Below are 124,405 nucleotides of genomic sequence, written 5' to 3'. Positions count from 1 at the left end.
TAACGTGATGAACCACTGCGGTTATTGGCCCAAAAAGCCTGCTGTCATTTCTAATTTCTTTGTGTACTCGCTTTCGCCTCTCGTCTCTCTCTCGTCTCCTGTATAAAGTTATTAATAACAGCAATTATGTCAAATGCAGCTTTATGTATTCTGTAGTTATGAATTAGTAAAACTCTATTTTGAAAAAATAAGAATTTTGAAAAGAAAATGAATTTAAAAAATAAAACAAAAACAAGCCAGTGTGATGCAACTAAGGTATTTGTGTATATAAGGTCATTGCTGATGATGAATGACGTGCAACTGATTAAATATGGATCAAAAAGGTTTGAGCGTAAACTGAACTTTTTGTCTTCCCCTCACTGTCATTGTTAGAATTATTTCATAGCAGACACCTGTTGAGTTAGAAAATATTTTAACCTTTGGCTACATTAATAACATTGTTTGTACATGTACGTTTTATTAGTTTCTTACAAGCCACTCTGGAGTAGGGTTGGACATCGTTTGGATTTGAACAATTCGGATTCCAATTGCGGTTCTTCCTTTTTGATTCCGGCTCTTATTCTCCATTCCTATTCTTTGAGGGGTGGAGTTGAAATGGCTCCCATTCTTATTTCACAAATAAGAGGAAAGTTTTATTTTGATTCAGTTATGGGTTGCAGTTTGACAGAGCTTTTTTTCAATGTAAAATAAAGCCACAATAGAAGCGCCGCTTACTGTGCTCCAAGGCTGCAACACGACAAGCGCCTGGCCGCTGCGGAAACCAGAACTTGCGCATGTTAAATTTGGAACCCATGATCAGATTTGAAACCGAAATCCTCCACTGGAATCGTAATTTTCTAAACTATTCCAAGTAGGAATCGCAGCTCGATGCCCAATCCTGCTCTGGAGCCGTGTTGCCTGCAGCAGTCCTCTTGGTTCTATCACAGGCTGAAGCATGTTGAATAGCAGAGAGGCGGTGTTGGTGCTTCAGGCAGGACTGTGTGAAATCCACTCAATGGTTCTGACTCACTGTAAACTTGACAAATAAACTTATTGCATCTGATTGTTCTCGTCTATGATGGCATTTTCTTCCAAGTGTGCATGCGTTAACTTAATCACATTTACAAGAAAAGGGCCGAGGCCGCAACATTACAGGCTGCAATCTGGCCTCGAAATAAAAGATGCAGAAATAGATATTTTCTTTTATCATTTACATTTTTATGGTTTTATTTTATTTTTGTTTCTGGCAATATTCCTTTTTTTATGTCTTTCAATTTGGAATGTCAAATTGTCCATGCGATGCTAACTAGTGCTGGCACGAGTCTCTTATATGATCTTAGTTATCAGTTTCAGAATCGGACAACTTTATTGATGCCCTCAGGGAAATTGTTAAATTGCAGTCAGATTTAAGGTTAAAAAAATAAGAGAAACAAAAACTAGAAATGGAAATAATCAAGATCAGTTTTAATGGTCAAGTGAGTGTAAACCATATCAGCATCAACAACTGTATTACTGGTGCACAGTTCTAAGACGCTATAATACATATATAAAAAAATGAAAAAAGATAAGTGGTTTTATATGCAGTGTGATATGCAGTGTGGAGTAATGATATTGCACAGTATACAGATATTGCACATTAATGAAATTGCACAGTATTATTGAAAATATTAAATATTGCACAGTAGGTGAATAGACTAACGTTGGGGGGGTTAGACTGTGAAGTCAGTGCATGCGTGAGTTCAAAGTGGTTATGGCTTTTGGAAAGAAACTGTTCGTGAATCGGTTAGTCCTTGTTCTGATGCACCTGTAGCGCCTCCCTGAGTGAAATGAATTTGTAGATCAGACTCCTCAACAGTGCCTGGAAGGTGCTGACCCCCGCATTACAAAACAGGTCACTTGCACTGGAGGAACCAGTGAGCTTGGAGATCATATTGCCTTCACCCAGATATTTATTTTCATTAGACACTCATCACTTGTCCCGACAGATAAAAGTCTGGAAAACAATGATCTTTGTCCACTTTTGTCCTACATATCAAGACAGCACTATGTTTTGGCAATAGGAAGAGGTGTAACCACATTATAAGGAATTTGACTCCGGCTTTTTGTTTTTCTCAAGGTACATACAAATGGGATTACTATAGACCTTTTTCACGGCAGACATGTTGACACGTCATAGTAGGAAAAGCACAGGTGTATTCAAAACCATTAATGATGGCTGCATCCCACTAAGGAGAGACCCTGGTATTAAACCATTAATGATGGCTGCATCCCACTTAGGAGAGGTCCTGGTATTAAACCATTAATGATGGCTGCATCCCACTTAGGAGAGGCCCTGGTATTAAACCATTAATGATGGCTGCATTCCACTTAGGAGAGGCCCTGGTATTAAACCATTAATGATGGCTGCATTCCACTTAGGAGAGGCCCTGGTATTGTGCATGCTGACTCACTGAAATATCTTACTGGGACACTTGATGGAATTGAGCCATTGTTAAGGTTATCAATTTCAGCTGTGCTTCTACTATGACAAGTCAACATGTCTGCTGTGAAAAAGGTCAATTGCACAGATATAATACTGGAAAATTTAAAATAAAAAAGGGGGTTAAAATGACATGGTCTTTTGTTGCACCCTGGTGTTATTGCTTCTTTTATAAAAAATATCAAATAAATTGTTTAAAAAATAAATAAATAACAGCATTTCAAAGATACAATGTGTCCGTTAGACAGCTGTGTGAGTTATTTCTCAGGATCACAATCCCCACTTGGACAGTAGGAGGCGGGCAACAACCAACAACGCGCCGCCAACGCGGATATGACGTCGTTGTGTTTACGTTTACTCCGCTCAGTTGAGTTGCAAGGGACCGTGAGCTAGCTAAAGAAAGCGGATATAATATAATTTATTTTTTTCACATATATTGCCCGCACAGTGTGGGTCGTAACGTTAGTTGTCGTGTTTCAATGGGCGGTCACGGCGTTTTGGGGAACGAGCCCGAATCTATCGACTACTCGGTGCACGAAGCCTGGAACGAGGCCACCAATGTCTACCTGCTGGTTATCCTGGTCAGCTTCGCCCTGCTGATGTACGCCAGAAAGTAAGGGCAGTTTGCACTGGCAGTCAACTCTTCACTGGACCACTTACTAGTTTAGAATAGGCAGAGGTCAAACACAGTCCTTTGGTTCACTCCGAGAGATTTCCCTTCGCGTCTTCTCTGAAAATAGCTAAATTCACGCCAGCCTCCATTGGCATTTTTCGTATTTTAATGCTTTTTTTGGTTACATGGAAATAAGCGTACTTCATGTGGCATTACTTGATATTTATTGTGGTCTTCTGGCTAATTCGGCATTTAAATAATCCTCCAAACTTAATGTTTTTCTTTTTAATTTAAGTTATTGGTGTGAACACTGTCAGAAAATAAATGGCGATATCGTTTCTGACGACGCTGAAGCTTCTTATATTGCTGCTGTCTATGCGCTGAAGTTGGCTTCCGATTCGGCAGTTAAGGGGAAATTTAAGGGGAAATTAAAGCTGAAGTTAGCAGGGAAACAAATTGCTGAGTAACTGATCCTCCGTTTTTTTGAACCTATTACTGTATCGAAGGCGTGTTCATTAAGGTAAAGTATCAATTATTTCTAAAACACACTTTTAGATTTGTGAAAGCTGTATTGTCTAGCTAGGTTATTTGACGCAATAAAGGGAGATTTCACAGATTATTTTCACATGACAACTTTGAACAAGGTCCACATTGGGGGGAAAAAAACCTATACCCAGACCAAATTATCCTAGAGAGGCTAAAGACTCACAAACACAGTTTCAGATTTGTAAGAATCTTAAGCCTCTCTAGGATAATTTGGTCTGGGTATAGTGGTTTTGAATCTGGACCTGGTCCAGTGGGGTCTACCTAATGAAAAATTGCATTTTCACAAATAGAATAAAGCTTTCACAAATCTGTAACTGTGTTTGAAGAGTCTTTAGCCTCTCTGGGATAATTTAGTCCAGATTTGACAAGTCTGGGGTATAGTGGTTTTCAATGTGGACTTTGTTCAAAGTTGTCATCATGTGAAAAGAATCTGTGAAATCTCCCTTTATTGCGTTAAATAACATAGACAATACAGCTTTCACAAATCTAAAAGTGTGTTTTAGACATAATTACGGATGTAACGATTAAAAATGTTGACGTAGCAGACGTTTTTGTAAAAATAGGCTAACGATTGTGTCGCATAGTAGAGGAATTACCGTGTAGTACAGGAGAAGCTCGTAGGCAGTTTGGACTTACATGAGCTGTTTAAGTTTAATTACTAATGTTAACTAGCATTTGAGTTAGCAATAATTAACCTGTGCCCATGTTATCTCCATACCTACGCTCTCCGTCTCTGTAAGATTGGGAATGATTGAGATTTCTCTCGGCACAGCTACCAGAAGACTTCACACTTTCAGACAGGTTGCTCACGTCACATCTACGTCGTCTCTCTCAGTTGGAGGCTGCGCAGTAAAGCAAGAGATCACCGGAAAAGTGCTTCTAATATCCTTCACTGGTCTCCGTCCAGAGACACGGGACCTGTTGGTCCATTCTTATATACTGTCTATGGATAGCGCCTCTTTAAAATATCATTATTATCGTGGTGGATTACCACGGTGTGGAAACCGTGTTTAGTCCTTCCCAGCTTCATCAGAGTCTCCTGAAGTTGTGTTTCCAGTTTTGCATTTTAATTTTGATGATGAAGAAAACACCTATATAATTAGTGGTGTTTCTTTGATCTGTTACCATATTGTTCTTTATGTCTTAGACTTGAATGTTTGGATTTGTATCATTTAAACCTGCACTACTGGAAGTGTTCCTGACAAATGAGCTGTTTACACGCTGAACCCTTGACGTTAAAAGTTTCACTTTTGATAAGGTTTTGCCTATATTTTTTGTAATATAATAAACACTGTTAAATTTTTTGAAACTGTTTCAGCGTGTGTAGGCCCTAGACATAATTAATACTTTACCTTAACAATTAACATGCCTTCAATACAGTAATAATGGGGGATCAGTCACTCAGCAATGTAAGTTATGTTTCCCCTGCGGAATTGGAAGCCAACTTCAGCGTCGTGATATTCTGCCACACGCGTTCTCTCTTTGTCTTTCCCTCTGAAATCTCTCCGTTCATCTCTAACTTAGAAACAAGAGGAAGATCATGCGGATCTTCACGCTGCCTCCCACCGTCGGCAGCAGCCCGGAGCCCAACTTCTACGACAGCCTGCAGAAGGTGCGCCTGCGGCAGCAGCTGGAGATGTACTCCCTGGGTGAGCATTCGTTTAGCATCAACGCTACACAGGGCCAAAAACACAACAGCCTGGATCTGGGACTGGAATCCAAAATGTGTCTTTTGATTCTGTCACATGATTAAATAATCATGTTTTCTACACATTATTTTTGGTTAAACCTCAGGCAGTAAGTACTTTAGTTAAGTACTTAAGTCCAAATGTTGAGGTACTTGTACTTTCCTTGGGTCTTTTTCTTTTCATGCCACTTTCTGCTTCTACTCCGCTACATTTCAGAGAGAAATATTGTACTTTTTATTCTTATTATTCTACTACATTCATCTGTTACAGCTTTAGTTACTTTACACATTGAGATGTTTGCACACAAAACACATGTAGTTTATGAAATCTGATGTTTTATTATAAATTAATCTACCTAACAACAATATAACGGCCTACAAGTCCAGCTGAAATGATCACACGATCAAACAGTTAGTTGATAACCCTAACACTAAAATGTAAGGATTTTTCTGCATTGAGTACTTTTAATACTTTAAGTACACTTTCGTGACAATACTTAACCCTTGTGTTGTCTTCCCGTCAACCTTTTATGTAAATACCTATTAGGGGACCACTAAGGTCTATATAAAAGAGACTTCAGATACAGTATTAGGGGACCATTAAGGTCTATATAAAAGAGACTTCAGATACAGTATTAGTGGACCATTAAGGTCTATATAAAAGAGACTTCAGATACAGTATTAGTGGACCACTAAGGTCTATATAAAAGAGACTTCAGATACAGTATTAGGGGACCATTAAGGTCTATATAAAAGAGACTTCAGATACAGTATTAGGGGACCACTAAGGTCTATATAAAGAGAATTCAGATACAGTATTAGGGGACCACTAAGGTCTATATAAAAGAGACTTCAGATACAGTATTAGGGGACCACTAAGGTCTATATAAAAGAGACTTCAGATACAGTATTAGGGGACCATTAAGGTCTATTTAAAAGAGACTTCAGATACAGTATTAGGGGACCACTAAGGTCTATATAAAGAGACTTCAGATACAGTATTAGGGGACCACTAAGGTCTATATAAAGAGACTTCAGATACAGTATTAGGGGACCACTAAGGTCTATTTAAAAGCTTCCTAAAAGCAGCATGTCATGGGACCTTTAACACCTACCGAAGTCAAATCATTCATTGCTGTATGTAAGTACATTGAAAATAAAAATCATTAAAAAAAAGGCCTAAAAAAAAAAAAAAAATTCTCCGGTCGTCTGTTTTTGTCTTTCAGCCAGGAAGTTTGAGCAGCAGCAGGGCCAGACAGACAGCGTGCAGCTCTCCATGGAATGAGAGAACTGTCTTCCCTTCCTGTCGGAGCGAACGCGCCTGCGTCTCCGAGCCCTTTGCGAGCGGACAGGAAAGGATTGGGACGGCTGTCATGGTCACAGAAAAAAAACATTCAGAAGACGCTCCTCCCATCCTAATTGTTTCTGTTTGGCTCCTCGAATGAGAAGCATCTTCATTCACCTTTTTTTGTGAATAACATACTAATAATGACCTTCGGTCTTCTTTTCCATTGATTCCGCGAGCAGTAGGTAAACCTGGAACTGCAGCAGATGTCACGGAGATACTTTAAAGTATGGCGTGAGATTAAAAGAAAAATCCACCATGAAGATTTCTTTTGCGCACAGAACAAGAGCCTTCAGATTTAACTTTTTATTTTTTATTTTACTTGTTTGTTAAATTTTTTTTGTCAGCTTGGTAATAAAATCCACATTTTCAAATGTGAAAATAAAAGCACATAAATAAAGCAGCAGAGTCAGCAAATATTTTGATTATCAGACCTGAGTTTATTTCTTATTATATATCAAATGTATAATAATGTTTTATTTTTTATTATTATATAGAAATATTTAACTCTACTGTTGTCTTCCGTATCCGAAGTTTATATATCACAAATATGGGATTCTTTCAACCAAATTGTCCAAAAATAACAGCTGTGATTATCCATCAACATCCATTTCTCAGATCTTAACTATTAGTCAAAAATATTTATAATTTCTGTTTTTTACTCAAATATTAGGTATAATTTAATATGAATTAGGCTTATTGACCATTTTATGAAAACATAAGTGTAAAACTAGTGTGTTAATAAGTTGGAATGAAGATGTAACACAGAATTAGGTGATAGTTTATACTTCATGCTTCATACATGTTCAAAACAAAGGGCCAGTTCACCCAAAAAGATCACGTTTTCTCACTTACCTGAAGTGGCGTCTCTCCATGTAGACAGTTTCCACGATTAGCGGCGACTTTTTGGACCTCGGGGAGCCGACTGATCAGTCCGACTGCCTTTTCTGCCAACGGGCGGCCGTCGGGTTAGTGCGTCAGGGGGCCTACATCTTTTACCCCTATTGCCCCGTTACTCTGTATAATCCACAGAGCGTGGTGTAAAATGTGCTGTAGTTCCAGTGAAGTGGTGACCGATAGGTTTGTGGATTGTCCAGAAACGACGACGATGATGATGGTGATGTTAAATCTTTTGCAAAGCTGGCGGCTCTAGAGATAGCAATATCAGCCCACCTGTACTCTGATCCAGACAGAAATGTCTAAACAACTGCAGGATGGCTTGCGATTACATCTTGTACAGACCTACATCATCCCCAGAGGATGAACCCTAATTACTTTAGTGACACTCAAGACATTTTGTCTCTTTAGCGCCACCATGAGGTTCACATTTATTGTATTGAGTGCCATAAAATGTTAGACATTCCAGTTACACTTTACTTGAAGGTATCTACATAAGAGTGACACGACCCGGTCATGAACGCGTCAAACATTATAAACAAGTCATAAACGTTTGACATAACGCTTCTTTTAGTAAGTGTCATATGGTTTTTGTCATGACAAGTTATGCTTAAGGTTAGGGTTAGAGTTCATGTGTTCATGACAGTGTCATATCACTCTTATGTAGGCTCGATGGCGTTTTAAGCCCCCCAACGTCTCCTTCCAGGCAGCACTGCGACTGTTGACTTCAAGGCACCTAACCCTAACCATAACCATTGCCTAATCCTAGTGCCTTCCAGGCAGCGCTGCCTGGAAGGAGACGTTGGGGGGGCTTAAAACACCGATAAACCTTATGTAGATACCTTCAAGTGTTACCGACATTCCTGGTCCCGTTGAGATTGTAATACATTCGACAATCCCAATATATTTTTGTTATCTAGCCATACCTGCAAACTCAGAAGGGCTGAAAAAGGTGACACATCATCACCATAAATTCCTGTTGAACGACAAAAACAACCACTGGATGGGAAAAGGGTATTTTACAATAACTTCAAATACAGCTGGCGAGGCGAATTTCAAGTGAACGCAACATCGTTGTTGTTGGAATCCTCTACAGTTAAATACAGACACACTTTTAAGCCCGAGACACACCAAGCCAATAATCGGCCATTGGACAGTCTGGCGAGGTCGGTGACTCGAGTCTGTTCGGTGTGTCCCGTGCCGTCGTCCATCTGAGGGGCTGTCGGCCTTCATTTTGGCCGACACAGTTTAGTTGTCAGCATTTTAACCCTGTTAACTCCAGCTGCTAGCTAACGGTAGGCTAACGTTACCTGCTGATGAGTGTAGTGTTACCGTAACTAGCGTCCTGTGCGGCGATGTTTCAGTTTCCTCCAACGTCCGTTTTCGGAGCATCAGAGAGAAGTGGAGGCATTTAAGCGGCATCTAAATAAGGCACCGAAATCCGCATTGCTATTCGGTCCGGTAGATAACGGTCGTTAAGGCATCAACTTTAGAAATGAAAAATATTTGCATATTCATTTGGGATTTTTCAGTGAGGGAGAAGGAGCAGATAAAGTAAGTCAAGAATTGCTAACTATGTTATTGAACTGGAGGGGATATTTAAATGTGTCCAATGCTCGATATAAGTAATACATTTTAGCATGATAAGAATCCAAACTAAAATGGCGAACATGTTAGCTTATAGCACAATTAAGTATAGCCTCAATGAGCTGCTAGCTTGGCCGACCGTAGACTCTTGTTTAATGTTAAGTTTTCTGTGTTTTGAGTACTGCAAATAAAATCCAATTCACCATTGTACTTGTGCAGCGTCAGAGACCGGTATCTTGAAACCCAAATGTCCATAAAATAGGAGTGGTGTGTAAGAAAAAGTTTGGTAATTAGGGTGAACCGAAAACAATGAAAGCCATCGCCATTCCTACGTCGACGGCACAGCGTCTCACTCCTTTCATAGTACTCGAGAAGCTCTCAAATAAAGTTGTATTTATTTACATTGAACGATCCAGTAAACCGCTCCGTTAGCCAGGGCACATTTCCACTGATCTCAGAAACAGGATGTCGTTCAGCATACAATAGAAGGCCCTGGTAATGAAGTGACAAGAGAAAACAGGCACATTCAGTAATTATCAGTACAGTAAAACAGAGATGCCAGACAAGCAAAAGGCCTGGCGAACTCGATTCCTTTAAAGGATTCGGGTTATTCTGAGTCACTCACTAAACTGATGCGGGTTGTGCGAGTCACTTGAGTCCGTATTGCTTAAATCGCCAAGGAAACTCACTCCTAGCCATAGACTGTGTAATATTAATGGACAGAGCTCGTGTGACGTCACCCGTTGGTTTGTGGAGATCTGCTAGGAGTCGTTGAGTTCTATGTTACGTTACACACTTTCACTGGCAATCACATCATAGCCACACCCTAAAACACCCCCCGCTTTATCGCCGATTTTAAAATCAATGAGACCATAATTCAAAAAAATGAATAAGACTTAAAAAAATAAGACTTAAAACTAGCGATTGAGACCATAAACTCATTATGAAAATGTTTACTGAGGTAATAAATCAAGTGAGAAGTCACTTTCTCATAGACTTCTACAGAAACAGACTTCCTTTTGCAACCGTACGTGTCGCCCCCTGCTGGAATTCAGATAGAATGCAGCTTTAAGGCACTTCCGCATTTGCAGCACTTCGCCGAACCGGATGCGTTGTCCATTAATATTAACAGTCTATGGTCTTAAGCCCATTCTCTCTAACCACTAACGTAGTAGGAAGTTCTGCGGGTTCACTCCATGCAGACTCACTGTCGGTACGCGATCTGCGCTGCCTGCACGATCCGATATGCGCATAAATACGTAGTAGAAAACGTGACAGTTTCCCTAAACTATTTGTATCACGCCTGTGTTGAAACACTTGTTCGCTTAATACATCCATGCATTTGACGGCCAGGTGGCACAACTGGCGGCATGTTTTTGTAGGCTACATTTTACGTTATTCATTATGCAGTTAACAGCAGGTCTGTGTAGTACTTATTGTCACTGATCCTAGGGCTGCACAATTAATCGAATTTTAATCACGATCACGATTTTGGCTTCCCACGATCAAATTTGCGTGATCGAGCGATATTTAAAATGCGTCATTCCGTTCATAGAACAGTTTTTGCAAAGCCAATATAGCGCTCCATAAACCACTGTCTGATCACATGTCTCCATGAGCCAATCAGAGCTGTTCCCTGCCTGCACCGCGCAGCTTAGTTTCTAGATGTAGACAGTCACAGAGGACAGAGTAACGTGAGGAATATTCCACAACAGGTAACAGTCGGTCATCATAAGCCGGTCACGATGTTTACCAGTTTACCAGTAAACGCAACGTTTTGTCCCGTCTGTGTTGTTTTTCAGACAACAGCAGTGACCAGTGCTAGTTTGTGTCTTTTAGCTCATAGCTTTAGCAGCAGACTGTTGGACGTCCCGCTGTTGGAATCCTACAGTGAAATACAGATACACTACACTGTTTAGCAGTCAGCATTTTAGCCGTGTTTAATCCAGTTACTACTGTGGCTAACGGTAGGCTAACGCTACCTGCTGTGTAACGTGTTACTAGTGTTTACTAGCGTGACATTCAGTGATGTTTATGTTGCCTCTAACGTGGGTTTCGGAGCATCAGAGCGTAACGCAGACATGTAAGTGGCAGTGTAATGAGCCACAGAAATCCGTGTAGCTATTTCGTCCGGTAGATACCAGGCACCACATGCGCCGTTAACGTGAACAGAAAATTGCGTTGCCTGTATCTTTTCACGGCAAACATGCATGTGTGGAAAGCGGTCGCACAACAGCTGAAATGGCATACTCCTTCACAGTATCCTTCAATAAAGGAGGAATGTAGCACAATATGGATGTAAAAGCAGTTATAATTATATAATTATGTGACAATAAAATTTTGTTTTGGCTAAAATCAACAAATAATCGTGATAATTAATCGTGATCTCAATATTGATAAAAATAATCGTGATTATCATTTTGGCCATAATCGTGCAGCCCTAACTGATCCAACACCGCATATCGACGTCCGTGTACTACGCAGTGGCGACATTATTTTTGTGACATGTAGTTTGGGGATGTAGTGATGTTTTTAAATGTAGCTTACGCTATGCATTACAAGGATATTTACGTGGTTGCCAATCCAAAATAATAAAAAGGAGTTACATGTTACATGAACTTGCACCATTTTGATTACATGTGGAATGAAGTCTGAGTCTTTCTGTCACTGCAAACAGTCAGTTTCCTCCACGCTCCCCTTTGCAAGCGCTGTGAAATGATCGTAATTCCCGCGGTGCAAAGGTGCGCGAGCGTGGAACAGATCGTGCGGTGTCGTAAACAGGATTATCATATGCGTATGCGCGAACATCTTGCGCATGTCGGATGGTGCAGGCAGCACAGATCGCGTACCCAACGCTCACTATTTCAGATCTGATTTAGTCACGGGAAAGAAAACATTTTGAGCCAGACTGTTTATTTATGGTCTTAACTTACTGTAGGCTAAGCAATATATAGGCTTTCAATGTAGACATAGAAACAGGAACGGAGAAATGCCCGCAGTGAATAAATAAATATTATATATATATGTTTTAAATCGATCGACCTAATTTTGATATGCTACATCTATACACCAAACCTATAAGCATGTTATTTCAGAAGTGAAAGAATGGCTTTTGTTGTGGATTTGCTTTTCCCCCTGACTCGAGTTGAAACTATACTCTATGCTCTTGAGTCCCACGGTCTACCGAGCATGCAACGTTTTGGACTGTCTGCTCGACCTAATTGCATTTTAATATACTACAATTATACACCAAACCTACAGTAGGCCTAGCTAGGCTACGTGCAGAACATTGTATGTTATTTCAGAAGTGAAAGTATGGCTTTTGTTGTTGATTTGCTTTTCACCCTTACTCGAGGAGAGACTTCACTCATGACAACGTAGCGGGCTGACTGACTCGAGGACTCGAGAGCTCATGACTCATGAGTCCCATGGTCTGCGAGCTTGCAACGTTTCCGGCTCTGCGGGAAGTTCCTAATCTCGGACTGTCTCTCTGATAGCTCAGGCGCTTGAGGTGACTTGTGGAGTTGTGGTTGCCTACGAAATTGTAAGTTATAAAGCTTTTGGCTGCTAAGATGGCTAGGACTAGTAGTAGCTAATGTTGCAAGAGGTTTGTGTGTAGCGCGGTTATCATTTTAAGGCGCTGACACACCAACCCAATTATCGGCCGTTGGACAGTCCGGCGAGGTCGGTGACTGGAGTCTGTTCCGTGTGTTCCGTGCTGTCGTCAGTTGGAGGCGCTGTTGGCTTTAATTTGGGCCGATTTGACTCGTTGAATCGGCCAGTGGGCAGTCGGACTCGATGACCAATCTGATTAGTGAGTGCTAGCCCTTGACTTGCGAATCAGTGCACTTATGTTAAAACACTTACCAGAAATGACGAGCGGTACGAACGCCTCTCAAAATCTGACAAAAATCTTTCAAACTGACTTTGTCGATCAAAAAAAACAGACAGACTCAGCAACTGCATGGCCGATTTCTCGCATAAAAGGTTTTCAGAAACACGTTTCGGTGAACTATTTTCGTAAAATACAAGATCGTATTCCGAAGGAGCTGCCATTATGGTCGGCTTTGAAATTCGGGATGACGCGTTCGTCATTTCCGGTTTTCATTTTTTGGGCGAAAATACAGATTAACGCCTGCTGTTATGGAGACGTATTACATCTCGCGCAGAACGTACGCTCAAGTCGGCGTCGCTTCGGTGTGTTCCGAGGCACTTTTTGGACCGACGGGAGCGTGTGTCAGAGCCTTTAGATTGAATTGTAGTAGGACTCGAGTTAATGATACTAAAGACTCGCGACTCATGGGTTAAATTTAAAGACACGGGTGTAAGATCCGAGTGAGTGTCGACTTAAACAGGTTTATTTCAAACACAGAACATCTAAAGCACAAAGCATGCTCACTCTTTGTGAGCCAGCAATGAATGGCAAATGTATAATATTTACAAGAACTGTATACTAATGGGCTGACATCATTTGGTTTCACTACACACTTGGCACTGGCATTTTAAGGTAAAATATATACAAAATGCTCCAGGCATGAAATCAATTAAACAAAGCAAGGTCCGCCTTGAACCTTAACTTGTGGAAGAACAATACAAAATATAAAATTAACACGTCTTGAAACAAAATATAAAAAAGAAAAGAAACGCAATTATATACAAAAACCCCCAAAAATTCTGCACAAGTCAAATACAGTTCAATTAGCGAGAGCAGGCGAGATGCTTCGTCAACGATGCAACGTGCTTTACTGAACAAACCCCCAGTGTGAGGCGCCAAGGCAGACGTCCGCGTCGTCCACAGAGAGAGCGCTGGCGTACTGGGACGTCCAGTCTCTGAGGAAGAGCTCCTCCGCCTGGCGCTGCAGTGTCTCCTGGCCTTCCTTCACCTCCGAGCCGGTCTGGTTCACCACCAAGCCCACTCCAGCCGTGTGGGTGAAGTAGTTCTCCGACCAGTTGGACGTCCCTGGGAACACCGAACACAGCAACAGCAGTTAGAGTGCATCACAGTCAGTCTCACATTTTAGTAAGAGATAGATAGATAGATAGATAGATTTTCTCACCACCATGTGGGTTCCATTCAAGAAAAAAAAAGTAGATCTGCAGTGAAAACAGGTTGGAATATACCTGGTTTCAAAATTAATATTAGTTAGGGATCGACCGATATGGATTTTTTAGTGCCGATGCCGATTTTCTTGAGCCGATACTGCTTTTGCTCCCTCAATTTACATCATAAAAATGTAAACCCTGCCACACTGGATTTGTTTTCGGAATCTGCTCTGCCGATGCCGATAAATATCGGCCCGATATATCAGCCGGCCGATAAAATCGGTCTATCACTAATCACATCTACACAACACAGCCTTGACGATGCATTGCTTGCTGACATATTATAAGACAGATATAATCAGGTCATCACAAAATGTCCTTTGTCAACACATTTCAATAATTTAAGAAAACAATAAACCTGAAAAGTAGCCATTGAAATAAAGTGCTTGATTTGTAATTTAAGACTGCCACGGTGCTAGTGGGGGAGGGGCAGTGCATGGCCTGCACGTGAACAGAGCTGCCTGTGGACGCCTATTGGCCGATGCCGATACACGTAAAAAAAAAAAAACAATCGGTCCATCACTGATATTAGTTTAATTAATTCCAGACTAAAATAACAACAATGCATTTTATATACATAAATGCTTTTTCAACAATCAAAAAAACTGTTTTAAAAAGAAATCCACATGCTTTAATCAAACGTTAAAAGCAAAATGACTTAAAATGACTTTTCTTTCTTCTAATTAAAAAAAAAAAAAAAAAAAAAACGGGCATCAGACTTTAGCAGTTAATCATTTGTTTTGTATTAAATATATGCGCAAAATACTTGTAGTCAGACAAATGGTGACAGAGCTTTCACCAAAGCAGCCCCCTCCCTCTGGAACTCCCTACCCATACACGTCCGTGACTCTACTCAACTGGACACATTCAAAGCACACCTCTTCAGATTCCACATACAATAGTCTTACATTTCTCACCTGATGGCTACTGGTTAGTTACGGCTACGTTAGTTACGGCTACGTTAGTTACGGCTACGTTAGTTACGGCTACGTTAGTGCCTCACGTTTCTTTTCATTACATCGATCGCCTGTTCAGAAGTCAGAGACGATGTAAGTTTGTACTCTTTATATTTAGTTATTGTTGCAGCAGAGTAATCTATTCCTGATTAGTTTGAGTCTGCAGTGAGTACTGAATGTTAAAGTGATGGTTCGGAGTAATTTCCCCCTAGGGTCCTTTGCACCATGACCTCGAGCCAAACACCCCCCCAGAAGCTTTTTTCACCTGGGTCGAACATTGGACGAGTTAGCGTAGAGTAGCGTTATCAGCTGAATAGCTTAGCGCGGGGCTAATGGATCCGAAGTGTCTCTTAACATTACCCCACTAATAATGCCCGAAATGATACCAAACGTCTACAGTAGTACAAATAGGTTATGCTCTCATAAAATGATGGATTGTAAAGTTTGTAAGTACACCAGAAGTGTATGTAAATAACACTTGCCTGCTGGCTTCTGCTCTCTGCTGTTGTTGGTGCTGTAAGACGAGTGCTTAGGGCCGTCTACAAATTACAACACCGAAAAGAGATGCAACAAAAATATTTATTAATTTAATGATTAAATAAGGTAATGTCTCCAAACTTACCTCAATTATAACTTGTCTCCTGCTAGTTATACTACAGCACTTACTTTAAAAAATAAGTTAAATTAATAAATACTTTTGTTGCATCTCTTTTCGGTGTTGTAATTTGTAGATGTCCCTAAGCACTCTTGCTGCCCGGTAGTAACAGCAGCAGCAGCAGCAGCAGCAGCAGCAGAGAGCAGAAGCCAGCAGGCAAATGTTATTTACATACACTTCTGGTGTTCTTACAAACTTTACAATCCATCGTTTTATTAGTGCATAACCTATTTGTACTACTGTAAACGGTCGTTATCATTTCGGTAACGTGGGGTATATTAAGAGACACTTCGATCCATTACCGCCATTATCCAGCTGATAAAACGCTACGCTAATCGTCTAATGTTCGACCCAATTAACAAAGCTCTGATATGGCTGCAGACGTCAGGGGTGAAAATTACTCCGAACCATCACTTTAACCGTTTGACCCTGTGATGTGAAGCTGCTAGTTTATCTGTATGTTGCTAGCTTGCCAACTTTCCACTACATCACACATTTTATTTCAGTATTTGTTAACTCCAACAATATGATATTCAAAATTTGACTGCTTTCTTTAATAACTACATAACAAAATACTTGTACTTTTAGTACTTGAGTAGTAAATTTTAAAATAAACTACTTGCAATACTTAAGTACAAAAAATGTTGAATACTTTAGTACTTCCACTTAAGTGGGGTGCTTAAAGAGCACTTCTACTTAAGTCACTTTTTTGATAGAGCACTTGTACTTCTACTCAAGTATGGGTCTCTAGTACTATACACCTCTGGTTATAAGTACTTTTCACCTCGGCCATAGTGGATATGTTTTAGTTTGAAGGGTTAGAAGAGTTTAAGTAGGTAGTAAGTGGTGATGGCGTACCGATATAGACCACTCGGTCTGTAACCATGTACTTGGCATGATTGACTCGTGCGAAGGGAATCTTCATCTGCTCCGCTGTGGAAGGCACCGTGAAGACTTTCTGCACAGAAACAAAACCAACAACAGGAGTTTAGGATATTTTAACCGTATCTGTTAATAAGGGCTGTGTGCCTCAGTCACTGTGCAGGAAGCGAGTTCGCCCAACGCACCACGTCAACGTCGCACTTCAGCGGAGGTCTGCGGAGCACCAGCAGGGACTGCAGGAAGGGGAACATGGCGGCGGGGGAGTGCTTCCAGCAGCTGACCAGGAGTCGGACCTGCACATGTCTGGTGCAGGCGGCGGCTCGCAGCGCCGAGTCGATGGCGGGCCAGAACCTGAGAGAGGGGAGACCAAACGCACACGTTTCAACCCTTCAGCAGGGGAAGCTTTCCGGAAAACCGGCCGAATATCAGAATGTCTGTGGTGCTGGTGAGCAGGGAGGCAAGCAGAGGAACAGATAATGTGTGCGCTATAGAGCCCGACCGATATATAGCTTTCTGGAAAACAGGCCGACACTGTCAACATCAGAATGTCTGTGGTGATAGTCTGGGAGTCACGGGACAGTGTCTGGGAGTCACGGGACAGTGTCTGGGAGTCACGGGACAGTGTCTGGGTGTCACGGGACAGTGTCTGGGTGTCACGGGACAGTGTCTGGGTGTCACGGGACAGTGTCTGGGTGTCACGGGACAGTGTCTGGGTGTCACGGGACAGTGTCTGGGAGTCACCACGGGACAGTGTCTGGGTGTCACGGGACAGTGTCTGGGTGTCACGGGACAGTGTCTGGGAGTCACGGGACAGTGTCTGGGAGTCACGGGACAGTGTCTGGGAGTCACGGGACAGTGTCTGGGTGTCACGGGACAGTGTCTGGGTGTCACGGGACAGTGTCTGACTGTCCTGGGACACTCCTAACAGGACAGGACAGTTTTTGCTGCCACTGCTAGTGAGCAGGGAGGGAAGCAGAGGCAAGCAGAGGAACGGATAATGTGTGCGCTACTTAAAAAAGGAGGACACCGCATAATACATTTTAAGCCCAGTTCATAACAAAGATTCTACGAGTTGAAACTTGCAACTATTTGCAAGGCACCGGTCTACAGCACCGGGCGCCCTGCCAGTTTACACCAATGCGACAAGGCGCTGGGTCATCTCCAGTAGCAACGACTCTTTGTACCACCGTTCTAACTCCCGACTTTCAGGCTCTCTTTTTTTTTTTTTAGCTGGATATCATCTGTAGCGTCTTAAAATGTGAACAAGGATAGAGATGGTGAGATACTTGCTACAGCTGCATTTCTAGTCCAGATGAAACCGCAAAAACAATGTTTTCTAATTCTCAGATTCACGGCTTTGTTCTAACGCTGCTCCCTCTCTTCAGTCACGCTCTAGCTCGCTCCACCAAATACCGCGCCCGTGGGCCCAAAACTCTGCCATTTCGACCAGCTGACAGTTTGTAACTTAGAAATCAATTGGATTATCATTTCATTTCTATAGTTTGTAGCGGACATGACCAGCTGACATCGCTGTTGGCTGTTGAAACAGGCGACGCCCCTTACGTTCTTTTTTTACGTTGCAAATTTCCCCAGCGACGTTGTAAAGACTGTTTCATCTCGCCGGAAATCTTTGGTCTGAACTTGGCTTTACACCGTTTGTATGTCGTCTGTAATGTGTTTGGACACTTCGAAAAACATCCCAGGACTGATCAGCCTTCTTCCAGAGAGGCACGTCTCCAGCATTTGAACTAGAAAGCCTCCAGTCAGCAGGAGAACCTCATCTTATTAAGCTGCTTTGTCAGCCAGAGTCCAGTGTTGTGACGGTTTATTCAATAAATACCCTTTTAATTAACTAGTCTATACTGTATCTATTTACAAGACACGACGCATTGCAGTATTTGTTACTGTAATACCTGTATCTAATAAATAAGTCACTCAACATAAAGATTTACTAGATTATTGTGTGTGAGGAATCGGTTTGTGTCTGATGAGGAACATGTCTAGGATTGTAACAATGCACCGGATGTCACCTGAGTGGCTCTGTGTACTGCGACAGAGGGAGATAGTCCATGACAGAGATGTAAATGAATTTCTGGGCGTCGTCGATGACAGACAGGATGGTGGAGAGATCGTCCGAGCGGCCGCGGGCGGAGATCTGCGGAGGCGAACTCTGCGGGAAACGGAGAGAACACAGCGAGAGGGCTCGGTCACAGCTGGCCACATGAATACAATTTAAAAAAGGGGTGTCTCATTTTTCAAAATGAGCTTTTAGTAAGTCCTCATATGATCATCTAAATGCTGTCTCATTTCATCTTCCGCTCCGAGATGTACACAATATCACTTAAATCTGCGGAATATGTCACTTTTTGATAAGTTTTGTTTAAAAAGTATCGGTATTACCCTTCAAAAACACATCAATAGCGGCATAACGATACATCAATTTGGATCGATATATATCGATTCATTGATCCATGATCCAATGTTATCGATGCAAAGTGAAAATATCGATACATATTGTCTGTAAGATTCCCCTTTATTTTAGATTCCCACTTTATATTTATTCTTTTTTATTAAAAAGAATAGTTTGTTTTTAATTTAAATGTCTGGAAGAGAATTGTCAATTCATATATTTTTTTTAGTTGCTATAAATGTAACTGTGTTAAATAGGCCAATGATATTGTCTCATATGGATGGAGGCCCCTGAATTGAATCGAAATTGTATCATGACAGACTTTAAGATATCAACAAATATCACATCGCTGGCCAAATAATCAATATAATATTGTATCGTGATAAAACGTGTGGAACTCAAAGCATTCCTCTGGAAAGAAGCTTATAGAGTAGTCCTGAACTTACAGACAGGTACACTTGAGCAGGTACTCCATTGAACTTGAGGCGCAGGGGATTCTGGGAGCTGGACAGCGCAGAGAGACGAGCAGGCCAGTACGGCGGCAGGGAGCCGTTGTTGGCGCCACCGATGCTCCAGTACACGCCAAAGATCCGAGAGGCATCCTGAGCCAGGCAGCTGCAGTCCTCCACCGACAGGCCCACCTCCTTCACCTGGTTTAAGAGAAGATAAGATAAGCCTTTATTGTCTCCTATAGGAAAAATTCATCTTTGGGCATTCGATAGAAACGAAATGGCGACACATAATACATAAACACCCAATAAACATACAGTTAACCTACATAGAAACATAATCATACATTATCTCATCGACCTTTCCTCACAATCACAGAAGAGAACCCACAACACATCCTCCCTCTCGTATTGCACCTAATTTTGATAATGATGCACATTTCCCGTTACCTCATGCTGTGGTCAATAACTTCTGTATTGCGCAATTGCATAATACCATATCAAATATAAACAATATTGCACCAGTACCCTATCAGGCATTGCACATCCTATAGCCATAATGGTAAGTACCTGGAATATTATTTAGTAGTCACACACACACACACACACACACAAACACACACACACACACACACACACACACACACACACACACACACACACACACACACACACACACACACACACACACACACACACACACACACACACACACACACACACACACACACACACACACACACACACACACACACCTTAAGGCTGATTCCAGTACCGATTATTAGTAGTTAATGAAACCGATAACAGATATTTGGAACCAATATGTATTTACAGTGAAAATGAAAATCTTTAAGTCAAAATTAAGATTTTGGAATGTTACAAACTCAAAAACTTGCTTTAAGCAATTATTTAAAGTGCTCATATTATGCTTTTTGGCTTTTCCCCCTTTCCTTTATTGTGTTATATATCTTTTTTGTGCAGGTTATAGGTTTACAAAGTGAAAAAGCCCAAAGTCCCCCCCAAAGGGACTTACCATCTCCAACAGAAAACACTGTTCACCAACTGCTCCAAACAGCTCTATTGTAGTCCAGCCTTTACTTCAGAGACAAACGTGGGTCACTTTGTAACATGTTATAATGCTCGCCTAGCTGTTAGCGTGGCACGCCCTCATACTCTGCTTCTGACTGGCTAGTAGTCCTTACCTAGCTACTGAGCATGTGCGACTCCCAACAAAGATGGAACAGAAGAGTGATGTCTCACTCTGTAGCTAAAACAGAGAGCTCAACACATAGGGTGAAAAGAGGAGCTGCAGCAATGTGCAGTACAACAAAAGTATGGTGTTTTTTGAAAATTAAACCATTCAACCTATTCTGAAATACAATTATGAACCTGAAAATGAGCATAATATGAGCACTTTAAATCCAAATTAAGATTTTGGAATGTTACTAACTTACAAACAGTAAGCTTAAATGCTTTAAGCAATTATGTAATGAATTCGAAACTTTCAACAGAATAAGCTGAAAGAGATCGTCTGATAGTGTTGTGGGCGGGACATGATGTCAGACTCAGTGGTGAATGAAACCTGAGCAGAGGGACAGACACAGAGCTGTAGCCGAGCCAAAGTAGCGCATGTTTAATTTATTCACTTTAAAATCAGGCAAATAAAACGCAGATACAGATAATCCGCAAACTGCCCAAAAATGGCCCGATAATCAGTCTATCCCTTATTAAGACCCACATGATAATCCAGATTATTTTACTCAAATAAATAGATCAGAAACATGCATTTATCGTTAATAGTTGAACAAACTTTACAAAAAATGCTTTAACTTTCACTTAATGCAATACATCTTAAAAAGTCTGCTACACTGAAGCTAATTTAAAAACAGCTCTCTCATTGTAGCCTAGTGTGTTTCCCTTGTATCTAAAAACATGTTGACATGAAACATGACAGTTTCCAAATAAATAATGACTTACTTGACAGTAGGTTTTATCTTTAGAAAAGAGCTTTTACCTTTACCTTGTCGCATGAAAAATAGGCGTTGGTTCTATTTCTAGCAGGCACGTGTTTTCGGTGCGGTTCGAGCCGGGCCTGAGACGTGCGTGTCACGCAGGAAGTGTGCAAGCTCTAAACCGCTAACATGGGAGCCAAAATAAAAATGGACACGCCACGCAGCTGACACGCTCACGCCACCCAGCCAGTGTGTAGCCGGCCTAAGGCTGCGTTCAGACAGGGAAACCGTGATCCGGTGATTTGCCGCAGTGTTGTGCGGCGGTGGGAGTGTCACTGAAACGGGCCATTTGTGCGACGTCCTGTTTTGTTCTTTAACAACCCAATAGACCTTTTTTTCACGGCAGACATGTTGACATGTCATAGTAGGAAAATCACAGGTGTATTCAAAACCATTAATGATGGCTGCATCCCACTTAGGAGAGGTCCTGGTATTGTGCATGCTGACTCACTGGAATATCTTACTGGGACACTTGATAGAACGGAGCCATCGTTAAGGTTATCAATTTCAGCTGTGCTTTTCCTACTATGACAAGTCAGAATGTCTGCTGTGAAAAAGAGAAAGAAAAGAGACGAGCAAGACGGATCGACTGTGCTTTGTTGTTTGGCAAGCATTCAGCTCTTACACAAACTCCCGGGCAGTTCAGGACCCCCCCGCGGCAAACTCTGCCGCTGCCTAAATGCACTACTCCAATTCAAAATGAATGGACTTGCATTTTTACCGCACCTTCGGACGGCCGACGCAGGCTGTGTGAATGCCCACTAATGCAGATACATTTGAAAACGCACATATTTCTCTCCTTTTTACCTGACTTAGAGAGCGCCAGTCCATGTTAGCACTACCCAGGTAGAAGTGCTTCTGATCCACCACCCACAGCTTGGTGTGTACAATGCCTCCGGTCACAGCGTTGAGGTCCACCTCTCTGACCTCTGCACCTGGAAACAACACACATACGATCAGAAATCACTGCAGAGTTATAACCCTGCGTTGGTTGGATAGAAGTAGTAGTGTCTGCGGTCTACATTAGTGACTAAATGTACAAAGGTGTTCTGGGAAATGCAATACCTAAGGAAGGTAAAGTCATGTACCTTGGAAATATAAAGCAAGACACTTAACCCCTAGTTGCTCCAGAGGTGTGCAACCTCTGACGTATGTAGCAATTGTAAGTCACTTTGGAAGCGTCCGCTAAATGACATGTAATGTAATGAAAAAAAATTACTTGCCAGCTAAGGAGTGAGAAAATGTTTCCGTTCATAAATGGAACAAATCGATGATTTATGCGAGGGAAATAGTTTATGATCAAAGTGTATACTTTTTAAACATAGTGGATTTGTACTTCGATGGTGGCAACATGTAGCCATGACTGTTTGTTATTATTTTCTTTAGAATGACTGTTCGTTTCCTTTTATATCTATGATTGTAAGACTCTCGATTGGACAAAATGTTCGTTATATGCACAAAAACCAAATTAAGATTACCGTATTTTCCGCACTATAAAGCGCACCGGATTATAAGGCGCACCTTCAATGAATGGCCTATTTTAGAACTTTTTTCATATATAGGGCGCACCGGATTATAAGGCGCATAGAATAGAAGATACTGCAGTCAAACGTTTGACTGGGGTTGCGTTATGCATCCACTAGATGGAGCTGTGCTAAAGGGAACGTCAACAAAACCGTCAGATAAAGTCAAACTTTATGAAGCGTTCTAACAACTCCGTTCACTCCCTCCTTATAGCATTTAAATCTAAGTGGTCCGAGAAATGGCGACCGTCTCAACGTGGTCCCTGACATGTTGTCATCGGCTTGTCCGCTTCCATTGGCCATATCAGAGGCAAACCTGAACGGATTGGCTAAGATAAGCTACCAATTGAAAGCTTAGAAGCTAGGGAATACGATGACGCCCACATCGATCATGTACAGTGCCTTGCGAAAGTATTCGGCCCCTTGAACTTTTCGACCTTTTGCCACATTTCAGGCCTCAAACATAAAGATATAAAACTGTATTTTTTTGTGAAGAATCAACAACAAGTGGGACACAATCATGAAGTGGAACGAAATTTATTGGATATTTCAAACCTTTTAAACAAATAAAAAACTGAAATATTGGGCGTGCAAAATTATTCAGCCCCCTTAAGTTAATACTTTGTAAGCGCCACCTTTTGCTGCGATTACAGCTGTAAAGTCGTTAGCGGTATGTCTCTATCAGTTTTGCACATCGAGACTGACATTTTGCCCATTCCTCCTTGCAAAACAGCTCGAGCTCAGTGAGGTTGGATGGAGAGCGTTTGTGAACAGCAGTTTTCAGTTCTTTCCACAGATTCTCGATTGGATTCAGGTCTGGACTTTGACTTGGCCATTCTAACACCTGGATATGTTTATTTGTGAACCATTCCATTGTAGATTTTGCTTTATGTTTTGGATCATTGTCTTGTTGGAAGACAAATCTCCGTCCCAGTCTCAGGTCTTTGGCGAGACCCCATCAGGTTTTCTTCCAGAATGGTCCTTTATTTGGCTCCATCCATCTTCCCATCAATTTTAACCATCTTCCCTGTCCCTGCTGAAGAAAAGCAGGCCCAAACCATGATGCTGCCACCACCATGTTTGACAGTGGGGATGGTGTGTTCAGGGTGATGAGCTGTGTTGCTTTTACGCCAAACATAACGTTTTGCATTGTTGCCAAAAAGTTCGATTTTGGTTTCATCTGACCACAGCACCTTCTTCCATGTTTGGTGTGTCTCCCAGGTGGCTTTTGGCAAACTTTAAACGACACTTTTTATGGATATCTTTAAGAAATGGCTTTCTTCTTGCCACTCTTCCATAAAGGCCAGATTTGTGCAGTATACGACTGATTGTTGTCCTATGGACAGAGTCTCCCAGCTCAGCTGTAGATCTCTGCAGTTCATCCAGAGTGATCATGGGCCTCTTGGCTGCATCTCTGATCAGTCTTCTCATTGTATGAGCTGAAAGTTTAGAGGGACAGCCGGGTTCTCGTAGATTTGTAGTGGTCTGATACTCCTTCCATTTCAATATTATCGCTTGCACAGTGCTCCTTGGGATGTTTAAAGCTTGGGAAATCTTTTTGTTTCCAAATCCGGCTTTAAACTTCTAAAACAAGTATTATCGGACCTGCCTGGTGTGTTCCTTGTTCTTCATGATGCTCTCTCGCGCTTTACACGGACCTCTGAGACTATCACAGAGCAGGTGCATTTATACGAGAGACTTGATTACACACAGCTGGATTCTATTTATCATCATTAGTCATTTAAGGTCAACATTGGATCACTCAGAGATCCTCACTGAACTTCTGGAGAGAGTTTGCTGCCGAAAGTAAAGGGGCTGAATAATTTTGCACGCCCACTTTTTCAGTTTTTTATTTGTTAAAAATGTTTGAAATAGCCAATGAATTTCGTTCCACTTCATAATTGGGACCCACTTGTTGTTGATTCTTCACAAAAAATTACAGTTTTATATCTTTATGTTTGAGGCCTGAAATGTGGCAAAAGGTCGAAACGTTCAAGGGGGCCGAATACTTTCGCAAGGCACTGTAGCAAGCTGGGCAGAGAAGCTAGCGGCGATGACAAGTGCGGAAATGGAAAACGCGTTTTTCCGTTGTGATTCGGCCAGAAACTTCAACATTGTGAGGCGAACAGATCGTTTTGGAATATAAAGCTTGGATATTACATTTCCTTGGACTCTTGTGGATTTATGAAAATCAAGTTTTGGCCAAAATACCACTTTGTTGCTGAAAGGACAACGAAATCAGGTATGGATGCACTCTCGACACCTGCGCAGATTATGGCTGAATTGTTTTATTGTAAATTGTTTACTTTGTAACAGTTGTGTAACTGCTATAAATCATCGTATGCTTTGTATGTGGGCTTAAATTAATCATTAGAGGCTAAGCTTTCAATTGGTGTGTCGCATGGCTGTATATTTTGAATATTTAATGCTTTAAAGTTATAAAAACGCGAATGAGTGGAAGTTTTATCGAGGTTACAGCGACGCAGTGTCCCGTCAACGGGGCAGTGATCCAAGAGGTTGATCCATATATAAGGCGCTCCGGATTATAAGGCGCACTGTCGTTTTTTTTTGAAAATTAAAGGCTTTTAAGTGCGCCTTATAGTGCGGAAAATACGGTAAGTGTTTTTTGATTTAGTACCGTATTTTCCGCACTATAAGGCGCACTTAAAAGCCTTTAATTTTGAAGTTTCTGGCCGAATCACAACGGAAAAACGCGTTTTCCATTTCCGCACTTGTCATCGTCGCTAGCTTCTCTGCCCAGCTTGCTACATGATCGATGTGGGCGTCATCGTATTCCCTAGCTTCTAAGCTTTCGATTGGTAGCTCATATTAGCCAATCCATTCAGGTTTGCCTCTGATATGGCCAATGGAAGCGGACAAGCCGATGACAACATGTCAGGGACCACGTTGAGACGATAGCCATTTCTCGGACCACTTAGATTTAAATGCTATAAGGAGGGAGTGAACGGAGTTTTCAGAACGCTTCATAAAGTTTGACTTTATCTGACGGTTTTGTTGACATTCCCTTTAGCACAGCTCCATCTAGTGGATGCATAACGCAACCCCAGTCAAACGTTTGAATGCAGTATCTTCTATTCTATGCGCCTTATAATCCGGTGCGCCCTATATATGAAAAAAGTTCTAAAATAGGCCATTCATTGAAGGTGCGCCTTATAATCCGGTGCGCCTTATAGTGCGGAAAATACGGTAACTCTGGAATACCTGACATGTGTGATACATTCCAAATCAAACCAATTTCATAAAGTTTGGGAACCTTATCTGAATTATTTGTACCCCATTGTCACTGACATTATGTTACGGGGATAAGGTCATAAGAGAGAGTACTTTGCTGTGTAGGTTTTCTTTCTTTATTAAATTTTATGGATCCATTTTGTACTTATTGCAAAAATGAAAACCAATAAACATATTTAAAAAAATTAATAATGATGTTGCCTAGTTCAGCTTTAATATATGGTGCACACGACAGAGAGGCAACACACAATGAGCTCCATATTGTCTGGTGATGAAGTACCTGTTGCAGCTAATTCTGCCGTATCTTGAGTGGAGGTCTGGGGGGCGTTGACGGCAATCTGGAGTTCCACACCTTTGGATTCAAGTTGTTTAAGTTGCTCAAAGACCATTCTTCCCTAAAAACATATGAAACATATGGAAATGAAATCACACACATTAAGGTTGATGAAGGATGATTTTATTATCGTGAGAGTAGGGCATGCCGCTGACTGAACTAACCTGAGAGTCGGAGGAGTGCGCCGACTCGCTGTCACGTAGAGTGAAGTAGAAAGCAGCGATATGGACCGAGCTGTTGGCTTTGCCCAGCAGATGTAGCCAGCTGTCTGCGATGCTCTGTCTGGACGAGGGAGAGGGCTGGTAGAGACCCTCGGGGATGCTCTCCACCAGGCGCACTCTGAACAAGAGAAACAGAGAGAGAGAGAGAGAGAGAGAGAGAGAGAGAGAGAGAGAGAGAGAGAGAGAGAGATGTTATATATAATACTATATGTATTGAATATGTGATATGTACTATATATGCATTTTCTGTAAACTGCTTTGGCAACAACATGTTTTCTTTGTTCATGCCAATAAAGCAAAATGTAACTGAATAGAGAGATAGATAGATAGATAGATAGATAGATATAGAGAGAGAGAGAGAGAGAAACTGAAGCTACAGCCACTGACACACCAAACAGTATCCAGTCATCATCTTAAACAAGTAGATCTGGTCAACTTTTAAGATTTAGTAGAATTTGCATGACACTTCTTTAGCTGCTCCTATGTCACCTTCGAAACGACAAAATTGAAATAACGCGGGGTGGGGGATGTATGGGGATGTATCGATGCATCGTGAATTGTTTAAATATCAATTTAAATACGATAAAAAAAAGAATCTCGATGCAATTTTTAAACGGCCTAGGGCATGACGCTAGCTACCATTACACAGCAGGTAACGTTAGCCTGCCGTTAGCTAGTTACGTTAGCTGGCTTAAAGTGATGGTTCGGAGTAATTTCACCCTAGGGTCTTTTGCACCATGAGCTTGAGCAAAACACCCCCCCAGAAGCTTTTTTCACCTGGGTCGAACATTGGGAGAGTTAGCGTAGCGTTATCAGCTGAATAGCTTAGCGCAGGGGCTAATGGATCCAATGATGTATCTTGTAAATGACCCCACTAATAATGCCCGAAATGATACCAAACTTCTATACTAGTACAAATAGTACTCATAAAACGATGGATTGGAAAGTTTGTAAGTACACTAGAAGTTTATGAACACTTGCCTGCTCTCTTCTGCTCTCTGCTGCTGCTGCTACCTTAGACGAGTGCTTAGGGCTGTCTACAAATTACTACACTGAAAAGAGATGCAACAAAAATATTTATTAATTTAATGATTAAATAAGGTAATGTCTCCAAACTTACCTCAATTATAACTTGTCTCCTGCTAGTTATACTACAGCACTTACTTAAAAAAAAAAAGTTAAATTAATAAATATTTTTGTTGCATCTCTTTTTGGTGTTGTAATTTGTAGACGGCCCTAAGCACTCGGCTTACTGCAGGTAGCAGCAGCAGCAGCAGCAGCAGCAGAAGAGAGCAGGCAGAGGTGTATAGTCCAGGTGCCAGAAAGTAGAAATCCTGTCCAGCAGCTGTCCCAACCATCACTAAACCAGCTCCTCTACCAGGTAGATGAGCTCGTTAGTGAAAACACCTGTTCTAGATGTAGAGGCAGATCCAAAAACATGGCAGGATTTTTACTTTCTGGCACCTGGACTATACACCTCTGAGAGCAGGCAAGTGTTCATAAACTTCTGGTGTATTTACAAACTTTCCAATTCATCGTTTTATGAGTGCATAACCTGTTTGTACTAGTGTAGAAGTTTGGTATCATTTCGGGAATTATTAGTGGGGTCATTTACGAGATACATCACTGGATCCATTAGCCCCTGCGCTAAGCTATTCAGCTGATAACGCTACTCTAGCTAACTCTCCCAATGTTCGACCCAGGTGAAAAAAAGCTTCTGGGGGGGTGTTTGGCTCGAGGTCATGGTGCAAAGGACCCTAGGGTGAAATTACTCCGAACCATCACTTTAAACACGGTTAAAATGCTGACAGCTAAACGGTCTAACGTGTGACTCTATTTAACTGTTGTTTTTTTTTTCTTATTTAAGATAAAATACAATTTCAGCGTCACTTTTGATGAGAGGACACATCTGTTGTTTGTAGAAAGAAAGAAAGAAAAAAAAAAGGAAGTATTTTCAGTCATTTGTCTGCATCTCATTCTGATTCTGTCGAATCGGGAGTTGAGTGTATCATTACATCCCTAAAGCTCAGCTAAGTGTGCAAATTAAAAAGGTGAAGAATCACAAAGAAAGGAAAAGTTGTTTCTTTTTCAAAAAATAAAAAGTACAATGTTGTGCACATGCATGTAGTTGCTGGTGCAAGACAAAAAAGTAAATGTTCAAAGAAGGTAAAGTCCACACAACAGCTTCCTCAGGTCTGAGGAAGGCCAAATTGTGGGCCCGAAACGATGGGTGCCTTGTTTGCACTATTAAAAGTATTTTTCCGGAGCATTAAGCTGTTGTGTGGACTTTACCTTCTTTAAAAGTTGTTTCTTTTGTCACAGCAAATGGCTCATTGCAAACAAAACTGATTGGAGAGATCGACATGTTTTGCCTGGTTGTGTCTTACCGACAATCCGTGCTGCAAGGCTCTGGTACTAGGCCGAAGCCCTCCAGCCAGTGCAGTTCCATCTGAGCGGTGAGCTGAGCCACAGACATGGGAAGCCCGTAGTGCCACACATGCTGGCCAAACCCCCCGAGAAGCAGCAAGGCGGTGGGCAGGAGGCAGAAGAGGGCAAAACTGGAGCATCCTGGACTCTACAAAACAAGATGAGTACAATGTTAATAAACCTGTGAACAAAAGTGTTCTAGTTTCGTTTTATTTACTTCTCCATTTATCTTCATTATTATTGTCGTCTCTGCCACAATTATTATTATTATTATTGCCACCCTACTACACACTATCTTCACACAAAAAAATTAAATAAAAATGTGTGAAGTTAGGATCATAGCTTGGACAAGAGACTTGGGAACAGCTGAGGACTGTGTTACATGCCCAAGCTGTTACTGCAGGGTGTGGTGAAATTCCTGTTTGTGTGACTGTGACCACCAGGACAACAGTATGACTGATATCAGTGGAATCTGTCAGGCGAGTAGAACCCCATGACTCACCTTGGTTGACTTGGTTGATTGAGCTCCAGCAGGCTTCTCTGGTGCTACAGGAGAGGTCGACTCATCCGCATTGGTTTTTTCCTCTGCAGGATCTGAAAACTCTGACTGGCTTATAAGTGGTCCCTCGGCCTTTTCATCTGCAACATCATCCTCACGTTCGACATCTGATGAAGACCTGCTGTCCTTTAATTCAAGTGGGTTCGTCGGCACCGTCTCCCACGGCGGTTGTTCGTCCATAATAGCCTCGTCTTTGGTATCTCCGGCGGCGGTGAACGTAATCCTGCTTTTAACCTCAAAGGCAAACTTCTCTTCCGTGTCTTCCGGTGGCTTTTGGCTGATTGAGTCCTCGCACGGAAGTTGAGTTACGGGGGCACCCTGAACGGTTTCAGTTTCTATTTCAAACGTTTTGCTCTCCTCCAGCTCCGGTACGTGTTGCTGCGAGCCCTGCTCCGGTCTGAGGGCTGGCCTGGGGCTCGCAGTCAGAGAAGATTCAGACGAAGTGGAACTCTTCGGTGCAGTGATTAGGGGACTATGGGCTGCTGCAGCCGCTCGTTCTGTACTGCTTAGCAGAGAGGTGGCTTCAGAGTCGATTTTGGGGATGCGGACCGATGGCAGGGGTAGTGATGTTTCTCTCACATCAGGCGGCTTGGACTTTGCGACCTCCACACTGCCTACTTTCTCAGCGCCTACATGTTGCTGCGAGCCTTGCTCTGGTCGGAGGGCCGGCCTGGGGCTCGCAGTCAGAGAAGATTCAGACGAACTGGAGCTCTTGGATGCAGTGGTTAGGGGACCATGGGCTGCTGCAGCGGCTCGTTCAGTGCTGCTTAACAGAGAGGGGGGTTCGAAGTCGATTTTGGGGACGCGGACCGATGGCAGGGGGAGGGCCGTTTCTCTCACATGAGGCAGCTTGGGCTTCTCGGCCTCCACGCTGCCAGCTTTCTCTGGAGGAGGAGCTACATGGACAGGGGTGTCGGTTTGGGATCCAGGCAGCTCCGGGGTTTGGCTCGCAACAGTAGGTCGCGGTCGGAAAGTGGGGATTCGGGAGAGGAGTTTCCCACCTTTGCGGTTCATGTCTTCTTTCTCCTCGAGTTCTTTTCTCGCAGCCTTTTCGTCTTCAGCCCGCAAGCGGTCCAGCACAACACGACAATACTTCAGTTCCTGAGGAGGACAGAACCTCATTAGGAAAAAAAAAACATGCATCCATCTTGTGTGTATATAAAAACTATTTCTCTATAGTAACTCTCACACAAACAAGTTTTAACCCAGTGACTCTGAATAGCTTCATGGCCAACACCCTAAGCTGCACATAACACCGGAAATACCTTTAGAAAAGCAGTTAAACGCTCTCAAACTCAACATCATCTAGTCTTGGTCTTGTATTAATTCAAACAACAATACTATAACACTGTACATTACCTCGAGCGGCTTCCGTAGTACTGCAATAGCTAGGATAGCCACACCCATTCAAATTTGTGGGATTTTCTGATGCACCTGAGCATGTTTAACATGTTGTTTTCATGGATGCCAATATTTGTTTAAAACAAGAGTGTTACCATGGCGACAACATTCTTTAATTTTACATTCCAGTGGCAGCTGAGCAATGAGCTTGCTTTGATTCAAGCTCAGTCCACATAACAATGCTAATTTTCATTAACACACAGATACCTATGGCAACCAAATGTCAGTATTCCAGAACAGACGGATTGTCTATCAGGGCGTGGCAAGTCGACTCGTCATATTTCTGCAGCTGCTGCTTTCATTGTACATGTTATGTAGTCCTCCCATAAACAGAGACTACGTTAACATGCACATAATCTGGTTTTTGCCCTTATTCTGAAAAGTGACAATATTCTGACTATGCTATTTACATGGCTAATGAACGTGAATATTCCACCAATATTCCAGTTCACATGCAGCCGTGCAAAATAGATTTTTTTTTTCATTGTTTTTAACAAGTTTTCCCACCGGTGGCGGACTAATGACAGCCTCCCTCTTTTATTCCTTCAACCAGCTTCTTGAAAAGGTCGGCATTGTGATGTTTGTGCATATCCAAAAACCAATCGATATCCAGGTCTTTCAGAATGTTTAAAAGTAGGTGCGTTTCTGCTTCCGAGAATGTGGCCTTTTCTTTTAGGTATGCATGACTACCATAGCTTTGCAAACTGTTGGCTAGTTGAGTTGTTTACAACAACTATAGCAACACACAGAGCTGACGTTAACTGGTTGCTTAATAAACCTGAATAATACCCCACATATGCCAAATGTCTGGTTCGGAAAATGATGTATTCTGGAAAAAAACAGAATATGCTGTTTACATGACCTGTATCAAATTCGGTATATTGTCATATTTGGAATACAAGTGGGAATATTAGTGTGCATTCAGACACACTCACTGATATGTAACTCCATTTCCAACGAGAGTACGTCATGCAACTGAATGTCTTCCACCAGTTTAAATGTTTTCTTTTCTTTATTTTTTCTCTTATTGTGCGACGACAACGAAGACATTTTTTACAAGTCACAGTAGGAAAACCCCTGGTGTAAATGATTAACGGTGGATTCCACTGAGCTGCTCCTGTTGTAGGGTCCTGGTATTGTGCATGCTCCGTCACCGTCATGGCTTACTGGGACAGTTAAATAGAGCAGAGCCATATTAGTTACACCTGTGCCTTTCCTACTATGACAGGACAAAATGCCTGCTGTGAAAGCAAACATATTCTAGCCAACAGGACTAGGACTTTTGAGGCAAATGTCAACATCAGCCAATAGTCTTTCGTTCATAAATGCATTACATAAAAAAAATTGTTTTGATAATGATCCTTTAAAATATTTTTTTTTTTAAAGAATTATGCCCATGATATACACTGAACAGGACATTTTGTAATTGAAAAATAAATGATGTAGGGTAACATAACAAACAATGTCATTTAAACAAAAGTTACCTGAAATATATTTTGGCAGTACTGTATATACTGCAATGTCTAGTTAATTATCTGCCAGCCTTTAGTGTATACTGATATACCTGCAGTACGCTAATGCTGGCTCATATGTCAGTCTAGCGCTGAACTCCATTTTATAAATTTCACTGAAGCAAACTACGTTGACACCCGAAGGTGGCTTTATATAAATATGTAAACTTGACAGTCCAATATTGCAAAATAAATGTATTTCTATTTAAGTGCACTGTTCAAATATTGCTCTTATCTTTACTGTCACTATTATCTTCGATGATAAAAGTTAACTGTGAAATATTAGATTTCAACATTGACGTTTTGCATTGCAGGCTGAGCTCTCCTAATGTAAATAACTTACTTACAGGCTGAATATATAAATCAGCTTTACTGCTCCAGAACAGGCTAAATGAGATTACACTTCTGCACTAGCCTGCCAATTTTTTCTGCTGATGATTACATGCTGCTGCACAAACACAGAGCACCATTTACCTCACACAACATGGCTGTATAAATAGTTGGGCCACTCCCAGGGCTTTCTAGGTAGCTATGGTTTTCCGGCCTATACAAAAGATCTAACAGCAAGAGGTGTGTTTGCTTAGGCTTTGTGAGGTGAATTATAGACTACCGCAGCAGCAGTTTCCTCCTCCAGCTCTGCAGCGGGACTTTGACGTGTCTCCATCACTTGGACGGACTCAGAGTCGGACTCATCGGACTCCTGATGGGACAAGATCGGTTATATTAACAGTTAACAATGCATCTAACATAGACCACAATGTAAGACTTCAGGACACGTGCAGCGGTTGTATTTTAATCTACAAAAGGCAACATTGAAGAACAAAAGGAATGTAAGGGCAACGTTTTGTAATCTTCTTTACATAGGAACACCGTCAGCGTTAAGGAAAAAAAGAACTTACCATGATGCAGTAACTTGCCAGGTAATAAGTTATGGATGGGCGGAGGGATTCACACTCGCGATGCGGTTATTAGCTCTTGACAGTTATGCTAACCAGCTAGGCAAATATTACATACGTTAAAGTGGTAATATCAGTAAATATAAGACAGTTTAAGGCAGGCTGGTGTCTATATAATCCTTCCCTGAGTATTTCTCTCGGGTTAGCGAGCAAACGTTGCTGTCGTTGACGTTAGCGAGCAAGCTACGTGGCCGACTGTTAAGTTTTCAGCAGCGGAGGAAGAGGAGGCGGAAAAGCTGAGCAATGAAAATACCCACCTCGTACGTAGTTCTCCTGAACGGGCGGGCCGACCTTCTCCTCGGGGTTACCGTTGTTGTGTCCAGAAACTCTACCTCACTTGAGTCACTCTCCTCACTTGCCTGCCTGGGGAGGATGGACTTTCTGGATCGCAGTAGCATCTCGGACTACTTTAATAATGCAGCAGCAGCACCTTCGTGACACGAGATTAACGGACGTAACGTTAAAGAGCAGTCACGTTTGTCTGCTAATGAGAGCCCACTCCGGCTAACTTTAATGTCGAGTTATGGCGAACAGAAGTTGCATTAAACGTCTGCTAATGTTATCCAAACACCTTCCACACTGACCTTAAACAACCTTACCGTTGAATCCTATTTGAAAGCGCCGTCTTTCTTCAGAAATAAACAACAATTTGAAGAAACCGCGATTTCCTGTTATCGCTGATTGGCGGTTGGATTGAAAACAGTGGCTCCGCCTATCGGGCGGCTCCACCTATCAGACGTTACGCAGATCCATACAACACGGAAACAACAACAAGGGATTTACATTGACATATATAGATTTACCGTCGTCTGCTTATCCTGGAGCTTCTTTGGTGTTCACTTAAAATAAGGTCAGTTATTATCGTTAAATGATTACTGACAGCTTAGCTATACATTTAATGTTTTTTTGTGTGTGAAAAGGAGAAGCGTAACTGAGCGACATCGCGAAATAGGTGACATTCAAAGTAAGTTTCGGTTAGCCGTTGTTGAGCAGCCTAAACGGAAAACTGTTGTTGTTTATGTTCCAAAGACCCAAGTAAAGACATTAGCTAGCTAAGCTAGCTGGGATACAGAGTTCCAAAGGTCACTGAAAAATACCCACGGGGCACATGAAAACCTGTAACGTTACATTATAATGAAATCAAATAGTCCCACAAATATTAGCTACGTTACCGTTAAGTTTGAAATGTTGATGTTAATGTCGAAAATGAGAGATAATCGTTGAGTCGTTGTAGTGAACTGTTAGATTAATGTTGTTAAGTGGTGGGACTTTTATATTGTCATATATTATAAGGTTACTGTCTATAGTTTAAATCAATGTAAAGTTTGACACAGCTGGGAAAGTATGTATATACCATAGATCATTGTAACGTTAATTGTATCATGGGATTGTTGTTACATTGTCAATAATAATGACAGTTTTTTAAAATCAGATTTCTGCTTAAATATGTCCTGAAATACTTAGCTAAGAATGCACCTGGAAATGAAAGTTACTGTTTGGAGTTACCTTTCCAGTCCAGTCCTGTGTGAAGAATAGCAGCTGGACAACTTTATATACGATTTGCCAGATATAAACCTATATTATGAGTCTATTAAATTTGGATATTGTAGAATCAGATATCATAATATATGACTTAATCGCCTGATATTCATACATACCCATAATTTGTGATGTGGCAATATTTTCTCAATGACTACTGGTCTTTTCAGAATATTTTAAGACAAAAAAAAAGTTGATTGTATGAAATTGCAGTAGGTTGACATCATTTCATGACCTAGCACATTTTTTGGAATCCAATAACTATTAACACTTGAAATAACCATTGCAAAGAATGTTAAGATACCTTATTGCGGTGATGCAAAAATTGGATTAAAACAAAAACATTGTCCGCAAAATGATATGGTCTCAACATGGTGTAGCTATATATTGTTTTATCACCCAAACATATTAATGTTATCAAGGTATACATTTTCCTCCATATTGACCATCTTTTGCTCAGCATTATGCTCATGCCCTGCTGATCTCTCATCATTTAGTTTCAGGTCTCCCATGTAAACGGATGGGGCTGAGAGAAGTTTTGGCAGTTTCTCTGCGATGATGGACACTTAGTTTAGTTGCGGCAGTACTCCCAATGGAAGCTCCAGTCACAGCTGCCCCTCCTCCCAACTCCTCCGACCTGCCGGTCCCGATCCCCCTGCATCCAGCTGTCGCCCCGTCGGTCGAGCTCGGCTTCACTATCCTCTACACCACTCTGTACGCCGCGCTGTTCCTGGTGGTGTACGCGCAGCTCTGGCTGCTCTACCTCTACAGACACAAAAGATGGAGCTACCAGAGCGTCTTCCTGTTCCTCTGCCTGCTCTGGGCTGCCCTCCGCACCACCCTGTTCTCCTTTTACTTCCGTAACGCTCTGGAGGCCAACCACCTACCTGTCGCAGCCTACTGGCTGCTCTACTGCTTCCCTGTCTGTCTGCAGTTCTTCACTCTCAGCCTCATCAATCTGTATTTCACTCAGGTAAGACTGGGGACAACGGGACAGGGGTTATTGTCTTGAAGCGAGGCTATGCCATCTGCAGTGTGGATGGAAATACTTGACACAACAAAATTGTGACAAGAATTGGTCCGACGCAACACTAGTGATAACAGACGTCATGGTACGATTACATGAATGAAAGTAAAACAATTTCCTAAAGTATCAAAGTTTTTAGATAATCTTTACGCTGGGGAATTCCTTTTAGTAGCTGTCTCCCAAACAGCTATTTAAATGAAACCTTGTGGAGCAGCTTCTTTTTTTTTTCTTCTCCTTTCAGTTTCATTCTTAATGTCAGATGTGTTTGTTTACTCTGTTGCTTATTTCTCTCCTGTACCACAGGTGTTACTCAAAGTGAGAGCGATGTATAACTCAGACGTGGACAGAGGAGTGTAAGTTTTACTCTACAGCACAAGTGTCAAACTCAAGGCCCGCAGGCCAAATCCGGCCCGTTACAGATATACATCCGGCCCGTAGATCAGTTTGGGTTCCCAATAGATTTTGGCCCGCCTAGTTGCGCGCCAAACCAAAAACACAGGAAAGTGTTTTTAAAACTGCAATTACCTGACATTCAAAGCAGAATCTGGCAGATTTGCCGACTCTGACACTCAGAAATTCCCCCAGAAGCAGAGTTTAATATTCAGGCTGTGAAACAGGTAGTTGATTTGCTAAATTCTATGATGGCTGACGAACTCTTTTGATGACTTTTGTACAAACAAAAAGCGTACCAAAACGTCGTGAAAAAGCAACAGATTTACAAAAAGGTGACAAATGTCTGAGAAAGCCACAAAAAAGTCGGAACAAAAACAACAAAAATGAGGAAAAAAAACTACCAAAATGTTTTTAAAAAAGTGACATGCAGTAACAAAAGCACGTCAACAAACTTTACATGTCTGGCCCTTGGTGTGATTCTCTTTTTCCAGTGTGGCCCTCTGGGAAAATGAGTTTGACACCCCTATATACATACATCTCTCTCTCTCTCTCTCTCTCTCTCTCTCTCGGGCTTCCGTGTCTTCCCCAGATGGCTGGCGCGGTGCGCGTACGGTGCACTGAGCGCCATCTTTCTCTGCGTCAACGTGGCCTGTGCGTCTCTGGAAGACAGAGGCGCCGGGTCGGGGGAGCGGACCTGGAGTCTGGTCCTGGTTCGAGTTCTAGTCAACGACTTGCTCTTCATCCTGGATGCGGTGTTACTGGCTGCCTTGCTGTTGCTCCTGACCCGACACTCGCGCTTCACCAGCCCCTACCTGCTCAGCAAGGTGTGCCCCGCGTCAGTCTTAGAAGTGGCGTGCAAACGACCCCGATGCAGCAGTGGCTTCACACTATAGTATAGTATAAAGTCACATATAGTCAAATGAAAAAAATACATACATTTAAGGCATTATCTAATAAAACGTCAAAATGTAATACATTTTCACTTCATTATGTAATAACACCCGCATTATGTAATGATCTGCCGCATTTTGTAATAAAAACCCTGAACGCAATATACAGTATGTAATACAGTTCTCTGCATTTTGTAATAAATTATTACATAATGCAGCGGTTCCTACAAAATGCTGGGGTTGCACTTTATTTAAATTTTTTTTTATCTGTAATAACCAACCAAAATTGATCTATTCCCACAATATATATATATATATATATATATATATAAGCGCAGCAGCATGGGCATTATGTAATAATTTGTAACAAAATGTGGCAGATTAACTCAACATAATGAAGTGAATATTTATTAAATAATGCGTTGTAAGAGGCCCTCAACAGATTTTACACGTTAAGATGAGTTTATTCCTCATGATGAGTCCTACTCCCGAGCGTTCTGTGGCTCTGGCGGAGCGGTGTCCAGGCTAACGGCGTGTTTCCTCCCGACCAGGGGACCACGGTGTGCCGTACAGCAGCCCTGGGAGCAGCAGTGATCTTGTTGTTTGCGAGTCGGGCCTGCTACAACCTGACGGTGCTCATTCTGTCTCAGAACCACCGAGTGGAGTCCTTCAACTTTGACTGGTACAACGTCTCAGACCAGGTGATCATTAACATTTGAGTTGACGCACTTTTAGTCAGCGCATTGCTGAAGTTGGCCGCCAATATTTCTATGTCTCAGAACGTCATGATTAGGGCTGGGTACCGAATTCAATACTTTTTAGGCACCGATGGAATTGCCTCCTTAGTATCGAGCATCGAAAAATGCCTCGTCATTCAATGCCAAATTTCAATACCCAAAGGAGTAAATCTTATCAGCATCAGTGAGCCAATAAGCCTGCAGCATGCCTCTACCGAGATGTAATAGTGCTGCTGATTGGCTGTCTGTCGTTAGAAAACTCTACGTTACACACAGAGTCTGGGATTACGTAACTGAGTAGAAGCTGAAAAATAAATGTGTGCCAAAATGTTATAATTTCTTTTTTGTTAAAATGGATCTTATGAAATTAGTATCGAAAAAAAGTAGCGTTTAGGAACCAGTATCGGAAGTCACCGTCCGGGTGATCCACGATACTGGAGGGAATGATCATTTTGTATCATTCTCATTTTCATTGAAAAGTATAAAAAGTTGTGCAGCCCTAGTCATGATAAGGTTGATAGCCATGGTGAGTGAAAATGCCAACACAGACTACTAGATAACCGTGTGTGTGTGTGTGTGTGTGTGTGTGTGTGTGTGTGTGTGTGTGTGTGTGTGTGTGTGTGTGTGTGTGTGTGTGTGTGTGTCTGTAGGCTGACTTGCGTAGTGAACTGGGCGACAGGGGCTACCTGGCCTTCGGCGCGATCCTATTCGTATGGGAGCTGCTGCCGACCAGTCTGCTCATCCTCATCTTCAGGGTTCGCCGGCCCGCCCAGGAGGTAGTTGGGCCCCCCCGGACAGAAACTGGACGTCAGCTAAATAAAGACGTTTCACTTGATACTGATCCCGTGTCACGTTTCATTTTAAAGTTTAAAAAACAAAATCTGTGATGAAACATGACACAGGATCAGTATTGCTGAAGCAGTAGAAGTCATTTCATCCCGTGTTCTCTTCCCACCCCCCCCCCTCATTTCCACAGACCAGCAGCATGGCCATTAACAACCGGGTCCTGCCTCGGCCATATTTCTTTGATGACCCTCAAGGCAGCGATGACGATGCACCCGTTCCATGGGCCCGCGGTTCACATCCACACTCGAGGTACCGTCCTCAAACACGCAGAACCAGATCCAGCGACCTTTGCTATCCCATTTGATGATCCATCTTGGTTATTAAGAAAACGATGCACAGCATTCCCTCGTCCCAGCATCTTCAGTGTGATAACCGACGGCTTTTCCTTGGGCTGCAAATGACAATGGTTTCAGTAGTTGATTCTCCTTGCAGATACTTTTCACACTCAACCGATTCATAGTTTAGTTGATAAAATGTTTAAAAAACTGTAAAACGTTTATTTAATTTTTTTTAAATGACTTGTGTTGTCCGACCGGCAGTAAAAATCTCAAACATATTCACTTCACTATGATAGAAAACTAAGAAAATATTCACATTTGAAAAGCTTGAACCAGATATTTTTCGGGGGCCAAAAGTGATCTCCTGGGCACTGCCAAGGTGCTCTCGAGCAAGGCACCGAACCCCCTGTTGTTCTAACAACAGTGAAAACATTGGAATTGCGGGATGAATAAAGTATAAATTATTATTATTCAAATAGGTGGCACACGAATCAATGATGAAAGAAAAAGATCCTCCAGGGTGTCTGAGGGACAAGTTGTGCAAATTTAAAGGTCCCATGACATGGTGCTCTTTGGATGCTTTTATATAGACCTTAGTGGTCCCCTAATACTGTATCTGAAGTCTCTTTATATAGACCTTAGTGCTCCCCTAATACTGTATCTGAAGTCTCTTTTATATAGACCTTAGTGGTCCCCTAATACTGTATCTGAAGTCTCTTTATATAGACCTTAGTGCTCCCCTAATACTGTATCTGAAGTCTCTTTATATAGACCTTAGTGGTCCCCTAATACTTTATCTGAAGTCTCTTTATATAGACCTTAGTGCTCCCCTAATACTGTATCTGAAGTCTCTTTATATAGACCTTAGTGCTCCCCTAATACTTTATCTGAAGTCTCTTTATATAGATCTTAGTGGTCCCCTAATACTTTATCTGAAGTCTCTTTATATAGACCTTAGTGGACCCCTAATACTTTATCTGAAGTCTCTTTATATAGATCTTAGTGGTCCCCTAATACTGTATCTGAAGTCTGGAGGGTGGGGGTGTGGCCTTGACCAACTGACACTTTGCTCGTTTGAAAGCCATGATGTCTCTCTCTCTCTCTCTCTCATGGGTGGGCCAAATTCTCTGGGCAGAGAAAGAGGAGGTAACCTTGCTCCTTATGACCTCATAAGGAGAAGATTCCAGATCGGCCCATCTGAGCTTTCATTTTCTCAAAGGCAGAGCAGGATACCCAGGGCTCGGTTTACACCTATCACCATTTCTAGCCACTGGGGGACCATAGGCAGGCTGGGGGAACTCATTAATGTTAAAAAACACCTCAAAGTAAAATTTGCATGCCATGGGACCTTTAAAAAAAAAAATATATATATATATCATAATGTTAGGGTCTAAATAAATCCAGAACAGCTGAATAAAGTGATTTGGTTTATGTTCTGCTGTATGCTTCTTCTCCCTCCGTTTCAGCTGGTACGGCTCAGAGACCGCCCCTCTCCTGTTTGCCAGCAATCCTCCAGATCAGAGCCAGCAGCACCACTCGTTCTACTCCACCCCCCAGAACTGAGCCGGACTGCTCCCACGCTGTCCTATCAGGGTCCTCCGTGATGACGTCATTTCCCGGATGAGACCGCGGCACCCAGCTACCACCCGGTAGCGCCGCCCTCCCTCAAGAGTTTTTTAAAAACTGAAAACCTCAGGAATTCTTCGACAAAACAGCGAATATGCACCTTGTAGTTTTTGAACAGAGAATATATTGAAAATATTTCTTGGCTCAAAGGGAACAAACTTGTCAAGACAAGCCCCCCCCCCGACAGACACAGCCTCCTTTTATAAAAGGTTACGGTAAGATTTAGTCCCAATGTGTTGATGAAACAAGGTAAACTAGATCTTACAATTCCTAAAAAAAAAATTGCACATTTAGCTTCGTTAGCATTCCTTCTCCTTTTTAACCCTCCTGTTGTCCTCAGGTCAAATTTGACCCATTTTCAAAAAGTTTATATATTAGAAATTTGGGTTTCTTTCAACCAAAATTGCCCAAAAACATAACGTGGATGGTTCCGTACAACCATTACTGTTTACAATTAAAGTAAAAGATCAGTTCACTACTTTCATTGAATTTGGGTGTTATTCAATTTTATAGCGTGAAAAATAAAATAAATGATCAAAGAATGTTGGAGAAAAAGTGACAAAATGTCCCCAAAAAAAGTGCAGAAAAATTGGCAAAAACATCGACAATAACATTGGAAATTTGTCACATTTTCTTTTTAAATTGACAAAGATGTCAAAAAAAATTTAATTTGAAATTTTTGACCACAAAAAAAAGTTGCATGGTCGATGGGAAGACAACACAAGGGTTAAATTAATGCACATAATGTATATCATAAGCTTGCAGCTTGATAACCACTGACCATACTTCCATTGTTTACAGTTTAGTGTTTTCTCCTACACTGTGTCACGTGTATAGGAAATAGACTAACATACAAACAGACTCTTTTTATCATTCAGTGTTTCTTTAAGACCAGTAATGTCTTTTGATACTTTTAATAAATAATCCACATCAGCAGGCTGACTCTCTTCTAACCAGAGACCTGTACACAGCGTCTATTTTGGTTTGTATGGCACTTTTGCAAAAGAGTTTCATTGTTTTTCCATTTACAAAATATTTTTGATTATTACCTTCATGTACAATTGTATTTTGATGGGACGTTTAACTTATTTTATAATGTAACCTTTTCATTGTCGCTAACAATCCTGTGTTCTTCTCCTTTATGTCTTTACTGGAATGAGGCTTCCTCATAGCAACCAATCACATGGCTTTGACTTAACCACATGATTGATATTTACTGTGTAAACAAAGCAATAAAAATTCAAATCTAAATGAGCGTGTTCAGTCTGTTGCTAAGCAGAAAATAATGCAGGGGGGAAAAAGTTCTGCGTGTACACCTGTTGTGGCTAATTTACTACAAACTGTATACTTACAGGTGCTGTAGGTAGGATTGCGAAGATCCAGGACTTAGCCAAAAAGTGTCAGCTGAAGCCCAAAACTGTCTCCTAAGCCCCTCCCCCCACAAGGGAGAATGAATGCGTGTCCATGAGCAGTGATTTGACATGCAGTTAGACACCCCCCCCCTGGCCCTGACTGGTGCATCTGAACAGGGAGCGGTGGATTTTTGCGAAACACACTGCAGGCTGGAGGTGGTGCCAGAGGAGCCGGGTGTTTTTTTTTTTTAAATGACCTGCTTCATGTAGTTCTACTGGAACATTGGGTCAGTTTCAGCAAATATGACAGAAAGTTAGTTTTATAAGTCTTACCTACTCCACCTTTAAATAGTGCCAACACTTTCCAAGACATGCCAGAGTGTTTTAGATTTTAAATGTTTAATCCATTGGTGATCATCAGGTCTACTTTTAGTATTGTCTTATCTGCGATTTCTGCAGAATTTCCTCTACCTTGCCCCCCCTCTCTCCTCCTCAATAGCATTTAAAGCTACAGACACAGAAATGGCACATCCTAAGGAAAGCTCATTGTGGGACTGGCTCTAGTGGCTGTAATTCTGCACCAAGGCTGAATTTTGGAAAAGAGACTTCAGATACAGTATTAGGGGACCACTAAGGTCTATATAAAAGAGACTTCAGATACAGTATTAGGGGACCACTAAGGTCTATATAAAAGACTTCAGATACAGTATTAGGGGACCACTAAGGTCTATATAAAAGAGACTTCAGATACAGTATTAGGGGACCACTAAGGTCTATATAAAAGAGACTTCAGATACAGTATTAGGGGACCACTAAGGTCTATATAAAAGAGACTTCAGATACAGTATTAGGGGACCACTAAGGTCTGTATAAAAGCATCCAAAAAGCAGCATGTCATAGGACCTTTAAAACTTCTTCCCAAATAATTTGAGCCTACAAAACTAACTTGAAAAGGGAGGTTTGTACGTATACGTAGGCCTACAAGTGATAAGATATAATTTTACAGTTCAATCTTTAATTCAAAAGGCAAAATTAAAGCTCCCGACACAGAAAGCCTGACGAGTCTACGAGCTTCACTTCAACACATTCCAACTCTATTACATCAGTTTGTGAACATACACACCGATATATATATATGTGTTGTGCCACTGTCATTTCAGTCAAACAGTTTATTCTGCATTATGTACAGATCATCCTATTAAAACTCTTTATACAGTATTTACACATTCAAATAAATCGGTATGTTACAACGACCGCGGAGGCGACAGAAGACGGACACGAATGTTACAAGAAAAAAAAAAAATAATGATCAACTTCCCCTTTGATTTGAATTCAATGGTCAGATCCATTGAACTGATGCGGACGCTGTGTAACATGTCGATGTGGGGAATGGGACCACCTTTATACTGAAGAAAGCTGAATTTAACAACAAATCAAAGTGCAGGAAAAGGACCTCACTGACAGTAAAACTACCAAACACAAATCCAAACACTCTCAATCTCTCTCTCATATTGACCAAATAAATGGGCTCAAAATTCATCTTCCACCTCATTAAACCTACAAACACCTGCAGTACTCTTATTGCAGTAGTCATTCTAGGGGGGCGGTGAAAAACAAAAACAAAAAAAAGTCGTTCTATTGCTTTCTGACACAGCAACAGTCCAGATAAAGCGCTACCGATCATTGCGTCTCCCGGTAGCCTGAGTCCAACTCGACGCAGTTAGAAACCTGAGCCTGTGGAAGGCGAGAGCCACGAGGAAAGAGAGGCGAAGAAGAAGAACCAAAGCAACCGTCGATCAGCTCCCAGTTCCTATTGGTCCGGAGCAACGCGTCTCGAGTCAGAGCCGTGGATGTATTAGGAGAACGGCACGCGCGGATCAGTTGTCTGGAGGGGGTGAAGATGACGGCGATGAGGTCTCGAGCTTACGGAGGCGTCGGCGCCTCAGCTCAGCGGCGTTGGGTTCTCCGTCCTCGCCTTCCTCTCCGGCCCCTGCCGCAGCCACTCCTTCGTCCAGCTCTTCTTTCCTTTCCGCGCCCGAAGCGGTAGAAGAAGTGGAGTCAGCCGGCTGAGAGGCGACCGCAGCTCCGTCCACCTGCTCGGCTGGAAACAAAAAAAAAAAAAAAAAAAAAAATTCAATAAAAATGGATTCAAAGTTTTTGATTTAAAAAAAAAAAAAAAAGGTGCACTAAGCGTTCCCTGCATGGTTCAGCACAATTTCATTTTTATCTCTAATCGTAGGCATCTCTCCTTGATCCGCAAGCTGCCTGCCCCTGAACACACCGTGAAAAAGTCAAACAAACACTAGGGGCACAGGATAGGCACCAAAATAAAACAAACACGTTCCAGCCAATCCCCGACAAGATGGTTGGGGGAGGGGGTGGGGGTCAGTGACAGTTAGTCAGTTAGTCATGACAGTTACGGAAACATGGGGGGGGAGGGGCAAGCTTGCTCGGTTTTGTTTGGAATTTACTTGGAACGTCAACAGAAGTGACGTCATGCATGAACTCATAGTGCACCTTTAAAGGTTGTAGTGCAGGCAGGGTTGGATTCCTAAACCGATTCTTGAAAAACTGAAAAGGTGAACGGTCGATATGCTTTTACGTCCGTTTTGGTGAGCCCAGAGGGAAAATATGGCAAAGTAGCGTACATTTACGGTAGCTAGCTAACGGCAGACTACAGAGAAAGGGCGATATTTTTACGTCCATTTCGGAGCGACAGAGGGAAAATATTTCGGTTGACACATTAAGTGGAACCGAAATGAGGAACCGGAATTTGCGTTCTAATCCGGTCCGATTCCTACCGGTTGCGTAGGAACCGGGTCCATAGTGGAACCGGGTTTCAGTACCCAACCCTAAGTGCAGGGGTCAGCAACCTGCGGCTGCGGAGCCACATGTGGCTCTTTAACCCCTCCAGTGGCCCCCTGGCTTTGACAAAATAAATTGTATGAAAATAAATAAAGTGCTGGGTTTTAATAATAATAATAATAATAATAATAATAATAATAATAATAATAATAATAGGAAAACAGGGAATTTAATTGTGAATGTACATATTTGTTTGCTTTAAAAACGGCAACGCCGCTGGCCTGCCAGTATGTTTGATCTGGAAGCCTTAGATTAGTTTTCACGTCTCCAGACAAATTAGATTTTGTTTTTGAGCCAAAAATGGCTCTTTGGATAGTAAAGGTTGCTGAGCCCCGTTATAGTGCATAGTTGATGTCGCCCCCATGAGGAATACTAAGTAACAACAACACTGTCTGCGCATCCGCACGACACAAGCCTTCAGTGGTGGCGCACCACCCCCTCATCCCAGCTGGACTAGTAGGCTGTTATATTGTTGGGTAGTTTCATTTATAATAAAACATGGTATTTTATAAACTTGTATGTTCACAAATCTGAATTTGTAAAGTAAGTAGTAACTGAAGCCGCTAAACATGTAGTGTTAGCAGGCCTAATGCCAGTTAAAAAGATGCTGGCTCTCCGCTGGCAACTTCCTCACACACTTAAGTGTGATCTAGGGTTGTGTGGAGTAAGGCATGGATACCTGACCCGAGGCCGACGGGTCCCGACGGTACCCGAGGGGCCGGGCCGGGTTCGGACAGATATTTAGAAATTATGGTCGGGGTCGGGTCGGGCTCAGTCACATCAGCGCGATAAGGCAACAGCTTATTAACGTGCGCTTGCTGCCCCGTGTGCGCTGATGCGCTCATCTGTTGACATTTACGAATGCCTTCCTACGGTTGCTTAATAAAAGCTTTCCACACAAACAAACGTAGCCTACATGTGTCATTAGTATGAGGAAAAAAATGAGATTTTAACTGTGTCGGGCTCGGGTCAGGCTCGGACACAAATTTCTTAATACCTGTCGGGCTTGGGCCGGGTTCGGTCACGGCTCTGTCGGGCGCGGGCCGGCCTCGGACAGAAAAATTTAGCCCGATCCAGACTCTAGTGTGGAGGCGCAGAGCTTTCTCCGTAGCCTACGTAGCCTGGAGTTTGTACTTGTGTGTTGGTGTGTGCGTCGATCTCTTTAAGAGAACAGCAGGGCCGGTGTGTGTGTGTGGTCCGAGTTGTCTTCATAGTTGATGGGAACCGTCAAGTCTACTTACAGCTGGGGGAGTCCCTCTCCCGGCTGGGACTGCCCGTGCTACTGCCCGCTGCAGGAGGTGAAGCAGCGTCGTCGGTCCCACTGGCTTCTCCAGTCCTGCCCTGAGGCCGAGGAGGGCTGTGGAGGACAGCGGGGGGCATTCAACAGGACACAGAAGAAGTCAACAAACAGGTCAAACTTTATTGCTCTACACATACATTCTAATTATAAACAGTTATATACAAATCCTTAATTCTTAAAATAACATCATAATAATAAGAGCTGCATTTAATGACTAATTCAAGCTTATTTTGGGATGATGCGACTTCAACAAGAGAAGGTTTAGTTACGCGAGCGTGGCGACGGTGCTCAGGTAGTGGTGGATGTTGAGCATGGCGGCGTCCAGCAGGGTGTGGATGTTCTGGAGACACTGGAGCCTGGCCTCGAGGCCCCGCCGCCCTTCTGCCTCCAGCTCCCTCAGCTCCTCCTCGGACAGCCGGGACAGAGAGGGAGGAGGGGGGGGCATCGATGACACTGGAGGAGAGGGGAGGAGAGGCGTTAACACAAACCGGTCCGGGTGAAACAAACGTTCAACTTAAGCCCTACTGGCACGGGATCGGTATCACCCTGTAACCTCTAATCGCTTGTAATCATTACGGAGGTCGTCTGTGATCTTTATCCCGTGTGAATCGGCCAGGTCTGTAATTCGTCGAGTAAAAAAACTCCCCCTGCAAATGACCTACCGTATTTCGCCGAACACCGAGGTCCTGTGAGAGGGTTTTCTACAGGTTTCACCAAGTCAAATTTAAGACTTTTTAAGACCATTATGAATGAAATTTAAAAGAGCTCCATCACTACATCAAAAACAAAGTCAGATGTCAGAGTCCGGAAACATTGTCTGAAACTATTCCCAGCTTTCCTCGTTGGCATTATAGGAACGGTGTCTAGACCGGCTGAAATATAAGTAGCTGTTGGTCTCATTTGTAGTCATAATACAGCGAATTATATTTGGAGTAGCGACAGAAAGAACTACAACGCCATGGAATAAAAACATTCTAAAGCTCTGCGGGAACATTTCAATGAACAGTAGAGGTAGTGTTACATTGACCTAGAACACAATACTTCAGCGAATGTAAGACTTTTTAAGGCCTACAACTTTGATTTTGAAATTTTTGAATTGGTTAGACTTTTTAAGACTCCGTGGTAACCCTGTGTGATAATATTAGTCCCGTGTGAATTGACATGTCTGGGATTTGGTGGGGTTGTTCATCATTTTTTCAAGGTTTTTTGTTTACTGGGCGCCTTTCTATCCCTCTGGTGAAGATGGATTATGGGATCGTGGGGGGGGGGGGCTGCGGCAAACTAGTCTGGACCCAACCACAGACCTCCGTCCCCGAGTCGACGCGGCTTTGTCCGAGGGCTGACGGTGATGCTGGGTGGGTGTCGTTGTGGCGGGGGTGATAGGGGATGTGTCTCTGGTAACCTCTACCGGGCCTGGCCCAAAACGATACCGAGTGCGGTGCGGCGGCCTCGCCCTGGCCGTCCTCCGTGCGCCTCCAGGTACCCAACTCTCGGGGTACAGATGGTAAATTTGAGTAAAACCAGGCTTTGCTTATCCCGTGCGAATGCGCCACATGAAACTCAGATGTGGGGGTTCTAAATAAAACAAGGTCCCCAGATGATAATAATCCTGTGCGAATAGGGCATCAGCTAAAACTAGGGGTGCAATGATACATCGATCTGGTGTGAACACTTTGTAACTTATGAAAAGATTATGAAAAGACACTCTTTACAACAGACAAGAAAAAGGGAAATGCTAGGTACTTTCACACCCTGTGACCAGATAGTATGTTGCTATGGTAATGCTCAGCACTTCCCTAAACAAAGGCTGAACAAAGAAGTCAGACAATATTATCATCATGACTCATCTGCACGTATTCAAAAATTGTACATTTCTTATCATTTCTATTCTTATAAATGAGTAACCCAACCTTCCTTCCCTGTCTTTCTGCAGCAGGTCATCTTTTGACAATAGTGTCAAGTCACCAAGCGTGTATTTATTTTAGTCTGCGAGAGAGTACAGAGAGTTTGTGGTTACCGAAGGGAGGAGGTGGTGGCATGGGCAGCCATGGTGCAGAGGGGAAGGGAGGCGGGGGGAAGGAGAAGGGGAAGCCTGGCATGGCCGGTCCTGGAGCAGCAGCGCCTGCAGCGGTGTCCGCGGTCGACGCAGTGGCCGGGCTGGAACCTGATGATCCAGACAAACAGCATTTTGGGTGGATGTCGAGCTAGCCCAGAGTATAAAATCAAATACAACAACACAGGTGCAAAGATACTATCTGTAGCGTGACATTGGCAAACTGTTTGGGATACTGGGTTTGATTATCCTTTTTGTGGTGTGGTGAACTGTTGGGGTGGGGAAATTTAAAAAAAAAATCAATACAGCATAGTATCGCAATATTTTCTGTGGCAATACTGTATCGATACACAGACGCCAAGTATCAATCTTTTATTACATATGTGTTGGTCAGTCTGTCTGCTTGACAATCTGATTTTGCAGCAATACAATTGAAGTGAGATGAACAAACAGAGTTATGTAGATAAAACAGATGATGACAAAGTTTCCTTTTGGGGACATCACCAGGTTATTAGGGCTGGACGATATGGAGAAAATCAAATATCACGATATTTTTGACCATATACCTCGATATCGAGTGGGTAAAGGCAAATAATAGAACAGTTACAACAGTAATGCAGCCTTTAAAACCAGGAAAAGACAACACTTGTGCCATATCACGACATCACGATATCCAAAAAAATCTAAGACGATATCTAGTCTCATTTCACGATATCGATATATCATCGATATATTGCCCAGCCCTACAGGTTATCCTTACCAGCTGCCTGTGTAGCCTCTGTGCTGCTTCGCGGAACATCGGTGGCACCAGGAGCTGCAGCAGGAGGAGGCACTGCAGGGAAGGGACCCCAGAAGGGGAAGACACCTGGAGGAAAACCGGGTAACATGCCTGGGGCCACTACAGAGGAAACAGAACAAAAGGGATCCTTACCAACCCTGAAAAATGGTCCAAATGTGTAGTTACCATAGGACGCTTCAAAACACAATTAATATGCTTTGCAACGTGGTCAACGTGACAGGCTAGACTACTTGTTAATTAAGCAAGAAAAGTGGGACTGAAAAACATATTAAACTAAGATTTCTGGAGTAGTTTCTCAAAACTTAAAAAGGTCCCATATTGTAAAAAGGGAAATGTCCATGTCCTTCTTATATTATAAAGCAGGTAGTGGAGTTATGCAAATACTGTAAAAGTATTAAAAAGAGCCATCAGAACGTCCGTACGGTTGTGATGTCACAACCATACTATATAAAACCCATACCCTAAAAAGTGGCGCTACAGTGCCGTTAAAGTCATTCCCCGGCTGCAATGACAGAGGTGCAGAGGCACCAAGAGCACAGATGCGGAAGACCCGGAAGACACTGACCAATCAGAGCAGACTGGGCTTTTTCAGAAAGAGTGTCTTAAAGAGACAGGCGCAAAAACAGAGGGTGAATACAGATATATTCAGACAGAAAGTGTGAGAAATTATTGTGATTTTGAACATTAAAGCATGTGAACATGTTCTAGCAGAAACCCAAAATATATAGTAAGTATGAACCTGAAAATGAACATATGATGTCTTCAAAAGACATTATGGGTAGAATTTAAACGTGTGACTTTAAAGCTCGGTTTTCGACGAGACAAGATGAAACTTGCAAGTACTTGCAGCGCAGCGCTCTGAAACCTGCCAGTTTACCCCAAGATGCGATTAGACTGACGGTTGAAACAGGCGACGTCCCTTACGTTCCAAAACCAGCCACTGGCGACTGGGTGACACCATCAGCTGGCTTGAGTTGAGCGGAGACGGGCCAGTTCAGACCACTGCAACTTTTGCTCGTCGCAACTCTTTGGTCTGAACTAGGCTTAACCCTATTGTTGTCCTCTGGTCAAATTCAGCCTGTTTTTGAAAAAAATCTTTATCAGAATATTTGGATTTCTTTCAACCTAATTCCCCAAAATAACACAGATGGTTCCATAAACTGCTCTTCGCAAGTAAAGGGAAGCAGTTCACTACTTTTATTGAATTTTGAGTGTTTTATTCAATTTCATAGCATTATTCTGACTAAACTTTGACAGTCTTTGATTATCCATCAACAAACATTCCTCTGATCTTAACTTAGTAACAAAATAATATAATAAATAATAAAACTTTTTTAAACACAGAAAGTGGGTTAGTGTTAGTGGTGTATATACTGGTGGTAGTGAATAAAAAGTCGCCAGACGCCACAATCTTCTGAACATAGCCATACTGAGAAATCCAGAGAGAGTTGTGTGGAGCTGATAGTCTTAAATAGCTTTGTAGCAACTCATTTGGCAGTGGCTTCAATGTAACGGACGTTTATTAATATCAAAAAGTTACGCACTAAAGCTTTAAGGCCATGAATGGAAACGTTTCAGTAGCTATAAAAAGGAACATTCTGTCTGCAAAACATAAGTGAAACCTTCAAGTATTGAAATATGCAGTATTGCACATAGGGCTGCAACAACGAATCAATAAAATTCAATAATTAAAAAAGTTGGCAACGAATTTCATTATCGAGTCGTTTTTTTTTTTTTTTGCGCAGAGTGGAGCAGAGCAGAGCAGCCGAGGCCGAAAAGTTATAAAAAAAAAAAAAAAAAAAGAGCAGAGCGGGGGTAGAGGAAATACGGAGAGAGACCGGAGAGACCCATAACTGAAACACACGGCGGAGGAAGAGAAATCAGAAATCATCCAAGGTGCGGGAGCATTTCACACTAAATAAAGCAAGACTAAAAACACACTTTTCTTCACTCTCCTTTCTTGGCCCATTCATTTTTCAATCTGTTGTCATGTCTATATTCTGTGCTTTGTCCCATATCAGTTATTGTTGACAAATATATTGGTGTGTGTTGTATAAATGAACTTAACTTGCACTTACTACAATGATGGTCATTTAATGAATAAGCTTCAAGTGTGTGTGTGTGTGTGTGTGTGTGTGTGTGTGTGTGTGTGTGTGTGTGTGTGTGTGTGTGTGTGTGTGTGTGTGTGTGTGTGTGTGTGTCTTATGTCTGTATCTGCTCTTTGGGTTACTTACCTTTACACAACTATTAACTAAAACAACAAGTATGTATTGAGTTGATATAAATTAATGCTTTTTTGTTTTTTTATCCGATTCATCGAAAAAAATAATCAACAGATTAATCGATTATTAAAATAATCGTTAGTTGCAGCCCTAATTGCACAAGTTGTTTGACAGTTTTCCAGCTGAGGGCACCGACATGACACGTGTTTTAATAACGTGAGTGTAGGCAGGCATCATGTAGCGCTGCTAGAAGCAAGGAGACAGAGGTAGTGTTCATGTGTACTGGTGGTTGACTCTCACCATTGGCAGGTGGGGCTGCGGGGGCGTTGGCCGGGGCCGCAGGAGCCGGGGGCGGGGCCTGGGCCGGGGCTGGCGTCTGGTTGTTATTAGACGCACGGAGGACGTCCATGCGACAGGTTGGACAGGTCTGCTGCCTCTGGAACCAGGAGCGGAGGCAGCTGGGGGGACATAAGCAACGCTACTGTTACTATATGTAACTTTTAAATGTTTCTGAAACTGCGTAGTTTTTCTTTTTTCTTTTTAACAGCAAACGAGACTAACAGTGAAAAGAAGGCTATTTTTCGGGCTTTCAACAGATGGAGACAAATACGGGATTGTAAATGATTCAAAACAGACCCCGAATTGGCCCTCAGGTATGTAATATGTCTATTTCATTCATAAAATAACTTTACAATGCGTGATTTGGTTGTACGTCAGTAGCCTACAATAAATGACGTCCCCCTTCCATTTAGGTTTTTATTTATTTTCAGTCCGTGTTTGCGTTGGCCTACTGTTTTCTGTTCCCTTGTCCCCGTGTAGTGGTGTAAAGCGTCCTTTGGTTTCATGAAATGTGCTATATTAATCAAAGTTTTTATAACGTTAGTTGCTACAACAAACTATTAATGCTTTAGCTCATGACACATCGACAGGGATACCCGGTTTAGTGAAGATATATCCAGGCAGTCCGTATGCAACACTATACTTATATACAATTTTGCATCTGTAGCTTATTCTCTTATTGTAAATGAATGATTTTCTGTTCATCGCAAGTATATGACCTCCCCGTAACTCTAATAACTCAGTAATATACAGTGGCTAATACAGAACTGTAAAGAAAAGACCTTAACAACAGCAGGTGTGGTAAAAACACTACCGCTTTTGTCCAAAGCGGCCGCTAGAATCAACAAACTGAAAGTTACATATAGCCACTTTAAAAAGGTGCTCTAAGCGATGTCACGCGTTTTTTAAGCTACAACATTTTTTGTCACATACAGCAAACATCTCACTATCCGCCCGTCCCCTGAACGCACTGTAAAAAAAAATTAAATAAACACGGTTTCTGTAGACGGCACAGGCTCCACAAACTGCAACAAAAACAAACTGCGCCAACCTTCACCACCAAACATAAACAGTCTTCCAGCGTTACAGCCAATAACCGAGAAGAAGGCTTTGGAGGTGGGGGTTTTATTTGCCACACCGAATGGTTTACCGTTTAAATACAGGAACTGTGAGTGCCATCAGCTACTGTAGATGCTGACTATAGCTGACAAGTACGTTGTTTTGTTTGTTTGCAGTCCCGAACATTTCATGCCGTGTCAGCCCGGGGACCACATGGCTCACCTGGAGTGGAAAATGTGATTACAAGGCAGTTTCTTGGCTCCGGTGACCATTTCCTCTCGGCAGATGATACAGACGTTGTCAGAGGCCTGCAGATCTTCAGGAGTAGCATCAGGGTACCTGAACACAGGCAACAGTTAGAAGAGTAAAGAACAGCAGAGAATTGATTAGCTAAGGTTTTATTCAGTCTTGCACTATAAATTAAAATGTATTGTCTGCTTTCAAATATCCCCCGGCTAAAGATTACCAGCATCACTGAAAACTGTCCTGAAAGAGGAGCTAACAGACAAAAAAAAAAAAAACTGACTAGCCAAACAAAATGTGTACATACAGCTCAAAACATGAAATATTATGCATCGTGATTTTTTTTTGTGACGATTTTTAGAATCGATTCTAAACAGAGAAATACAAAATGCACAAGAACAACGGGGGTGGGGGGTGGGGGGGGGTTGCGCTGAGCTATCATTTTCTTGGTTGCAGTTGAGCCGGCTAGCCACATTTTCCTCTGTCTCCCAAGCTGGTGTAATTTAGAGTTGTCGTTAACTAACAAGACAATTGGGTCAGTAGGATAGAATCAATATTTTTTAATTTATTTTATTACCAATGATTGACCTAAATATTTTCTGTTTATATGGTACCACCGACGGCGACTAAATCATATCCGTTTTCCAGCAAAACAGTCCAAAAGCAGAAGAAAAAATGCAGAAGATCCATGTTAGATACTTCTTTACAAATGAAATAAATGTCAGACTGACTGGCTGACATGTGATGTACATTCCTTTTAGAAAACAATTAGTTTTTAGAAATGTCTCAAGATATATTGTCTCAGGAAGTGTATTATTCAACTTTTGTTCTTGTTAAAGAAGGAAAAGAAAATTGCAACACTCAATACTATCGAATCGCAATACTTCTAGAATCACAATAAATGAAAATTGCAATACAAAATTAAATCGGCACCCATGTCGTAATCAGGACAAAAGCATATCAGACAACTTATATGGGTCTGCTACAACCGGAGTAGGAGCTTGTCAAAGTTACTGTGCAACAGTGTGCATGTTTCCCAGCAACCTCTCATTCACACCGAATAGAGACTGGACATTCATTTGCATCAAGGGCTATATTCCATGTCATTAAATGATACTTAAAATCCCACTTGACCAGCTTTTGTCATGCCAAATGATATATTAATGAATAAGAAAGACGCACTGGGAAATGTTTACAAATACAATAGGGTGTGATCAGGAAAGGCTCAACATTACTCACAGTGTATTCATATTGCGGATGGCTCTCCGAGACATTATAGCATCTGTTACAGCTTTCTTGAACTGCCTGAGAGAAAAAGAGGAAACAATACCAAACTCAAAACATGCCTAAAATATGAATTCAAAATATCAAGGGACGAAAAATGATATTAAACCTTTGTATAAAACTTAGTTTGGAAATGTCATTTAAAATATGAAATAACATCAACAATTGGGAATGACCAAACTTCATTTACATACATTTTAAATGAGACATATCATGCTAATGTTTTTAGTTGGGGTGTCTTCCAGAACAATGTTTACATGCTTTAATGTTAATCATTTGCTCTCTCTGTCGGTCTGTCTTCACCCTCTGCCTGAAATGCTTTGTTTTAGCGCCTGTCTCTTTAAGAGCCCAGTCTGCTCCGATTGGCTTACGAGAACAATATGGTGCACCTTTGTAAAAGGTAGGTTCAAGCCGTGGATGGAGATACTCAGATGGGGGGGGCGAATTTAGGATTCCTACAATGGCCACGCCAAGACCCGCCTTTCAATAACATTTATTGGTCAGGCGTCCATGCTTATGCAAGGTAACGTAACCCCATATGTTCAGGTCCTATCCCCTGACTAATCGGCTATCCTGACCTTAACCACTCAAGGTCAAATGCCTAACCCCAACCAATTGAGCTGCTTCGTAGGGCGGGTCTTGGGGTGAGGGGGTGGGGGGGGTTCTATGAGCTGGCATGTGACATAGAAAGGGGAGCCAAATCTGAATAGCTTCATGAATCCTAGGTTTTCTGATCTAGGCAGCCAAAAACAAACTACTGGGTTGTCTTATTTCACAGTTTGTGGGTTGGTAGGCACTCCAAATACCCAAATGTATGTAAGCAATGAGAAAAAGAATAGAAAAGAATATTTAGAGAACTCTACCTTCTGTTATAGGTCAGAGGAGTGGAAGTAACAAAAATGTAATAAACCTTCCTGGCATCACACAAACACAGAGGCACACAATTGCTCACCTCATAGCCAGATACATGGGCCGAATGGCAAACAGGGGGAAGGTGTGGACCTTTATCATGATGGTCATGAAAGCAATGTACAGGAGCACTTTGATGAAACCTGGAATTAAGAAAAAAAAAAAAAAAAAAAAATTCATATTTCAGTATGGCTGCCACTATTTTTGTCTTGAACTACACACAAAAATGCCCTGGCATCACATTTGGAACGCCAGCTGAATACAGTACCTGTGAAGAGCTCAGTGTAGAGCATATAGACGGCCTTGTTGTCCCAGGGATTCTCACTCTGCAGGTCAATAGTGTGCAGAAGGTACTTAATGAAGGTTGTGAGCACCATGGTCATCAGGATGGCATACTGAGGGGCACACGCAGAGAAGATATCCTAATGAGAACAATTTGTGTCCATTGTTGTGTGTGTGCGTATATAAGCAAGTGTTATCCAAAGAAACCGTGTGGTATGAAAAGGATTAAAGTAAGAGGTTGTGGTGACCAGTTCTCTGGACTCGTGACTCGACTTGGACTTGCATACTGATGACTTGGGACTTGAGGATTTATGAAATCGGACTTGAGCATTCATGAAATAAGACTCAGAAGTCGGATGATGTTTCGGACTACTTTTATGTGTAACGTTGCACTTCTGGGATTGTTCAGTTGCTGCCAGAAACTCTGCCGGATGTCTTTCATTTCGGCTGGATGTCCGTCACCTTCCGCTTTCTTTGTGTTGGCGTTCTAAACTCCGGTGGATTTCTGAGGACTATGGTTAACTGCTCCTCAGATCTCTGCAGGGTAAATCCAGACAGCTAGCTAGACTATCTGTCCAATCTGAGCTTTCTATTGCATGACTTAAAACAACTTTTGAACGTACACGTTCCACCAAAACAAGTTCCTTCCAGAGGCTATTTTGCAGAGGCGCCGTTGCTCTGTCCGCCGCCCATGACGATTGTGATTGGTTTAAAGAAATGCCAATAGACCAGAGGACGATTTTCTCCCATCCCAGAATGCTCTGTGGACTCGCCAGACCTTCCTCCGCGGTGCTGTGGAGGAAGGTCTGGCAATGCGAGACTAAACAGGCAGTGATGGAGTACTAGAGTCCGACTCGAGTTGCTACTCTCTGGACTTGTGACTTGACTCCGGCTCAAACTCCGATAATGGCGACTCCACTGGGACTCTTGTTTAGTGACTCGGACTCGAAGAACACTGGGGACTCGAGACTTGACTCGGACTCGACAGTTGGTTACTCGACTACACTTTTACCTCAGACGTGTCTTATCGTTTTTTTTTTGTCTTATATTATATTGCCGAAGGTGGGCTAAATAAGCATTTTAAAAGCTAAAATCAAAGCGCTGATATTCAGCTTCAACTAAAGTAGGACAAACCTCAAATCCAAAAACAAGCTGGACTGAGGCTCCTCGGGTAATGATGCTGTGACAGGCATGGTTGACAAACAGGAAGTCCAGGACAGCCAGCAGTCCCATGAGAGCTGTAGGAAATAAAGAACACTGAATAAGACATCTGTGCAGAAGCTCCATAGACGCACAGAAAACCACATCTTTGATTTTGCCCAAAATAAACATGTACATACATTGTGTTTAAAGACATATCTGATGGACAGTTATTTAAAAACTTGAATAGCTACTGGTAGGGCTGCACAATATACATTTTTTTTACTGTTATTGCGATATCAACTGGCACAATAAACACCTTGCGAAAGGTTGCAATATATCGCGTAATACACTCAGATGTTTTGTGGTAGTTGAAAGAAAATATCAGTCGAAAACTGCACTTTAAAATGTGTCGTCATTCCTTTTTTTCCTGGTGCCTTATAGTTAATTCAATGTTCAATAAAAGACTGCAATTGTGCAATTTGTTGTATTTTAGCAGAATACTGAAGGCAGCAAAAATGCAGAACTGAGTACACTTATCTAATAATATCTGTTTATTTATCGCACGTAATGTCGTTATCGAGATATTTGACAACCTTATTGCATATCGCATATTTTGCTCATGTGGCGCAGCCCTAGCTACTGGGGCTGATACTGGAAATCAAACTGGAAACGACCATGAAGCCCTGATAGAGCTACCAGCTGTCCTGGCAGCATTCATGTATAGCCAATTAGTTTCTGTGATAACAGAATCACGGACAGAAACGCAAAATTGAGAATAAAAAATAAAAATAAAGCTTTAAGACAAGATTCCATTGGGCTCTACATTAAGTCAGTGCTAAAAGCTAACTGGAAATTTGAAAATAGGACTGTCTAAGTTGGCTTACCAGGCTTGCAATACACTGTGGAAACACAAAGGGCCACTTAGATCACTACTTAATACATCTGACAAGATGACTGAATGGATGTTGTATTAGTGTTTAGAAAATAGTGTTGTGGTTTGTTAATATCAACCATTTTACTGGTCTGTTGTGCTCCATTAAACTGTGGTCGCACCTGGGCTCATGTGCAAACTGCAATGCTTTGCATACGGTTTCATTTCGCCAAAAGACTTGTTTCATAAGTAGAGAAGATGCAACGGAAAGCAGTCGAGACTGAAGTTAAAGATTTATAGAAAAAAAAAACACAGTAGGGCGGGGAGAACAATTTCTGCCGAGGCTCATGATAACGTGTACTTACATAATACTCTGAAGTGAAAAATCCAGGATATGTTTGGACTCCGTTCCATCTGAAATAATAAAAAAAAAAAAAGAATGGGAAAAAAACAAAAACAGAAATAAACATGATTTACATGCAACTTAAAACATGTGCAGCCACTATTTAATCATCAATTGTGATTCTGAATGATCTTTTTACATAATGATTGCCAACACCGTTACAGGTGCACCGCAACCTGTAATATGTACCAGTGTGCTTGGTATTCAGCCAAGGACTGCTGTCTAGTAATAGCAGCTGGGTAAAGCTTCCTAACTAACGTCCAAACAATACTTTTCAACTCAAAGTATGGCACACTAAATTCCTGACTGAATTATCAAATCGCACAATATCAAATAACAATGTTTGTTCAACTCTGGTATGCCACACACTTTGTCCCATGTTTCTTTTCTACTTTTAAACAATGTTCTGCATGCATACGGATACAGTGGATTAGATATACTGTGTGTACTATGTAAGATAAGGAAGTTGTTTTTCTCTCATCACTCACAAAGTCCACCCGGTCCTCAGCAAGCCAGTGAAAGCACTTCAGGAAGAGCAGAAGTGTGAAGAGGGCGACGAAGCGAGGGGAGAAGTCGTCCCTGAACACAGTGAACGCCAAGCACGTCTCGGTCACAGCGTACCAGGAGCGCTCAATCAGATGCTGAGGGTGGACAGGAAAGACACGGGAATGCACATAAACAAAAAGAGGCTGATTAGATAAGATACACTGTCATCATTTAAAGCTGAGACCGTGCATTGACTGCATATTCAAACTGAATGTGTGTTATGATGAGCCACGTGTGTGTGTCCTAAATATAAAAACAACCCTACCTCCATTTCTGCAGCCCTTAGCTGTCCAAAAAACACCTTCCTCATGAACTTTCCCAGCAGAAACACCAAGACAAAGGCCTGAATGTACAACACCTGATACCAGAAACAAAACAGAAACGAAAAAGCTTAACTTATCACAATGCCACTGGTATGGCCTTCGAGGAAATATTGTCAGCCATTTATAGCAAACTCAAGATTTGACTTTGACTTTTAGCCCTGCTCTTACCGCCATGCTGGGGCTGCTCTTGGTGAGGTAGACCACAGTCGGGTAGAACTGGTGTTTGAGAAGGTAAGCATGTGCCACCACAGCCCCAGTCAGTGCCAGACTGGTGGCAGTCACCAAGGTTGCTCGCACCATTTTGGACTCAGCTACAGATACTGGGGGGGTGGGGGGGGGAGAAATAAAGAAGAAGAAGGTTGTTGCAAGTGAAAGCTGATTGATGTAGCAGAGCAGAGCATGCAAATAAAATGTAGCACTGTGCTAGATCATTTTGGTCAGATATCACTCTTCATTTGTCCCTGTACATCAGGGATGTCAAACTTATTTTCCCAGAGGGCCACACTGGAAAAAGAGAATCACACCAAGGGCCAGACATGTAGGGTTTATTGACGTGCTTTTGTTCCTGCATGTCACTTTTTTTTAAACATTTTGGTTGCTTTTTTCCCTCATTTTTGTGACTTTCTCAGACATTTGTCACCTTTTTGTAAATTTGTTGCTTTTTCCGACATTTTTGTACACTTTTTGTTGCATTTTTGTTGACATGAAGCCTACAAAAGTCATCAAAAGAGTTCCCTAGCCATCATAGAATTTATCAAATCAAGAAAAACAATTTTTTTAACAACAACTTTTTTCACAGCCTGAATATGAAAACTCTCTGCTTCTGGGGGAATTTCTGACTCTCAGAGTCGGCAAAACTGCCGTAAAAACACTTTCCTGTGTTTTAGGTTTTGCGCACAATTAGGTGGGCCAAAATGTATTGTGAACCTAAATTGATATACGGGCCAGATCTAAATCTGCAACGGGCCTTGAGTTTGACACATGTGCTTTACATAATTTATATATATATATATATATATATATATATATATATATATATATATATATATATACACACACACACATACACACACACATTTATACACACACATCACTATATATTCCTTGCAAGATAAAAAATATACATTAATTTAAGTGTAATGTTCACTACACATGGTTAACTAACAGAAGGCTTTTAGGGCTGGGAGAAAACAGAGACCAGTCAACCAGGAGAAATGTAACTTTTGTCAAAATAACTTGATGTATGAAAGGATACAACTGATACAGCATTACATTACAATAAATTCCCAAGTCACAGCTGGAGTATAAGGTGAATAAAGGTAAGTGCTATTTTATTTAGGCCAGACAACCGAACCCAGTGTATCATACATCAATGCAGGCAAAATGGTCAAAATGAAAACTACTACATGCTTGATTTCATTTCCTCCTGCATAGATGCTCAGCAGTGCTCTTGATTAGCATTGGGTACACTCCCACTATTGCTGCTACTGAATCATTGAATGCAACAGAACAAACAGAATAAGCTTTTCACTTATTTTCGCTTATTAAAAGTAGCTAAACACCATGTATCGTCATAGAGAAGTGGCAACTCTTTTAGCTAGCATTAAAGCGAACATGGTAAAAATTAAGTCTCTAAAATCCGAGCAGCCTTGTGAGAGCTTTCCGAGAAAAAGAGAAATTAACTTAAGATAATAAGCTAGTTATATACTACTCAGAAACCTAAATATATATATATATATATATATATATATATATATATATATATATATATATATATATATATATATATATATATATTAGTAACGCTACTTTACTTCATGGTTTACCTATTGCCAAAGACAGGTAATTAGGTTAGTTAGCTAGAGCTAGCTAACGATAGCCAGCTAAAAGGTAGCTAACGTTACAGCTGTCAGTACTCTGCGGGACTTACCGACTCGATGTCTGCGCAAGACTCGCTCCTTGCTAATTTGACGGAAGTCTCTTTACCTGCTAAAATCTCTACGCTAAGAGCAGCTACTCCATTTCGATGGTTTCACGGTAGCCTCTCTATAATATTTATTATCCTCGCCCTGTTCGTCTGGCTACGTGTTTATCTTTGGCTTGCTCCTCGGGAGCCACATCACATCCGGCTGCTAAGGTAATTTGACGCAAGAGCAATTTAAGGCATCACTGACACACAGTGTTACTTGGTGTAAAAAGCCGTTAGAAAAATACTTTGTCTTGACTATTGAATTTAATACTTTTTGCATTCAATCGCAAATGTTCTGAGTTGTATTTGTAAATGTAATTTGTTGAATTGTATTGTGTTTGTAATTGTTGGGTGACCCACCTTTTAGGAGACGTACGGTAAATACCCAACGTGGACCAATGGGAAGTTGTCAGCCTGGGTTTAATCTGCGTTACATTATCCTGTACTGTAAGAATATTGCAATACTGCACAGCCAAAAAAAATAACTCCAGCAGAAATATAAGGATATTATGAAACGCAAATCAGTTTACAAAAATACGTTTAAAGTATGATTACTTAAAACTCTTGATCATGCTAAATTCAGAATAACATCAAATATATTGATGTAAATTTAGCACAAAAAGTAAGGAAATTTGTGTGGTAGATTATTTCTCTGTGGTAACAATGCTTTTTGGCAATAAATCTTATACCGTTGGAAAGCCTGTTTAGTTCCCATTTGTATTGTAACATGCATTTGTGGGATGAGCAGCAGCGCTGAGTATGTGGGTTGCGCCCATGAAAAATTTGGCCAATGCCAAACAGCTTATTCTGCTATTGACTCGTTTGGTGGATTGGATGATTGAAGTTTGAAGAAACAAGACATATTGGCAATTGAACAATTTATTCATTTCACAAACAGGAGCCTCAGTGGCGTGTGGAAGAACCATACACAGCCACAACAGCCTGGCACCTCCTCCTCATGCTGGTCACACACTGCTGTGGGATGGCATACCATTCTTCAACCAGCATTTGTCACAAGTCAGCCAACATCATTGTGTTGGTCACTCTGGCACCAACAGCACGCCCAAGCTGATCCCACAAGTGTTCAATGGGGTTGAGGTCAGGAGTGCTGGCAGGCCATTCCATCCTCTCCACTCCCACATTCTGGAGGTAGTCTCTGATAAACCCCGCCCTGTGGGGGGCAAGTGAGGATAGAGTTCCATCCCAAACTGTGGAGATATGGGATTGCCACTGGTTGCAGAATCTCATCTCTAAAGTGTCAATAGCAACAGCAAAATAAGCTGTTTGGCATTGGCAGAGAATATTTGGCAAATTTTTCATGGGCGCAACCCACATACCGGTACTCAGCACTGCTGCTCATCCCACAAATGCATCTTGCCTGTTTAGTTCCCTTACAAATGGGGAACTAAACAGGCAAGATTTATTGCCAAAAAGCATTGGAATTTATCATTTAATATCTGATGCGTTAATTTTTGTCTTTCCACCCAAAACTGTTTGTCATGTAAATGAAGGGACAGTTTCCAGGGGAACCAGTAGTAGGTCTAGAAGTGATTAAGTCAAGGGCAACTGAGCTAGCTTCAGATTCTTGAAGAAATGTTGCCTTTCATCCAAAGGATTCTTCTTCTTGACTTAGTCTAGCAGAGTTAACCTCAGCTTCAAATGTGGCTTTCTGGAACATGCGTTTTATTTGATTAGGATTACTCCATAAAAACAATACATTTAACAAATCAATAGAATTAGAAACAATGCAGTGGCATCAATTGGTAATTAACCCAAAGCTGATGTAAATATTGTTTTCCATTGCAACCAATACGTGTTTTTAATTAAATGTATTTAAATACCATAAAGAACACTATTATTGTAAGCCACAGTAGTAGCTTTACATCAAACAGAAATAAGCTGTAGGCTTCATATTTTCAGTCAATAAAATTCACTATGTCCTTGTTTGCGGTGCTGCTTTTTGGGTTTGCCATGGCGAAATTTTATCCATTATGATTCAACACATTTCCACACTGTTCATGTATATTAAGATGTATTTCCCTTTGCATCTTGCCAAGTATTAATAGACCAGACAGAAAAAAATACCAAATAACCTGTTTATTTCATTGAGCTAATTAAGTCAATTATTTATCAACATAATGCCTTGGTACCCACGCCAAAATGTAATATGCCTCCACAAAATCCATGAGTGCACAATATTGTTAATACAGTGAGTATGGAAAATACAGTCACTCTTAGTTGAACTCCAGAGTACAAACGAGAATCAATAATGATGTCCATTGTCTGATTATATCATAAATGACTACTTCTATTGCAATATGTGTAACATTCACAATGTTGTTAGCTTATGGCATGTTAAACTCGTTCAGTGATTGATCTCCCATAACAAAATCAGGTTGGCATACATAACCTTCTGAAAAGGCAGTAGCTCAGTGTTCATTTCTAGCAGTAGAGACTATAAAAAGAAAGCATTTGTTATATCTGAGCCTAATGGTAAACATAATCGTGTCTATATCTTAATTGTAAATATCTGACGTTAAGTGGTCAGTAAAATTCCAATTCGTCTGTCGGACATAAGGCAGAGTAGTGAAACAGTTCTGCTACATTAAAAACTACACATACAGAGGAATAAAAACATTTTAGCAAACAATAAAAACATCTGACAGATTCAAGCGTGACAATGGAGCCCTCTTTTCTTGCAGGTGTTGTAGCATTGTCAAGCAGTAGTGTGTCCACGTCATTACTGCCCCTTGGGCATTACTTATTCCTCTCTTTCTTCAGGTATCTGCTTGTAACGTTTTTCAACAACTCATTCCGGCTGTTGTTGAATTTCCAGCCAGAGTCAATATCCCTTCCCAAAGTTAAGTGTAAACAGTTCAGCCATTAAGACCACCTTAAATTATAAATCACTGAGGGGGGAGAAAGAAAAAGTAAAAAAGTAAAAAAAAAAAAAATCTCCCAAGCTCCCACCCAAGTCCATCATTAGGACACAGAGGAGATTGGGTTGAGAGGTGAACCCATTTGTGTTAGCACCTTGTCCAGCCACTGGAGGGGCCCATGCAGGTGTACCTCGATCCAGCAGGGGGTGCTGGTGACATCCTGTCGGTGATACTCTGCTCCCCAGCCCTGCAAGGTGGCAGAATAAAATGTAACAACAATGACGCTGATTAGGATATTTGCCTCTTGTTAAAAGAAAAGGATGAGACGTTTATGCATCTTCTACTTAGTGCATGAAGGCCTTACCTTGACAAAGCTCATCCTAATGGTGCACATCTTGGTAAGCTCATAGACGGCCTCAAAACCGTGGTTGACTGACTGGGCCAGCAGCTGGGCAAACTCCTGGTTGTTAAAAATCTTGAGGCTACATCCACTGGGGATCTTGCAGACCGTGGTGGGGTGGAAGCCGTGGTGGTAATTACAGTTTCGGCTCTGGACAAAAATGCTGGTGTCACTGAGGCACTCTGCGTATACCTCCCCTCCCACATAGTACAGGTGCACTCCTGGTTAACAGAGAGACAACGGACGGTTAGGACATTCAAACCACGGCTCTGCAAGAACAACATGTAAACGTGATCAACCTTCTGCCTCCGCTGCGCGGGACGGTTAGGTGTACCTTTGCCGATGTGTCTGCGGGTGTTCTCGATCGTGGAGTTGCGGTTGACGTTGGACAGCAGTCCGAGGCAGAAGCGGTTCTTGTTGTTTGAAGGGTCAGTGAAGCCATCCACCAGCACACTGGTTGATGAGGCGTGGTAGGCCTCGCCTACTCGATTGTTAAGTTCATAGTAGACAATAGAGCACCAGTGGCTTGGCTCCTCGTACTCCACTGGTTGCACATCTGGGAAATTGCACAACAGGTCAGATAAAAACAGGCGAGTCATAAACTTAGCTGACGACATCATCACACACAAATCTTCTAGAAGGAATAAGGAATTGATTAAGATGCGTGGTACAAAAGCAATACAGTTTTTGTTACACAGAATTAATTTAGGCAGCGTGGGAGTATCAGCAGACCACGGTTGCTCCGAGCTCCACGTGCTGGTGCCATGGAGGGAAGCCAAACAACGTTCATCTAAACACACTGCCCAATGTAATGACGTGGAAGACCGAAGCCCTAACTTTGTGCCGCAAAAAGAATGAATGGTTTTTATTTTAGATTGTTTTGTACAGGATCATGAAAACAATCTCCCGCGGCTATCACGGGGAAATACTATATCCCCACTGCTAGTTATCAGCCCGGTTTGGACCGAATGTCACATAATGTAATAACGTAGTCACGAGCGTATCACCTGATGACGCAAAAGACAGAAGCCGTAGCTTTCTGCTGCAAAAAGAATAAATGCTCTAGCGGTTATGGTTTTTATTTTATATCAAAAACAGGATCATGTAAACGTCCTCCCGAGCTGCCGGCAGGAGGTCCGTTCTCTAGGGGTTAACACTAATTGTTATGGACAGTACTTCATACAGTGGAAAGATAATTTAATTAAAACATAATCACATCCCTAAGCCATATTGTACAAGCTCTGCAATTTGTATTTTGACTTTAGTAGTTATTGTTATTTAGCTCAACGGCACAGGGCACTGCACTGTCACACTCTCTCCTCAGATACTATACAGATACAAGATTATATAAGAATACTACTATCAGGTTATATCAGAAGTCAAACACATTTTAAATCGCTTTGCAAAAGGTTAATGTGGGAACAAAAACAACTAAAAACACAATAAATATCTGATCAGACTTGGCAAATATTCCAAATTAAAGGCTTTGGATTGGAGACAAAATTGCAATAAAGACATCCTTGTCCTTACAAACTTTTAGACACAGAAATGACCAAATGTTTATTAAAGTGCTCATATTATGCTCATTTTCAGGTTCATAATTGTATTTAGAGGTTGTACCAGAATAGCTTTACATGGTTTAATTTAAAAAAAAAACAAAAAAAAAATTTTTTTGTTGTACTGCACATTGCTGCAGCTCCTTTTTTCACCCTGTGTGTTGAGCTCTCTGTTTTAGCTACAGAGTGAGACATCTCACTTCTGTTTAATCTTTGTTGGGAGTCGCACATGCGCAGTACCTAGGTAAGGACTACTAGCCAGTCAGAAGCAGAGTATGAGGGTGTGCCACGCTAGCAGCTGCGTTACACAGTGACGCACGTTTGTCTCAGAAGTAAAGGCTGGACTACAATAGAGCTGTTTGGAGCAGTTTGTGGACTTTGGGCTTTTTCACTTTGTAAACCTATAACAAGCACAAAAAAAGATATATAACACAATAAAGGAAAAAGACAAAAAGCATAATATGGGCACTTTAAGACAGCAGCATGTGTAGCATAAAATGTAACTCCCTCATTATTCTCAATCAGACTGAATGCAGGGTGAATGCCACCGCAGAGCACAAGAAAAAACAAAATTGGACAGTTCATTGAAAAGCCAGCCCTGGCTTTACTTTTTCAGCAGTACATTGTCAGATAAGTGCATTCAGTTGCACCAACACGTATGTCGAGATGGAGGGGAAAAGTTTTACATCAACTTTCCTGAGTAGACAAATTGTGCATCAAAGGGGCTGTACTCAATATTCAGAAAAAAGCAGGTCTAGGATTGCCTCCACACGGCTCTCACCGTTCTGTTTCCCAACTCGTCAAAGGCCATTGCTTTGTCCCGGCCCTCGGTGTGTGATTGGATGGAACGCAGAGCAGAAACTCCAATTTCGTTCACACAAAGCTCAAGTTTGAAGCATGCGAGAGCCCGTCTCTGTGTACACGCAGATGAACGCCGCCCGCCCTCCCTCCAAGCCACAGGTGCCCGTCATCCGGAGGACTTATTGCTGGCAGAACCCCAAGGCACTGGCAGCATGGAGGATGCTGTTCATCTAATAAATCCAAACTTTTTTTGGGAGCGAGGGGTGAGCGATTTGAGTGAAGCGAGGTGAAACATGAGTTGAGTGTGGAGCGAAATTGAGCAAAGCGTCTCCGAGTGGCCGAGCAGACGGAACGAACAGCTCTTTGAGCGACAAGCGAAAATTTTCTTACCGATCACATGCTCTGGCACTGGCACCCGTGGCCGGACAATCCAACAAAAAAATAAATAAAACAGAAACTTAGGATGCCATTACTCCACCATATGAAGATATGGCAAATATTTGTTTACGGCTATATTAATGTTCTAGATAAAGTACAGCGCCTTTAAGTATACTGAAAACTGTTGTGCAGAATCTTGGACTTCCATAAGCGGTTTGTACGGAAACTGTAAATCAGGGTTGGTATTTCATCCTCACAGTTTGGTCCTGCTGGTATTATTAGTGTAGAGCTATGGTCACTCTAAATTTGATCCGATTTCTTTATTTGAAAAAGGAACAACGCACATTAATCAGCATGGAGTCCAAAATGAAAATGTGCAAGATTTAGCTATGCAGTCTAAAGGCCCTGACACACCAACCCAACGGCTGACCGTCGGCAGAAAAGGCAGTCGGACCGATCGGTCGGCGCCGCAAGGTCCAAAAAGTGCCTCGGGAACACACCGAAGCGACGCTGACTTGAGCGTTGCGTGGGTCTGGCTTCTCCAGCTGACCATAATGGCAGCTTGTTCGAAACACAATCTCGTATTTTACGAAAATAGTTCACCAAAACGTGTTTCTGAAAACATTTTAAGCGAGAAATAGGCCATACAGTTGCTGAATCTGTCTTCATTTCAGATCGACAAAGGTCAGTTTAAAAGATTTTCGGCAGATTTTGAGAGGCGTTCGTCACTCATCCCGCTTGGCATTTCCGGGTTAGCACTCCACCAATCAGATTGGTCATTGAGTCCGATTGCCCGCCCTCCGACTCAGCAAGTCGAGTCGGCCAAAACGAAGGCCGACGTACAACGACACGGAACAAACCAAACCGACTCGAGTCACCGACCTCGCCAGATTATCGGGTTGGTGTGTCAGGGCCTTAATTTTCATCTGCAGTCCCTAGCAGGTTGATTGTCACTCTAAATGTTTGCATTCCTCACCTCCTCTGGCCATGTTCGGTGGCACCAGGCTGCTGCTCGTTTCCATGGACTGGCTCTCCTGGCCCAGCTGCTCATCAGGGGGCATGTAGGCTGGGGGTGGGGTGTCAGCTGAGACATTAAGAGAGCAGTTAGTGAGGATGAGACCAGTTGTTGCTGCTGACACACACACACACACACACACACACACACACACACACACACACACACACACACACACAAACACACACACACACACACACACACACACACACACACACACACACACACACACACACACACACACACACACACACACACACACACACGATCTGTACCCCGGAAATGGTGTCAGATTTCACATATTCCTCACTTGCTAAGCCACATGCTAACCCATTCCCGACAGAGATGCAATATGAGCTTTCCAAGCCCATATTGAGGCACACAGGGAAACAACAATGCAGTTAACCCCCCACTTAGATGGCAGTGAGGAAATGTCGATGATTAAAATGCTTTTGAACGAAGACAAATACCATCAGCGCTTTTCAGCATAATAAAGCTTAAATCCTAAAGTGCCATGAAAAACTTTTTCTGCCTGACTGCCTGCAGCCACCGGATGTGTCAGCAGATCTGGACTGGAGCAGAATAGAGCCCTAGTCACCAGACACACAGCATTATCATCCACACCCACTGAAACACAAGTACAATCTAAATAGTCAAAGTATTTCTATCAAGACTATTGAACACGACCGAAAGGAATGATATTTCCTCATGTTAGATGCATCTCACATGTCTCCAGTCCGTAACAACGATACAGAAAGGTTGCCTGGTCCACTGAGTTAGTGCCTTGACAGCAGCCCTGGCTCTATTGGACACTGCTTAGCTGGCATTTCCTTTGTTCTCATTTAGGAGAGTAGCTTGATTTGGATGAATATATTAATGTAACCTGGTTAGAGTACTGTTAAAACATATTTGTATTGCTTAGTGATGAAGTGTATCATGTATGGGTTTAGACTATTAATAATTATAAAGATGGAATTTTAGGACATACAATAGTAAACAATTCACTATGTCAATGCTTCAATGTACTGCACCTACAATGTCCGTAAATTGGGAGTTTTGTAAAGTTTTGTAAATGATACGCATTTTAAAATGGATTCTTATGTTATTCTTAAAGTGTATTCTCACTTAATTATAAACACACTTGATTTTCCTTTTTACATTACACAACTTAAAAAACAGAAACTCAGAGGCTAATGTTTATTAACAGTTAGCCTCTTGTTGGCTACTTGACAGCAATCCCCAAAAAAAGAAAAAAAAAATCATTTGGCATCTTCCCAGGGTCAGGCACATGAGTATATCTGGCGTACCTGGGAGCTGGAATGGACTGGAGGGCCCCGAGCTGGCAGGAGAGTTTGGATAAGTACCACTGCTGGCTGGAGAAGGGGGATACGGAGAGTTGGGAGAGATGGGAAAAGAACCACCTCCACCTCCTCCACCGCCACTGCTGCTGCCGCCACCGCTGTGTGGCTGCTGAAAGGACTCTGGAAAGGTGGCGTTCAGGGGCATGTGCGGCTCATTGTGGGTGAGGTTTCGGAACTGTACCAGCAAGCTGTGCTGTGGGTTGAACTCACTGTGCCGAGGTACCAGGACAGGAGGGAGCACTGGATGGTAGAAAAAAGAAGGCAGGGGAGGAAAATGAGTTAGGAGTTGAAAATTAATGAAGCACACAGACAGAAAAGGTATTTTCTTATCATCAAGAAATCAAATTGATCTTTATGGTGACCATGTCTACCACACACACGTCTTTAACCAGAAAACCTATTTGAAGTAAGGCTTTTATTGTACTTAAACGCGTTTCCTTGTTAATAATGTATCATTTCCATTACTAATAAAGGAAATGCGGCCAGTGTTGGAAAGAGAAGCCCTTGATGGGCATGCTCTTGGAAAAGTAAGTCATGTGTAACACAAGGGCTGTAACTACTAAATATTTTCTTGATTCACCATTTGACCTATACTAAGTCAGAAAATTGCAAAAAAAAAAAAAAAAAGCTGCTTTACAAGATCCTAAATATAATTTTTTTTTTTAATACTTTATACAGCCAATATCAGTAGCAGTTCTTAGTTTTGTAAAACAAAAAAAATACACATACTGTACAATCCCAACCTATGTCTTGAAACAGTAGAACATAATATACGGAACACTGCCAAACACCAACAGACCTTGGTAAAGATATAACCAGAGGTCATCCACATTTGTTTTCATTTTCAACTTTGTCAACAACTCTGACAAACCACCCAGTGAGCTTTGCTTTAAACGATATGACGTACAGTCTATCCTGACCGACATGTCGTCCATATCGTTTAACTGGTCAATAAAGAGCTGGCAATCCCAAACCAGCCTTATATCAGAAAGGTCATCTGTGAGTCTATGTGATGTGGTGTGTGATTGAGTGACAGAAAGAGAGAAAGAGGGAGAGAAGGGATAGTGATTAGAAAGTGATGGCAGTTTAGTCTAGAGTGGTTTATGCATTTAGTAAGCCTCTCTCTGATGCCACACCCTATCTGGAGTGCCTGAGGCATATAATCTAATAAGACTCCTAAAGAGCTAGTGATATTGATTTTCTGTGAAATGGAGGGGGCGGGTGGAACAGGCCTGTGAGATGACAGCCTCCTGACCTCTGTGGATTTGTTTACCAGCGCCACAGTTTACTCAGAGATCTAGCTACGGGATGTGCAAAGCTCCACACTGGTCTAATCCGTCTCATATTGTACATCACAAACAGATTTGGTGATGACTGTGCCTTATTGAACACACTTTTTGAAATTTGGAAAAGGCAATGTGAATGGGCCATGCCATTAAAAAAGTACACATCTAAGTCATAACAATGTCTTTCTTAAATATCTAGCGATAATTTAAAAGTAATTTATTTCGATAGGACCCCCAAAAAAAAAAGTTAGGAATATGTGTAGCTTTGAGTATTGAAAAAATAACCTGAAGCCAAGTCCATATTCTTTGAAAGCGCGGGTACCTACCGGGACTCTCCACTCGCTTGTAGTGATATGGGTTGATGCAGACCTCCTTCTGTTTGGAGCCAAACGGGTACTCGCACACCTCCAGGGGCTTGAGCTCATGGTGGGACTGGAGGTCTGGCCAGCGCCACACTCTGCAGTAGATTACATGAGGCAGACCTTTCCTGTGGGAAACCTGTAGCCGGCCATCCAGTGATCTTGGAATGGTTACACACTTGCTAGGCTGCCCGGGGCAGCTCAGAGCTTTCTCCAGGTCCTCCATGGCACCTTTCTTCTTCTTCAGCTTTTTCACGAGCGCATCCACTGCCTTTTCTGCCCATTTCTCCTCCTCGTCTCCCTGCTTCCAGCCGAGCAGGCGTTTGACTGCTGGGCTTGTGAAGGAGAAGAGACTGGACATGGAGGTCATGCTGGATGCTGCAGTGTAGTATAAAAGGGAGGGCTTCTGTGGTGGCTGCACAATCCAGGGGGACCAAGGGGGTCCAAAAGTCCCCTGCTGATAACCTCCAATTAGCGTTAGTAGCCTAAAAAACGGTGTTGGAACGCGTGGTCAACAAGAGAAACCACTTAGATGTGTGAATGTGAGTGTGTGTGTGTGAGAAAGTATGAGAGGCCAACAGAGATGAGGGGTGGGGTTGGGGAGAGGAGAGGAGGCTTTAGCCTTGTCTGACCAAGGACAGGAAGCAGGGGAGGGAGGGGAGTCAGCAAGCAGGACGCAGCTGCTGCTGCTCAGGAAGGACCCTGCAGCAAGCGGTCCGGAGTTGGGTCACCACCACTGATGGAGGGAGGGGGTGCAGGCTGCGGGAGCGGAGATCAGGACCTCTGTCAAACGGACAAGCTGCAGCAGGTCTCACCGGTGCAAGATGACAGGCCAAGAAATAAGGAAGACACTGCTTCTCAACAACAACAACTCCCAGCTCCTCTCCAACCAGTGCACAGTCAGTGTTCTACTCCACCAGCCTTCTGCAAAACAGAAAAGGAAGCAGATGTAAAGATTAGCATAACAAAAATTTAGATAAACAAGCAAATATTCCAATATCACAATCAAAATACATTTTAAAAATCCAAATTGTAAATAAAGTCTGAACCACAGCATGTGACAAACCAGATGATTAAAAAGCCCTTTGTCCCCTTTTTGATCTGACACATCATTTCCATAAAGAGACTTGCTGAAACTTGGATGACGCAATTCTCTGAAAAGGTGTCACATGTACAACTTGCAGAGAGTCATAAATATGAAGACCCGATGAGAAACACTCTTCTGACCTTAAAATAAATTTAAATTAGTAATAAATAATAAATAAAGCTCCCTTTATTTGGCATTGCACAACCATGAGTCATAAAAAAAACGTAATACTGAATCACCACCTTAAAAATTAATGTAGTATTGCTTCAGGAGGTCTCTGATGATTTCCTCAACAAATTACTGTTTCCACCTACTAATGTGTAGAGATACGGAGTGCTTGAAACCATCTTCCTGACACACAACTACATTAATGAAATGCTGCGATATTGGACACTTCTGCGTATGTCATGCAGCCCCAGCCCGAAGACAGTTCAAACACATGTAGCCTGCAGCAGCAGCTGTTTGGGGGCTTGTGAGACGAGCCTTAGTCAAAAAGGATGTGACCACAAAGAGCTGCTTCCTCCCTCATCCCATCTCTGCCCCGATCCCTCCCTTCCAGCACACAGCTGTCCAAAAGCACTGCACCCACTTCCACTACTTATTGTTCTACATGCACATGAAAGCAGAGGGAAACCTCCTGAAGTAGAACATGTAGGCAGGCATACACACAAGAGATCAGTCTCTAACTTTTTCTGACAGTCACCAGCAGCCATTTCCAGATAACCTGATCAGTCAGAGATCTGGATGTAGTCAGGACTCTATTAGGCTGGACCAGCAGTGATTTATCACCAGTAGGCTACATTGTAAAAAGTGATCAATAAATGCCAAATTAAAGATTTCAACATAAGGACATGTCCAATCTCCCTGAATTGAGCAGAAACTTATATATATATATTGATGAACATGTCGAGATATAACTTGCCTGAATGGGCTGAGCTGATTTGCATCTGAATGACTAAGCCTTCAGATAAAGCTCTACAAAGATCATCTCTACAAACTGACAACAGTGCGCACTCATAGCTCTTTGAGTTTTCACTTTCAATGACATCAAAAAGGCTTAACATTAAATCAATCTTGACAAAACATATTTTTCTCAAAGCCACATTTTGAAAGGAGGGGAAGAGAACTGAACCCCCTGCTTTACTGATCATTGCCTAAATGAACTGTAACCATGTTTTGTGATCTTACAAAAATCATCAGTGGTTCCTCCTCAGAATTCCTCAGCACATGGGTGATATACATTTACAACAAAGACTTCGACCTACATATTTTGTATATTGAAACACAATGTTCAATTACGGCCTTTTTTTTTTATATATATATATATATATATATATATATATATATATATATATATATATATATATATATATATACGTCCAAAAGAAAGGCATTGCTTTTGTTCGATTTCTCATGCATAATGTCCATATAGTTTTAGTTTAACAGTTAGACTAGAGGCACTGGATACTTTTAACTTAAGTAACATGTCAGGAGACAGTTTTGGAAACTATACAAATTAGAAAAGAAGCTAACTGGAAGTGGTAAACAACAAAAATCATCCGAAATCGCTGTTATATTGGCCTGTATATGTGGTTGATTATCACAGCCTTGTGGTCTCTTCTGAGTTGACGTTAAACTAATAATGCCGTCATTCTCGCCTCAACTAAACGTAACATTGAAAAACTCAAGAACAATACTTTGCTCTACTGTGTGCGATCTGCCTTCAATGCTTGACAAGTCTGAAGTACAGGGAACAGACAATATGGGAGACCATTCAGTTACGGTAAGCACCCCCACCCAGAGAAAGAGAGAAATGAGATTCAGAAAAATCTAACGTTAGCGTTACACAAATCCCCAAACAGTAGTAAAAATAGCTTTTAGCACCGCTCTAATTTAACTACCACAGAAATACGCACAGTCATAATATAACATCTTATTTTAGTGGTATTAGCTTACCCTGGTATGTAGCAAGCTAATGTAAGTAACCTCGAGAAGTTGCTAACTAGCTTAGCAAACGTTAACAGAACACAATTTGTTTAGCTTAAACTTACAGTCAGGCACCTCATAACAACTAACTTATCTCTAGCGTTATCTAGTTTAAGAGTATGACGTTTCAGGACGTCGTTTCCTCTTTAAATGAGCTATAGTTTTACCTCTTAACGGTAGGCAAAAGTTACTTCACCCTCCTTCCTCCTCTTCCTCCATTCCAGAAACTTTTTTAACTTCTCAAAACTGAGGCTAAGCTAGCTATGCTAGCTGATAGCCCAGCCCTCCGAGGGGAAAGTGGCGAGCCTCTGCCAAGCGTACCCTGCTGATGTAGCTAGCTTACTGGAGTTCACTTCCACTCTTTTAATTAAACAATTCAATAACAGCTTAGTCACATACCTTTTAACAATGCACACAAGCCATGGCAATAAGTTTTCTTTTTTTACGATTAGGCTGTAGTTCCTACTCTCTCAAATATTTTCTCTCGTTTTCCACAGTTTCTTCCCTCCGTCTCCCCGTGCCATGTCCTCCAGATCCTGGACACAAGTAGCTAGACTAGGAGGCGGAGTGCATATCACTCCGCTTTACTGACAAACTAGTGCTCGCTTTCGTGTTACCGCTGAGGAGAATTCGGTTCTTACTGCATAAAACGTACTAGCATAACATAAGCTATAATAGCGCTTTTGTGTGTGTGTGTGTGTGTGTGTTTTTTTTTTTTTTTACAAAAGCAGTACCATCAATGGCTAACTATTTGAAACATGAATTCGCTTTCCTCGCGCAGAGATAAGGGGATGTTCCTAGCGAACAAACTTTTTCCACCTTTGGCAGTTATAGCTAGATTATTACGCTCATAGTCGTCAAACATAAAATTAGAAGCTGCACCTCTAAACGAAATAAACACGAGTACTGGTCTATGTAAATACGTTATTGATGCTTCAGTGTACGAAGTTGCAATTCTTACGGTGGTCGTGCTGCGGCTCTGTACGTCTCACAAGTTGCTGGCTCCACTCAGTCTGGAGCACTGCGGTTTGTTGTGTATTGCTGTCCTTTGTAGTCACTTGTTCCCAGCTTTAACAGTCCCCGCGTTATTTTAAATTTAATTTATTTAAACAAACAAACTAATAATTACTAGTCCACACCCACTTCCGTAGTCGAACCGCCACTCTCTGGCAGGATAATGTTGGGAGTGCGTATGCTTCATTCAGTCTTCAGAATCAGATTCCAAATGGAATGCGTTGTCCATGTTCAACCACTAGAGGGCAACCTACACCTATAAATATAGGGCACTAAGTTTTGGGCAGTATATTTACAACAAATTTAACTGGCACAGTTGCTTTGTCTATTGACAATTAATCAATACACAATCAGTCAATATAGTACATCCATCCATGCTCCCATCACATGCAGGCAGAGATGTAGGTGATTATGTGGCTAAACCAGACTTCCAATTCAATTAACTATTTTTAGCAAGGTTATGTGCACTGACACTTAGTTGACGGTGAAAATGTGAACATTTTAGTTGATTTTCATATCAATGTATTCTTATAAGTTATAACTTATCACGCTATAAAGCAGAATTATTCATCACAAGCAAAATAGTTTGTGAGATGTAGCCTAAAGTGCCATATATGTCAACTGCAACACTCAATATTTGCAATTTACAAAAAAATGTTTTATTTAAAGATAATTTTTGGGGGGCATTTAAGCCTTTATTTGTATAGGACAGCTGAAGACACGAAAGGGGAGAGAGAGAGAGGGGGAATGACATGCAGCAAAGGGCCGCAGAGCAGAGTCTCAAGGTCCATTCAAGACACATACCTTAAAAAGACATAGAAACATATACAAAGAAATAAAAACCAGAAGAAACAACAATACTACATTTCTATAAAAGACACTTATACCAGTGTTTCCATAGTGATGATTGGTATCGTATGGCACTAAACCTAGGATTTACTAATAGCATAACAATGCTATTTTGGGAGACGTTCAGGCGACAAATTAATTTGTAGATGAGAATTCTCACATCGCATTTATTAATCCTATAATCATACTCATAGGCTGCCAAAATATCCTTCCATTACTATCTCCATTAGCAGAAGTAGACAGAAATGTTCAAACACAAGGAGATACATAACAGAAGAGGTTGACAACCCCAATTCCAGTGTTTCCACAATGTAGTTCACAGTTTACATTGATCTAATTAATGAACAACACACAGTGATGGTAAGCTGATTCTAGGAGTTGCACTTACATGTTCTTATGTCTCCTAATGCAAAGTTTGTCATGCAAACCAAATCATACCCAAACCCTGGTATCAAGTAATCAAACATTTTATTCATTTATGAACACAAATCAATTACTATCTCCACTACATCATCGAAAAGAATAAATATACAACTTTTCACAAGCACACATCATCTTGTCAAGCTGTTCAGTCTCTATTGGTCCTTATATCTGGCAGCAACGTCTCTTCTCTGCTTCTCTTCATAGTCGTCAGATTCATCTACCAACCCTTATAGAACTGGCTCAGGTTTGCGTTGCACCAGCTCTTAATTATGCTGTTATAGTTTTAGACTGCCGGGGGACTTCCTTACTTTGACACACTGAGCTCCTCTCTCCTCTCTCTTTCCATCTGTGTGCATCCATGTCCCAGAAATGCTTGTTACTAACCTAGCTCTGGGGAGCTTATTCGCCGGAGCCCTTATGTTTTTTGTCGCCCAGCAGTTTTCCTTGGATTAGGGTGGCACCTAAATCATGGTTGGAGCTGTCGCCGTGGTCCTGCTCCGCGCCCTGCTATGCCCCGCTACACTCTGCTATGCTCTGCAGTGCCCTGCTACGTCCTGCTACGGCCTGTAACGCCCTGCAACACCATGAACTACTACAACTACTATTTCTAGTCACTGTTCCATTATCTTTTATTGTGACTATTATTGCCACTGTTCATCACACCCCCAACCGGCACCGTCAGACACCGCCTTACCAAGAGCCTGGGTCTGTCCCAGGTTTCTCCCTAAAAGGGAGTTTTTTTCTGTCACACTAAATGCTTGCTCTTGGGGGAATTCCTGGAATTGTTGGGACTTTGTAAATTATAGAGTGTGGTCTAGACATACTCTATCTAAAAAGTGTCCTGAGATAACTCGTTATGATTTGATACTATTAATAAAATTGAATTGAATGTAATAAAAAAATTATCGAATTGTTGCATTAACTGGTCATTGTTACTTCATAAATAGTCTTAAACTCCACTCGCTTCGGGAAACAACAACAAACTTCGAGCTAGCATGCTATATGCTGAAAATGTCAAGTTTTGAAGAAAATTTGGATCGTGCAACAAGGCCGGCCTGCTTGGTTCTTTCGGGGAATGATTGTAAAGATTTACAAAGAATATGTTTACAGCATTTCCTCTCTAACTGGGACGTTTTGGGACCGATGGGTGGGATTGCTGTGGACAGTGGTGTAGTCTACGTGATGCGCAGGTATACCCACTAAGAAAGCTCCAGGATTTCTGTATACCCACTTAAAAATGCCAAATGACACGCAAAAACATACATACATACATACATACATAATATATACAGTACAGTATACCCACTACAATACACGGATGAAGTACACATGGTGATACACTGGTAAGAGCAATTAACGTTTAACCATGTATCCAGCTAATTTACATAAGTCACGTTACTTTATTGTCTGAAAAGTTATCTTAATTTAATATTGTAGGTGGCCTTTTCTTCTGCAGGATGCAAATGTTCCACCAAAACAAGTTCCTTCCTGAGACTATTCTGCTGGGCCACCGTCGCTGCGTCTGGATCTCAGCACCGTCCAAGTGCTTGTGATTGGTTTAAAGAAACGCAAAACAACCCAGAGCGTTATTTTCCCTCCGTTCCCAGAATGTATGTATGTGTGGAGGAGCCAGAACTTACTCTACAACGCTGTGGAGTAAGGTCTGGCAATGTGAGACTAACTTCACAAAGGTGGTTACTTACTGTATCTTTAACAGATTAAACATATTGCGTAATCTAACAATTTAAAGGTGCCCTGCCACACGTATTTCATTACTTTGTGGTAAAGTCTGAAGTTCTACCATGGACTCTAACATTTTTTGTGCAACAAATGCCTTGGTTACCTTGTTTCAAGCCATTCTAGCGTGGTATAGAAAGCCTGCAGAAAGATTTGTGCCAGTTCTCATTAATATTCAACGAGCTAAGCTGCTTGACTCTGATTGGCTAACAGCTAGCCAATGAGAGCCTGACTATCAGCATCCTTTACCCAGCGCAACTGGGCGAGCTCATGAATAGTAATGAACTCAGGCAACACCACGTCATACTGACCAGCTTTTGTAATTGGCCTGATTTCTCTGCTTATTTCTTTTCAGTGGCTAGAGCTGACAGAGGAGGTCGCAGTTCATTTTCACATTCAATACATAACACAAACACATATGGACCTAACAGATTATATAAGTAAAAACGATTTTGTGTGGCAGGGCACCTTTAAGTTAGCACATTCCTATTAAGTTGTTACAATATTACAGTCAGTATCATGTTGTGACCCTTTTGAAGTAATAACCACTTTGTTAACAAATTATAAAAACATAATTGTATTATTATACACATTTGGTAGGTTTGGCTATATTCAACTGCCATTTTTGCTGCTTTAAAGTGTCAGTTTGTGATAGGAGACATGTTTTAAATCAAATGTATTACGTTTAGATGTAGTTTGAGTATTTTTATGTCACACACTTTTCTTTGACTGTTCAGCCGTGGTGTCTACGTCTTCCTCTACTTACTTCAAAAAAACAGTGAGGAGAGGAAGTTGAATCCCTGCTGGATTTTAAACACAAAGCAGCAAAAGGGACATTTTAGTTACAGATTTTCAACAGCCCCATTCCTCCATCATGTACTGTAGCAACTAGCGACGCTTTCAAAGCCAAGTCAGGTGGAGGACCATTGTAGTGTTCCACTACAAGTGTAAAAGGTTTAAGAAGAAACACAAATTTCAATGCTGGCTGTATGTTGCTGGTCCAGCAAAAACTTGTGCTTCAGCTTTAAAAGTTCCCATATTATGCTAATCTTCAGGTTCCTACTACAACATGTTGACATGGTTTAATGTTCAAAAAACAGATTTTTTTTTTCTTCCCTTTTGTCTGTTTGAATATACCTGTATTCTAGCTTGACAAGCCAGACCCACATCCAGATGTTGGGTCTGGGAACTCACCATTGGCAGGGCTCAATCCAAGGGGCGGGATAAACGGTTGTCTTTCCCTCTGCACGCAATAGGATAGCGCTACAACCAGGCAGAGCATCGCTAGTTGACAGATTAAACTTTAGCTGAACTCCAAGTCTTCCCAAGTCGCGGGCAAAGCCGATTCCAAAGACCGCTGTTCGCCAGCAGCAGCAGCCTGCAGTCATTATTTTAAGACCGCCCACAGACTCTATACACGATGTGATTGGTCTGACTAGGGTTTGGTTTTTCCAGCTTGCGAGCAAACGGAGAGTTGCTAGACAGACCCTGGCTGCAAATTACATTTGCTGCCGCTAGGGTGCGTCTAGATTTCTAGGCTACCTGTATTCACCCGCTGTCTCTTTTAAGTGGTTGTAGGCAGGATCATTTCGCTGTCGTTGGGTAAAAATTTCATAACAACCTTTCAGCGTATTGTACTTCAAGAGATCTGAGAAAAAAACAAAACTCTTCTGCACTTGCGCTTGGCTCTGTTTTCAGGCTTCAGAAAATCTAGCCCGTGACGGGAGACAGTCACAGGTCTTTTCAGAGAGAGTGTCATAAGATGAGGAAAAATCATGAATAAGATACTAGTACCAACTTTAATAAAAATGATTAGCTGTACAGTGTAAATAGGCTTTGGTGGATGAGCTTACAGTATTTTTAACCCCCAGACAACAGTGGTGCAGTGTTCAACCAACTGAGCCGTAACAAGACAATCAAAGAAACATAGTGCAATGTAAAAAAGATAATAATAATAAAAAAAATAACAAGAGTGATATTTCATCTTTGTGTAACATCCCAATCTTAGTAAGGAACCCCTGCCACACGTATTCCATCACTTTGTGGTAATGTCTGAAGTTCTACCATGGACTCTGACACATTTTTTGTGGAAAAAAATGCCTTGGCTACTTTGTTTCAAGCGATTCTAGCGTGGTATAGAAAGCCTACAGAAAGATTTGTGCCAGTTCTCATTAATATTCAACGAGCTAAGCTACTTGACTCCGGGGAAAATAAAAAATAAAAAAAAAGGGATAACAAGAGTGATAGTTCATCTTTGTGTAACATCCCAATCTTAGTAAGGATCTGACTCGTGTATTGTGATGCAAGTATAACTGTGACTTGGTTTAAGCGCTGCCTGTAGTTCACCCTGGAGTCTTGTAATGTACGTTAGGTGTGTGCACTAGAAACATTCAAACATTTGGCCAGTGTGAAATATCGCCTTGAAAATAACTAAAGTCACATAAACAATTTACTGATTAAGGTTATGATGATGATGGTTCAATCCCTGCTGCCCTTAATGTACATTTGCCCGTTACAGTGAGTGTATGTATGTACATTTTTCTATACTTTTCATTTTTTTTTCTCTCAGGCTCAGTGTGACAAGGTTTGTTAAGTTACAGGTTTATTTTACAGAAAATTAGTGATTATTCACAGATCATGTAATCACAGCAAAACAATAGTGAAATGTGTTCAAAACAACACTATTTTTAAAAGTACAAATATTGAGAAGTAAAATGTCTGCAAATCAACCCGCGTCTCGTCTAAACACTTCAACAGCAGCGCACGTTTCTCAGATCAGTTTCCTCTTCACACGTGAATCATATCAGCGAATGTCTTCTTAAAGCTTATGATAACACCAAATAAAAAAAAATCCACACACGAGTGCAATCAGTGAACTACTTTTGATTCAAACAGATTAAATGATCAATGTGAAACACTATTGTCCCAAGTACGAGATGGGTCAAATGATCAGGATAGGAAAGCACAAAAAGTTTCTTCATTGGAGAGCAGCATTGGATCTACTGTAGGGACATGACACCGTTTACAGCTCGACAGTCACGTCTGCATGTTTGGTAACTTTAAACTTTTCTAATCCAATCACACAATCTTCACAAAGTATTGCTTTCATTATCAGCAGTAAACACCCATCAGATGATTTTTAGTTCAGAGTAACTGGTCTGGATTTCACATCAGATTAAATAAAAAGTCTCTTAAAAATGATTTGTCTCCTGCCAACAACCAATCAGAAATTGTCTTTTTCTTTTAAGCTGGTAAATATAAAATATTCTGCAATGAGTCCCCTGTATTTCAGAGCAACCATCCACATTAACAGTTTAATAATTTAGCTTTACCCCAGTTGTTTGCATTTCTGACTTCGATCATGAATAACGGCCAGAATTAGTGCTACCAAAATATTGCTTATTGCAGCCTCTTAAATGTGAGGATTTCTATTTCATTCCATACTTTCCAGGCTGTTATCGGAAACCCTGGTTTATCACCATGAACCAGAGAACCAGCTGATTGGAATGACTGGTATTTCAAAAAGATGCTGTTTAGGAGCTGGCCATCTATGAAAAAAGGCCAGTTTAAATAATATATTTGTTGCAATAAGGAACGTGGCTTGCTGCATGCTTTCCCAACCATGGCTATGCTAACAATATAGAGAGGCACAAAGACCTGCTGTCCTTAATAATCCATGTGTGTTTGTGGTGTGGATGTCACGGTGCTTGGCAATGATGTTGCTGTTCTGTGCTATTGTTTTTGACATAAAAAAAAAAGAGATCTAATAACATCTAAGTGTCAAATAAAGAAAAGAAAAAGGGCAGTTTAAAACCCATATGTCCTAAAATAGACTAATGGGCTCATTGTATGTGTTTAATTATGTTGTTTTATAAAAAGGTCTCTTGTTGGCAGATGTTCTCTAATGGAAATGTGTATCTTTACAAACAAACTACTGAGCATATCAGTAAGTGTTTTCATGCTTGGGCTTCGGTTTTTGAATTTTTGTGAACACAAGACTGTAAGCCCTGAAAGACCGACACATTTAGTACACATTACAGTTACGAAGTTTTACATTTGATAGGTCCCAAATTGGCAATATTACTCTTATTAGGCCTAACTGGAGCAGGGGGATGGGGGGGGGGTCTCGTCAGAGTGCATGCACAGAATCCATGCATTATTCGAGGGTGCTGCCGCATTGATGACATGCTGTCAAACGGTGAGAAAAATTGATATAAAAAGTATGATTGAAATGATGTGCATGATTCAGATGATGATAATAACCCATCACCACCCCAAGAGACTGGAGAAGGGCATTCACTTCCTTTTTTTGTGCCGTCATACAACAGCTTTATGAGCTGAAGCTAAGCCGAGAGACTGAGGGCTGAGCGAGGACTTCTTTCATAGTTTGTTGATGCTTTTTTTCTGTGTTTGTGTAGTGTAGGGTTTCCACACACACCAAAAGACATGCTGGAATTCTCTCGGCATTGCCACTGACCAAGGCACTGGCCTCAGAACTGCAGTTGGTCCCCAAGGCACCGCACTGCGAATGACTAAATAATTAGGATAGGTCAAATGCAGAGACATGGCCGTGCTGGCATTTAAAAAGTAAATTAATAAAGTTACACTCCATGAACCCCCTCTCCCCTACAACCAGTGAAATATGTCATTTCCATGAGTGTTTTTTTAACACAGCCACCAAAGCCGCCATCTGCTCTTACTTTAGAGTATCTTGGCATTTTCTGTATGATCACCTGGACTTACTGAACAATGTGTCAAATGGTAGTGGATGCTAACTGATCTGTTCAAGTTACAATGCATACAATGGTCGGCTAATATGGCAAATGAAGGCACTGGAAAAGAATGAGTATTTGATAAAGATATCACTACGTTTTACTGTAGTAACATACACAACATATTCCCCGCAGCATCAGACTCCCATATTACAGAAAATATGAGGAGCAAGTAGGTACATTTTAAGTTTCATGAGGCAAAAAGCTGGTGAGCTCTGACATGAAGCGGACACAACAAACGTCTCCTTTGGTGCTGGACACTATCTGTCCTGGTTGTCCAACCTGAGGCCACAGTCCGATGCGTCCTCAGAGGGAGTGTCTAGGACAGGATTGACAAACCCCTCAAATTCAGTGTTTACACTGTCCTCTGGAAGGGTACTCACAAAATCATTCTCCCACTCCAGTGCGTTGGAGTCCTCGGAGGCCGAGGTCGGGCCGCTGTTCATCTGCTTGGCGGCGGGCCGCAGGGCTGCGCGCAGGATGTCCTCCTCCGTCCGGGACCTCTCCCAGGCTGGGAGTGCACGATTGATTCCTACAACACAAGGACACGAGCTTTCACTCTGACAGCAGAAGGCAATGAAGTCAAAAACTGCTGCAGGCAGTAATCCGGTGGCTCAGAGCATCCAAGCAACCTGTTCCAACCCGAGACTTTCCAAACCTAATTTAAAACTTCATATATTACATTTCTTTTTATGGAACCTAACCTACATGCCATATATGGATATCAGGGTGCAGCACCTAAGCCATGTTGGGCACCACCTAAAGTCAAATAAATGTAAAAACAATCGGGAGCATCAAAACTAACTAAATTACTTTTCTCAGAACTAATGGTTGTAGTTGGTTTCTGGTGGACTTATTTAGCAAGTTTTGTATTTCAAGTTTTTGATTGTTTTGATTATTCATTGTCTGCTCTTTTCCAATGTTTTAGACACAGATAATGTAATAAGGGTCAAAAATTATGTCAAATTGCATTTTTTATCTCGAGGGAGGTCTTCCACAAACCGAGGGAAAACATATACAGTATAGGATCAGTATATATATATATATATATATATATAAATAAATTATACAGACAGCCCCCGTGAGGTCACGGGGGCCAGGAGTCCAACAGTGCCCTGCCTTGCAACAACAATGCATAATAATACAAATAACCCTGTATGAATCATATCAAAATGATTAAATGATATTGTGATAGTGTGTGTCTTTCAATAGCTAAAATGGACGTGAAAAGAAAAGTGTTTCTGCTGAATGGCAGACAAGAATTCTCACATACGGTCACATCCTGTTATTTCAATATTTTGGCGATTTTGGATTTGACGAGGGTTGATACATATAAGATATACTGTATGCACAAATGGCCTGCTCTGCCTCTTCCTCCCCCCTCTTTGCCGCAGTGTCACTGAAAAAAACCCAGAATCACTCGTGGCTGACAAAATAACCGGAGCCCTGTTCTGGAGGCACAGAAAGCTCTGCCTCGGTCCTCCTCCGGCGTGTTCACAGTTTGAACTTCAAATCAGGACGTTACGAGAATGTTTGGTGGATCAGGGATTTGCCACGGACCCAAATGAAACCCTCACCTTCCTCGTCTTCCCACTCTAGATCCAGGGAGGTCCCGTCATCGTTGGTGGAGCGGGTCTTGGTGGTGAAGTCCCAGCTGCACTCCGTGTTGGGGGTCACCACATTCGTGTCAGACGGCAGTCCTGCAAACAAAGAGTCAATTATAACAACAGCATGCATGGAACTCCAGTACCTTTTCACGGAGAGGCAGTATGCTCCAAACTGACAAACACCTGTATGTACGGTACAGTATACCTGTATATTATTAGAGCTAATAGAATCAAGGCCAGATGGTTCACTTACTGTTGCCCCTGAACGAATCCGACTGGGCTTTCACATTCTGGAGGTAGACGTCAAAATCCTCGCCAGCGTTTTGCCTGGAACGGGTCGTGACAACAATAGCAGAACTGTAAGAGCAGTCACTCATGGCTTTGCCACAGTGGGCCTGAATAATTCCCTAAAAAAAAGGCTTTTAGTGATACTGGTTCCTCTTTGTTTGTCGCTCCCTTCTGGCCCAGTAAAAATGAGTTAACAGAGTTATGAGACTGGGATACGTTAGCGTACACACTGCAGGAACCAACTGTGTGCTCAAGATTCTGTTACTGTATTGCCTATTTCTCACATAAAAATGTTTTCAGAAACATATTTTATTGTAATGTTTAGCTGTAAAATGAGAGTTTGTAACCAAGTCTAATCAAAACCAAGCATTGCCACCAGGCCGACCGGCAACTTTACAGCTAAACAGTACACTAAAATTTGTTTCTGAAAACATTTGAGGTGAACAAATATGCAACGCATTAACAGAATCTCGATTCATATTTGATCAGCGCTGTCTAGTTTTACAGTTTCCCCGCAGTTCATGAGCTGTCACTGACACTGCGTTAGAGACTCCTCGGCTCTGACTGGTTGTTTTTCTTATGCCATTGGGAGCACCAGGAGGAGGCAGGGGAACAAGACCCCCCCCCCTCCTACTGTCAGGATATAGTAACAGTTTGAGCAAATATCACAAAAAGCTATTTTTTTTAATGAAAGTTACCAACTGTAGCTTTAAGTTATTGCCCCTTTAAATAAATTCAGCATTACTGTTCACTTGATATATCTCCTTTAGTACGCCTACTAAAATCTATGTGGCGCCTCATGACCGCAGCTTGTCCTCAGCTACACAGCTATCCTGTTGTCTGATGAACTCAAGTGACTCACTTTCTTTGCTGAGTTTCACCGCCGGAGCCATCTGCTTTCCCCCGTGTCCTCTGGGCAGGCAGCTGCTAACAAAAAAAACCCACAGATCAAGTTAAAAAAAAAAAATAAAAAAGATAGTCCTGTCTTCCCATGATAAAAAATAAAAAAAAAAAAAAAATTCAGACTGTTTATAATAACAGTTTTGGTGCTATTAAGTAAAACATGTGAGCAAAAAAAAAAAAAAAATAATTCATATAACAAAGCAACACCAGAGAAGCAGTGGAATGTGGAATGAAAAGCAAAGAAATCTCAATCCCAGCTGCGTCCCATTTCCATTATATCACATTCTATGAAAAGCAGTTTCCCTGAAACAGTATAGGAAATATATAGCCGTGATATATGTATGTCATCCTAACAATACTATTATATGCTAATTGTTAGGGTTGCACAATACTGACAAATTGTGATATTCAGATAGATTATGAATATCACGATATTAATTTCGATATTTTTAAACCTATGCAAAATTACAAACGTTACGGGAAAACGCATCGTAACAATATTCATAGATTCATAACAATATAGTGCACATTGAGACTTATATACGGCTCCATAGTGCGGCTGGACCACAGGTCGGTCGCAAACGAAAAATATTCAATCTATCCGACTCCAAACTCTGCCTGCACCGCCTTTTATAAAGTAGCGGGACAGCTACCTGTGAGAAATAGGTACAGGATGGGATTTGGTACCGTTGTCACTACCCGATGGGAGTCGAGTGCTGATGTGAGTCGCGCATGCGTCACTTTGCGACGAGTAGCCTACGAGATGCTAACGGCGTTTTGAGCTAACATTAGTAATCAAATAATCATAGATAGCTAAAACGTTTTTGAAAAGATTTCCATCTTCTGTTATTGTATAAAGAGAAAAGTTTATTATTTTACGGATTTCACAAATTTCAGTATGACACGTTATGCCGTAAACCGTTTAAATCTGAGCATGCGCGACTCACATCGGCACTCGACAAGAGCCGGTCTGACTCGGCTAACATCGGGTACGACACCGTTTGTCTAGTTCATTCAGAAGCTTCTTGAAGCCTTTTTTTTATCCACTGTGTGGATGGGCATCATATCTTTGGCCAAATAATACCTAACAGCAATGGTGATTTCGGTATGTCTCTTCGAGTTCTTGTCGTACTTTGTGCCACTAGCAGAAACGCTGGCTAGCGAGGCTCGTTTGGCTAGCTCTGGCGTATTAACTGCAACAGGCTTTTTTTTTTTTGGGATAGTATCATGCACTCATGATTCGTTCCGTTTTGTTGTCTCTATCCATTTCTTCACTTACACCGTCACTCTGTCGAAATATGCACACACGTCACATGGTACGCTCCATAGGGTTTGTCACGTAGTGGACCCGCGCGCTGACGTGCACCAACGTGTGCAAGTGGCACGGTAACTGGCCAATGAAACATGCTCATTACAGCGTTTCAAGCGGGCTCTAAATCAAACACAACTAAGCCACACAGCCAACGGACAGGACGCAGCACTCCACAAAATATTACATACTTATTGTGACACTTTCGATATAATATTGCGCAACGTGATATTGCGATAACGATATTAAGTCGATATATTACGCACCCCTACTAATAGTCCACATTTCTCTCTTCAGTAATGTGAGGATTGTAATGACTGTAAAAGTCATGAAAAAGTAAGGGTATTATTTGCAGCATGGGCCTTTTCTTTTCCTCATTTCACTGCTTGTACTTGTGAATAAGGGGTCATTGCAAGTTTTATGTCTATTGTATATTGTACTCATCTACTGTCTATAAATCCATCCTGAAGTGCCCAATACTAAAAATACTACACATAGACGTACACAGTTTCCCAGACTGGATCACAAGGACATGTTCATACGGGCAAAAAGAAAACAGAGAAAATATCACTGTGTCCCTTTAAGACACAGAAGGCTGAGGACTTGAAACAGTGGAAAGCCTCTGCACAGGGCCAGCAGGTTAGAGGAGAAGTTGTTTTAACCAAGCAGTTAGTTAAACTGGCAGAAGGGAGCGCGCTCAGTGCCGCCTCACCTCCTTCAAGTTTCGTTGACGCGCCAACCTGGCGGCCTCACGCTGGGCGGCAATTCTAGCCTCCTCTTCTAGCCTTAACTTCTCCTCTTGTGCCTCTAACTGAGCAGATGGAACAAAATGAAACAAACACAAAACACAGAACAGAAAATTACAAAAACAGAAAAAAAAACAATGCAGCAAATTAAAAAAGAATAAGGCAAACTAGGTCTAAAACATGAAAAGGAAATAACGGTGGCTGTAAGTCTAACAAAGACAGACTGTGTCTTACCTCCAGTTGTATCTTCTGGTCGATCAGGAGCTGCCTGTCTGAGAGCGCAGTGTAGCGGTGCTCTTTGAGGTGTTTGATCTCATCTTCACTGATTGGCCTAATGAAAAAAGAGCAATGAAACATACTTGAGTGGTAAACTGTTCTCTTGTCAAAGAATACTCGGGATTATTGTTTTTTTTAAAGTCACACCGGATCCCTTACCTCGGGCAGGGCTGTGGGCTCTCGGCCTGCAACGCAACAAAAACAACATTTAACCATACAGCAATGGATATCAGTTTGACTCAAGTGCTACTAGTCTGGGACTCTGCAGACGGTAATCGAGTTACTCCCTAAGTGATGCTCAGTGGCTGCGCCCGTCATCTTCTATCCATCATTGAAGGAACTAACAGAGGCTACTCTGATTGGAGTCTGAAAGTAAAAACTATCCTGGAAGTAACATTAATAATAATGCATTTTATTTATATAGCGCTTCTTTTTAAGCACTCAAAGACACTTTACAAAGTTTTTAAAAGGAAATACAAGTACTACAAAAATTCACACACTAAAATACACACATTATTAAAAAGGAACACGGCGACTTATTGGGACTTTGTCTAATTCACCGTATCCCACAGAGTTAGATAAGTCCATACATACCCTTTTCATCTCCGTGCGTGTCGTAACTCTGACGCACCGCTAGCCTAGCTTAGCACAGATCCTGGAGGTAACCGGCACCATCTAGCCTAGCTTAGCACAGATCCTGGAGGTAACCGGCTCCATCTAGCCTACTGCTCCCAATAAGTGACAAAATCGCCAACATGTTCCTATTTACATGCTGTGATTTGTATAGTCACAGGGTGTACACATAACAAGGTCACATGAGACACAACCATCTTCTAACCGTATACATACTGGGAACTATATTCTCAGAAGGCGAAGCACTGCTAGTTCTGCTACTTGGGCGGAGGGATTTGCTGAGAAGCCCCGGGGATGAGGAGCAGAGAGCAACAACGGTGCTTTTCAGGTGGTGCACTAATCACTCTGCCCAAGTAGCAGAGCTTCGCCTTTCTGAGAATATAGTTCCCAGTATGTATACGGTTAGAAGATGGCTGTGTGTCATGTGACCTTGTTATTTGTACACGCTGTATACGAATCACAGCATGTAAATAGGAAAATGTTGGCGTTATTTTGTCACTTATTGGGAGCAGTAGGCTAGATGGAGCCGGTTACCTCCAGGATCTGTGCTAAGCTAGGCTAGCGGTGGGTGCGTCAGACAGTTACGACACGCTCAGAGATGAGAAGGGTATGTATGGACTCATCTAACTCTGGGAGATACGGGGAATAAGACAAAGTCCCAATAAGTCGGCGTGTTCCTTTAAACATAATAAGTACCAGCATACTGCAGCTTTTACTTAGACTATACATCTTATAAAAACCCTTACTAAGTCTTTTGCAATGTAGTTGGTTCCTAAATAGTAGAACAACAAAAGAGTTGAGAGAAAACTAATTTTCCTTAAACCTATTTAGGTACTAAAGGTTCTTAGAAACAGCACACCATAACATGATTTGACTTACCTCATCACTTTCTACCAGATTTTCAAACTGCAAAATAAAAACACACAATTAGACATATCAGAATACTGAATAGTCATCCGTTATAACAGAAAACAATACTAGTAAATGTACGACTCACACCTCGATTGTATAATGTTCTCCTGTGGTGCTGCTTCGGAAGTATTTTGACCTGTAGGAATAATTAAGAGTATGAACACACCGGCAATCAGCTAAAACATCTGAAAAAGTAGATAATGGCTTAACATTTTATTGTTAATAGCTGCACTTTCACATGACACAGTTGTATGATGAATAGGTTATATGATACTATATTATATTATATATTACCACTGTCATAATTGCAAATAAATAAAAATAAAGCAGCTGCTGTGTTCCTGGTAGATCAGTAGCTCTGGCACTTAAGGCCAACATCATGATAATTTATTTGTATTTTTTCTTTTTTTTTTTACTTCTTTGTAGGGCTGCACAATTAATCACAATTGTATCGAAATCGCAATATGGACTAGTGCAATATCCAAATCGCAATGTTAATAATTTACAATGAAAATCAGAATAATGATACAAAAACGATCATTCCCTCCAATATCGTTAACCATATCGCAATCGCAATATCAGTCAAAATAACTGCAATTACATATTTCCCTCACATCGTGCAGCCCTACTTCTTTGCCAGTTTGGATGGGGGTGATGTGGACAATGCCAGACTATGTACAGACTCACTGCACGGTGAATAAATTAATGCATTGCTCATCTGTAAGAGTACCCAGAATCAACCTCAGTGACTTTACACAACATAATGGTAAAACTTTAGCGTTGAACCCAGATGCCAGTGCTCTGCTGTAAATGCAGTGATAAATTATGGGTCTATATTCTCAGAACTCAACAGGTAAATTGGCCTATTCGCCTTTCTATCGAAAACTTGATTAGTTCCTATAAAAAAGGTCCAGTGTGTAACGTGTTTAGTTGTTCATTATCAAAAACAGTGTTGCCCGTTCACAAACTTGTCCTTTTTCATGAATATTTACCACCACCATCAATTCCAAGTATTCCTTTTGGCTTGAAATTTTACATTTGCATTCGCATGAACTGGGGTAGACGCTCCATATTCATGCGCCATCTTGAAATACGTGAACCGGTAAAGGGACATACAGGACATACTGCTCCGCCTTTCGCGTTTCCGCTGTCACATGATAAACTCACAGGTGCTGCTAATGCTGCTAATGGGTATTGTAGTTTCCCGGTCCCGGCAAGTTTGAAGAAGGAAACATGGAGGACCACACGTATTCAAAATCAAAATTTCAGGAACAGGAGTCTTCTTCACCCAGAAAAAGAAAAAGGACATTGAAAAGAGCAAGAGACCGGCTTTTTGAAGCGTGAAGGCTACCGTAGCTGTAATACGTACTTTGAACTGCGTGGTGCGAGATAGTTTATTGCAATATATGATCTCAACGCTAGATGGGAGAAATTCCTACACATTGGACCTTTAAACCCTTAAACGCATTAAAGAACTTTAAAAAGCAGCAGTTTCTTTCATATTGAATGGTTCTGATCAGAGTCCAATTCACAAGTAGAACACAGTGTAACAGCCATGTTGCAATGGGATTTGTGATTACTGTGTGGACTAATGTAGTTGTAACTGAGCAGTTACAGTTACGCAGTGCAATACGTATAAAAGCATCAAATTTAATTGATGGACGCCTACGCTGAATGTCATCAATAAGTTTGGAATCTGAAAATGATTGGAAAAAAAATGAATGACACAAATCAGTTTAAGAGGTTCATTATTGTTATGCTAAATTTACATGCAACAGCATTTTAATTTGTAGCTCAATCTGGGATAAGTAAACCCAAACGGAATCTGTAGATTGCTTTTTTTCTTTCCCTTATTACAGTTTTCAGCTTTGATCCAGAATAAAAATCTGTGGAATTCTGCAGCCTTTCGTGTGGCTGTGGTGATAAGGTATGTAGGAATGTATGGATTAAAGGTCCAATGTGTAGGAATTCCTCCCATCTAACGTTGAGATCATATATCGCAATCAACTCTCTCGCACCACACGGTTCAAAGTACGTATTACAGCTACGGTAGCCTTCACGCTTCAAAAAGCCGGTCTCTTGCTCTTTTCAACATCCTTTTCCTTTTTCTGGGCGAAGAAGAAGACTCCTGCTCCTGAAATTTGGATTTCGAATATGTGCGTTCCTCCATGTTTCCTTCTTCAAACTTGCCGGGACCGGGTAGCTACGATACCCATTAGCAGCATTAGCAGCACCTGTGAGTTTATGTGACAGGGAGAACGTGAAAGGCGGAGCAGTATATCCTGTATGTCCCCTACCGGCTAACGTATTTCAAGATGGAGCATGAATATGGAACGTCTACCCATTGACAGTATATAATGGACCAATAGACCCCGTTGCTCTGGACGGAGACCAGTGAAGGATATTAGAAGCACTTTTCCAGTGATCTCTTGCTTTACTGCGCAGCCTCCAACTGAGAGAGATGACGTAAATGTGGCGTGAGCAACCTGTCTGAAAGTGTGAAGTCTTCTGGTAGCTGTGCCGAGAGAAATCTCAATCATTCCCAATCTTACAGAGACAGAGAGCATAGGTATGGAGATAACATGGGCACAGGCTAATTATTGCTAACTAAAATGCTAGTTAACATTAGTAATTAAACCTAAACAGCTAATGTAAGTCCAAACTGCCTGTGAGCTTCTCCTGTACTGTATGGTAATTCCTCTACTATGCGACAGTAAGTCGCTTGGTTATGACACAATCGTTAGCCTATTTTTACAAAAACGTCTGCTACGGAGCCATAACGTGAGGTACAAAGTAATGGAGCCTTTTATACATTGTCGTGTTTCTTTAGAAATGAACAATGGACAAATAGAGTCTTTAAACGCTTCAGATGTAAAGTTATTCGCTGTCAAAGTGACGTCAAAATGAATGGCAGTCAATGGGATGCTAACGGCGAGTGATCTCTTGTTAGCATCAAAATGGCGCCATAGGAGCTACGCATTCCAGACGCTCGCTACCCCCTTACGTCTACCCCAGTTCATGCGAATGCAAATGTAAAATTTCAAACCAAAAGGAAGACTTGGAATTGATGGTGGTGGGAAATATTCATGAAAAAGGACAAGTCTGTGAACGGGCAACAAAGACTTTAATAATGAACAACTACACAAGTTACACACTAGACCTTTAAAGAGTTAATGTCAAATCTTACAGGGAATCTTACTGCTGCTGTAAAAAAAAAGCTTTTTCATGGCAGACATTTGACTTGTAACAGCAAGAAAGGCACAGATGTAACTATGAGCTCTACGTGCCTAAATCGAATGCAGACATAATTTCTTGGTTAAGTTACGATTGATTTAATCTTTAGTATGTTTACCTCATGTTTAGGCCAAATTAAAAACTAATTTAACTTGATATTCTTCTGTTTATTTCACTTAATTGAGTGTGGCACAAAACCTAGGCCTAGCTACATGTTATTACTCCAGTTAAAATGACTGTCATTTTTCAAATATTGAACATGACCTAATGGAAGCAGCTAAAGTGGACGTTAAACAAATGATAAAAGGCCAACCCAACTAATAACTTCTACTGTATCTGTCAGCCCCAATATGTAAAATACGGACGTGGTGAAGGAGTGTGATACAGCGTGCTGCTGGATGAGAGCAAGCCTTCTGTAATCTTAACAAAGCATAAAGTCAGACTAAAAAACATAAATTATTAATCTAAAATGTGATAGCCTGCAAACAACGCAAGAAACAGACAACTGAGACACATTGAAGGTCCAAATATGAGTCCACAATCATTGTCACCGACTTCTTAGAACAGCCCTAGTCTTTTATGCTAATGTGTTAACGTTAGTCTAATTAGACCTAGCTAGCTAACTACATGTCTACACCACTGTTGCCAATAGGGGTGGGGTCTTGGTTCCTGTTGGCAGTGGCTGGCTGCAGGTTAGACCCCTCAGAGACCCTACACTGGCGTAACCAGTAGTTCATTGACTGACCTGTATCTCTGAGTTAAAACATCACTACCAGGTTCACACACAGAGCTGTCAATGAGTCTTAATAGAAACACTGTGGTATCACTTACCGGCTAAGCAACTTTTAGCTAACGTTAGCAGTAACCGGATACGCTGGCTCAGATGATGCTTTTTATGCTAGTTAGCTAGCTCACCTAGCTGGCTAATGCCATGTTTCACTTACCCGCCTCCTCTCTGGATCCTGTTGGCTTCTCTCCTGAAGAGCCCAACACAGAATGCCCAGCAGTTACCCATCGCATTGTCAAATATTACTATTATTATCTAGCTGCCTAGCTAGTAAGGTCCTGACAGCTGCTGCTGCTGCATCGGTAGTTACATCTCCAAGTCCAGTCCTGCTCACCACTTCCTCATTCTCCTTCCTCTCCCGGTGATGACAGTGAGCACATAAACGTTCAATACCACCACCTACTGTCGCTTTCTTGTCATTTTTGATGAATTATGACTCGGTTTATGCCAGAACCTAATGTAAAGACAGTATTTTGAAAACGTGGGTCATATTTCTTGCACAGATGGAGGCCAATCTCAATATAAGTTATCAGATCATTGTGTGAATTTTCTGGAATCAATTAGACCTGTACACTATGTAGAGTCGGCAACAGAGTTGAGGCAGGAAAACATGTATCGATAATTTAATGTACATATGATCATAATAATCAAAATATCTAAAGTGCTAATATTAAACAGTTAAACAGCCAGTTTTCACTGCAATCAGGCTGCTTTATTGTACTTTACATACAGGTCCTTCTTTTACACGTGTTAACATTTTAGCTGATGTTGATTTATTGATTCTATTTGATTTTATGTGGTATGTGGTGTATGCAACCAAATATCCCATAATCATTTTCACTCCACAACTGTTGCGTTGGAGGCATGATTGCACACAACAGATTGTCTTTTGTCTTTTACTCTGTGTCCTCAGAGGTGAAGAGGTAGGCATGCAGCTCATCCTCAGCAGGGGTGTTGTCCACGTTGCTCACTCTGACTTTCTGGGCAACAGGCTTGCATCTGGGCATGAGCTTTCTCCCACTCTGAAAGAAAATGGGAAAGAGTCTAAGCCAGGGGTCGGCAACCTTTTTAATATGAAGTGCCATTTTAAAATGTTCTTGTAAATCAGTGTTCTGCGTCAGCATTTATCAAACAGGCTGTGCTCCTGTCAAAAGGTGTGAAAGAGGTCATTTGGCATGTGGATTGGAACATTTCCAAAAAAATTCCTGCACACTTATTGCTAGAGCGCCATTGGTTGAACTACCGCGTGTCAATTGTGGCACGTGTGCCTAAGGTTGTTGACCCCTGGTCTAAGCAGTGCTCATGTGGTTCTTTTGCGTGTGTTTTTTTTTTACCTATACATATATATATATATATATATATATATATACAGTATATATAATATATAATATATAAATAATGGAGCAACACATTAGGGCCACACGATATGAGGAAAATGCAACATGCGATAACGTTGTTGAATATCGCGATAACGATATTACTTGCAATAACTAAACAGATATTAAAGTGTACTTAGTTCTGCATTTCTGCTGCTTTCAGTATTCTGCTAAAATACAACAAATTGCTCGTTGAATTAAAAAAATTGTTTCTAACATTCTTTTATTGAACAAATTGAACATTGAATTGAATATAAAAGGCACCGCTCAAAAAAGAATAACGGTTAGATTTTAAAGTGCAGTTTTCTACTATTTTCTTTTAACGAACACAAAAAATCTCTGAGTGTCTTTTGCGGTGTGTTTATTGCACCAGTTGATATCACGATAACAATAAAATATATATTGGGCAGCCCTACAACACATCATTATTTTTTTACGAGCTGTAATGTATTTCAACAGATTCCACCCACATCTTACCCAGTGCCACACATTATAAATGCAGCAAATGACTTACTATTTTCTTGGAGTCAGCCAGAGATCTCTCCAAGTACCTCCTCATCCTTTCCTTCTGTTTCTCACTCTGCTCTCTCTGCTTTTCCTCACGCTGCCTGTGACATGGCGAAGAAAGACAGGGAGTTATGTTGCGATGAATGCCCTTTGCTATTTTACATCACCTTCAGAAGAGGCTTGACTTTGTTGCTTTATCAACTTTTTCTCGCAGTCAAGAGAAAGCTAGTCCACATCGACAACGTTTCATTTCCGAGATTGTTCAGGTGCCGCCGGAAATTCTGCCAGTTGTCCGTCACCTTCCGATTTCTTTGTGTTGGCATTTTAAACTCTGGTGGATTTCTGAGGACTATGGTTAACTGCTCCTCAGATCTCTGCAGGGTAAATCCAGACAGCTAGCTAGCTAACTATCTGTCCAATCTGAGTTTTCTGTTGCACGACTAACTAACAACCTTTGAACGTACACATGTTCCACCAAAACAAGTTCCTTCCCGAGGCTATTTTGCAGAGGCACTGTTGCTCCGTCCTGCGCTAAGTGCCGCCCAAGACGATTGTGATTGGTTTAAAGAAATACCAATAAACAAGAGCAAATTTTTCTCCCATCCCGGAATGCTGTGTGAATTAGCCAGACCCTCCTCCGCAGTGCTGTGGAGGAAGGTCTGGCAATGTGAGACTACTACTAGAATAACACACCCAAATCTCTACGTTCAAGTTGCATCGTGGGTAGAGTTTCCGCCAGGAGGAAGAATGTGTGAAATAGATAAAAACTCTAGCTTGGCCGTCTTGCTTTATTTGCCACCAAAACAAGTTCCTTCCCGAGGCTATTTCGACGAGGCACCGCCCAGTGATTAGCGCCGCCCGAGACGATTGTGATTGGTTTAAAGAAATGCTGATAAACCAGAGCACGGAATGCTGTGTGGAGACTAGCCAGACCCTCCTCCTTAGCGCTGTGGAGGAAGGTCTGGCAATGCGAGACTAAGAGAAAGTATATTCACCGAGACATACCTGCTCCTCCTCTCGCTGTCCTTGATCTTCTTCATCATCTCTAAGTGTTCTTCAGGGATGCTCTCGAGGCCCTGCAGCAGTAAAGACATGCGGTTCTCAATGTTGGCCAGCTTCTCCAAGGTGCTGAGGTTGGTAATCCTGTCATCCACGCAGCAGCGATGGACTTCTGCCACCTTCTCACCCAGAGCATCCAACATAACATCCTGAAGGCAAGAGGAGGGGAAAATGAAAAGGGGAAGAGATGAGGAGACTACTAATGCCACCGTACATGATTTCTGGCTGTTGTCAAACACATTCTGCTTCCTTACCTGGTCTTCTTTGTTCAATGAAACATGGAGCTGAACCTTCTGTCTGAGCTTGGTGCCTCGTGCCTTCTCAATCTCGATTCTCTGGTTCATGTCGTTAATCTGCAGGGTTAGCTGCTCTTCATCCTTTTCACTTCAGACAGAAAGGATTGAGCATTCGATTGATGTGGTAAAGTGGAGGGGATAAGGGAGTAAACGGTGTACAGGAAAAAAAGGATTATAATAGGTCTGAAATTCCAAGTAAAAAAGTGAGACATCTGCAGATTTCAGGAGAGCAAATGAGTCTCCTCATTTTAAAGCGCCCATATTATGCTCATTTTCATGTTCATAACTGTATTTTAAGGTTGTACCAGAATAGGTTTACATGGTTTAATTTTCAAAAAACGCCATATTTTTGTTGTACTGCACAGCTCTCTCTCACTGCTGCAGATCCTCTTTTCACCTGGTTTCTGTTTTAGCTACAGAGTGAGACCTCTTTTCATCTTCTTCTTCTGTACTATCTTTGATTGCACTCGCACATGCTCAGTAGCTCAGATGTAGATCATGTCAGCTAGCTAACTCTAGAGACAGTAAAAGAAAGCCTGTTTCTCCAACTTTGGTCAGTTACAAGGCAGGATTAGCTGGGAGACTTCTAAATGAGGGCGCACATGTAAGTAGTTCTTTTGTAGATTATGGTGAACTTGTGTGTGTTGAGGCAGGTGCTTTGCTATTGAGAACGACGTAGCATGCTAGCGTTAGCATTAGCGTTAGCATGCTAATGCTAACGGTTAGCATGCTAACGAGCTAACGGTTGTGGTTAGCCAGCTCATTTCGGACTGTGACGTCACAGTCCGAGGCCGATTTTGAACAGCTCACTAGGAGACTGAAGGCAGGACACATTCAGAAACTGTATCTCACTCAAAACAGCATGGATGGATTTTTTTCAAAGTTTGTATGTGTGTGGAAGCACCAGAGACACAAAAGAACACCCCAAATCCCAGAAAAAGTGATTTTTTCATAATATGGGCACTTTAAAGCAACGCAATAGACAAAATTCATTCACAGAGCCTTGAGCCAGGACGCTTACATCTTCTTCCTGGTTGCCTCTGTGGACTGCCTGAGCTCTTCCAGCGTCTCTTCAACCCTTGTAGTGTTCTGAATCAGGGACAAGTTCTGCTCTGTAAGCTCTGTCACCAGATCCAGAAGCTGCTGAGGCTCGGTGAAGTACAGCTCTGGCTCATGCTGCAGCAGTGACAAACAAGGTGGGCAAGATAAGTAGGCTATACCCAAGATTAAGAGAGACGTTAAGTCAGAAAAATATATTGACTGACCTCATATTCTGAGCCGTCACTATCCAGTTTAGAAGTTGTGACCCTGGAAGGAAAAAAGAAAGAGTTTGGGGTCAGGAGAATGTTTTTAGCAGCAGCTTGTACATTTAAAATGAATTTACGGCAAGGTTTTAAGTTCAAAATGACACCGACATGCTGTTTGCTACAACAGAGGGATTATGAATTGTGAAAGTATGTGTAAATGATCATAATGTATCCACACAAAAAATATACACTTTATATGTCTTTGAAAGGAAAAAAGCCATATTATACTAATTTTCAGGTTCATACTTGTATTTTGGGTTTCTACTAGAACATGTTTACATGCTATAATGTTAAAAAATACACATTCTTTTTCTTATACTGTCTGTCTGAATATAACTGTATTCACCCTCTGTCTCAAATGCTCCATTTTAGCTTCAGTCTCTTTAAGTCCCCCTCCCAAAAAAAGCCAGTCCCCTCTCATTGGTCAACGTTTCTGGGTCTTCTGCATTTGCAGTCACTGAGTCTTTGCACCATCATTGCAGCTGGGGAATGACTGTAACAGCACTGTACGGAAGTCCTGACGGCTCGTTTAAAGGCAGTTTCTGAGTAAAGGCTGTGTGCATTTCTCTGTGGAGTGAGTGTTTTGATACTTTCACAGTGTTTATATAACACCTTGATCTACTTTATTATCAAAAGAATAAATGGAAATTTCACTTTTTACAATATGGGACCTATAATGGAAGTCATGGCCCACCTTATTCAGCACCACATCAGTGTGTATGAATGCAAAAGATAACTACTGGATGTGCAGCAAAACAGCCCTCAGTGTTGTGATGGAGGTGTGTGTGTGTGTGTTTGTGTTTCCTCACAGTGTGTCGCTGTGGGCTGAGGACAGCCTGGTCTCTCTGATGGAAGGCAGCTCTCCACCTTGACTGGAAACCCTTTCCTTCAAACCTGTGTGCATGTTATCATTCCAATCACACTACAAGCACTATCCATACTCAGTGTAACAAAGCACTCCTTAGACCACGTTTGAATTAGATTTAAAAACAACAATATCAGGATATTAAAGGGATAGTTTTTTAAGTGGGGTTGTAATGGGGTAGGTACTAATCCATAGTCAGTGTATCTACAGTAGATGGCGGTCGACACGCCCCCAGTTTGGAGAAGCAGACAGGAGGACAGAAACAGAAGTTAAGCAATGTACTGCTGAGGACGGGGGCAGTATGGGCAGCTGGTAAATGTATTTTGGCCAACTAAACAAGTACACAAACAAATCATTATCAGTTTAAGTGTACGTTTTATTTAGAATATTTTCAAAGCTTTACCTTGCCGTCAAACAGTACTGTTCGATACTCTTGTCAAAGTCACCAGACTCCATTGAAAAGAAAATAATTTTTACCTTTCAGAAAATGGGATTTGCTTGTTAACTGCTGGCTAACCCTAGCCTAGAAATCTAGACGCACCCTATCGGCACCAAATTTAATTTGCAGCGAGAGGGTCTAGCAACTCTCCAGCGGCTTGTGAGCTGGAAAAGCCAAACTCTAGCCGGGCCAATCAGATCGTGTATAGAGTCGGTGGGCGGGCTTAACATAATGACGGCAGAGTTGCGACGGTTCCGTGTGAATTCCCTGCTACTTGAAAACAAAGAAGATGGCTGCTGCTGCTGGGAACAGCGGTCTTCTGGAAGACTTGGAGTTCAGCTTTTCTTTGAGAAAAGAACAAAGAACGGCACTGAAGTCATTCTTAAAAAAGGAAGATGGGTTCGGAGTTTTGCCGACCGGATACGGCAAAAGTTTAATCTATCAACTAGCGTTGCTCTGGTTGGTTGTAGCGCTATCCTATTGCGTGCAGAGGGAATTTGAAAGACAACCGTTTATCCCGCCCCTCGGATTGAGCCCTGCCAATGGTGAGTTCCCAGACCCAACATCTCGATGTGGGTCTGGCTTGTCAGGCTAGGCTAACCCTTTTAAAACACCAAATAACACAATAACAGAAACAAACTAACCGATCGAGGCAGCGGTAGACCAGCAACTCCCGTGTTCTGCGAGGTAAAATGACTGTTTTTGTCAAAGGAGTCTGGTGGCTTAGACGAGAGCTTAGACCGGCTTCAGTTCCCCCACATGTAAACTTTAATGGGGCTGTCTGACTGCAAGGTAAAGTGGTGGAAGTATTCTAAACATAGCCTAAACTTAAACTGATATTGTTTTTTCATAGGTGGTTAAAATACGTTTAGCTGCTGCCCCCCTCCACGGCAGTACATCCTGTCTGATCCTCCAAACTGGAGGTGTGACGACCGCCATCTACTGCAGGTAATACACTATGGATAAGTACCTTATGCAACCCCACTTATAAAATCCCAAAGTATCCCTTTAACCCGTTTACCCTGGTCCTCATAATCTATTTTATGTTGATTCACTTGGATTTGCACTTGCCGTTCCTAATAGCTGAGTCCTCGGTCTCCCTGTTCTGTTCGTCCGAAACGTCTCCATCAGTGAGGACATTAGCTTTGAAAGCCTTGGTCTTCTGGGCCTGCTGCCACTCTGGAGGAGACAACTCAAACAGAAGCTCCTCGTATCTTTTGTAGTCGATCAGGATTTCTTCAAACTTGCCGAGTTCACTATGAAAAAACAAACATTTGATATTAATGGAATTCCACATGACATAACTGTCCCGCCCAATTTATTCCCCCATATTTATAGTTACCCTCAGTGTACATTTTGGGTTAACACTGCTATGCACTTAAACATGGGTAATGTGCACACTCATATGTTCATTTTACAAAATTATCAGACTGCTACCTTTTCACAGTCCCTATTTCAGCAGTCAGTCTCTTGATCTGAGCGTTCTTGTCCTGTTTGGACTTGGCCTCGCGTTCAAAACTGACAACAGAGACAGGAAAACCGTTTGCAATGTGACTCTTTAAACAACACTCAGCCAACAGGTCATATCATGATGCTTCTTACAATGTTCTGGCCTCCACGGACTTCTTCTCGTTCTCCCTGAGGAACTCTTCGAAGCTGAGGTTGTCTCTCTCAATGATCTTTTCGAGCTGTCTCAGCTGTCCCTCCTCTTTTGCAATGGCTTTGTCCATCCTCAAAATCTCGGACCTCTTCGTCATCAGAGATAACTGAGGAAGGGAGAGAGGGGCAAATAAAGCAAGACCTCCTTCCTCCACAGTGCTGCGGAGGAGGGTCTGGCTAATTCACACAGCATTACGAGATGGGAGAAAAACTTGCTCTTGTTTATTGGCATTTCTTTGAACCAATCACAATCGTCTTGGGCAACACTTAGCGCTGGACGCAGAAACAGTGCCTCTGCAAAATAGCCTCGGGAAGGAACATCTTTTGGTGGAACGTGCACGTTCAAAGGTTGTGTTAGTCGTGCAACAGAAAACTCAGATTGGACAGATAGTCTAGCTAGCTGTCTGGATTTACCCTGCAGAGATCTGAGGAGCAGTTGAAGCTATAGTGCATAGTTTCTGTCTCCCCCATAAGGAATTCTAAGTAATGACAACAAAACTGTTGGTCCGTCCACATGATACAAACCTTCCATGATTGCACTTCACCCCCCCCCCTTTCCTCCATACAGTTGCTAGTAGCCAAGAAGGACACGGAGGATTAAAAAAACATGATGGACTCTTCAAAAGAAGTAATTATCTTCACTTGAGTTTCTGGGCGTGAAAGTCACCGGACGCCACAATCTTCTGAACATAGTCCTACTGAGAAATACAGAGAGAGTTGTGTGGAGCTGATAGTCTTAATTAGCTTTGTAGCAACTCATTTGGCAATGGCTTCAATGTAACAGACGTTCATTAATATCAAAAAGTTAAGCACTAGAGCTTTAACCATAGTCCTCATAAATAGGCCCAAGTTTAGAATGCCAACACAAAGAAAGCGGAAGGTAACGGACATCTGGCCGAAATAAGGGACATCCGGCAGAATTTCTGGCAGCACCGGAGCAATCCGTGTTAATAAAAGAAACATCGTTGATATAGACTATACTAGTAGTGGCTTATATAGCCTTGATACCATTAAGCAGAGAAGAGGAGTGAGCTACAGATGTCTGGTAAGTTAACTTCTTTCTATTCCTTTGCAATTGATCTGACTTCACACAGCAACAGAATGTTGTATACACATTTTCAGATATGCAGTAGTAATCCACAAGACCTGTAAACAGACTTTGATGTGAAAAACCGGTGGAGTTCCCCTTTTTGTTTCACATAAACAAACACAGAGTTTTCTTTTTCCTAAATAGATGATGGATGTGGTCCGAGGTGACTGAGAGCATCAGACATCTTTACAAAAAGCAAACATTCAAAAAGCATCAGTCACAGCAACCTTAGAAAGTGAATCCAGATGAGATGTGGCTCCTCCTTTATTAAGATCTTAGCAACTCTTGAAATCATTTACCTCCAACACTGCCTTCTGCCGTTCCATGGAGATGAAGTCATGTTTGCTGTCTTTTGTAAAGTTTTCTAGAGACAGAAGACAGACGACTGTTAACATTCATGTTAGCAAGTTCGCCATGGGGTGCACTCTGCTCTCTCTCCACTCACCTCGTTTCATCATGGCCATCTTCAGCTCATGTCTGCCAGGTGTTTGTTTGGGGACAACTGTCCTACTCTTGATTTCTTTCAGATTATTCGTCTTCTCCCTTTCTTGTACTTCTTCCTCCTCCTCCTCCTCCTCCTCCTCTTCCTCCTCCACTTGTTCTTGCAGCTCTTTCCTCAGCTTGGCCATCATTCGAGCAGCGTGGGTCGTCTTCTCATCGATTGGCAAAGCAAGGAATTTACGCATCTCCTGTGCATAAAGAACAGCAGCAGCACTTTAACATGGCGATCGGTTTTTGTGTGTGCAATAATCAGCTGTGTTTGAGACTGTTCCCTATCACGGAAATAGTGCACTATATAGTGTGTTCGCCAGGTTGAAGTGGTGTTCGAATTCTCTATATAGTCCACTATAAAATACCCACAATGCACAGCAATTCTTTTTTTGAAAAATCTTTTTTTTGGCTTTTCCGCCTTTAATTTTTGTCAGGACAGCTAGGTGAGAAAGGGGAGAGAGAGGGGGAAGACATGCAGGAAATCACAGGTTGGATTCTAACCCTGGACCTCTGCGTCGAGGCATAAACCTCTCAGTACATGTGCGTCTGCTCTTCCCACGATCCAACCCGGCCACGATGCACAGCTAATTTGAGTGTACATACGATGTACCCTACATTTTGCTCCTGTATAACCACAATGCAACGCGGTCATGTTTCGAGGAGAAGAAGGACTAGTAATATAATAGACAGTAAAATAAATGGACAAAGTGACGCCATAGATTTCCATGGAGACCATTGAAGGATATTAGAAGCACTTTTCAGGTGATGGCTGAGCATTACTGAGCACCCTCCAACTGAGAGAGAAGACGTAGATGTGACGTGAGCAACTTGTCTGAAAGTTGGAAGTCTTCTGGTAGCTGTGCCAAGAGAAATCATGGAAGGTTTGTATCATGTGGACGGACCAACAGTTTTGTTGTCATTACTTAGAATTCCTTATGGGGGAGACAGAAACTATGCACTATAGCTTCAACTGGTCCTCAGATCTCTGCAGGGTAAATCCAGACAGCTAGCTAGACTATCTGTCCAATCTGAGTTTTCTGTTGCACGACTAACACAACCTTTGAACGTGCATGTTCCACCAAAAGATGTTCCTTCCCGAGGCTATTTTGCAGAGGTAGGTAGGAGTGTAGGTATATGTAAGGAGATAACATGGGCACAGGCTGATTATTGCTAACTAAAATGCTAGTTAACATTAGTAATTAAACTTAAACAGCTAATGTGAGTTGAAACTGCCTGCGAGTTTCTCCTGTACTGTACGGTAATTCCTCTACTATGTGACACAATCGTTAGCCTATTTTTATAAAAAGCGTCTGCTACAGAGCCATAACGTGAGGTACAAGGTAATGGAGCCTTTTATACATTGTCGTGTTTCTTTAGAAATAAACAATGGACAAATAGAGTCTTTAAACGCTTCAGATGTAAAGTTATTTGCTGTCAAAGTGGCGCCAAAATGAATGGCAGTCAATGGGATGCTAACGGAACCTGATGGCTTATTAGCATCAAAATGGCGCCATGGGAGGTACGCTTTGTGGAGGCTGGCTTACCCCCTTGAGAAGGACCCGCGAAAACTGAAAAGGAAAAATGAACCAGGCTTTCAGTTATAAACATTGGAAATGTAGCATGAAACATATAAACAACCTTTTACTATCCTCCTGGGTGCTCGGTTTGTTTCAGTGACGTATTAGAAGTATTTTTGTTTCGGTTTGTTTACATGATGCTGGGTGCGCCCGCTTCCGTCACACAAATAACCGTCGCACATACCGGGCGCATCTACTGACGCAACAATGTTTATCAGATTTCAGTGTAGTGTCCGAAATCTTGTTTGGTCGTTCCCTATATAGTTCACTATTTAAAAAACACTATATAGGGAAGAGTGAGTGAGTGAATGAAGGAACGGTTCAGAACACAGCTACTGTGTCACACAAGTATCATGCAGTGCATGTAAAAGAACGTCTTCATAAGCAAGCCAGCCTAACCCCTGAAATGCTGTTTTTATCTTAAACACATGTGTACATTCTTTCTTTTCTTTTTATCAGAATTTTATGTGGATAAGGCAACTTATCTATTATGATGTGTTGTACAACGGGCAGTGTGCAATTTTGTTGGCTAGTGGCAGTCTCTGTATGTAACGAGCATTGTCCATGCAGAGTGATGCAGCAGTCTTTGTCTGTGTACTATATGTATTCATGAACTATGTTGTGTTGAATTCTTTAAACAGCAGATATTGTTTGTTTGGCAAAGACAAATTTCCTTTGGGATAATAAAATCTATCTTATCTCATCTCTTATATTTATACAGTTGTATTCAAACACACACACCAACCTCTTTTCGGTCCCGGCTTTCATTTAGACTCTGTAGGAAAATGCTGTGACTATCTGGCAATTTGAATGGGCTCTGTCGAGTCTTCCTCCTCCTCTTCTTCATATCTGCACACAATACAATGCAGAAAATAAAAAAAATATAAAAAACATTCTCATTGTTTCCGCTTCCTATTTCACAGATCTGTCATTGCCCACTGTACCTGATTTACGTGATTTGGCAGCACCATCAGTCTCTGAAACAACAATGCTGCCTGAAGAAATCTCTGGTCGTTTTGTTGGAAACATGATCAATCACTGAGCGTATTTACAACGTGTCTTATGTGTGACACATGGCATTATAACAAATATTTACTGGGATGTGGTGAAGACAGCTCTGAGGTTACTTCTGGCATCTGGCACCGCCCAGGCTCAGCGTTTCATTTGGCTGCAGGTTACAGAAAACAAATCATATGAAAGCCTTTTGGTGGATGACAAACAGCATCAACCACAAATTGTCGATTTTAAAACTATTTAAGTCAGGGGTGTAAAACATACGGCCCGTGGGCCAGAACCGACCCGCCAAAGGGTCCAATCAGGCCCATTGGATGACTTTTGCAAAGTGTGAAAATTGCAGAGAAGTAATTCATTCTAATTCCAAATGTACCACTTTAATCTCAGAGAATATCCAAGTTCTTTTTTCCGTAAATTTACGATTTTAATCTTAAAGTGCTCATATTATGCTCATTTTCAGGTTCATAATTGTATTTAGAGGTTATATCAGAATAGGTTTACATGGTTTAAAGCGCCCATATTCTGCTCATTTTCAGGTTCATAACTGTATTTTAAGGTTGTACCAGAATAGGATTACATGGTTTAAAGCGCCCATATTATGCTCATTTTCAGGTTGATAATTGTATTTAGAGGTTGTACCAGAATAGGTTTACATGGTTTAATTTTCAAAAAACACCATATTTTTGTTGCACTGCACAGCTCTCTCTCACTGCTGCAGATCCTATTTTCACCTGGTTTCTGTTTTAGCTACAGAGTGAGACCTCTTTTCATCTTCTTCTTCTGTACTATCTTTGATTGCACTCGCACATGCTCAGTAGTTCAGATGTAGATCATGTCAGCTAGCTAACTCTAGAGACAGTAAAAGAAAGCCTGTTTCTCCAACTTTGGTCAGTTACAAGGCAGGATTAGCTGGGAGACTTCTAAATGAGGGCGCACATGTAAGTAGTTCTTTTGTAGATTATGGTGAACTTGTGTGTGTTGTAGCAGTGCTTTGCTATTGAGAACGACGTAGCATGCTAACGGTTAGCATGCTAACGAGCTAACGGTTGTGGTTAGCCATTCATTTCGGACTGTGACGTCACAGTCCGAGCCGATTTTGAACAGCTCACTAGGAAACTGAAGGCAGCACACATTCAGAAACTGTATCTCACTCAAAACAGCATGGATGGTTTGTATGTGTGTGGAAGCACCAGAGACACAAAAGAACACCCCAAATCCCAGAAAAAGTGATTTTTTCATAATATGGGCACTTTAAATAAAAAAAATATATATTTTTGTTGTACTGCACATTGCTGCAGCTCTTCTTTTCACACTGTGTGTTGAGCTCTCTGTTTTAGCTACAGAGTGAGACATCTCACTTCTGTTCCATCTTTGTTGGGAGTCATACATGCGCAGTAGCTAGGTAAGGACTACTAGCCAGTCAGAAGCAAAGTATGAGAGCGTGCCCTATCAGTACCTACGTAAGGACTACTAGCCAGTCAGAAGCAGAGTATGAGGGTGTGCCATGCTAGCAGCTAGGCGAGCATTACAACATGTGTTACAAAGTGACCACGTTTGTCTCTGAAGTAAAGGCTGGACTACAACAGAGCTGTTTGGAGCAGTTTGTGAACAGTGTTTTCTGTTGGAGATGGTAAGTCCCTTTGGGGTGGACTTTGGGCTTTTTCACTTTGTAAACCTATAAAGTGCACAAAAAATATAACACAATAACGTTAAGGGGAAAAGCCAAAAAGCATGATATGAGTTTTTTCTCGGAATAGTACCCCTCTCTCCCGTAACTTTATTTTTTCCCTACAACGGCCTTAGAATGCTGTCGTAGCAGAAGCTACTTGCGTTTGCCAACATCAAGCTGAGAAGAAACTCTGTGACGGATAAATCTTTCTGGAATGGTGTACTGGTCTGGCCCACTTGAGATCAAATTAGGGGGATGTGGCTCATGAACTAAAATGAGTTTGACACCCCTGATTAAAGTCATTCAATGCATCTGGGTCCAGCTACATTTCGAAACCTTTAACCCCTTGTGACAAAGATTGCAGCCTGGCGTCCTTCGGCAGTGGGACCCTGGCTGTTCCCACCTATAGCTGTGACTAAGGCCGGCTACACACTGGCTGTGCGCCGTGAGCGTGTGAGCTGCGTGGCGTGTCCGTTTTTATTTCGGCTCCCATGTTAACAGCTTAGAGCTTGCACACTGCCTGCGTGACACTCAAGTCTCAGGCCCGGCTCGAGCCGTGCCGAAAACGCGTGCCTGCTAAAAAAATAGACAGTATATAATGGACCAACAGACCCTGTTGCTCTGGACGGAGACCAGTGAAGGATATTAGAAGTACTTTTCCGGTGATGGCCAGCTTTACCGCGCAGCCTCCAACTGAGAGAGACGACGTAAATGTGACGTGAGCAACGTGTCTGAAAGTTGGAAGTCTTCTGGTAGCTGTGCCAAGAGTAATCTCAATCATTCCCAATCTTACAGAGACGGAGAGTGTAGGTATATGTAAGGAGATAACATGGGCACAGGCTAATTACTGATCACTAGCATGCTAGTTAACATTAGTAATTAAACCTAAACAGCTCTTGTAAGTCGAAACTGCCTGCGAGTTTCTCCTGTACTATACGGTAATTCCTCTACTATGTGACACAATCGTTAGCCTATTTTTACAAAAGCGTCTGCTACGGAGCCATAACGTGAGGTACAAAGTAATGGAGCCTTTTATACATTGTCGTGTTTCTTTAGAAATAAACAATGGACAAATAGAGTCTTTAAACGCTTCAGATGTAAAGTTATTCGCGGTCAAGTGACGTCAAAATGAATGCTAGTCAGTGGAATGCTAACGGGAGGTGATACCTTTGTAGCATCAAAATGGCGCCATAGGAGGTTCGAGTTCTGAAGCGAAGCTTACCCCCTTGGCTAGAAATAGGACTGAAGCCTATTTTTTATGTGACACGCAAGCATGTTGGAAGCATTTCCAGGTAAAATAGAATACGAAAAGATGTTTATGTGTCATTTTGACATGAATACATGACATTTTGATGTTTGAAAGTCTCTAGGTTTTGACATAAATGCAGATATAAATGTAATAAAAAAAAAAAATCAAATATTGCACCTGTCAATACAGAACGAAATATTCTGTAGCCTATTTTGCCGTCAATACTGCCGACGTTGTCTTTGCTGTAATCGAATCAGTGTATATTTATGTTTAACATGAAGTATACTACGGTTGAGTGCAGTGCATACATGTGTACAGACAAGGCTAGCAGCAGCAGCGCCGCGTCAGACACGTTTCTGGTGTGCAAAGACATCGAAAAATCCACCACGCAGCTGACACGCAACAGAAACGCCACGCTCACGCCACGCAGCCAACCTGTAGCCGGCGTAAAGATGACCGACTCTCTGACGTCAAGGCTCCTGAGCTTTGTAACTTCTGCCTGCTTATCATTATCAACTTCAAGAGACATCTCTACACAGATAATGCTATATTTTTTACAACCTCCAAACTGTCAGTTTTCATGTTTAAAATGTATTTTATTATTAAAGACTTTTGCACACCCACACAGGTATTTTCACTTGCTGATTAGACTTGTGTTGGGTGAAGCGACGTGTTGTCATCAAATGTACTGATTAGAATCATAACGTTTGTCAGAAGAGGTCCAGTCAGGCAAAAGTGAAAACACCTGCGGCTTGGACCGTTGGTGTGTAGAGCTTTTAATTTATGAAACTATCTTAATGATCTTATTCTATTTTATGTTTGGACCCTCAAAACTATCTTGTAGAGGGACACAATGTGAAAGCCATAAACCTGGGGACCAGTAGTATTCCAGCATGTGATAACTGATTTTTAGGCAAAGTATTAGACAGTATCACTGGAATGACATCGCTAGGCAACAGGTTGGGTCCATGTTTACTTCCTCTCAGCTGATGTCGTTTACATAGACTGCAACCAATGAAACTATACAACTTTTAAACTGTGCAATGGTCTATAATGAAGCTGCCATGCCTAATTCGCTGTGTATGGTGTTGGTACTTGAAGGCAACATATGAGAGAGAGAGAGAGAGAGAGAGAGGAGGTTGACAAGAAGAACCTACTTAGCAATTTTTGGACCCAATTAGCTAGCTAGCTAATACGGCCATTTGAATCTTTGTTTACAAAAGATAACTAGCTAACCCTGGTTATAAGATGTAGCATCAGTTTAGAAAAAAAAACAGTTTTACTAGTCTCTTTAAGCTCCTTTAAATATATAAAAGTAACTAGCTAACTTTAGCTACTCGGCTACTCCACAGAGCATATAGCTAGTTAGCTAGGTCTGGCAACGCGAGACTATGTTGGAAGTAACGTTTAAGTTCACGCTCGACTGTTAACTTGCTTCATGATAAACAAACTGGGTCTATAGCTGCTGTACAGGTTAGCATTAAGCATAGATATAAACACTATGATCATTAAGGTAACTGTTATACACACTTCTTTTAATAATTAATTCAACCTACCGCCAATGCTGTCAGCACACAACTTCGCTCTTCAGGCTGGGCTGTTTCGTTTGTCTACTGTTGTCTTGGTAACTGTTGCCTTCACGGTCTCCTAGTAATGCTCTGTTTTAATTTGGCATTCATAGCTTGTATGCATTGTACCCGATTTTACCCTATCATACATCCATGTTTGTACCCTAAAAATGTCTGCAGAATTGTGTGCATAGTTCGTTATTATTATTAGACACCCAGTTCGTACTACTGCAAATAAATATACATGTTGCAATACTTTCATCAGTGAGCCTTAGGTCAATTACCATTGTGTTATGTTACCTCCTTTAGTGATAGATAGTACCAACAAAATAGACATTTATTTAAATTAAAATCTCTATATATTTTTATAACATTGATGGAAATTTTAACCATTGTAAAGACTTCCATTGATTATTTAGTGACTATATTAAACAATACATCAAACAAGATTAACAGAAGGCTTATAAAATAATATTTGACTTTACTTTTGTTATGTTACTTTGGTTTGATGGCTGCACAACTAACATTTGACAATTGTTTTTCATTTCATGTTCATTTGAATAGGAACAGATGCTAGACATAGACATTTGTGCAACAAATCTCCCAATGTACAGCATCACAACATTTATAGCTATTGCTAGTTTCCAATGCCTGTCCATAGAAGGACTTTTAAAGGGTCATAAAAACAAAAATTAGACATTGCCACATTAAAATACATAAAGCACATAAACAAGCAAGACACATCTAGCTGTACTTAAGAACCAACCCCTCCCCCACACCGTCCCACCACACCCAATGCCAGCCCACCCCTTTATGTGACTGCAGGTCAGAGTTCCATGAAGGGCTCATCATCAGCCTGATCATCACTTAGCCTCTGAAGACCGGTCATATTAATTCTCCACTAGATGGCATAGAAAGATCATGCAATTTGTCTAATGTGGAACTCAATATTTCTTGTGTTGGGTTGCCTTCTTAAGAAAAGAAACACAGATTTCAGAACTATAATAAGAGATCCTGTTAAAAGACACTTAGACATATTTGTATTTGAATAGTGCATCTATGTGAGTGATAATTTCTTCCTAAGTTAAGTTGACTTGGCTGCCAACACTTCTTTTAGGTCATGGTGTGTACCAGTGAATATTCTTAGAACCTAATACTGTACACTCCCTCCCACGCATCCACACATGACCCTGCACATCTCAGCTCAACAAAGCAGCCCACGCACTACACTTGCTTGTAGGAAATCCCAGTGTCAGATTGTCAGGTTAAAGTAATGGAAACACATGAGGGAGTGTTGACTCTCGCAGCAGAAAAGGGCACGTTGTGTTAGGAAAGAGGAATGGTGTTGTATTCACATTTGAAGGAACAGTTTGATGCTTGTCAGGGAGTGGAAAGGAAACATAAAAAGCAAGCACTGTAAGTGCTTTACATTTCCAATTTCCCATAGCCTACATTTTTCTTTGTCCCATCTTCACAAAATTTGTGGCCCAACTGTTTTCAAGTTTAATTAAAATATTGTTCCTAAAGCCAGTCCTTTAGTACAATTTGCCAGAAAGTTGTTCTGCATACAGTATCAGTGTCTTACAATGTAGATAAGCTGGTAAGCAGCTGGTTTTCTTGCAGCGTTGCATGGGTTGTTTGAGCATTACAGATTGCCTCCGCCTCCTCTGCTTTGTAGCCCAAAGTCAGTGGATATCTGGAATTATATAAGAGGTGAAAATTCAAATGCCTTCTATGGATAATGACATTGACAGCTTTTCTTTAAACATAATTAACACTGCCACCTTCAGTGTGCACAAAATAGGGGAAAATCTGCACATCCATAAATGAATATACACAAGGGATGGGTATTGTTAAAAAATATTCGATACCGGTACTGATACCAATGCCGTGACTTTGATACCGGTTCCTAAATGATACTTTTTCGATACCAATTTTATAAAATAAAAATAAATTACAAAATTACACATTATGGCACTAATTAATTCATTTATTTTCCAGCTCCTATTACGTGAGCCATCTCTGTGTAATGTAGAGTTTTTCCTGCGTGTCTCTACGACATATTTAATTCGTTACCCAGCCCTAATATACACAGAAAAAAACTCAACATATTTATTTGGAGTCTTCTAATACAGTAATACATGTGAGATGAACTGATTATTAAAAAGTATTCACTCCCTCATGTCTTGCAGTGAGTTTAAGTGGCCGAGTGAAAAAACAGCATTGACCTCCTGTCATGAAACAAACATCAGAGCAAAGTTGGAGCTGCCACACTTTGGCCTGGTACCAAAGAACTGCAGCTCAGAGTCGGAGGCCTCTGCATTTGTGTCACCGCTTTTCCTCAGCTGGATAATACTTCACTTTCTGACTATTACATGTACTGTATATTTGTCAAGCAGCCTATTTAAAATAATAATCATGCCAGTTATACCGTAAATATGAAATTAATATTGGAGGGCCGTGATTTGGCTAAGCCTCAAAATGTAATGAATATGCTCAATTGATTATATTTGGTATTGTGATCTTCCTTTCCTGTACTCAAAGACAATCTGTTTAATTGAATGAATTATTGCACTCTCAATTGGGAATTTGGAAAGACATTTTCTAAATATAGGACACTCAGAAGCATGTCTAATGCCACTTTACACTGAATAATTATTTACTGGGAACTATGAGTGAATCTTCAGCTTGACATAAAGCACAGGAATTGAGACATTATTCAAATCCTCCAAATGTCTGTCGATCAGCAGAGCCAGCTCAGTTCATACTTGTGTTTCATGCAAAGAAGGTCCTTCGAAAAGATCTAAGCGTATTAACATTTTTATTTCCCTGTATAAATATATTTGATGAGGAGTCTTCAAAGAGGACATAGTCTAAATTTAAATCAATATGAACCAAATTTAGTTTTATACACATGCTCAATGCACTAAGCCTGGAAGGGAAATTAAACTGAAATCTTGCCAAGACAACAGTTTTTCTAGAATCAGGCCATTGTGCAGCATTTGAAATCAGACCACCTTGTTACTTTTACAGATAGTTACTAGTTACTTTGCAAATTAATGCTGCGTTCCAGACACAATTTTTAGCCTGTAAGTTACGACTTCAAGTCAAGACTGACGACTTGGTAGCGTTCCAGGCAAAGTCATGCATGTCATCATCCAGATAAACTGTGATTGAGTGAAAGTCGGTTTAGTTCCGTTTATGTACAGCAGATTTGTGCGTCTGATGTTAAAAATAATGACATTTGGCACGCCGTCAAAGCTGGCTAGCTAGACATTGTGCTGTTGGCAGGGTTCAGGTTAGGCTAGCTAAAGTTAAAGTTAGCTAGCGACTACCTAACGTTGACGTTAGCTAGCGCTAGCTGATACTAGCGATTTCTAGTCAGCGACATATTTTGGGCTTCATTTAATAAACGTAACCTGTAGTAGTACACAATCGTATGTGTATTGTTTTGATTACAATGTGTGGAATTACTTTACGTTGCCTATTTCTGTCTATTTATTTTTATTTCTCACCGTTAATCACTGCCGTCTGTACAGCATCAACAGGGATCACCATTGTTGTTTATGTGTGTGTGACGTCAAAAACTTTAACTAGGAGGACAGCGATCTGGTACGAGTTCACGGGGAGTAAGTTAGGGGTTTGACTGCCATTCCAGGGCACGTTCACGGGTAGAAGGTTGTGAAAACACGCGTTACGTGATGCCTGGAACGCAGCATAAAGGCCCTGCACAGCCACACAGGTGTTTCCAATTACCCTGGCTGATTAGACCTCTAATCAGGTGTAAGTTGTTTGAAGCAATGCTGGGTTTTTATGCGGTTAATACAAATAACAGGGTGAGTTTTCCCCTCCTAGCAATTACAACAATACCAACATGAGGATGAGGGAGATACCAATCAAGCACAGCACTAATTAGGCAACATAAGTGAAAACACCTGTGTGGGTGGACTATGGGTGTGTAGGGCCTTTGAGATTTCACATACAAATTATATGATGAATTTATAAATATAATGCATTACTGTAACTATATGACTTTATTCCCAGAGTCAATAGGTATCATAAACGGCACCTTGAAAACTAACAAATGGGAGTACATGTTTTGTGTTGTTTCAACACACATTACTTTTTAACGTGTTGCAGTAAGTGATTGCTTTTTTCAGGAATTAGTGTAAGGGATTACACTTTGAAATTCAGTTATTAAATTACAGTTACCTATCCCGGTAACGCTTGATAGAAGGGTTGATATCAGTTTCAGTTCTGTACCTTCAGTGGGCAGACGGGTGGAGGACATGTTTGCTTGGTGCAGGAGCTGGTGGAGGCGGTTAGCCTCTGCCAAAAGAGAAATGCACTTCCTGGTAACAAAAAGTTGTCTTATGTACATTATATCTTCATAGTTAGCTTGCTAACGTTAGCCATGAGTAATTAGTCCTAGAATCCCATTTGTTCAGAGATGGAGGGAGAGTGAACCTGTGGCTTCACAGTGAGGATAGGACTTCTGGAGTGCTGCATGCAGTCAACACAGCTAACGCCGGCTACACACTGGCTGCATGGTGTGAGCGTAGCGTTTCTGTTGCGTCAGTTGCGTGGCGGCTGCATGGCGTTTTCTATGTCCAGAAACGTGCCTGACACTGCACTGCTGCTATCCTGTACACGTGTATGTTTCCCATTGATAAAATGCACTCAAGCAGTAGCGTACTTCATGTTAAACATAAATATATACTGATTTGATTACAGCAAAGACAACGTCGGCGGTATTGACGGCAAAATAGGCTACAGAATATTTCGTTCAAACATCAAAATGTCATTTATTAAATGTATTCGTGTCAAAATGACATACAAACATCTTTTCGTATTCTATTTTGCCTGAAAACGCTTCCAACACGCTTTTGCGTCGCGTGAAAAATAGGCGTCGGTCCTATTTCTAGCATCCACGTGTTTTCGGCGTGGTTCGAGCTACGCCTGAGACATGCGTGTCACACAGGCAGTGTGCAAGCTCTAACCTGTTAACATGGGAGCCGAAGTAAAAACGGAGACGCCACGCAGCTGACCATGCAGCCAGTGTGTAGCCGGCCTAATGCTAAGCTAGCTGTTGATTGTCAGTAAGCTGCTTGCTAAACCACAATGTCTTGTTTTCTGTTTCTGCATGTGTTAAATACAGAATATGTGACTTGTGGGTGTGGAGTCTTTGGAGTTTTTGAAAGGCTTCTTTGACCAAGCTGGGCTTGGTAACGAAAGAAATGAATCATGTAATCTAACTAATACTTTTGTTGGTGAGTACTTAGTAAAGAAGTGTACATTTTCAATGATGAGCGGGTGATTCGATATTCAAGTAACTTGAGTCATATTGCTTAGAGAAAAGTCACAGATTATCTCTTTTAACATGCTGCTAAAGACATACAAATACAATAGTACACCTTCGATGTATTTCAGTCTATCTATGAATATTGCATTTCTTGTTAGTCCTGTTAGCTGTAATGAATTTATACTTTCCTGTTTACATTATATTTGCAAATTGAGGTGGGCCACTTCTGGCTGTGGGAATGTACATCTGCATGTTTGGGGGATCCGTCCATGCCTGTCAGCTTTGATCCCAGCAGAATTAATCCTCATGTAATTAAAAACTCGTTAGCAGACGCCTGGTCTTTTCTGGAGAAAATGCTGTCTGTATTATGATACTCGAGTGACTATCTGGCAGAAAAAGGACATCTTAAAACGGAAAAGATAGAACTTGTGAAATGAAATAGAGTTCCTTATTCCATCTGGCAGTATTGTGGGCACTACTCCTCTTGAGTGGGTTAGGGGTTAAGGTTAGGGTTACAGTAGTCTGGATCGCCATACTATCGACTATGAACTATCGTTCATTTGCCGGGTGCCCCCCACTTTCTGCTTTCCTTGTGTTTACTTAAAACTCCGGTTGCATCATGGACCATTAACCAGAACCTCTGAGCAACGTTACATGCTGAAAATGGCAAGTTTTGAAGAAAATGTGGATCATGATCAGGTTTGTTTACTCTCTAACAGGGACATTTGGGGACCGATTGATTGGGATTTGCTATGGACACACACGGCGATACACTGGTAAGAGCAAATTACGTTTAACCCTTATACAGTCTATGGTTTAACCATGTATCCAGCTAATTTATATAGCTCACGTTACTATATTGTGTGAACAGTTATTTTCCTTTAATATTGTCTGTGACGTTTTCTTTTGCAGGGTGCAAATGTTCCACCAAAACAAGTTCCTTCCCGAGACTATTTTGCAGAGCTATGCTCGCTGCGTCCGGACCTCAGACTGATCTCATGAAGTGGTGTATGTATGACACGCCAATTCGTATGCCATTATTGGCGTGTTTATCAATGCCGTTTGGTCTCCATTGACTTACATTACCTTGCAATTGCGTGTGAATTTACGCCGTAGCGAGTAGTGTGAAAGGGCGAAAATCCATGTAGGGAGGTTGGTCGAGGTGGAGAATGGGTCAAACACAGGACTTTCATCCAAGGGGGTAAGCTTCGCTTCAGAACTCGAACCTCCTATGGCGCCATTTTGATGCTACAAAACGATCACCTCCCGTTAGCATTCCATTGACTGCCATTCATTTTGACGTCACTTTGACAGCGAATAACTTTAATAATAAGTTTATTTGATATAGCACCTTTCACAGACAGTCACAAAGTGCTTCACATGATAAACATTTGTAAAAACATAGCAAGTTATACAACTAAAAAGACTAAAAGACTAAAAACAATCAATAAAACACAAAATTTTACATACATGAATCAAAAGCAAATTTAAACAAGTGCGTCTTCAGCTGCTTTTTAAAAGCTTCAACAGAGACTGCAGAAGTAAAACAATAGGAAGAGCATTCCACAGGTTTGGCGCCACCGCTTCAAAGGAACGGTCACCTCTAGTCTTTAAACGGGTGCGTGGGACAACCAGTAATCCCTGGTTAGAAGACCTGAGGGGCCTATTCGTAGTGTATGAATGGAGCAGGTCCGAGATATACGCCGGAGCCTGACCATGCAAAGCTTTATAAGTCAGAACCAAAACTTTAAATTTGATCCTGAAGTTAATCGGAAGCCAATGTAATGAGTATAAAATCGGAGTGATGTGCGACATCCTGCTAGACCTGGTTAGCAGCCTTGCAGCAGAATTCTGGACTAGTTGTAAACGGTCCTGGGATGTTTTGCTGAGACAGGTGAAAATAGAGTTGCAGTAATCAAGCCGAGATGAAATTAAAGCATGAATGATCATCTCAAGCTCAGAATGTGAAACAGCTCCTAAAATTTTGGCAATGTTTCTTAATTGAAAGAAACATGTGCGTGTCAGAGATTTAATATGTTGATCCAAGTACATGTTATTATCAAATATTGAGGACAAGGAGCCCAGCAGCTGACTAATCTTGGAAGCTATAGTGTCCGGAGCAACAATAAGGACTTCAGTCTTATTTTCATTGAGCTGTAGAAAGTTGTTTGCGAGCCAATCCTTGATCAAATTGAAACATCTAAGCAATTTCAACACTTTGTCAGTATCTTCTGGCTCAAAAGAGACATACAGCTGGATGTCATCTGCATAGAAGTGATAAGAAATATCTCCAACTTGGCTAATTAGATGTCCCAGGGGGAGCATGTACAATGCAAATAAAAGCGGACCTAACACAGAACCCTGCGGCACCCCACATGAAAGAGCCGCAGTTTCTGAGGAATAGGGACCAAGATACACAGAAAAACTTCTGTCTGATAGATAGGAGGTGAACCAATCCAGGGCGCTTCCTGAGATACCAACCGAATGCTTAAGTTTTTCAAGCATGATGTTATGATCCACTGTATCGAAAGCGGCACTAAGATCCAGCAGCACCAAAACAGAGCATTGACCCTTGTCAGAGGACATTAATAAATCATTGGACAATCTTAGAAGAGCGGTTTCAGTTGAGTGTTTCTGACAGAAACCAGATTGAAATTTGTCTAAAATGTTGTGTGCATTCAGGACAGCAGTGAGCTGTTTAGCAACAACTTTTTCTAAAATTTTGGAGATAAAAGGCATTTTCGAAATGGGCCTATAATTTTCCAGGAGTGATGTATCCAGGTTGGTTTTCTTTAAAAGTGGCTGAACACTTGCATGTTTAAAATATGAAGGGACACAACCAGATTGCATAGAGCTGTTGATTATAGGGAGAACCCAAGTACTCATAGACCCAAGAACATTTTTAAATAATGAAGTTGGTATAATATCTCCTGGGCTCGAGGAAGATTTCATACTGCTAACCAGATCAGTGAGTTCTTGTAGCGAGATTGGAGCAAAATGGTTCATGATTGGTGGCCGGATTGAGTGAGCCGAAAATGGAGTAGTCGAAGGGATAATGCCATTTCAGACATCACTGATTTTCTTTACAAAGAACTTGAGAAAGTCACTGCAGTCCTTATTTGAAAAAATTGGCACTTTATGGGGAGCAGGATTGACAATATTGTTAATGGTTTCAAAAAGGACTTCAGGGTTTTGTTTACTGGATAAAATAAGATTAGCAAAATAAGTTGTTCTCGCCTCCTTGACCATGTTGTTGTATTCAGTTAAGAGGTCCTTGTAATATAGTTGGTGAACATGAAGCTTGGAGGATTTCCACTGTCGTTCCGTCCTCCGACAAGTACGCCTGAAACAGCGTATGGAGTCCATGGGGATGAGTTGACGGGGGAAACACGACCATTTAACATGGAGCCACTTTATCCAACACTGATATGCAATTTGTGTTGAATGAATGGACCAGATCATTAATGTCAGCATGAGAGGACAGCACTGCGCTTTGGACAAAATCTGCAGTAAACTTCTCAGCTGAGGAGTGATTTAAGATGCGAGAACATCTTACATTTTTACTGGGCAATACATCTGGATTAAAAGACAAATTAAACAAAACAATCATGGTCAGTAATATGCAGTTCCTCAGTGCAAACACATTCAATATAAAGACCAAGAGTAAAAACAATGTCCAAAGTGTGATCCCCAATGTGCGTGGGACCAGAAACATGCTGGATAAAATTAAAAGCCTCAGTTACATTAAGAAAATCAGCAGCTAAAGTGCTAGACAAGTCGTCAACATGGATATTAAAATCTCCAACCATAATAACTTTATCCAACATAATAATGGATGATAAAAAAATCACTAAATTCAGACAAAAAATAACTGTTAGAACCAGGCTGTCGATAAATTAAAATACAATAAAATGGATTAGAATTACCAACTTTGGTAACCTGCAGTTCAAATGAGGAAAAAACTCTACTGGGTACTGTCCGACTTTGAAAGCAGCCTTTATATACCACCGCAAGTCCTCCACCACGGCCTGAGGTCCTGGGAGTACTGATAAAACAACAGTCAGGTGGACAAAGTTCAATTAGAGGGCCGTATTCTAAGTTTTTCTGCCAAGACTCAGTCAGGAACAAGAAATCAAGGCACCTATTAATAAAAAAATCATTCAGAATAAAAGATTTGTTTTGTAATGGATCGAGCATTTATCAGCGCCATCTTGAGAGGCGCTGACCCTCTGCTAGGTACAGCAGGGGCCCGGGCCAGGGGACGCAGATACCTTGGAAGTGATCCACCAGAGCGTTTCTTCAGGGTGGACGGCCTGATTGTTAAAATGTTCTGTATGGGACGATAGAGTGGTGATTCATGTGTAATTGCCTCTGACGGGCTATAGGGGGAGATGTCACTGCTGACAATCTCCTGAGAGAAAGAAGTGGTACTGAGAGAAGAAGAGTCTGCGAAGGGGGTGTGTAGTGTAAACAGTCATTCACGTGCGGCGGACTGGACAGCGTGCTGTATGTTAGCAGCTAAAAACGAGCTGCCCAGCTTGTTTGGGTGGACACCATCGTTCCTGAAATAGGAGGAGCGGTTTACATCTGAAGCGTTTAAAGACTCTATTTGTCCATTGTTTATTTCTAAAGAAACACGACAATGTATAAAAGGCTCCATTACCTTGTATCTCACGTTATGGCTCCGTAGCAGACATTTTTGTAAAAATAGGCTAACGATTGTGTCATAACCAAGCGACTTACTGTTGCATAGTAGAGGAATTACCGTATAGTACAGGAGAAGCTCACAGGCAGTTTAGACTTACATGAGCTGTTTAAGTTTAATTACTAATGTTAACTAGCATTTTAGTTAGCAATAATTAACCTGTGCCTATGTTATCTCCTTACATATACCTACACTCTTTGTCTCTGTAAGATTGGGAATGATTGAGATTTCTCTTGGCACAGCTACCAGAAGACTTCCAACTTCCAGACAGGTTGCTCACGTCACATTTACGTCGTCTCTCTCAGTTGGAGGCTGCTCAGTAACGCTCAGCGCTCACCGGAAAAGTGCTTCTAATATCCTTCACTGGTCTCCGTCCAGAGACACGGGACCTGTTGGTCCAGATAATATACTGTCTATGCTTTCACCCAGGAGAGCGGGAATCGTGTCCTGCGTGTGAGGTTTCCTTTCCACGTTTGTTCTTCTACTAAACCCAACCCCGTTCTTCTTTTCCTAAACCCAACCCGCGTGTGACGTTTCCTAAACCCAACTGTAGCCTTGCGATAACATGTAGCCTCGCGATAACACGCCACGTGGCTTTAGAAAGTGTCATGTTGCGGAGCTTAGCGCCACCCAAGACGATCGTGATTGGTTTAAAGAAATGCAAAAACAACAGAATGTTTTTTCCCCTATCCAGGAGTGTATGCTCCTGTTGCCAGACCTTCCTCCGCAGCGATGTGGAGATAGCCCTGGCAATGCGAGACTAGGGTTAGAGTTATGGCTATATGGTTAGGGGTTAGGATTAGTGATTTCACTCTGGCCTACAGTAAGCTCACAGTATATACTGTTGGTTTTTGCCTCTGCCTGATCAACAGTTCCTTTCTATTAGCATCTTGAGTTTACCATAGTAAGTACTTTAGATACAAATGTTTTAAATGAGTACATGGATTGTACCCCGGCAAAGTTAATTGCCACTGAGACTGCTGAGATTTATGGGATCCACCTCTTAATGACGAATGATAATGAGCTCTTTCACCTTGGCCCACAACTTTACTTAATTTAAACCCAGTAATCGTCTCAAATCTAGATTAATTTACTCTGGGAGGATAATAATAGTGTTTAATGCTTTCATCAAACTTTAATATTTGTTTCCTTTCCGGTGGGATTAAAGAGGTAATGTGATTGACTTTGATAATGTGGGGTTGTAAATAGCAGTCCTCTGGACATTTAACTTAATTTACCACCCACTATCTCAATTGCTTGTGTCCAGAGATAAGTTTTGTCACCACACTGACAGGAAAAGGGAGGGTAACAGTCCTGTGACTTACATTTGGTAGGCAATTTGGCAATCAGTCTTTCTCAAAGACACCTTGACATGTGGAGCTGGGGATCAAACCACCAACCCTACAATTAATAACTGACCCAATTTTCCAAAATATATATATATATATATATATATATATATATATATATATATATATATTTCATATATCATTATGCACATTCTTTGAAAATTTGAAAATGAAATGCAAAAGCTATTTGACATTTTATTTTCACACGCTGCATTTTTTTTAATGTTAAACAGTTATATTGTACATATTTGTTTTTTGTATTGTTTATTTCATATTAATGTTTAATATGTTTATGTATGCAACCACCAAGGCAAATTCCTTGTAAGTGTTATACTTGGCAATAAATCCTTTTCTAATTCAGATTTTCTGATTCTGATTATGGTTGACAATATTCCTATCCCATAACCTGATTTTGGCCAAGTTAATGCACATATGAGTGGGGAACAAAAATGCTATTGTGACATGGGCGTCAGAACCATTGTATGTGGGTGGGACCACCCACTTTGTGTGACCAATGATATTGTTTATGACATTTGTTTTGTTTTTATTTCTTGTCTGCTGTTCTGTTCTTTACATATTTGAAATAAAATCAATCAATCAATCAATCAAACTCCATTCCGCATTATAGCTAAAGCCTTGAGTTCCACGCTGCTGCTTCCTCAAATCCATTCCACTTGGCTCATTCAGAATCCATATAAATTAAACTCCATACTGTGTTTTCTCTACTAGCGCCTGATTCTCTCCCACGACACAGCAAGGTAAACAAAGCATCTTAGTATATCTGCTGCTCAGGTGCGTCTGGCTGTGTGCTCACATACTGTCACTAAATAAGCTGGTATTTATGTGAATGGTCATTAATTATTGGCCTGTCACTTTTAAAGGCATAATGTAGTCTTTGTTGCAGCATTGAATTACAGTACACTTACACATGTTGTTATAAAGTTAACAGTTATCTGACGTTGTTGCTAGGCTAGCTAGCTAGCTACAGTAATGTTAACATCAATCAACCAGTGTTAGCAGCTTTTTAATCCTGGTCAATGAGATAAGCTAGTTGTTGTACCAGTGCTGTGTTGATATTAAAGCCAAGGTGCTACTGTATGGCTATCTTAACTGACTAGCAAGGGAGGACCCACCCACATTTTTTTTGCTTCCAACGCGCATGTACTGTGAAATTACATTGTCATTTCAATATAGTCCTCCAAATGCTTCCATATGCTACTGGACCTCAATTGTATGGACTGGTGCTGAAAGTCCTCAGTTAAAGTGATGGGGTCCTTTGCACCATGACCTTGAGCCAAACACCTTCCAGAAGCCTTTTCAACTGTGTCGAAATTGAGAGAGTTAAGCGTGAGTAGCATTATCAGCTGAAAAGCATCGGATCCAGTGAATATCTAATGATTAATATCATACACTTTGTATTGATAATAGAATCATGAATTGAAAAGTTTATAAGTTACCAGAAGTTTTATGAACACTTGCCTGCTCTCTTCTTCTGCTGCTGCTGCTGCTATACCTGCGGTAATCCGAGTCTTAGGGCGTCTATAAATTAAAACACGAAAGAGATGCAAAAAAAAAATATTTATTAATTTAACTTTTTTTTTTTGGTGCTGTAGTATAACGCAAGACAAGTTGTAATTGGGAGTTAAGTTTAATAAATCATTATATTAATAAATATTTTTTTGCATCTCTTTTTTGTGTTTGTAGATCTGCCCTAAGCACAGTATAAACTGCAGGAGAGAAGAAAAAAAAAAAAAAGCCAGCAAAAGGGAGGAGAGAGGTGTACTTACTCAAACTTTCCAATCCATCGTTTTATGAGTACATAACCTATTTGTACTAGTGTAGAAGTTTGGTATCATTTCGGGCATTATTAGTGGGGTCATTTACGAGATACATCACTGGATCCATTAGCCCCTGCGCTAAGCTATTCAGCTGATAACGCTACGCTACGCTTAACTCTCCCAATGTTCGACCCAGGTGAAAAAAGCTTCTGGGGGGGTGTTTGGCTCGAGGTCATGGTGCAAAAGACCCTAGGGTGAAATTACTCCGAACCATCACTTTAACGTAAAAATATGAGGTGTAAAAATATGAGGTGTAAAAATATATTAGGATATAATCAGAAGACAATTGCATGCAAATCATTTCCCCTTGAAATGCTGTGCCACACAAGGGACAGAAAATGAAGGAGATTTGGGTTAGATTCCTTTCGGCAACCATTTTACTCCTCTGAGACTTTCTTGTGTTTTTTCTCTTCATCTCCTTCTGCCAGCATGACACCATAGTTACTCCAGTCACTGCTAAAACTACCCCATTCATTATTAAAAACTATTTTATTATTTGGCAAATGCAGCATAAAAGCACCATTTTAAAAGTCAGAGGCCATATCCAAAGGCCCTCCACTATCAGAATCAGCCGTGTTGTGTGTGTGTGTGTGTGTGTGTGTGTGTGTGTGTGTGTGTGTGTGCGCGCGCGCAGTGTTTCTGGACCATCATAACTGAATCTGACATGATGATCAGTCCCCATGCCGTGATCTGACAGGGGCAAAAATACTGGTGCAAATATGACATAATAACTCAAAGCAGATGTGGTCGCACCCTGTCAGTGTCGCATCACAGTTTTTGGACTCGGACTCATCAAATGCACATGAGCACATTTTGCTTTTTCCAAACCCATCTGCCAGTACATTTTTGCAGTCACAATATCCATACGCTCTGAGTGGAACATGATTAATCAAAAATGATAGCCAACCTGGCAGTGAATGAAATGTCCTGTTGTGAAAATCTGTGACAGTTACGGATCTATTTTTGACTGCCTTTTTTCCTTCTAGATCCATAAAAAGTCTGATGCTGCTAAAGTCCATCCATCCATCTTCGTCCACTTATCCGGGGTCGGGTCGCGGGGGTAGCAGCTCCAGCAGGGGACCCCAAACTTCCCTTTCCCAAGCCACATTAACCAGCTCCGACTGGGGGATCCCGAGGCCTCCCCAGGCCAGGGTGGAGATATAATCCCTCCTCCTAGTCCTGGGTCTTCCCCGAGGCTTCTAAAGTGCTGAATTATATTAAATACCTATGTCTTAGCCTATATCGTCAACAGTCAGTTTACGGGATAGTTCCGATACCGCTGGAAGTTCCGTCGGATGCCCCTTACTTTACACTTTCTTTGAGCTAACTTTAAACTTCTGAGCAACGTTACACGCTGAAAATGG

The 124,405-nt window shown here is 41.5% G+C and overlaps 7 protein-coding genes across 19 annotated transcripts; 2 read left to right on the top strand and 5 right to left on the bottom strand.

Annotated features, from left to right (window-relative positions):
• Positions 1–2,777: 2,777 nt before the first annotated feature.
• On the top strand, positions 2,778–7,068 carry smim19 (small integral membrane protein 19). The gene is made up of 3 exons (XM_039813447.1): positions 2,778–3,071; positions 5,142–5,266; positions 6,531–7,068. The coding sequence occupies exons 1-3, from the start codon at positions 2,938–2,940 to the stop codon at positions 6,587–6,589; spliced, it is 318 nt and encodes a 105-aa protein (XP_039669381.1). The 5' UTR covers positions 2,778–2,937; the 3' UTR covers positions 6,590–7,068.
• Positions 7,069–13,469: 6,401 nt separating this feature from the next.
• On the bottom strand, positions 13,470–34,492 carry pld7 (phospholipase D family, member 7). 4 transcript variants are annotated; one of them, XM_039813440.1, is made up of 13 exons: positions 34,384–34,492; positions 34,042–34,214; positions 33,439–33,528; positions 29,860–31,017; positions 29,318–29,505; positions 26,874–27,048; positions 26,656–26,770; positions 22,408–22,535; positions 19,586–19,789; positions 18,760–18,899; positions 16,915–17,080; positions 16,706–16,805; positions 13,470–14,093 (listed from the first exon to the last, which is right to left on the bottom strand). In XM_039813440.1, the coding sequence occupies exons 2-13, from the start codon at positions 34,180–34,182 to the stop codon at positions 13,876–13,878; spliced, it is 2,823 nt and encodes a 940-aa protein (XP_039669374.1). In that variant the 5' UTR covers positions 34,183–34,214; positions 34,384–34,492; the 3' UTR covers positions 13,470–13,875. The 4 variants fall into 4 exon arrangements, with proteins under 4 accessions (XP_039669374.1, XP_039669375.1, XP_039669377.1 ...); XM_039813441.1 differs by having other exon boundaries at positions 34,369–34,464; XM_039813443.1 differs by lacking the exons at positions 34,042–34,214; positions 34,384–34,492 and adding an exon at positions 33,728–33,846.
• A 15-nt stretch (positions 34,493–34,507) lies between these two features.
• On the top strand, positions 34,508–42,371 carry gpr137 (G protein-coupled receptor 137). Of its 2 annotated transcripts, none has more exons than XM_039813445.1 (8): positions 34,508–34,634; positions 35,821–36,296; positions 36,654–36,703; positions 37,333–37,567; positions 38,185–38,334; positions 39,021–39,146; positions 39,347–39,465; positions 40,961–42,371. In XM_039813445.1, the coding sequence occupies exons 2-8, from the start codon at positions 35,916–35,918 to the stop codon at positions 41,055–41,057; spliced, it is 1,158 nt and encodes a 385-aa protein (XP_039669379.1). In that variant the 5' UTR covers positions 34,508–34,634; positions 35,821–35,915; the 3' UTR covers positions 41,058–42,371. The 2 variants fall into 2 exon arrangements, with proteins under 2 accessions (XP_039669379.1, XP_039669380.1); XM_039813446.1 differs by having other exon boundaries at positions 34,618–34,748.
• A 1,096-nt stretch (positions 42,372–43,467) lies between these two features.
• On the bottom strand, positions 43,468–61,237 carry syvn1 (synovial apoptosis inhibitor 1, synoviolin). 2 transcript variants are annotated; one of them, XM_039813438.1, is made up of 16 exons: positions 61,044–61,237; positions 59,282–59,433; positions 59,056–59,148; positions 58,733–58,885; positions 58,207–58,255; positions 56,962–57,065; positions 55,814–55,940; positions 55,589–55,688; positions 54,592–54,657; positions 53,332–53,448; positions 52,012–52,169; positions 49,451–49,588; positions 48,655–48,801; positions 46,907–47,090; positions 46,579–46,694; positions 44,350–44,573 (listed from the first exon to the last, which is right to left on the bottom strand). In XM_039813438.1, the coding sequence occupies exons 2-16, from the start codon at positions 59,411–59,413 to the stop codon at positions 44,350–44,352; spliced, it is 1,908 nt and encodes a 635-aa protein (XP_039669372.1). In that variant the 5' UTR covers positions 59,414–59,433; positions 61,044–61,237. The 2 variants fall into 2 exon arrangements, with proteins under 2 accessions (XP_039669373.1, XP_039669372.1); XM_039813439.1 differs by lacking the exon at positions 61,044–61,237 and having other exon boundaries at positions 43,468–44,573; positions 59,282–59,413.
• Positions 61,238–63,164: 1,927 nt separating this feature from the next.
• Positions 63,165–75,363, bottom strand: smad5 (SMAD family member 5). Of its 3 annotated transcripts, none has more exons than XM_039813437.1 (7): positions 75,152–75,363; positions 71,085–72,041; positions 69,419–69,712; positions 68,073–68,180; positions 64,696–64,917; positions 64,326–64,582; positions 63,165–64,208 (listed from the first exon to the last, which is right to left on the bottom strand). In XM_039813437.1, the coding sequence occupies exons 2-7, from the start codon at positions 71,485–71,487 to the stop codon at positions 64,065–64,067; spliced, it is 1,428 nt and encodes a 475-aa protein (XP_039669371.1). In that variant the 5' UTR covers positions 71,488–72,041; positions 75,152–75,363; the 3' UTR covers positions 63,165–64,064. The 3 variants fall into 3 exon arrangements, with proteins under 3 accessions (XP_039669371.1, XP_039669369.1, XP_039669370.1); XM_039813435.1 differs by lacking the exon at positions 75,152–75,363 and adding an exon at positions 74,590–74,747; XM_039813436.1 differs by lacking the exon at positions 75,152–75,363 and adding an exon at positions 74,358–74,553.
• A 7,693-nt stretch (positions 75,364–83,056) lies between these two features.
• ap1ar (adaptor related protein complex 1 associated regulatory protein) lies at positions 83,057–94,035 on the bottom strand. 4 transcript variants are annotated; one of them, XM_039813431.1, is made up of 10 exons: positions 93,838–94,035; positions 89,747–89,795; positions 89,627–89,653; positions 88,274–88,299; positions 88,073–88,169; positions 87,805–87,903; positions 85,743–85,807; positions 84,846–84,919; positions 84,563–84,685; positions 83,057–83,517 (listed from the first exon to the last, which is right to left on the bottom strand). In XM_039813431.1, the coding sequence occupies exons 1-10, from the start codon at positions 93,906–93,908 to the stop codon at positions 83,246–83,248; spliced, it is 903 nt and encodes a 300-aa protein (XP_039669365.1). In that variant the 5' UTR covers positions 93,909–94,035; the 3' UTR covers positions 83,057–83,245. The 4 variants fall into 4 exon arrangements, with proteins under 4 accessions (XP_039669365.1, XP_039669366.1, XP_039669367.1 ...); XM_039813432.1 differs by having other exon boundaries at positions 85,743–85,804; XM_039813433.1 differs by lacking the exon at positions 87,805–87,903.
• A 69-nt stretch (positions 94,036–94,104) lies between these two features.
• LOC120566789 (cilia- and flagella-associated protein 100-like) lies at positions 94,105–109,917 on the bottom strand. Of its 3 annotated transcripts, XM_039813426.1 has the most exons (16): positions 109,836–109,917; positions 105,444–105,515; positions 105,292–105,354; positions 105,093–105,196; positions 102,724–102,967; positions 102,578–102,642; positions 101,132–101,295; positions 100,967–101,047; positions 100,601–100,785; positions 99,035–99,119; positions 98,184–98,226; positions 97,940–98,094; positions 96,877–97,006; positions 96,569–96,771; positions 95,571–95,664; positions 94,105–94,702 (listed from the first exon to the last, which is right to left on the bottom strand). In XM_039813426.1, the coding sequence occupies exons 2-16, from the start codon at positions 105,481–105,483 to the stop codon at positions 94,577–94,579; spliced, it is 1,782 nt and encodes a 593-aa protein (XP_039669360.1). In that variant the 5' UTR covers positions 105,484–105,515; positions 109,836–109,917; the 3' UTR covers positions 94,105–94,576. The 3 variants fall into 3 exon arrangements, with proteins under 3 accessions (XP_039669360.1, XP_039669363.1, XP_039669364.1); XM_039813429.1 differs by lacking the exon at positions 105,292–105,354; XM_039813430.1 differs by lacking the exons at positions 102,578–102,642; positions 102,724–102,967.
• Between the last annotated feature and the right edge of the window lie 14,488 nt (positions 109,918–124,405).

This window comes from Perca fluviatilis, chromosome 10 (assembly GCF_010015445.1).
Source record: "Perca fluviatilis chromosome 10, GENO_Pfluv_1.0, whole genome shotgun sequence".
In the NCBI taxonomy this organism is placed as follows: domain Eukaryota; kingdom Metazoa; phylum Chordata; class Actinopteri; order Perciformes; family Percidae; genus Perca; species Perca fluviatilis.
This window is presented reverse-complemented; position numbering and strand designations above follow the sequence as displayed.

Bases quoted from the DNA above. Each gene is read 5' to 3' on its own strand.
- smim19 (XM_039813447.1), top strand. From the start codon at position 2,938: ATGGGCGGTCACGGCGTTTTGGGGAACGAGCCCGAATCTATCGACTAC. The intron at 3,072-5,141 runs GTAAGGGCAGTT...TCTCTAACTTAG, and splicing joins CTGCTGATGTACGCCAGAAA to AAACAAGAGGAAGATCATGC. The intron at 5,267-6,530 runs GTGAGCATTCGT...TTTGTCTTTCAG, and splicing joins GCTGGAGATGTACTCCCTGG to CCAGGAAGTTTGAGCAGCAG.
- pld7 (XM_039813440.1), bottom strand. From the start codon at position 34,182: ATGCTACTGCGATCCAGAAAGTCCATCCTCCCCAGGCAGGCAAGTGAG. The intron at 33,529-34,041 runs GTGGGTATTTTC...TTGTCCCATCAG, and splicing joins TCAGGAGAACTACGTACGAG to GAGTCCGATGAGTCCGACTC. The intron at 31,018-33,438 runs GTAGTCTATAAT...TGTCCTCCTCAG, and splicing joins AGGAGGAAACTGCTGCTGCG to GAACTGAAGTATTGTCGTGT.
- gpr137 (XM_039813445.1), top strand. From the start codon at position 35,916: ATGGAAGCTCCAGTCACAGCTGCCCCTCCTCCCAACTCCTCCGACCTG. The intron at 36,704-37,332 runs GTAAGTTTTACT...TGTCTTCCCCAG, and splicing joins TCAGACGTGGACAGAGGAGT to ATGGCTGGCGCGGTGCGCGT. The intron at 37,568-38,184 runs GTGTGCCCCGCG...CCTCCCGACCAG, and splicing joins GCCCCTACCTGCTCAGCAAG to GGGACCACGGTGTGCCGTAC.
- syvn1 (XM_039813438.1), bottom strand. From the start codon at position 59,413: ATGGTGCGAGCAACCTTGGTGACTGCCACCAGTCTGGCACTGACTGGG. The intron at 52,170-53,331 runs GTGAGCCATGTG...ATGTCCCCCCAG, and splicing joins AATCACATTTTCCACTCCAG to CTGCCTCCGCTCCTGGTTCC. The intron at 44,574-46,578 runs GTAAGTAGACTT...TTTTGTTTCCAG, and splicing joins GGAGAGGGACTCCCCCAGCT to CCGAGCAGGTGGACGGAGCT.
- smad5 (XM_039813437.1), bottom strand. From the start codon at position 71,487: ATGACCTCCATGTCCAGTCTCTTCTCCTTCACAAGCCCAGCAGTCAAA. The intron at 68,181-69,418 runs GTACGCCAGATA...TTAATGTCTCAG, and splicing joins CAGTCCATTCCAGCTCCCAG to CTGACACCCCACCCCCAGCC. The intron at 64,209-64,325 runs GTAAGGCCTTCA...GCCACCTTGCAG, and splicing joins TTAGGATGAGCTTTGTCAAG to GGCTGGGGAGCAGAGTATCA.
- ap1ar (XM_039813431.1), bottom strand. From the start codon at position 93,908: ATGGGTAACTGCTGGGCATTCTGTGTTGGGCTCTTCAGGAGAGAAGCC. The intron at 89,654-89,746 runs GTGTGAGTCGTA...TTTATTTTGCAG, and splicing joins GAGAACATTATACAATCGAG to TTTGAAAATCTGGTAGAAAG. The intron at 88,300-89,626 runs GTAAGTCAAATC...GTTGCGTTGCAG, and splicing joins ATCTGGTAGAAAGTGATGAG to GCCGAGAGCCCACAGCCCTG.
- LOC120566789 (XM_039813426.1), bottom strand. From the start codon at position 105,483: ATGCCAGAAGTAACCTCAGAGCTGTCTTCACCACATCCCA. The intron at 105,355-105,443 runs GTAAATATTTGT...CAAAACGACCAG, and splicing joins GCTGTCTTCACCACATCCCA to AGATTTCTTCAGGCAGCATT. The intron at 105,197-105,291 runs GTACAGTGGGCA...TATTGTGTGCAG, and splicing joins TGCCAAATCACGTAAATCAG to ATATGAAGAAGAGGAGGAGG.